Consider the following 144,179-nt stretch of genomic DNA (forward strand, 5'->3'; position numbering starts at 1 on the left):
CCTGTAGAGACAGGAAAAAAAACTTTAAAAGGGTGTACATTAGATTGATGGCCTTTCGTAGGGTCTAGCCATTGTATGCGACGGTCCATATTCTCACACCGGTCGTTTGCTCCAGTGTGAATATGTGTGATTTCCAATGCAGTGTCATTTCCAATCCAGTGCTGTTTTCATGGTGTGTAGGTAAAAGCCTTGTAAATTCTTTTCCATTACCTCTGAATGAGAACGAAACTGGTGAAAGTCCTTTCTACGTTTTAGAACCATGAGTTTTGCATGAGGGGACATGTCTGACATCTCTAATGACCCTGGAAATTACTGATTCCCTCTGGGTCCGAACTCAAATGCGTCCAAGCACTTTATCATTCTCGAATTATATTTTAAGCCTAATCTAATTTTATTGTGCATTAATGATGTTCCATGGGTAGGCATTATCCTTAGGATTAAACTGTGCGAAGGAAGTGCCTGCCCCAACATGTGTGGATTGCTTAATGTCGTGTTTTATTAAGTCGATGTAATGGATGTGCTTATTTAGTATGATATTTAAAATATTTAATGTATATTTTAAGAATGTGACTCGAAATTAATTGGCATCGTTATCAGATCTTCCTTGCAATAACCTTAGTTCGCTCTGGCGTTCACATGGCTAAGACTACAGAGCTCATTCATCCAATTCACAAAACATATACTGAGTCACTGTCTAACATGTAACATTACAACATTATATTGTCTTATTACGCAGAAGTACATTTTCAACCTCTGATGGGTAGTGGCAATTCCATGGTGAGAATGCTTTACACAAATATATGAAGTTCAAGCAACTTATGGGTTTTTGGGGCTTTACATATTTCGAGTGCTCGTTCCCACTCGGAATATAATTGGAGACTTACTACTTGTGTCAGACATGTGTATATCTGCGTTCAGGTTGGGTTTGCGAGGCCACACCCCCAATTTGTGCTCCAGAGGGCCCTCCTCAGCATAGTACGCTGTGCACGGGCTGCAGGTCCCTTACTGGGTCTGGGGGGATTGGGCCCGCTCCAGTTACTTTGCAGGGTGGCTCCCTCACGTTTCCTTAAACCACTGAAGGAAAACATAGGAAAACCGTAACAAAGGGAGAAAGCAGGGATAAAAAAGAATGTGCAAGAGTGATAAAAAAAACAGGCAGGAGATATGACCTGTGTTTTTTAATTAGGCGCTGTTCTCCTGGTACTGCCCTGCCCTTCAGTGTCAATATCTGGAGCACTTTGAAGGAAGTGAAACACTAGTGTGATGTGATAAATAAATCAGTGTGCACATGCACATACCTCACATATACAACTCACTTGAATCATTTAAAATCCAAGATCATTTTTTTTTAAATGCAAATATTTATGTAATTTATGCATAGTAAATGCACCCACAAAATTTTGCATGGAGGCTCTTCTAGACAGAGCCACCCTTGGGGATCCCTCACCAAGCACATGCACACTGCCTTTGCAGCTTGTGTGTGCTGGTAGGCAGAAAAAGTCAAAGTCGACATGGCACCCCTCTCACGTGCCATGTCCACAAACCACTACCTGTGGCATAGGTAAGTGACCCCTCTAGCAGGCCTTACAGCCCTAAGGCAGGGTGCACTATAACACAGACACAGATGAGGGCTTAGCTGCATGAGCAATATGCCCCTACAGTTTCTAAGTCCATTCTTAGATATTGTAAGTCCAGTGTGGCGATATAAAGTATATTGGCTGGGAATGTGTCATTACAAACTCCACAGCTCCATAATTGCTTCACTGAAGTCTGGGAAGTTTGGTATCAAACTTCCCCGCACAATAAACCCACAATGATGTCAGTGTTGGAATTATTGAAAAATGCATCCAGAGGGCATCTTAGAGATGCCCCCTGTATTTTAGTCAAACTTCTAGTGCAGGACTGACCAGTCTGTGCCAGCCTGCGCTTCCAGACAAGTTTCTGACCCCATGGGGTGAGAGCCTTTGTGCTCTCAGTGGCCAGAAACAAAGCTTGCACTGGGTAGAGGTGCTTCACACCTCACCTCCCCCCTTCAGGAACTGTAACACCTAGCGGTGAGCCTCAAAGGCTTAGGCCTCCTGTTACAGTGCTCCAGGGCACGCCAGCTAGTGGAGATGCTCACCTACGGACAAAGCCTCACTTCTGGCAACAAGTCCTGCAGGAAAATTATGGAAAACAAGGAAGAGTGACCACTTCAGCTGGGACCACTCCTGAGGTGTCCAGAGCTGAAGTGACCCCCTCCTTGCAAAATCCTCCATCTTGTTTTGGAGGACAGGGACCAATAGGGTTAGGTCTGTGTCCCCCTCCCCAAAGGGAGTGGACACTGGAAGGGTGTAGTCACCCTCAGGGACAGTAGCCATTGGCTACTGCCCCCTGACTCCTGTCCCGCCCCATAATCCAGGTTTTAAGGGCTCCCCTGAACCTAGCTCGTCAGATTCCTGGCGACCTCAAGAAGAAGAATGAAGAAAAGAAGAAGGACTGCTAGGCCGACCCCCAGCAGAGAAGCCTTAAGACACTAAGTGACATGGCCCCAGTCCTACAGGCCTGTATCTAGCTTCTGAAGCCCTGCAAACAAAAGGCGATGCATCCTGCAGGACCAGTGACCTCAAGAGGACTGCCTGCAACCCAGAGGACCAAGAACTCTCATGGACAGCGGCCCTGTCCAGAAAGAAACACCAACAATGGTGTCCAGAACCGCCCCGGATCCGCTAGTCCTGCCCACTTTGCACCCGACGCCCACAGCCTGTGTCCAGGTGGCCCAACCGACTAGAGCTGGTCCCCAGGCAATTCTGACCTAGTGTTCACTCTGGGTTGACCCCTTCTGTCCAAAACGATGACGTCTGCAGCCTGAATCCGGAGGACCCCCCCCCGAGGCAAACAGAACCGGATGAAGATTCCCAACGCCAAAAAGTACCCCTGCACCCGCAGCCACCTGACCTTTGGGAATCCGACCTTTGGTGCAGCATTGTCCAGCAGTCAGCCCTCTTCTTTGTCCAGCCTTTAGTTTCCTGGAACCGACCCCCTGGACTTCACCTGCAGCATTTTTGTAACCCCTGGGGTCCCCCTGTTGGAAAGAATTGGGAGCCTGATGCTGTGTTTGCACCCTACACCCAGCTGCCCCTGCTCCGCTGAGGGTGTGTGTTTGGTGATGACCTGTGAACCCCCCAGTGCTCCTCTAAACACCCCAGGTCTGTTCTCTGAAGATGCGGGTACTTACCTGCAAGCAGGCTTGATTCTGAGTGCCCCCAGTTTCCATAGGAGCCTGTGTTAAATCGACCTCAAATTTGACCTCTGTGCCCGGCTGGCCTCGTGTTGCTGGTCGTGGGTGTTTGAGGTTAACTTGAACCCCAACCTGTGGACATCCTAAACCGGGGAGACTGGAAGCTGTAAGTCTTGCAATTACCTCAAAACTGTGGTAACTTTTCTTCCCCCAGAACTGCCTTTGAAAATTGCACTATCAACTTTTAAAACAGATTATTGGTATTTATTCAAAAACCATATAACTTGCCAATTTGAAACAAAGTGGTATTGATACATATGTTGGATACTTACTTGCAAATGTACTTACTTCCAACTTGAATCTTGTGGTTCTAGAGATAAAAAATATTTTTGCTGTATAAAATCCATTGGCCTGGAGTTAGTCGTTCAGTGTGTGCTTCATTTATTGCCTGTGTGTGAACAACACATGCTTTGCACTACCCTCTGATAAGCCTAACTGCTCGACCACACTACCATAAAAGAGAGCATTAGTATGATCGACTTTAGCCTCTGTTAAGCCTCTGGGGAACCCCTGAACCCTGTGCACACTATGGGGGTCATTCTGACCCCGCCGCCGGCCTGGCTGGAACCTCCAGAATACCGTGGGTATTCTGGCTTACCCGCTGGTCTGGCGGGCGACCGCCAGAAGGCCGCCCACCAGCCGAGCGGGAAAGCGCCTTCAACGAGGAAGCCGGCTCCGAATGGAGCCGGCGGAGTTGAAGGCGTGCGACGGGTGCAGTAGCACCCGTCGCGATTTTCAGTGTCTGCTTCGCAGACACTGAAAATCTTGGTGGGGCCCTGTTACGGGGGCCCCTGCAGCCAATGGCATGGGCACTGCAGGGGCCCCCAGGGGCCCCACGACACCCGTTACCACCATCCTATTCCTGGCGGCGAAAGCCGCCAGGAACAGGATGGCGGTAAGGGGGTCGGAATCCCCATGGCGGCGCTGCTAGCAGCGCCGCCGTGGAGGATTCCCCAGGGCAGCGGGAAACCGGCGGTACACCGCCGGTTTCCCGTTTCTGACCGCGGCTGTACCGCCGCGGTCAGAATGCCCATGGGAGCACCGCCAGCCTGTTGGCGGTGCTCCCGCGGTCGTTGGCCCTGGCGGATTTTACCGCCAGGGTCAGAATGACCCCCTATATCTCAAATTGATATAGTATATATAGAGCCAGCTCCCTATACTATTACAGCAGAATTTGGTTGTATGTATTTCAACGTCTGCAAATACTGCAGTACATATTTCTTAACATATTTTACTCTTCACTTTTTAAGGCATTTAGGGTTGTTATCCTAATTGTGTCCTATGCCTTAAGGGACATCACTTCTGTTAATCTGGTCCCGACCCAAAATGGCATGCTGGGGGTCTATCTTATCTTTAAACCAGTGTACCTGTTTAGCCATGCTCAGGTTTTCATTGTCAAGCCTATTGCAAAGGGCTTATAACTAGAATAAGCCATATAAAACATCAATATCCATTCCTACCCATTGCACATCAGTCTGGTTGATATGCTAGGCAATCTTGTGATGTAAACGTGCAGTCATTTATCATAACAAATTGCACTCCTCATAGTATTTCAAGATATTAGGAATCACAATCTCCAGTTGTACACCAATTTCTGAACTGCAGAGGCACCTCTATTACAGAGCAGTTTTATCAATAGTTAATCCAAACTCTTGAAGATTTTTTCATGTATGGCATGAGATGTCTTCTGCACAGTGTGCTCCATTTTAAACGCTGCATCGCTTCCTAGTAAAGATTGTGGTAGTTTCCTACAGCGCGGGATTGCACCATGTTGCTCCAACATCAGCAAATTTAAGTTGTCTGTATAGAAATTATCAAAATCAATCAATATCCCTAGATATTTAAATTGTTTTCTTTCTTTCCTAAGTTACATTGGTATTTTTGTGAGCAGTATCCACAATACAATCCTATAGCAAAGATGAGAAATGTTGCCAATTTATACAGAAGCCTGCGAACTCCCCATTTTATTCAAATATGAACTTCAGCCTAAGCACTGACTCTATTTGGCCACCCAAATATAATAAAAGGGGCATTGGCATGTAACAAGATTTTCTCATCAAATTCTGTGCACCACTGCCACCATTTAACCAATGCATAATTTCATGTGTATTCAGCTACTAGTTCTATAGTTAGGGTTAATAATATTGGTAACAGTGGAGAACCCTGTCTGCTTCCCCCTACGTATAGGAAACACCATTGATTTCAAGCAGTTAAATCGCACATAGGCACGTGGTTCATGATGTACAAATGGTAATCACAACAGGAAAGCAGGACCGAAGCCCATCTTCCGTGGGAGGTGGAATATGAATGGCTAGAAGATGCAAAAGAGGTATTTGCACCCATCAATGCCAGAAGGATCTAAGGCTTTATTTGCATACAATGATATCAATGCCTCTGGTTTCCGTACTCTTTCAGCCCATGGTACCTTGTTGTGCAGTTTGAGCAGAATGAGGTGCTCATTCCGTGTTTGGCGGTCATTCCCGAAGACCGCCGTGCAAAAGGCAGCCGATACACCTCCAGGAATGGCGGAGTGATGCCTGCCGCATTACGAGTGAACAACACAACACCGCCAAGTTTTGACCGAAAAAACAACACCGTTGGCCCAAACTACGGAATGAAGGAGGCGGTTGCACCACCACCACCGCCATGCTAAGAAAATGCCGCCCGCCAAATTCCGATACACAGATCAGCAACGTGGAAACCAAAACAGCAGTAATCCATTGGCGGCCCAAACCGCCACAGGAAAATAAGTAGCCACCATTGCAGCAATACTGCACCAGTTAGGATAACACTAATAGCAACACCTGAAACGCCTGTCCACAGCACTATAAAACACACCCCCACACATACCCAGAACCCTTTGCAAATAGAAACCCTGATAGAGCGAGAGAAGAGCACACTGAAACGAGGCACTGCACCTAGATACCACAGGCACCATCATACTAAGCACGCATCATACAACTCACCACTGCACACAAAAACCACAGATCACATGTGCATACCATTACACATATTCACAACTGCAAACAGAATACACAGAATCCCTGCACACCTAACACCCCCACCCACAACACAACCACCATGGCACCACAAAGAAACCCCAGAGTCACAGAGGAGGAGCTCAGGGTAATGGTCAAAGAAATAGTCAAAGTGGAGCCAAGACTGTTTGGAGCACTGTTCCAGAAGACATCCATAGCCCAGAAGATCGACTTATGGCAGAGGATAGTCAACAGAGTGAATGTAGTAGGGAACCATCCATGCACAAGAGAGGACATTAGGAAGAGGTGGAACAACCTTAGGGGGAAGGTACGGGTCATGGCTTCCAGGCACCAAGTGGCCGTCATGACGACTGGTGGCGGACCCCCACCACCTCCCCCAGAAATGGGACCATGAGAGGAGATGGTCCTGGCCATACTACATCCGGAAGGGCTGACGGGAATTGCTACTGGACTGGACACTGGTTAGTCCACTGCACTCACTGGCCACTATGTCCCTGTGCACTGCATGTACCCCCACCACCTTCTCACCCCCTCAAACCACCCAAACATGCACAATCCCATCATTCGCCCTATACTCACACTTGCATGCCCCATCTCCCCACTGACGCCATTCCCTCACAGCCCAACCTCGTGCATGTATGCCTCACACAGCAGAAAGTAGCTTACCTACCACAATGCAACACTCCCTACCCTTTCCTGACTGCTACGTCCATATCACATCTCTGCAATTGCATGTTAAACCATGTCACTCCCCATCACCAATATGTGGAAGGAATGCACATCAGTACATGGCAATAACAGTAGCAAGACAAATGTAAACTGTACTGCAAATTAGGGCCATTGCAACCTTCCACTGATGGGAACACAAGTAGTGGACTGGAATCTGTCAATGCCATTACTGCCCTGCAAATACAGTGAATGAGGGAATACAACTATGTGTGTCACCGCAAAAATAACATCATGCGACACAATACCTCTCATCTCACAGGTCTCCCAAGTACTGCTACACAGCAGAGGAGCCCAGTGACAGGAAGCCCAGGCCTAGATGCAGCACCAATAGGGGAGGATTCACATGCAAGTCTGGATTCGGACAATGAACCTGGCCCATCAGGCATGAGAGGTAGGTCCACCCTCACCACCAGCCTCACCCTGCCCACAACTCACACCACCTTCCCTGTGGCAGCCAGTGCACAGCAGAGCCCACCTTCCCATACCTGTGTCCCAAGGTCACAACAATCATCAGTGTGCCCCACAGGACAGGAGTCAAGGGTGCAAACCCAAGACAATGACGGTCCTGGTGTCAGTCTGAGGGGGCACACTGCACCAGGGGCACAGGTACACCTAGCAAGGGCCAGTGGGAGGACAATTGTGGGACAAGGGAGGAAGCAGGTACAGGACACGACTGGGCAGGAGGCCATCTTCACGGTCCTGGAAGCTTACCAGCAAACCCAGGACCAGTTGAGCGAAATATTCACCACCTTGCAAGACACACAAAGGCTGCAGGAGGAATATCACCAGGAGGCCAGGCAGCAGTGGCAGGTACTCAATGCCACCATGGCCTCCATATTAGGGGAGTTCAAGGAACTCAACTGGATCCTGCGGACATTCTCCACCCAGCAGCAGGCCCCATCCAGTAGTCAGTCAACACCACTACCCTCAACATCAGCACCTGCTACTGGGATCGAGGCACAGCAGGAAGACCCACAGGACACCAGCACCCCTACCCTTGCAGCTGAGAAACCCCCTGTAAAAGAGGTCACCCATTCAGAAATCCTGCAGGACCCCAGGCCAAGACCAATCCCCCTACCAGGAAGTGATCCCTCTTCTGAAATGTCACCCTTGTGTGCCACTGTAACACCCTGTTGGCTGTCCAATACCAAGGTTACATCATTCTGAGGCAAATGGACACAGGACCTATGAACCTAACAGCTGGACCACCCACTTTGTTCTTCACCTAGAGCACTACCCCACTTCTCTGGACTGTAAAATTCTACACTAAATAAACACATATGAACACAAGCCATGGTGCATGTCTCTTTATTGTTAGTATTGCCAAATATGTTGAAGAACAACAAAAGAATACACAGGTCTACACAACCTAAATGTCCAAGTTACATACGTAGTGGGATACTCCAGCAGGTGTGTAAGTACATCCATTTTGTTTTAACATCCACTGTCAACTATACCAACAGGCAAATCAGCAAGCAGACTACAAACAGAGATTTCACCAAATAAATGGAATGAGGTACAAGGTGGCAAGGAATGTAATCCACAGTCATACATCAATATCAGTTGAACACAAACACATGATGAGTGTCCCAGGAGCTATGTTACACCATAAGTAAGGGACTGCATTGGCATTCACAAACGTGTGGGACAGGAAGATGATACATAGGTAACATCCTCAATTACATAACTCCCTCGGTAGTCATGAATATTTACCTGACACCCAGCAGATGTCAAAGCATGATATGCCTACGTAGCAGGACAAGCCTGATAAGTCCCCCTAACATATCTCCAAATAGGCAGCCTGAGGACCCTAAACCTTTTCCACAACTTGAAGGCTGTACCGCAATTGCACCAGCATTCTATAGGAGGCTGGCCTGGCTTATAGTGGGTACCTTGTGGTACTTACACCTTGTGCCAGGTCCAGTTATCCCTTATTAGTAGAATAGAGGTGTTTCTAGCAGCTTAGGCTGTTAGAGGTAACTATGGCAAAGCAGCTTAGGCTGAACTAGGAGACATGCAAAGCTCCTACTATACCACTTATATCACATAGCACAATATCATAAGAAAACACAATACTCAGAGTTACTAAAAATAAAGGTACTTTATTTTAGTGACAATATGCCAAAAGTATCTCAGAGGATACCCTCACTTAGGAGGTAAGTAATATATACAAATTATATGCACACAAACCCAAAACAGGTAAATAACAGTAAGAAAAGTAGTGCAAACAATTTAGAATCACAATAGGATGCAATAGGTAGATATAGGCCTAGGGGCAACACAAACCATATACTCCAAAAGTGGAATGCAAATCTCAAATGGACCCCAGGCCTATGGGAGATTGTAGAGGGTCGCTGGGACTGTGAGAAAACAGTAAGGGTGTCCAAAATACCCCTCCCAAGACCCTGAAAAGCAGGAGTAAAATTATCCTACTACCCCAGAAAGACGGTATAGTCGTGATAGGGGATTCTGCAAGAACCACAACAGCTACCAAAGCACTGAAGACAGATTCCTGGACATGAGGACCTGTAAAAGAAGGGGACCAAGTCCAAGAGTCACGCAAGTGTCTGGGGGGGCAGGAGCCCACTAAACCCCGGATGAAGGTGCAAAAGGGCTGCCTCTGGGTGGAAGAAGCCAAATATTCTGCAACAACGGAAGGTGCCAGGAACTTCTCCTTTGATCAGAAAAGTGTTTCCACGCAGAAATACTACAAACAAGCCTTGCTAGCTGCAAGAGTTGCGGTTGAGGATTTTGGGTGCTGCTGGAGACAGGAAGGACCAGGATGTCACCCTTTGGAGGGGGAGACATAGGGGGCGCTCAGCAACTTAGAGAACAACCACAGAAGCAGGCAGCACCCGCAGAAGTACCGGAACAGGCACCTAGAAGATCTGAGGAAAGCGGTCGACTCAGAGTCACAAAGGAGGGTCCCAAGACGTCGGAGTCCAACTCAGCGAGTTGTGCAATGCAGGACGGAGTGCTGGGGACCCAGGCTAGGCTGTGCACAAAAGCCCGAGCAGCTGCAGATCACGCAGTACACAGGATTACTGTCTGGCGTGGGGAGGCAAGGTCTTACTTCCACCAAATTTGGACAGAAGGGCCACTGGACTATGGGAGACACTTGGACCCAGCTCCTGTGTTCCAGGGACCACGCTTGTCAGGATGAGAGGGGACCCAGAGGACCGGTGATGCAGAAGTTTGGTGCCTACGTTGGCAAGGGGAAGATTCCATTGATTTCTTCTTGGCTTCCAGCGCAGGGTGAAGGCAGACAGCCCTCAGAGCATGCACCACCAGGAAACAGTCGAGAAAGCCGGCAGGATGAGGCGCTACAATGTTGCTAGTAGTCTTCTTGCTACTTTGTTGTGGTTTTGCAGGTGTCCTGGAGCAGTCAGCAGTCGATCCTTGGCAGAAGTCGAAGAGGGAAGTGCAGAGGAACTCTGGTGAGCTCTTGCATTCGTTATCTGAGGAATAGCCCAGAAGAGAGACCCTAAATAGCCCAAAAAGGAGGTTTGGCTACTGAGAAAGGAGGCTTGGCTACTAAGAGAGGTAAGCACCTATCAGGAGGGGTCTCTGATGTCACCTGCTGGCACTGGCCACTCAGAGCTGTCCATTGTGCCCCAACACCTCTGAATCCAAGATGGCAGAGGTCTGGGACACACTGGAGGGGCTCTGGGCACCTCCTCTGGAAGGTGCTGGTCAGGGGAGGGGTCACTCCCCTTTTAGTTGTCCAGTTTCGTGCCAGAGCAGGGCTGGGGGATCCCTGAACCGGTGTAGACTGGCTTATGCAGAGATGGGCACCATCTGTGCCCATCAAAGCATTTCCAGAGGCTGGGGGAGGCTACTCCTCCCCAGCCCTTCACACCTATTTCCAAAGGGAGAGGATGTAACACCCTCTCCCAGAGGAAATCCTTTGTTCGGCCTTCCTGGGACCAGGCTGCCCAGGCCCCAGGGGGGCAGAATCCTGTCTGAGGGGTTGGCAGCAGCAGCAGCTGCAGTGGAGACCCCGGAAAGGCAGTTTAGCAGTACCCGGGTTCTGTGCTAGAGACCCGGGGATGCATGGAATTGTCACCCCAATACCAGAATGGTATTGGGGTGACAATTCCATGATCCTAGACATGTTACATGGCCATGTTCGGAGTTACCATTGCGACGCTACATATAGGTAGTGACCTATATGTAGTGCACGGGTGTAATGGTGTCCCCGCACTCACAAAGTCCGGGGAATTTGCCCTGAACAATGTGGAGGCACCTTGGCTAGTGCCAGGGTGCCCACACACTAAGTAACTTGGCATCTAACCTTCACCAAGTGAGGGTTAGACATATAGGTGACTTATGAGTTACTTATGTGCAGTGAAAATGGCTGTGAAATAATGTGGACATTATTTTACTCAGGCTGCAGTTGCAGTCCTGTGTAAGAATTGTCTTAGCTTTAGCTCCCTATGGGTGGCAAAAGACATGCTGCAGCCCATAGGGATCTCCTCGAACCCCAATACCCTGGGTACCTAGGTACCATATACAAGGGAATTATAAGGGTGTTCCAGTGTGCAAATGAGAATTGGTAAAATTAGTCACTAGCCTGCAGTGACAATTTTAAAGCAAAGAGAGAGCATAAACACTGAGGTTCTGGTTAGCAGAGCCTCAGTGATACAGTTAGGCACCACACAGGGAACACATACAGGACATACATTATGAGCACTGGGGTCCTGCCTGGCAGGATCCCAGTGACACATAGGTAAAAACAAACATACATACAGTGAAAATGGAGGTAAAATGCCAGGCAAGATGGTACTTTCTTACACATTCCACAAATGAACTTAGCAGCTGTGCATCTCCACTATCTCTCTTGGTGAGTCACCTAACCTTCAAGATCTTTACCCAATGTCTAAGGCTCCAGTCCCCACACATACATTGATGCATGCAAATACTGGCTATAGATTGCCTTCAACAATACATCTTCCATGCACAGATGATATGTAATGCAGACTTATCTGTACATCAAGGAAAATAGTAATGAATCATGTCAGTCCTGTTGTCATGTGCCTCGTCAGCCACCCCCTCAGCATCAGAGTCACCGGCCACAAATACAGCTCCAGCATTAATGTCCCCCTCCTCCAACAGTGGCATGTGCCTTCTGAGGGCCAGATTATGGAATATGCAGCATGCAACAATGATCTTTCAGAATTTCCCTGGATTGTACTGTAGTGCACCACCAGACACCTGGAGACAATGAAATCTGGCTTTCAAGAGACGGAAAGTACATTCAATCGCGCGCCTCGTCCGGCCATGTGCCTCATTGTACCTGTTCTCCCCTAATGTAGTTGGATGACTCACAGATGTCAGGAGCCAGGGCAGGTTGGGGTATCCAGAGTCACCTGCGTGGAAAAGGAAACATGGACATGGATAACATTGCTAGGCGGAGTGCTGACTGTGTCAGGAGGGATATAGATGGAGAGCAGTACACATACCTGTGACCCAGGCTCTTTCTCCCTGTAGCTGTGACATCATTGCAGGGACACTGCTGTTCCTCAGGATGTATGAATCATGTACTGATATGGGAAATTTAGTGTTCACATGTGTAATGTATTGATCTGCAAGACACACCACTAGTACATTGAGTGAATATGTACTCTTCCTTGTCCTGTAGACCTGTTCATTGATCCTTGGAGATACCAGGGCAATGTGAGTCCCATCAATGGCCCCAATTACATGTGGGACATTTGAGGTGTTGAAGAAGGTTGCTTTCACAGTGGGAAAATCTTGAGGTAGTGGGAACCTAATGTACATGTGCACATGCTTGAGTAGGGCCTCCAGCGCATCCTGCAACACCTTACAGAATTTTCGGCTGCTAAAAGCCTGCACCAAGTCCCACTGTGCTCTGAAATTAGCCACTCGCCAGGAAATGCAGGACTGACAAAACCTAGACTGTTGGAGGGATGGCATGGGGATTCCTCAAACCCAGCAGGCGGTCTGCCTTCAACTGGGTGACCAGTTCCCTGATGCACAAACGGTTCAGTCGATAGGTCAGGATGATGTGGTGCCCTTCCATGGTTTCAAGATCTACGAGTGGCCGGTAAATTGGTGCATTCCTCATCTCTCCATTGTGGCCAAATCTGTGCGGGGATACAAACACCAATCAGGATATCTGTCACAATGTATGCTATGCAGTATGACACACGACGGTCATTATGTAATAGTCATGGAAGTTTCCTGTAATGTCTGAGTACACATTACTCTACCCTCCGTACCTAACCAGACGATGGCACATGATTCCTGTGTGAATGGACATATACAGGACATGTACACCTACACCTTCCCTATGTTTCACCATACTGATCAAAATGCTTACAATTGTTGTGACAAGTCTGTATATTTCACTGGACATGCACTACATGTGACTATATTCACCATGTCAGACCTGAAGTATGTATTTGTGAGGACAGGCAGGTAGTTACGCTGTGTAAACTCAGGACAGTAATGTCACAAACTAAAATGGCATTGCGTGTCCCGCATGCATTAGACTGCTGGAAGTGACCTCGTTCTGCCGGTGGAAGTCGTCATGGCGGAGTGCCGTCAGAACCGCTGTGCAACTCCTCATTGGTTAACATTGATGTCAATGGAAGACTGGGACCAATGATGATCACAGCTGTCGGTGACGATCATGACCACTGCGGTCGTAACCACCATTTTGTGTGAGACAGCTCACTTAACTCCTGGCATTTGGGCAAGACAGACCTCCACTTTGTGTGCTGCTGTGTCCTTGGAGCAATGATGGCACGCATGGCAGGGGAAAGGGCCCCAGCCTTCTCAACAGAGTAGCTGGAAAAACTGGTGGAAGGGGTCCTACCCCTGTATGGGCGGTTGTACGGAGCTCCAGGACAACAGGTCAGTACTACGTCCTTGGTCCCACAAGTTGGATGTTGTTTGACGATGTATGTGTGTGCACATTGATATGTCATTACTGATTAGGTGTGTAGAATACACATGATATGTGTGGGATATTGCCAGTGTGCATGAGCAGTGTTCATTATGTGTCGCCTAAGCTCACTGCTGGATTGGTATTGTTTACATCTTGTCCCCCATTTTCTCATTGTTTCCCAATCAGGTCAGCGCCTCCCAGAAGAAAGGGTTGTGGCGAGCCATCGCCAAGGAAGTGCGGACCCTGGGGGGTCCAGGTGCCGGCGGAGCACCCACTGCAGGAAGCGGTGGGTTAACCTGCATCGCTGGGCCCGGAAGACTGCAGAGGCCCAGCTGGGGACGGCTCCCAACGTGGGAGGGGTGCACGTCGGACCCTGACCCCCCCTAATGGTCTGCATATTGGCGGTGTCGTACCCTGATTGGGATGGGTGCTTGAAGGCAGCACAGCAACCACTAGGGGGTAATTATTGACTTTCAGGTCACTACTGCATGGTTGTGTACCCTCCTTGAACTTGGAATTAATGTAGTCAGATGTGATTTAGGGAATGTACAGTCCTGTTTGCCACACCCATCAAGTAGGAGTGTGTGATGGACGCTATGTTGAGCCATGTAGGATGAGTAGTGGTGTTACAGTGACACATGTTCAGCTGTAGGTATGGGTCTCTCAAGTCGGCTATCATGTCAATGGCTGCATCATCCATCTCTGCGTATGCTGTAGTAGTTTGAAGTGGTCATGATGGCACTGCATACGGGTAATGACAGGCATGTTACATGAAGGTTGCAGTTGCATCAATTCCTACATCAATGGATCCTCTGTACCACATGCACTCCTCACATTCCTATCAGTTAGTGTCCTGAGTCCCTCTCTGCTTAGATTAATATCATCCTGCAGTGGATGACATGTGATTGGGTATAGTCCGGGGCTTGATTCGAGAATAGTCATTTTGGCATTGATGGTACGTGTCTTCATGCAGGAGTTTAGTCTGCAGGGTTGTTTTGGGTTTGGACATAGCTTTCTTGACTCTTTTTGGGAAAGACTGATAAATGATCCATTGTTTTGCAGGCAGGGACTGTTATCTGCATTGTTTGTATGTGAAGTGGATGTGTGGGTTCTAATATTTTCCTCCCTTTCTGCCACCCTCCTTTTCTCTCTCCTCCTCTATTTGTGCATTAGCATCATCTGGTGAGGGAGGAAGGGCACTGACGAGTGGGGATGCTGCAGCCTACGGGGCACAGGAGGCGGCCAGCAGTGAAGCCAAGGAGACCAGTGGGACAGAGGGCGAGAGGAGCCCCACGGTGGAGACTGGAGCTACTACAACATCTAACTCAGATCCCTCCTCCGATGGCGGCTCCCTGGCAGTGGCGGACCCTTTTGGTACCACACCAAACCATTGTTGTCCACCACCCCCCTTTCCAGCACTCCACCCAGTTGCCCGTGGCCACTCACCCAGTAGGGTGGGTGTCTCCTTCGCCGCAGGCACCTCTACCCCGCCCCAATCAGCCCTGCTGACTCAATGAGGAGGCTATTGACCTCCTGAAGTCCATCTCTGTGGGGCAGACAACGATCGTGAATGCCATCCAGGGACTGGCATCCCAGATGCAGCAGACCAATGCGTTCCTGGAAGGCATTCAAAGTGCCTTGTCTGGCCTCCATAGATCGTTTCAGGCTCTGGCCTCCTCGTTGACGCCAGCCAGTGTCCCTTCATCTTCCAACCCCCCTCCAGCTACCTGTTCCCAAACCACAAGCCCTCTCCCTACACCCGTCCATGGCACACCAACACACACGCATACGCCCAGTACAACAGACAAGGTGCGTAAAGACACACATGGGCATCACAAACGTTCACACAGGCATGCACACACAACACACATCTGCAGACACAACAGACACTTCTCCCACAACCTCCCCCTGTACAGTCACATCGCCACTCATACCTGCCAGCACAGCATGATCACACACTGGTCCTGCTGTCATACCTGTTATCCCCTCAATCACCACAACAGCAGACTCACAGTCACACACACCAGATCCGCACTCACCACGACTATCGTCTCTGCCACCTGCAGCACATCCACCTCACTTGCACACACCACCTCAACATTCACTCACATATCACCCATTCCCTTTCCCTGCATCTCTGCCCCCCTCCCAAGAAATGCATACATACCCACTCACCCACCCAACATTCAGCCACTACACACATCCAGACACTGCACACACCAGCATCCACGTACAGCACACAGACACGTCAGACAAGCACTCCCTCTACCTCCACTCCTCACCCTCGATCATTTGACCACCCCAGTGTACCTAAGAGAGTTTCCTTGCTGCCCTTGACCTCTTCCATACTCCTTTCCCACCCCATCTTTCCCGTAAACAGCGTGCCCCCCTGCCCCTCTCAGGACCTTCCACCTCCATTCCTTGGGTCCCTCCTCTGGTGTTTCGCCTGCTCCTCCACCCAGCAAAAAATTCACCCCTCCCAGTGCCAAGGTCACCCCTCCAAAGCCCAAGCCAAACGTGCCCCTTCCACATCCGAGCCTCCCCCACCACCCCCACACCTCTGAGGTGCCTGCCTGTCCCATTGCTGCCCCTATGAAGCAGAGGCCTAGCTTCAATCAGGAGTCAAGTTGGGCCATTATTGATGGACAATGTGCCCTGCTGAACATTTGGACTTGCCATTGGCACCTTTTGTATATAGTTTATTGTTTGAATACAACTGCCCACATTGCTGTGGTTGCAAAATAAGATGCTTGTCCTGGTTTCCTTCTACATGGTAGTGTGACATCTGTGTGCAAAGGTGTGTGGGGTCAGTGTGTGGATTGTGTCTGTGTTGTTGCATGCGCTTGGTAGTTGGTTTGGGCCATGGGATGTTGTGATGTGTGTGTCTGATTTCTTGTGTGTTTGTATGGGGTGTTGTGTGCGGGTGTGTATCTAGTGCTGGATGTGTGTATTTCCTTGATTGTTGATTGTACGTGTTGTGTCTCCTGTATGATTGTTTGGATGTATGTTCACAGGTATTGATCATGTGTCATATTGCTACATGGAGTTCATGATGTGTGTGTATGTGTGGTGTCGCACAACGTGCCTGTCTATGCCATCATTGAGGTGTTTGTGGGGTAGTTGTCGTTGTGTGGTTAGGGATGTGTTGGTGGTGTTGTTGTGCATTGTGCGGTATGTTTGGCATGTATCTGCATGGCTTCGTTTTTGTATTGGGTATTTGGCATTAATGTATGTTGTGTGTGCGTGTGTGTGGCCTTCACTGTGTGTGGGGTATGTGTGGGCTGTGTGGGAGTGTACCACTGCCATTTCCCTCCCCTCTGTGCTAGGTTTACTTACGGTGGTCGTCTTCTTCGTCGGTGGTCCTGAAGGTGTATGGCGAGATACAATGCTGGGAAGACTAGCAGTTCATTTGCCATGGCGGCCGCGGTGGCATCTCTGTGCTTGGAGGTGCGTGTTTCCATTTATACTTTCTGTTTCCGCCTGGTTTTTCATGGCGGTATGGCCCCACCGGATATCGTGGCAGAGTGGTTACTCGGAATATGGAGGGAAGGACGTTGGCTGCCTCCTGCCTGAAATTGTCTTCTGCCGGCGGATGCTGCTCGTCGGCGGTGGCGGGGCTGACAGTGAGTTGTCTGTATTGATTTGGATTCACCGCCTTATTCGTTATTTGGCGGTCTGCACGCCACCCTGCCGGCAGTCACAACACCGCCATCGGCATGGTGGCTCGGTTACCGCCAAACTCGTAATGAGCACCTGAGTCTGGTCAATGTATTCGTCATAAACCAGGATTGATCTGGGTATGTCAATGTATGTACTATCAAATTCAATTTACATGGATTTTTGGTAGCAGTTACGTCTCAATATTTGTAAATTAGATTGGACAGTATATGGTGTAATCTTCTCTCTTTGTCCCTACATTATGAATTAGGTAAAGTGTGGCAGTGTGAATGTCTGTTGTGAACATTCTCTCTTTTCTTGCCACTAGAAAGATGTTCAGCAGTGGTCTAACTTTGGTATTTGCTCATTTCTTGTGAAACTTCATTGGCAGTGTTTTGGGCCAGGAGGTTTCTCTCACTGCAGCCTTTGTTAAGTCAGACTCAGCCTCTTCCATTGTGATCAGTTCATCTAGTTCAAGTCAGTTTCCGACTTGCATTTTTTAAATGCTGCTGTCCCAGACAAACTAGGACTGCATTGCAAATGTTTCTGCAATTTGTTTATCTCTCTGTACCATTTCCCCTAAGTGTCTCTCACCCTGTGGACATGCTTCAGTGTGTCTTCCTTTCTCCCAAGCGATGCCAGCAGCTTACCGACTTTATACCCCCACTTCATATACTTTTTTGAATACTAAAATGGAGGGCACAGGCTTTCTTGGTATTCCTCTTTTTTGCCTGATGAAGTCTTTCACTCACATAATCTGAATAATCAACGTGTGTCTGATTCACCTTAAATATATTTTCTTCCGAAGTTACGTATTTCTCTCTGTTTTTTTTTCTCATTTTACCCATTATTACAGATATTAGGTGGTTCGTGACATCTGGTTGATATGCTTCCCACACTGTCATTACTCTCTAGACACAAAATTGGTATTTTATTCAAGCATTCTACTGACCCCTTCTTTAATGCTTTTACCAGGTCTTGGTTAAGAAGGTACCATGGGACCAGCCTACATTTTCTCCTATGACTCCCAAGTATGGAATAGAATTTCATCACCAGAAGAGAGTGGTTAGATATCTCTTTTGCCACATATGCAACTTTTCAGATCTTGACAGCCCTCAACAAACCCTTATAGTATGAGTAATGAAATGTGCACATCTGAGTAAAATGTATTTTAATCTCTCCAATTATCATGCAACCCCATTGCATGAATAAAGTTTCTCACATTGAGTGTGAGGATTCACTACTTCGCCACATCATGTGCCTGTATAGCAAGCCATCCATTATCAAACTATAGTCTTGTGGGATTTAAATTCTTGTCTAAGTGGAAGGTCATGGATTTCTTAATAATAAGTATTGCTACTTCCCTCAGAGGTCAAGATTAATAATTTATAAATACAGTGTGTTCAATCTACAAACAACGCAAAGAAAATATAGGTCACCTTTTCCTTTCTTTTTAAGTAAATACATACTTAGATGCTGCCGAGAATGGGCTGAATGGTGTAGCATTCCCTTGGTCAGTATTCCTTTACTGCATGCGTCAATCATTGTTTTAGTGCCATTTTCAATAAGCGCTTCTCTTCTTATCTCTTTCATTGCTTCTCCTCTGACCTCGTTCATTGCCACTCTACTTTCTTCTTTGCTGCTCCACAGATCTCTTTCATGACCACACTTGCTGTTTCATTGTATCTTCTTTGATATCTCTTTCAGTCCTCTGCGACATTTCTTTATCTCACCACGCCTTGGATCCCCTTCATTGGGGCTCCTCTGGTCTCTTTTTTTTCATTTTTCCCTCCTCTAATATTTTATTACTACCCAGCAGCTCTCTCATTTTTATTCCTCTGGTGCTTCATTTTCATTCTTCTTCTCTGACATTGTTATTCTGCTAATCTTTCATTGCAACACATATGGTCTCTTGCTTTGTCACACTGTTATCTGCTTGTGAGTGTGGTATTTCTTTGACACCCCTCTTACATTTTATTGCCACTCATGATATCTATTTCATTGTCAGTATACATTTCACTGTCACTCCTCTCATCTTACATTGTCGCTCCTCTTATCTCAGTTTTATTTCTGCATGTCTGATATATTTGATTGTTGCTCCTCTGATCTCTACAGTTGTCCCTCCTTTGAAAGAGCTTTCCTACTCACTTGTTTGATGTTTTTCATTATCATTCCTGTGGTCTTTTTCATTGTCACTCTTCAAATCTCTGTTTCTCTCATTCCACTAATTTCTTCTGCAGCCACTCCTCTAAATTGTCTTCCACTGTCACTCGTGTAATATCTCTTTCATTTGAGTCCTTCTCATAGCTTCCATTTATTTGCAGTTTTAGATCTCACAAACTTGGCCCAAGGGCACTAGAGTGCTTTACAGGAGTACCAGAATGCAACTTTTTGTGCTTTTTTACACGTAGGAGATTAAGAGATTTGTCCAGACTCACAGGATGATCTGCCAAGGCTGGAAATCAAGTCTGGTTCCATAGTTCCAAAATCAGCAGTTTTTGCTCTTATCTCCTTTACTATTTTCCTACCAATCTATCCTGTGTTCAGCAATTAGGGCTCTATAGTCACCCCTGCTCTTTCCTTTTCACTCCGCTGGGATCTCTATCACGGTCAATCCTTTGACTTTATGTCATCTTGTGATTTTTTTTATTGTAAATCATCTGCTTTTATATCACGCATTCTCTGATCTTATTCATTGTCACTCTACTGGTTTCTGTTTTTTGTCATTCAGCTGATGTTTTTTTGCCATTCCTCTGATTTCTCCTTACATTTTCATTCCAATCTCAGTCACTTTCAGTTTCTTAGTTTCACCTTCATCAGAACTTTTTGATATATTCTTGATTTACAGTACTGATCTTTCACTGTTGCACCTCTGACCTCATTCAGTATTACTCCCCAGAATTCTCCTTCACCGTTGCACCTCTGATTTATCTCGCTTCTCTGCTCCCTTCCATTGCCACTCCCCTCTCTCTCCACTTCCTCCATTACCCCACCCCCGCTCTCGCTCTTTTAAACAACCTGCCAGATAATAGGGTGACCAGACGTCCCGGATTTTCCCAGACAGTCCCAATTTTTAGAGGACTGTCCCGGTGTCCCGACACGTCTCTTCATTTTAAATAAATGTCCTGGTTTTTGGGACAAAGGTCAGATCAGTAAATAAATGTCCTGGTTTTTGGGACAAAGGTCAGATCATCTACGGAAGCATAAGTTAAAGATGCCTACAAAGTATGAAATAATTGAAGTCATTTATCTGTTACTGTCAGGCAACACAGACCCTGTCTGCTCCAGGCAGAGAGACGGAGTGGAGAGCAGAGAGAGGTGGGTGTGGGCGGGTGGGGGGTGCCAGGTGGGAAGTCAAGCCATAGCTAATTTTATATATGAAGGGGCAGATTTATGGAAAGTGGCGTGCTCAGAGTGCAGCACTACTTTCCTTTCGCCCATTAGCTCCCCCTACCGCCACCATGTGTGCGCCATATTTAAAATACTGCGCACTGTCATTTTTTATGACACTATTGATGTACTGTGCAGGAGTAGTGCCAAAATATTGGTGCTACTCCTGCAGAGTACATAGGGGCCCATTCTAAAGAATGGAAGCCCCCTTTTAACGCCTGCTCTTGAGCAGGCATTAAAAGTGCCATGAAAAATGGCGCAAAGAAATCTCATAGATTTCCTTGCACCATTTTACTGGCTTCCCTAACGGGGGTACACCCCCTTTGCAGACATTATGCATGTCGCAGGCATAATGTAGCACAAAGGGTTACAGAGTGGTGTAATGCATGCATTGCGCCAGCCTGTAAATACTGCACAGGGTTTTTGGCCTCGTTGGGCCACATTAACGTCAAAATAAATGGCATTAATGTGGCGCAAGGTGCCGCTAGGTGCCTATAAATATGCCCCGTAGTCTTGTAAATGTGTTTGTGTATATATATATGTATATATATATAGATATATATAATAAACACATTCACAAAGCTATGCAACAAAACGGTACAGGCCAGATATAAAAGTGAGAGTAAAGTCTTTAGTCCCTCTTTTCTGTCTGACCTGTCCCGTCTCTCCTGCCTCTGATGGCAGGCTGGAGGGTGAAACAATTTGCAGGAAGTGCCTTTTAGAACATAGTTGTCTTAAGGCTTTCAGTTTTGTACCTTAATTATGGACGTTTTGGGTTTTTGTTTTATTAAACGACTAGATATAATACCCATCTTAAAAAGCACAAAGACTTGGGGGAAAGATCGAGCTGCTTCTTAATTGTTCTGCTTTTCCTAGTAAATGGTCTTCCGAGGAGGCACTCGGAGCTGGGACAGTTCATGCGACTCTGCTGTGCTGCGCCTGCGGGCATGCGCAGCAGCGCCGGTGTTCTATCTTTAGCCGCTCCCCGTCCGAATCGGGTCGGCTCTACTATGTGCGTATGCGCAGAACTGTGCGCATGCGCACAGGCGATTTTGTCAATTTCGCCGTCTTAAACTGCTCCCCTCAACGGGCACTTCGGAAGCGCATGCGCGCTTTGAATTTTTATCGCGGATGACGCGCATGCGCATGCGCGTTTTTCATTTTAACGGTCGCATTGCCAGGGGCACAACGGATTGCGGTCGGAGCAGCCGCGTTACAGACTTGTCGGAGCGGCGCTACCCCTTCTTTAAGGTCAGTACTCGTGCCAATTATATATTCTATATATATAATCTCGGCTTTCCTCTTTCACTAACTTTCTTTTGTGTCACTGCCCTTCTAGTTACCTGTTCCCGAGCTGCGTCACAGTACCTCATTGGGCCGTTAGAAGCAGCTCGGGACGCCGCACGCATTTCAAACGTGGGCAACTGGTAAATCTGCAAACATAAAGGGGATTGAAAACCTGCATTGACTTTAACCAAAGGAGTCACTTGAAGTTTTTTAATAGCAAAGATATTTTCTTTCAGAGAGATACTGTAATGGTGTTCCAAGGTGAGCTGTGGAGTGTGTGGTTTTATTAGACTGTTATAAATAATGTTGGTAATAGGTATAAACTATATATTAATCAAATCTGTATTTGAAAAACACTTTTTTTTTTAATTTAACTGGAATGTATTTGCACATTTTGTAGCAGCCTATATTATGATGTAATTGTATTTATATAACGTTTACTACCCCCGACGAGGCATCATTTGCATGTTTAAAACAAGGACTTACACATTTACAGTTCTTTCAGGGACCTCCTACCTCATAGTACTAACAGGCATTGGCAAAGCCAATAGGTCTTGTCTACGCAAGAGTTATTGGCTTTGCCAATGTGTTTTGACCAGAGTGGCTGCTGTTTAGCATGGCTATAAGTTAGTGGCATAGTGGCGTGAAGTTCATTTAGAGTACAGTGCAGTGGGGTACTGTGCAGTTGTTTAGAGTGCATTTGCGTAGAGTGCAGTGGCATGGGACAAAGTAGAGTGGAGTAGAGTGGCATACAATAGAGTGGCAGAGTGCAGTAGTGTAGAGTGGTGCATTGGCATAGAGTGCAGAGGAGACTTGTTTGGCAGAGAGTGCAGTGGCGTAGTGTTGAGTGGTGCAGTGCAGAGTTGATTATAGTGCTGTACAGTTGCGTAGAGTGGATTGATGTAGAGTGGCATAGAGTGCAGTAGCGTAGAATGCAGTAGTACAGAGTAAATTGCTGTACAGTGGCAGAGAGTGCAGTGTTGCAGAGTAGAAGGTAGTGGTGTACAGTGTAGTTTAGAGTGCAGTGGCATGTGGTAGAGTAGCATAGAGTGGCATACAATAGAGTGGCAGAGAGTGCAGTAATGCAGAGTGGTGCAGTGTCATAGAGTGCAGAGTAGACTCGGTGCAGAGTGCAGTGGCGTAGAGTGGTGCAGTGCAGAGTATAGTGCCTAGAGTGCAGTGGCATAGGGTGCAGTGATGCAGTGTAGTGGCATAGAGTGCAGTAGTAAAGAATAGTGTGGTGTAGACCTCTGACCTGCTTTAGGTCTAGAGCTCGCCCCCCACGTCAGCAGCACCACCCTGCTGTCTCGTGCCCCTGACCCCCATCCACGCTGCTGCTAGCGTGTTCGAGGCCCTCCTCCACCCGCAGGCATCCTCCTGCGCCTCATCCCTGGTGTCTAGTGGGCTCTGTTTAAGCTTCACTTGACCCGTGTGCCGCTTTTCGCCGTCCTGTAAGTGTTTGTTTTTTCCTTTTTTTCAGCGCCTTGCCTCCTTGCGCTTCTGCCCCCGTTGCGCCCCTTCTGATTGCTGTACCCCGATTGTAATTTGTGCCAGAATTGTTTTTTGTGACTGTGTTTGAACTTTTCCTTACTGTTTGTGCCTTGCTTTTTTCCCTGTTTTTTTCGCCCCTTGGGCGCTCCCCCTTGCCGATCTACCCTTGCCGCTGCCTCCCTGCGGCCCCGCCCCCATTCGCCGCTCCCTCCCGCCTCCCAGCTGCTCCTCCCTCCCGCTCCCTTCTTAATGGCTGGCGCTACGCGTCGCGAGTGAGCAACCTCTGACCTGCTTTAGGTCTAGAGCTCGCCCCCCACGTCGGCAGCACCACCCTGCTGTCTCGTGCCCCTGACCCCCGCCCGCGCTGCTGCTAGTGTGTTCGAGGCCCTCTTCTACCCGCAGGCATCCTCCTGCGTCTCATCCCTGGTGTCTAGTGGGCTCTGTTTAAGCTTCACTTGACCCGTGGGACGCTTTTCGCCGTCCTGTAAGTGTTTTTTTCTTTTTTCAGCGCCTTGCCTCCTTGCGCTTCTGCCCCCGTTGTGCCCCTTCTGATTGCTGTACCCCGATTGTAATTTGTGGCAGAATTGTTTTTTGTGACTGTGTTTGAACTTTTCCTTACTGTTTGTGCCTTGCTTTTTTCCCTGTTTTTTTCGCCCCTTGGGCGCTCCCCCTTGCCGATCTACCCTTGCCGCTGCCTCCCTGCGGCCCGCCCCCATTCGCCGCTCCCTCCCGCCTCCCAGCTGCTCCTCCCTCCCCCCTCCCTTCTTAATGGCTGGCGCTGCGCGTCACGAGTGAGCGACCTCTGACCTGCTTTAGGTCTAGAGCTCGCCCCCCACGTCCGCAGCACCACCCTTCTGTCTTGTGCCCCTGACCCTCGCCCACGCTGCTGCTAGCGTGTTCGAGGCCCTCCTCCACCCGCAGGCATCCTCCTGCGCCTCATCCCTGGTGTCTAGTGGACTCTGTTTAAGCTTCACTTGACCCGTGTGCCGCTTTTCGCCGTCCTGTAAGTGTTTGTTTTTTCCTTTTTTTCAGCGCCTTGCCTCCTTGCGCTTCTGCCCCCGTTGTGCCCCTTCTGATTGCTGTACCCCGATTGTAATTTGTGCCAGAATTGTTTTTTGTGACTGTGTTTGAACTTTTCCTTACTGTTTGTGCCTTGCTTTTTTCCCTGTTTTTTTCGCCCCTTGGGCGCTCCCCCTTGCCGATCTACCCTTGCCGCTGCCTCCCTGCGGCCCCGCCCCCATTCGCCGCTCCCTCCCGCCTCCCAGCTGCTCCTCCCTCCCCCCTCCCTTCTTAATGGCTGGCGCTGCGCGTCACGAGTGAGCGACCTCTGACCTGCTTTAGGTCTAGAGCTCGCCCCCCACGTCCGCAGCACCACCCTTCTGTCTTGTGCCCCTGACCCTCGCCCACGCTGCTGCTAGCGTGTTCGAGGCCCTCCTCCACCCGCAGGCATCCTCCTGCGCCTCATCCCTGGTGTCTAGTGGACTCTGTTTAAGCTTCACTTGACCCGTGTGCCGCTTTTCGCCGTCCTGTAAGTGTTTGTTTTTTCCTTTTTTTCAGCGCCTTGCCTCCTTGCGCTTCTGCCCCCGTTGCGCCCCTTCTGATTGCTGTACCCCGATTGTAATTTGTGCCAGAATTGTTTTTTGTGACTGTGTTTGAACTTTTCCTTACTGTTTGTGCCTTGCTTTTTTCCCTGGTTTTTTCGCCCCTTGGGCGCTCCCCCTTGCCGATCTACCCTTGCCGCTGCCTCCCTGCAGCCCCGCCCCCATTCGCCATTTCTTCCTGCCCCCCAGCTGCTCCTCCCTCCCTCCCCCCTCCCTTCTTAATGGCTGGCGCTGCGCGTCCGCGCCTGGATTGCGCCCAGCGCCACCCCCATCCCCCCCCCCCGGTCCTCAAGCCCCTGCATCCCCAGCCTTCGCTACTCGGCCAGCGAACTCCTCGCCCTCAACCCTGGCCCATCCACAGCCTGCTTCCAGGCCACCCCGAAGCACACCAAAGGACCCTTCTCCTGCCGCACCTGCAAGTTCACCTGCAACAGAACAACGAAGCCTACAACAACCAACACCAACCACCTGAACTGCATCCTCCTCAACACACGCTCCGCACGAAAGCACGGCATCCAGCTCTGGGACCTGCTCGACACCACCGCCCCAGACGTAGCCTTCCTAACCGAAACCTGGTGGAACGACTCCTCGGCCCCAGACATCGCCATCGCCATCCCTGACGGTTACAAGAGCACCAGAAGAGACCTCACCAACGGAATCGGTAGAGGGATAGCCATCGCCCACAAATCCACCCTCAAGATCCACACCCACATGGAAGACACCCTCAAGACAGCCAAACACCTTCATTTCCAGATCCACACGGACCCCAACACTACCCTCAGAGGAACCCTCATATACCATCCTCCAGGACCAAGAGCCCCCTTCAGCGACACCATCTCCGACCTCGCAAGCACCCACGCTCTCGCCTCAACAGACTACATCCTCCTGGGAGACCTCAATTTCCACCTGGAGAACAACAATGACGCCAACACCGCATCTCTGACCACCAACCTCTCCAACCTCGGACTCAGACAACTGGTCAACACACCCACCCACATCGCCGGTCACACCCTTGACCCACTCTTCTCTGCAAGCAACCACATCTCTTTCAGCCACACCTCCGAACTCCACTGGACCGACCACCACTACGTCCATTTCACCTTCAAGAAAAACACCGAACACCACCGCACCCCACTACTGCCTCACCGCGGTGGGGAAAAGTCACCATAGAAGAACAACTAACCAGCACCCTCGCCAAAAACCCACCACCCGACCCGGACTCCGCCGCCATCAACCTCCAACAATGGATCCTCAACTGCGCCAACATCCTAGCACCACTCAAGAGACCCACCGTCAACCAAGAAAAGAAAAAACCAGCCTGGTTCACAGACGAACTGATCACCTCCAAACGCAACTGCCAGAAACTCAAGAAAAAATGGATCCTCGAGCGCACACCCGACAGCCTTGCAGCCCTCAAGGAAGCCAACCGCGAACACCACCAACTGATCCGACTCGTCAAACGCTCCCACTTCACAGAACGCCTTAACAACAACGCACACGACTGCAAGGAACTTTTCTGCATCGTGAAGGAGCTCTCCAACCCCAACGTCAACGACGTCCCACCATCCCAGAAACTCTGCGACGATCTCTCCACCTTCTTCTACCAGAAAATCGCAGCCATCCACAACAGCTTCAACACCTCACCTCCCCCTGACCCCCACCCCCAACAACTCCTCCCACGCCGACCGCCTCACCACCTGGACCCACGTAGACGTCGCCAAAACCCTAAAGACCATGAACTCCATCCGCTCAGGATCTCCCTCTGACCCCTGCCCACATCACGTCTTCAACAAAGCCGACGTCACCATCGCCCCCCAACTCCGCAAGATCATCAACCTTTCCTTCAACACCGCTACCTTCCCGGACAGCTGGAAGCACGCAGAAATCCAACCCCTCCTCAAGAAACCTAAGGCTGACCTCAACGATCTCAAAAACTTCCGCCGATCTCCCTCCTCCCCTTCCCAGCGAAGGTCATCGAGAAGATCGTCAACGCCCAGCTCACCCACTACCTCGAAGACAACTCCATCCTAGACCCCTCCCAATCCGGCTTCAGACGCAACCACAGCACAGAGACTGCACTCCTCGCCGCCACAGATGACATCAGACAACAAATGGACAACGGCGAAACTTCAGCCCTCATCCTCCTAGACCTCTCCTCTGCCTTCGACACGGTATGCCACCGCACCCTACTAAATCGCCTCCACAAAGCCGGTATCCAAGACAAAGCCCTCAACTGGATCTCCTCGTTTCTCTCCGGCAGAACACAGAGAGTCCGACTCTCACCCTTCCGCTCCGAAGCCACCAACCTCATCTGCGGCGTCCCCCAAGGCTCCTCGCTAAGCCCAACGCTGTTCAATGTCTACATGGCCCCCCTCGCACAACTGGCCTGTCAGCACAACCTCAGCATCCTCTCCTACGCCGACGACACCTAGCTCGTCCTCTCCCTGACCAAAGAACCTCACATCGCCAAAGCCAACCTCCACGAGGGACTGAAATCCATCGCCGAGTGGATGAGCAACAGCCGTCTGAAACTAAACTCCGACAAGACGGAAGTCCTCATCCTCTGTCGCTCTCCCTCGGCCTGGAACGACTCTTGGTGGCCCACCGCCCTGGGCCCCCCACCCACCCCAGCCAGCCACGCACAAAACCTCGGCTTTATCCTCGACTCCTCTCTCACCATGTCCAAACAGGTCAACGCAGTCTCCTCCTCCTGTTTCAACACCCTCCGCATGCTCCGCAGAATCTTCAAGTGGATTCCAACAGAAACAAGAAAGACGGTGACCCAAGCCCTCGTCAGTAGCAGACTCGACTACGGCAACGCACCCTACACAGGCATCCCAACTAAAGACATCCAACGACTCCAACGCATCCAGAACGCATTTGCCTGCCTGATCCTCGACATACCCCGCCGATGTCACATCTCCCACCACCTGAAGGACCTCCACTGGCTCCCTGTGGACAAGAGGATCACCTTTAAACTCCTCACCCACGCACACTAAGGCACTACACGACACTGGACCCACCTACCTGAACACCAGACTCAACGTCTGTTCCCTCACGCCAACTCTGCTCTGCCAACCTTGCCCTCGCCATCGTCCCCCGAATCCAGCGCAAGACCTCTGGCGGCAGATCCTTCTCCTACCTCGCCGCCAAGACCTGGAACTCACTCCCGACCTCACTACGCCAGACCCAGGACCTCCTCACCTTCAGGAGACTCCTCAAGACATGGCTCTTCGACAATAGCAGCTGCCCCCCGCGCCTCGAAACCCTAACGGGTACATAGCGCACTTTATAAATCTAATGATTGATTGATTGATAGAGTGGAGTTTTGTAGTGTCAGTGGAGTGGCACAGAGAACAGTGGTGCAGAGTAAAGGGCAGCGGCATACAGTGCAGTTGTTTAGAGTGCACTGGCGTAGAGTACAGTGGCATGGGACAGAGCAGTGTCATAGAATACAGTGGAATAGAGTGTATTGGTGCAGAATGTATTAGTACAGAGTAGAGTGGTGTAGAGTATGGTGGCGACCAGTGCAGTGTTTCTCAAAGATTCCAAAATTAAATGGCCATTTTTCAGAGGATCTATACAATCTTGTATTGTCTGACATCTGCCCCATTACTGTTTCTTTCATGGAAAGAAGAGTGACCTTCATTTGTATTACGGACATTTGAGATAAGTAGGTGAGGTACTGGTTAGTTGAGGTACATCATCATACTTAGTATAACTCACATATAGTATAGCTCCCCTGTTAATATAGTTGATTTACAGTTAGCAGCTGAACTTAATTGTGTATGGGCAGTCAATTTCTTCTTTCAGTTAACTGGTTAGTCCAGTCTACTGGTATTTTGTACGAGCATCTATCCTATCTGCTCAGTTTATATTTTTTTCTGCAGGACATATTGTTACAGTGGTTCAAAAATGAGAATCAAATACAATATCTGTATGTATTTTGCGTTTTGCTTATTGTCAAATGTCCTTCTCTTAAGGTTCACCCCCAAATGTTGGCCTTCCTACTCTTTCTCAGACTTTTTCTTGTTGTTGGGCCTCTGAGCACTTTACCACTACTAACCAGTGCTGAAGTGCATGCGCTCTTGCCTTAAAATATGGTGATGTATGCTTAACACAGTTGGCATATTAGATTTACTTATGAGTCCCTAATAAATTGTACTTACCTATGCCCTGGATTTGTAAATTAAAGGCTACTAGTGCGCCCACAGTAATGATTGCGCATCCCAAGTAGTAGGTCAACATAACTTGCTTGTCATTCCAGAGTCTACGTGTGCAGTTCTAAACTTCCATTTTGATCTGTCAAGTTAAATCTTTCCAGGTTCAAACCTTTTATTTTTAAAACATATGTAACCCCTTTAGTGGGCCTGGGACAGATCAAAGGGCAGGGGCAAGTTGGACGTGTATTTTTAATTTTAACCTGTTGTGGTAATACAAAAACGATTACACTTGTCTTTCACCACCGCAAGGCCTAACTTTCACTTAAGCTAACATCAGGGTTACCTTGAAGCAGCCTGTCTAATTTTGAATTGAAAAAAACAAAATTTGGACTTTGGTGTCTATGGACTTGCAATTCAAAATCACAACTTATGGTCAAGTCTAACATTAATTTGTGTGGCTGAAAATGTCACATTAATAAATTTGCCGTTTTATTTTCTTAAATATTTACTGCCTACTGGCATGTCTACATGTTTGGGTGGGTGACGCATCATCTCTTGTGCATTCCCTCCAGACAGGCACACGCCAAGGGAGCTCAGGTGTGACTGGATCATAAATATCCTGATGGCCCACCCTGGGCAGGATGAAATGGTGCAGCTGGCACATCTAAATGGGCTGGCTATTCTTCCCACACATGGATGCATAATCCCCCTTAGCGAGTCTGCAACTAGTCACTGCACTTCCTGTCCTATTTGCACTTTCTTCAAAGGCCTCTTTTTTAAGTCTCCCCCATTTCAGAGGCACCACTGGGCATAATAACTGGACCTTTTTTTTCCCTTTCACTTGCTGCTTTTCTGTCCTTTTCTCGTTTTTTCCCTCTTGTGTTTACCCCGCAATGCTGGTGTCCCAGCATCCCCACCCACCCCATGCAAAGCGCTTCTCCCACCTCCTTATCGCTGGACCACCGCCTCCATACCTCTCTTCCTTAACGACGGCCGCCACGCTAGTGCGCCACAGGGAAGCCTGTTTGTGCATGGACGCCACCCAGCACCAGGGACCCTGGTTCTCACCCCTTCTGCTGGTTTAACGCAAGCACTCTACGTGCCCTCAACCCCATAAGATCATCAGCATGCCACCAAGCTGACCACATGTACAAACATGGATCATTTTCTTGCTGCGCCTGCTCCAGCATACTCCCAAGTACCACCTCATGATTCCTCACTGCTTCTTAACACATGCTCCCTCGTCAAGCATGCACTACAAGTCTGAGACCTCGACTCAACAGCTCTGGATGTCACCATCTCGCTATGAGTTGGATCACCCCTGCAGCTACCACGGACATTGCCACGGCCATTACGCACAACTACAAAATCATACACAAGGACAGAGCCAACCTTCCTGGAGGTGTCATTGCCATAATCTACTAGAACAACCTCCGCCTTTCATCATTTAGTCACATTCTGTCAACGCATGAGCATCTACATTTCCACATCCTGACCAACCGAAACACCTTCCTACGTGGCACCCTCATCTACAGGCCACCTGCACCTCAACCCCAGTCTTTACAAGACATTGTCAACCTCATTGCCTCTCCAAGCACTCACTTCCTCCTGTTACATCCCACTCTGTGATCTCGATTTACAGCTTGATACCCTCAATGACCCCCAATACATCAAACATCCTGTACGACCCCACAATTCTCGGCGTCAAACAACTAGTCATCGTCCCTACCCACAAACCCCTTCACATCCTCTACGCCATTCTCTCAGCAGGGGACAACCTCACCTTCATCCACACCTCCAAACACTGTTGGCTTGACCAAGTGCATCTACTTAACCTACTCAAACACTGCACGCCACCACATTCCCTAACCCCCTGGCAAACATTGGGGTATAGTCACGGAAGCACAGATCACCAAACGCTGTCAACCACTCCAATGAATCCGCAGGCAAACTAAAGCGCTGACTCTGAATGTGCAGCCAATGTAGCCCTCTAAGGAAATTGGCATGGAATCTACATAGCAAAACTCCCAAGTGGTTTACGCAAGACCTACATCAATCCAAGCGCGCCTCAGACGATTGTAATGTAAATGGAGCCTCCGCAAATCCACCAAACCGCACCGCCTGCAAAAATACAACGTACCACCATAACATACGAGCCACCCAAAAAGCTGCATTTCAAGCATGCCTCAACACCAGCACTCGCAATATCAAAGAGCTCTTTATCCTTGTCAAAGAGTTCACGAACCACAGGGCAGAAACCTCATCCATCCCTCCCTCCCAAGACCTCCGCAACGATCTTCCCCACCTTCTTTCACTGTAAGATCTGGGACATCTACAAAGGCTTCAGCATACAGAGCCCGCCTTCACCGCTCAGCACCATGGACCTTGCTCCCCCACCAGATACGAACTGCTGAACCACTATTACTGTAGAGGACACCCAAAGAATAATGAACTCCATCCACTTGGGAGCACCCTCAGATCCATGCCCTCATCACATCCTCAAGCTTGTCATTCCCATCATTTCACCAGAGCTTTGCTGAACCATCAACCTATCGTTTAAGACTGCCACATTCCCCTCAGACTGTAAACACGCAGAAATCCGCCCGCTACTCAAGAAACCCAAAGCCGACCCTAGGGAGCTGAAGAATTACTGACCCATGTCTCTGCTCACTTTCCCAGCCAAGGTAACGGAAAAAGCCATCAACTAGGAACTCGTAGAGTTCCTCGAGAGACACCGTATCCTAGAACTTTCCCATTTCCAATCTGGAAGCAATCACAGCACCGAAACTGTACTTTTGGCCACCACCAACAACATACGCATCATACTGCACAGCGTAGGCACTGCCGCACTCAACCTTCTAGACCTCTTTACTGCATTCTAGACAGTCTCCCACTTCAGCATCTGAGACAAAGCCCTGAGCTGGATCTGGTCCTTCCTCACCAGAAGAACACAGAGGGTCAGACTACCACCATTCACATCAGAACTTAGACACTTGCTGCAGAGTAGCCCAAGGATCCACACACTGCCAGAAGCTTTTTAACCTTTCATGGCTCGCTCGCTAAGATCATCAAACACGAGGTAAAGATAGTCTCCTACGACAATGACACCCAACTGATCCTCTCCATGTCGGACGACTCTGCTCAAGCCAAGATGCATTTTCCCAATGGGAGGAGAGCAGTCTGCCCTTGGATGGACGTCAGCTGCCTCAAGCTGAACTCAGACAAGAAATGCTTGTGATTGCCTACACCCCATTCTGCCTGGAATGACTCCTGGTGGCCCCCCCACTCATTTTAATGCCCCCACCCACATTAACCAATTGCATAACCTGGCGTTTACCCTTGGCTTCTCTATCAATAACACAACAAATTAACGCTGTCTCCTCAACAAGCTTACACACCCTCTGTAGGAAAATGCCTCCTTTTTGCAGTCCACAACCCCCACCTACCCCAAACACTTTTTTCCTGCTATTGATGCTGACTCTACTGAGTACTGAAGTGTGTTGAGATCCTGCTAACCAGGCCCCACCACCAGTGTTCTTTCAGTTAAAATGTACCATTATTTCCCCAAATTGGGACACCCCTCGCACACAGATAAGTCCCTGGTACCGACCTCCAGGACCAAGAGCCCCCTTCAGTGACACCATTTCCGACCTCGCAAGCACCTACGCCCTCGCCTCAACGGACTACATCCTCCTGGGAGATCTCAGCTTCCACCTGGAGAACAACAACGACGCCAACACCGCATCACTGACCACCAACCTCTTCAACCTCGGACTAAGACAACTGGTCAACACACCCACCCACATCGCCGGTCACACCCTAGACCCACTCTTCACTGCAAGCAACCACATCTCATTCAGCCACACCTCCGAACTCCACTGGACCGACCACCACTGCGTCCACTTCACATTCAAGAAAAACACCGAACACCACCGCACGGCCACTACCGGCACACCGCCGCTGGTGAAAAGTCACCGAAGACCAACTAACCAGCACCCTCGCCAAGAACCCACCGTCCGACCCCACCGACCCGGACTCCGCCGCCATCAACCTCCAACAGTGGATCCTCAACTGCGACAACACCCTCGCACCACTCGAGGCCCACCGTCAACCAAGAAAAGAAAAAAGCAGCCTGGTTCACAGACGAACTGATCATCTCCAAACGCACCTGCCAGAAACTCAAGAAAAAATGGCTTCTCGGGCGCACACCCGACAGCCTCGCAACCCACAAGGAAGCCACCCGCAAGCACCACCAACTTATCCGACTCGCCAAACGCTCCCACTTCACAGAACGCCGGAACAACAACGCACACAACAGCAAGGAACTCTTCTGCATCGTGAAGGAGCTCTCCAAACCCAACGCCAACGACGTCCCACCATCCCAGAAACTCTGCGACGCACTCTCCACCTTTTTCTACCAGAAAATCGCCGCCATCCACGACAGCCTCAACACCACACCGCCGCCAGACCCCACCCCCAACAACTACTCCCACGCCGACCGCCTCACCACCTGGACCCACGTAGATGACGCCGAAACCCGAAAGACAATGAACTCCATCCTCTCAGGATCCCCCTCAGACCCCTGCCCACACCACGTCTACAACAAAGCCGACTCCACCATCGCCCCCCAACTTCGTAAGATCATCAACCTATCCTTCGACACCGCAACCTTTCCGGACAGCTGGAAGCACGCCGATATCCAAGCCCTCCTCAAGAAACCTAAGGCCGACCTCAAAAACTTCCGTCCGATCTCTCTTCTCCCCTTCCCAGCGAAGGTCATCGAGAAGATCGTCAACGCACAGCTCACCCACTACCTCGAAGACAACTCCACCCTAGACCCCTCTAAATCCGGATTCAGACGCAATCACAGCATTGAGACTGCACTCCTTGCCGCCACAGACGACATCAGACAGCAAATGGACAACGGCGAAACTTCAGCCCTCATCCTCCTAGACCTATCCTCCACCTTCGATACGGTCTGCCACCGCACCCTACTAACTCGTCTCCACGAAGCCGGAATTCAAGACAAAGCCCTCAACTGGATCTCCTCTTTTCTCTCCGGCAGAACCGAGAGAGTCCGACTCTCACCCTTCCGCTCCGAAGCCACCAACCTCATCTGCGGCGTCCCCCAAGGCTCCTCGCTAAGCCCAACGCTGTTCAACGTATACATGGCACCCCTCGCACAGCTGGCCCGTCAGCATAACCTCAGCATCCTCTCCTATGCCGACGACACCCAGCTCATCCTTTCCCTTACTAAAGATCCACACACCGCCAAAGCCAACCTCCACGAGGGACTGAAATCCATTGCCGAATGGATGAGAAAGAGCCGCCTGAAATTAAACTCCGATAAGACGGAAGTCCTCATCCTCGGACGCTCCCCCTCGGCCTGGGACGACTCCTGGTGGCCCACCGTACTGGGTCCCCCACCTACTCCTACCAACCACGCACGCAACCTCGGCTTCATCCTCTACTTCGCTCTCACCATGTCCAAACAGGTCAACGCAGTCTCCTCCTCCTGCTTCAACACCCTCCGCATGCTCTGCAGAATCTACAAGTGGATCCCGACGGAAACCAGAAAAACAGTGACTCAGGCCCTTGTCAGTAGCAGACTTGACTACGGCAACACACTCTACACAGGCATCCCAGCAAAAGACATCAAACGACTCCAACGCATCCAGAACGCATCCACCCGCTTGATCCTCGACATACCCCGCCGATGCCACATCTCCCACCACCTGAAGGACCTCCACTGGCTCCCCGTGGACAAGAGGCTCACCTTTAAACTCCTCACCCACGCGCACAAAGCACTACACGACGCCGGACCCGCCTACCTGAACAACAGACTCAACTTCTACGTCCCCTCCCGCCAACTCCGCTCTGCTAACCTCTCCCTCGCCATCGCTCCCCGAATTCAACGCAAGACCTCCGGCGGCAGATCCTTTTCCTACCTCGCCGCCAAGACCTGGAACTCACTGCCGACCTCCCTGCGCCAGACCCAGGACCTCCTCACCTTCAGGAAACTCCTCAAGACATGGCTCTTCGACCGATAGCAGCTGGCCACCCCCCCCCCCCCCCCTCAGCGCCTTGAAACCCTAACGGGTACATAGCGCGCTTTCTAAATTTACTGATTGATTGATTGGCAAAAGGTACCAGTGGTACCAAGGGCCCTGTGACCAGGGAAGGTCCCTAAGGGCTGCAGCATGTGTTGTGCCAACCTAAGGGATCCCTCAGTTAACACAGGCACACTGCCCTTGCAGTTGGTGTGTGTTGGTGGGGATAAAAAGGCAAAGTCGACATGGCATCCCCTTCAGGATGGCATGCACACCAAATACTGCCTTGGCATACGTAAGTCACCCCTCTAGCAGGCCTTAATGCACCCTGCCTTACGGCTTTATTCCACAGGTGAGGGCATAGCTGCATGAGCAATATGCCCCTACAGTGTCAAAGTCCATTCTTAGACATTGTAAATATAGTGTGACCATATTAAGAGCATGGTCTGTGGGTTTGTCAAAACGAACTCCACAGCTCCATAATAGCTACACTGAGCACTGTGAAGTTTGATATCAAACTTCTCCAAATAAGAAACCCACACTGATGCCAGTGCTGGATTTATTACAAAATGCACTCAGGGCATCTTAGAAATGCCCCCTGTATTTTACCCAATCCTTCAATGCAAGACTGACTGGTTTGTGCCAGCCTGCCACAGAGGGACTAGTTTCTGACCTCCTGGCGTGAGAGCCTTTGTGCTCTCTGAGGCCAGAAACCAAGCCTGCACTGGGTGGAGGTGCTTCACACCTCCCCCTGCAGGAACAGTAACACCTAGCAGTGAGCCACAAAGGCTCAGGCTTCCTGTTACACTGCCACAGGGCACTCTGGCTAGTGGAGATGCCCGCCCCCTGGACACAGCCCCAACTTTGGACGGAAAGTCCGGCGGAGATAATGAGAAAAACAAGAATGTGTCACCCCCTCAGCCAGTTCCACCCCCTAAGTTGACCAGAGCTGTAGTGACCCCCTCCCCCTCCTTGGAAAATCCTCCATCTTGTTTTAGAGGATTTTCCCAATAAGGATAGGGATGTGCCCCCCTCCCCAAAGAGAGGCACAAGGAGGGTGTAGCCATCCTCAAGGTCAGTAGCCATTGGCTACTGCTCTCCAGCCCTAACACCCTCCTACACTCAGTATTTATGGGCGACCTTGAACCCAGGATTTCAGATTTCCTGACCTCAAAACACCCGTGGAGAAGATGGAGACAACAACTGACGGCCCCAGCCCTACCTGCCTGTCTCCAGACTCAAAGAACCTGCAACAGCGACGCATCCTGCGGGACCAGCGACCTCTGCCGACTCGGGGTACTGCCCTTCAACCCAAAGGACCAAAAAACTCTAGTGGATATGGGCTCTGTCAAACAACAAGGAAGAAACCATCTTTAAAGTGACACCCACCTCACTCCTGAAGCGTGAGTCCCCGCCACTCTGCACCAACGCCCCCAGCTTGTGTCCAGAGAAACCAACACTGCAGCGTGGACCCCCAGGTGACTCCAACGACGTGGCCACCCTGAGACAATCTCCCTGCATCCCCACGGTGAAGCCTGCAGAGAGAATCCAGAGGCTCCCCCTCACCGCAACTTCCTGGTAACAGAGATCCCAACGCCTGGAAGAAGCACTGCCCCTGCAGCCCCCAAGAGGAACCAACTACCGGTCCAGAAGTGACCAGCAGGCATCCCTCATCCTAGCCCAGTCGGTGGCTGGCCCAAGAAGAACCCCATGCCCTGCCTGCATCACCAGAGTGACCCCTGGGTCCCTCCATTGATTTCTATTCAAAACCTGACACCTACTTTGCACACTGCACCTGGCTGGCCCTGTGCGCCTGTTTGGGACACCCCCCAACCTAGTGCTATACAAAACTCCCCGGGTCTGCTCCCAGAGGACGCAGGTAGTTACCTGCTAGCAGAGTGGAACCGGAGCACCCCTTTTCTCCATAAGCGCCTATGCTACTTTGACCTCTGCACTTGACCGCCCCTGTGTTGCTGGTGCTGGGTGTTTGTGGTTGACTTGAACCCCCAACAGTCGGCTGTCTATGCCCTGGAGACTGAACTTGTAAGTGCTTTACTTACCTGCTAAATTAACTTCTACTTACCTCCTACAGGAACTGTTGAATTTTGCAGTGTCCTCTTTTAAAATAGGTTATTTGCATATTTGCCAGAACTGTGTACCTTACTGTTTTCATTCCAAGTTCTATATTTACTTATGCCAAGTACCTTACAATTTATGTACTTACTTGAATTCAGAATCTTGTGGTTCTAAAGTAAATTAAGAGAAGAATATTTTTCTATATAAAAAACCTATTGGTCTGGGGCTAAGTCATTGAGTGTGTGTTCATATTTACTGCCCGTGTGTGTACAACAAATGTTCCATTTAATACTTGTCTTTTAATTAAACATCACACGCAAGATAGAACATAGTGTGGCAAAATAATAGTCTTTCTTAGAACTGTAGTCTACAACTGTTTGTGTGGGCTCTTTGTCTCTTACCCACTATTATTCCTCAGTCTAGTGTGGTGACATACAGCCTGCTTGTCAATATGAGTCTTTAAAGTCACAACATAATCTGGCTGAGGTCTATGCGTTTTTGTGCCCTCTGTTATAAAGTTTCAGTTTTAGACACCCATAGGCTCTGCACCAGAAAGTTCAAGCTTGTACACACCATGGAAGATCCACAGGCAGCTATCAAAATGTTCTGCGCTTGTGTGACTAACGCCGCAACATTTGGTGCTGGCAAGGAAGAGCAGGCTATGTGGGATCAGCTCTGGATGTGGATCTTCGCAGACTTGACGGTAAAGTGCCTTTGGCTTGGTATTTTTTATTTTTTCAGTGCCAAGGTTTGTGCTGACTAACAGAAATGGGAGGGAGTCATTGGGAGGAATGGAGATGGCAAAAGCAACAGCAGTGGTCATCTACGTTTAGAAACCTGCGAAGCTCATGACCTATTGCTATGTTCATTCAGTGTCTGACGGAGAGCTAATCTTCCTTGCTCCAGCGGTGTTTCCATCTCTCTTCTGCACAAGCGCAGAGTAGGTTGTCCCACCTCCAGAGATAGGTTGTGGTTCTTTTTATTTTTCATTTCTTTGTGCACAAAAAAAACTAAAAGGTCCTTTTTTTTTTTTTTTTTTTTTGGTGGTCAGTCAACAGCTACCTCCACAAAGACAATTTCTAAATGCACACCCTGGCTGAGGTGTTGTCAGTGCTCAAACAGGATACTTTATAGTAGTGCTGGACCTTCACAATGCTTATTCACACACCCGCATCCTGAATTTTTCACACGTTAACTGTGTTTCAAAGTGAGCAAGTAGCTTTTTAAGTTTACTGTGATCCTCTTTCGTGTCTTCACAAAACTGATGATGGTGGTGTCAGCTCATTGGCGTGGGACTATCGTCGTCTTTGAGCACAAACAAAGGTTATCTTTCAGTGTTTCCAGCCTGTTTACGGGTGCCTGACCGATCTTCCATGTTAGTCACCAGCTGTCGATAGTATTTCAAGCAGCTTGTTTCACTAGCAGCCTAAAAATGTTTTTTTAGAGCACACTGAAATCTTATACATTTGTTTTTTGAGATTTTCTCGTGAACGCCATTTGAGCATAATCACTATGGCCCTCATTACAACATTGGCGGTAACACCAAAGGTCAGTGATAAACTTGTGATAACACAACGCCGCGCTCAAAATACACTCTTACAAAACACAAGCACATTGGACAATTCCAAATACACGCACCTTTTACACATACACACACCACTCCCACAATCCCTTACTACCTAAAATATTGACGAAGGCCAGAGAGACAGCACAGCAAAGATGACAACACCATACAGAGGCACAAAACACCATCACACACACATCCACGCACAAAACCACACACCCCTAAACATTACCTCAGACATCACCCACACCACCCCATGTTCACCGCAAAGACACCCCAGGTTTTCTGAGGAGGAGCTCAGGGTCATGGTGGATGAAATCATCTGGGTAGAGCCACAGCTATTCGGATCACAAGTGCAGCACACCACCATAGCTAGGAAGATGGAGCTATGTCGCAGAATCGTGGACAGGGTCAGCGCAGTGGGACCGCACCCAAGAACACAGGATAACATCAGTAAGAGGTGGAACGGCCCACGGGGGAAGGTGTGTTCCGTGGTCTCAAGACACCACATCGTGGTTCAGAGGACTGGCGGCGGACCCCCACCTCTTCCCCCACAACTAACATGGGAGGAGCAGGTCTTGGCTATACTGCATCCTGAGGGCCTCACAGGAGTAGCTGGAGGAATTGGTAAGTCAAAGCTTTCACTACTTCATCCCCCACCCTACTTGCATGCAATCACATACCTTCACCCTCACCCCCCATCACTCCAACTCCTAACAGATGTCCCACTATCACAAACCACACATCCCAACACCAGGCCCTTCATGCAACAACAAAGCATGGGTACCCATCATAAATGCATGTCCACTGCACATACCCACACAGACCCCTAAACATCAAGCACACAAGCTCCTACACAGGAATGCAACCACTGGGGTACAGGGTCACCCACCCATTGCACACCATGGAACACACAGATAAACTATGCCTTTAAACCCCCTGCAGGACCCCTAACCAACGTCACCAGACAGGATGTTCCAGACATGTCCACTCCACCCACAGAAGAGGCCCACATTGATGACAGCAGCTCTGCCCAACTGGATCTAGATGACCAGCCCGGCCCATCTGGGACCTCAGGACAGTTGGTTCCCCTCACACTGGCAGTAGCCACAACAGAGCCTCCCCCCTCTGGTAACACCAGCACCCACCGGGCCCATACCTCTGTCCCCATGACACGTCAAGCAGCAGTGTGTCCACCACTTCAGGGAACTCAGGCTAACCCACCACCCCAAGAACAGCAGGGACTTGGGGGCATTGGCAGTGGGCACACGGTTCAGGAGACAGAGGCCCAGGAACACAGGGGAACTGGGAGGGCTGCTGGGCAACAGGGGGAGGACAGGCCTAGGGAACCCACTCTCCATGAGGCCCTCTAACATCATGGGAACCTACCACTATTCCTGTTTTCCAGGCAGGTCGCTCCCCTCACCGCCACGCAGCCCCCGTGTGACCGCTGACCGCTGCTTTTCTCCTCCCAGCCTCGAGTGCCAGTTTCCTCCTTCTTCCCTGCTCCCTCGTGTAAGTGCCTGCTTCGCCCCTGTTTACCTGTGTCCTTGCTGCCTTGGGTTTCCCCTCTCCTTTTTTGCCTGTTGGGGGTCCTTCTCCTCGGTTCCCCTGCACACCGCGCTTTCCCCCCTGCCGCCCGTTTCCCGCTGCTGCGTCCCATAGCTCCGCCCCCCCTCGCTCCCCATTGGCCGCCCCGCTCCCACCTCCCAGCTACTCCTCCCTCCCTCTCCCACCCCACAGCGGACGCACGCAGTGGCGCGCCAAAGGCGCGCCTAAGGCAAGCCCGTCTGCGCCCGTCCGCGCCTGGCCCGCACCCAGCGCCAGACCCCCTGGCCCTCGCAGAGGCCAGCCCACCCGCAAGACCTACAGCGCCGCCACCCTCCTCGCACTCAACACCGGCCGGATCCCCGGGTGCTGCCGTGCCGCCCCAAGACGCACCCACGGACCCTTCACCTGCCAATCCTGCAAGTTTTCCTGCATCCAGACCCGCACCCCACCCGCCAAACCAAGCACCAGCAGCAACCACCTGAAGTGCATCCTGCTCAACACCCGCTCCATCCACAGACACGCCGTGGAACTCTGGAACCTGCTCGACACCACATCTCCAGACGTCGCCTTCCTCACAGAAACCTGGATGAACGCCTCCTCAGCGCCCGACATCGCCATCGCCATCCCGGACGGATACAAGATCACCCAGAGGGACCGCGCCAACCAGACAGGAGGAGGCATCGCCATCGTCCACAAGAACACCATCCGCATCACGACCAACACCGACGACACCCTCACAGCCGCCGAACACCTTCACTTCCAGATACACACCGACCCCAAGACTACACTCAGAGGCACCCTCATCTACAGACCCCCAGGACCCCGCACACAATTCAGCGAAGACATCGCAGACTTCATCAGCCCACACGCCCTCCCCTCCACTGACTACATCCTCCTAGGGGACCTCAACTTCCACCTGGAGAACAACAACGACAACAACACCACCACCCTGCTGGACAACCTCGGACTCAAGCAACTGGTGAACACCCCCACCCACTACGCCGGACACACGCTTGACCCAGTCTTCTCCTCCAGCAAGTACATCTCCTTCAGCCACTCCACCGGACTCCACTGGACAGACCACAGCTGCGTCCACTTCAGCTTCAGAAGAACCACGACTCACCACCACCCACACCAGGCTCCCCACAGGAGCTGGAACAAGATCACCACCGACCAGCTCTCCACATCACTGAACCAGAACCCTCCCGCAAGCTCAGCGGACCCCAACCAAGCAGCCAACAACCTCACACAATGGATCACCAACTGCGCCGACAACCTCGCACTGCTGAAAACCCATCCCATCAAGCCCAACAGCAAGAAAGCCTCCTGGTTCAACATCGACCTCAAGAACTCCAAGAAGAACTGCCGCACCCTCGAGAAAGCCTGGCGAAAAAACCAGACTACAGACAACATGACCGCCCTCAAGCACGCCTCCCGCAAACACCACCAGCTGATCCACACCACCAAGAAGACAGCATTTAAAGAACGACTAGACAACAACGCACACAACAGCAAGGAACTCTTCAACATCGTTAAAGAGCTCTCCAACCCCAGCGCCGGAAACGACATCACTCCCTCACAAGACCTCTGCGACTCACTCACCTCGTTCTTTTACCGCAAGATAGCCGACATACACAACAGCTTCGGCGCACAGACCACGCACCCAACCCCCAAACCAACGCCCCCCAACACCACCCTCCGCGCCTGGACCCCAGTCAGCACCGAAGACACTATCCACACGATGAACACCATCCACTCCGGATCACCAACCGACCCATGCCCCCACCCCGTCTTCAACAAAGCCGACTCCGTCATCGCACCCCACCTCCGGGACATCATCAACTGCTCCTTCAACACCGCCACCTTCCCGGAGAACTGGAAGCATGCCGAACTCAGCGCCCTCCTGAAGACCCCACCGACCTCAAGAACTACCGCCCCATCTCGCTCCTCCCGTTTCCTGCCAAAGTCATCGAAGACCGTCAACAAACAGCTTGCCACCTTCCTCGAGACCAACGGATCCCTCGACCACTCGCAGTCCGGCTTCCGAGCCAACCACAGCACCGAGACCGCCCTCAGTGCAGCCACTGACGACATCCGAGCCCTGCTCGACAACGGGGAAACAGCGGCACTCATCCTCCTGGACCTCTCCGCAGCGTTCGATACTGTCTGCCACCACACCCTAGTGCAGCGCCTCAGCAACATCGGAATCCAAGAGAAGGCACTAGAGTGGATCACCTCGTTCCTCGCCGGAAGAACCCAGAGAGTCCACCTCCCCCCGTTCAGATCCGAGGCCACCGAAGTCATCTGCGGCGTACCACAAGGATCGTCACTCAGCCCCACCCTCTTCAACGTCTACATGAGCCCCCTCGCAGCCATCGCACGCCAACACAACCTCAACATCATCTCCTACGCCGATGACACCCAGCTGATCCTCTCCCTCACCAACGACCCAGCCACCGCCTGAACCAACCTGCACGAAGGGATGAAAGACGTAGCTGAGTGGATGTTGAACAGCCACCTGAAACTGAACTCAGACAAGACGGAAGTCCTCATCCTTGGATCATCACCCTCCACCTGGTACGACTCCTGGTGGCCCCCTGCCCTGGGATGCGCACCCAAACCAACGGACCACGCACGCAACCTGGGCTTCATCCTGGACTCCTCCCTCTCGATGACCAGACAAGTCAACGCCGTCTCATCATCATGCTTCAACGTCCTACGCATGCTCCGAAAGATCGTCTGATGGATCCCCACCGAAACCAGGAAAACGGTCACCCAGGCACTCGTCACCAGCCGACTGGACTACGGAAGCACCCTCTACACCGGAACCACGACCAAACTACAGAAAAGACTCCAGCGCATCCAGAACGCCTCCGCACGCCTCATCCTCGACATCCCCCGACACAGCCACATCTCCGGACACCTGAGAGACCTGCACTGGCTCCCCGTCAGCAAGAGAATCACGTTCCGCCTCCTCACCCACGCACACAAGGCCCTCCACGACCTGGGCCCCAGGTACCTCAACAACCGCCTGACCTTCTACACTCCCACCCGCCAGCTACGATCGACCAGCCACGCCCTCGCCGCCGTTCCACGCATTAGAAAAGCCACCATGGGAGGAAGATCCTTCTCCTACCTGGCAGCCAAGACTTGGAACTCCCTCCCCATCCACCTCCGTCTGACCCAAGACCACCTCTCCTTCAGGAAGCAACTCAAGACCTGGCTGTTCGAGCAGTAGCGCCCCCCAGCGCCTTGAGACCCTCCGGGTGAGTAGCACGCTTTACAAATCCTTGATTGATTGATTGATTGATTCGCCTGGAGACGATGGCAACAGTACTGTCCAAGTTTCAGGACATCCAGCGGCTGCAGGAGGAACAGTATTTGGGGTTCAGGGAGGAACTCGGATCCATCAATACTACCCTGGGCACCATTGTAGGGGTGCTGAAGGAACTCGTGAACACCAGGAGGGACACTGTGGCACAACAAGGGGCCCCTGACACTAGCCTGGACGATGAACTGCCCACCGCCGGCGCTAGTAGACAGGAGGCACCGCCACAGGACCTCGACACCAGCACCCCACCCCCTGCAGATGGAGAACCACCCTGCAAGTGGTCCCTGAGATCAAGGACAAAGACAGAGCACGATGCCAAGACCCCCATCAAGAAATAAGACCACCCTGATTGTCATTTTTCTGTCCCACTTTGAAACTTTGTCCATCCACCAACTGCCCCAGCTCCACTTCCTATGTCCCTTTGGACAATGCACCTGTGAAACAAATAGACTGGACTCTGCCATGGACATTCCTCCACCATCACCCCTGACCATTTTACAACCCCCTCCACTATTTAGCACTTAAATAAACACACTTAAATCACAAAACAATCTGGAGTCAGTCTGTGCTTTCACAAATGTGTATTTGCAATAACTGAGGAAAATAGCAATATCCATTGTATTGTCAGCATACCTATGTCACACAGCTCTAGTCCATGAGGAAACATAGCAGAGGTCACACAGTGGGACCCACATCTGTGAAATCGAAAGGGAAAGTGACAAATCAGGGTCCATACACTGGGTGAAAGTGACAGACAGATGAGAGGTAGAACAAGTGTATCAGATGTAGCAGGCAGTGATGTCGTCTTACCTGTGTCTCACTGGAAGTATTGATGAATCACCTTGTTTCTGTTGTCGATTTCCTGTTCTGCTTCCTCGTCTTCACTATCCACAGGCTCCACAGCTGCCACAAGACCTCCTTCAGGACTATCCTCCTGCAGAAAAGGCAGCTGTCGTCGCAAAGCCAAGTTGTGCAGCATACAGCAGGCCACGATGATCTGGCACACCTTCTTTGGTGCGTAGAATAGGGAAACACCCGTCATGTAGGCACCTAAACCTGGCCTTCAGGAGGCCGAAGGTCTTTCTCTATAACCCTCCTAGTTTGCCCATGTGCCTCATTGTAGCGTTCCTCTGCCCTTGTCCTAGGATTCCTCACTGGGGTCAGTAGCCATGACAGGTTGGGGTAGCCAGAGCCATCAGCAAATGTTGTTAACAACTGTTAGACACACACTTACCCTTAGGGGCAACCCCATTCCCAGACACCTAGTCACACTATATAGGGTCCATGTCCTCACCCAATAGCCACACACAGTGCCTCTGGAGTTGCCCCATCACATAAGGGATACTGCTATTCCTCAGAATGTAAGCGTCATGCACTGATCCAGGAAACTTGGAATTCACATGGGAGATGTACTGGTCGGCCAAACACACCAACTGCACATTCATTGAATGGTAGCTCTTCCGGTTTCTGTACACCTGTTCACTCCTGCGGGGGGGGCCAAGGCCACATGTGTACCATCAATGGCACCTATGATGTTGGGGATATGTCCCAGGGCATAGAAGTCACCTTTCACTGTAGGCAAATCCTCTATCTGAGGGAGCACGATGTAGCTGTGCATGTGTTTCAGCAGGGCAGACAACACTCTGGACAACACGTTGGAGAACATAGGCTGGGACATCCCAGAGGCTATGGCCACTGTCGTCTGAAAAGACCCACTTGCCAGGAAATGGAGTACTGACAGCACCTGCACTATAGGGGGGGGATACCTGTGGGATGGCGGATAGCGGACATCAGGTCTGGCTCCAACTGGGCACACAGTTCATGGATTGTGGCACGGTCCAGTCTGTAGGTGACAATTACATGTCGCTCTTCCATTGTCAACAGGTCCACCAGCGGTCTGTACACTGGAGGATGCCGCCATCTCCTCACCTGCCCCAGCGGACGTACTCTGTGGAGGAGAACAGCGAGCAGAGGGTCAGCCAACACTGATGTACGAAAACACAACTTTATTGCACATATTTTTCAATCCGATATGTGCCTGTCTTAGTGTGTATGCAAGGCCTAGGTATGTGTGACGCATTTAAACATAATGCCATGTGGCCCCCTGAAATGGCGGCTGCTTGACCTGTAAGGTGGGACAATGGGATATGAGGTAACTGCGCTGGCGTTGTACACCGTCGCAGTCGGCGGTCGAAGACCACGGCGCAATCCTGCATTGGTTAACATTGGGCCCTATGGGTCCCAGGAGCCAATGACGATGTACGCTGGCGGTGACGGTACGCACCGCAGCGGACATGACCGCCATTTTCTATCTGTTCACTCACTTGATACCTGATGTTCAACAGGAGATTACCTACACTGCAAGTGCTGCTGTGACCTCAGTCTGGAAGAGACAATAGCTCATGTGTCTGGGGAAAGGGCCCCTGCCTTCACCACGGAGGAGTTTGGGAAACTAGTGGATGGGGTCCTCCCCCCGTACACGCTGCTCTACGTTCCTTCAGACAAACAGGTAAGTACACTGTGAGCATGCTGTATGGGCAATGCCTGTGTGGATGGAAGATGGAAGGGGAGAATTAGGCGTGCATGAAACGACGGTGAGTGTATGTGTGTCATGGCAAGGGTAGGAATGCGGGCCAATGACTGACAGTGCGGACCTATTCCTGTAGGTCAGTGCCCACCAGAAGGATATTTGGCGTGTCATTGCCAAGGAAGTCAGGACCCTGGGTGTCAACCACAGACGTAGCACCCACTGCCGGAGAACATGGGAGGACATTCGCCGCTTGAGCAAGAAGACAGGGGAGGCCCAGCTGGGGATGAGTTCCCAATGTGGGGGATGGGGGGGGGGGGGGGCCCGTTGCACGATGACACCCCTGATGTTCCAGATCCTGGTGGTGGCGTACCCGGAGTTGGATGGGCGCTTGAGAGCATCACAGCAGCCACAAGGGGGTGAGTACGCTCTCATTCAGCTGATTCAGCGCACATTGGAGGTGTCTGGTTGGGGGAGGTGGGCTGTGGGTACCCCTTGGCCAGGACGAGTTTTGTAGGCATGTTCCCTCCGTAAGGCAGGCTATGTGCCACCCCACCAGTGTTAAGAGCCATCTACACCTAGTCAGGCTCCTGTGACTCATGTGTGCAGCAGTCGGGCATAGGCCTTGTACCCCATGTCCCTGTGATTAATTAGGGAACTCTAAGTGCATGGCGTAGTGCAGAGGGCTGCTGTGTCTGTAGTGTCCGCCAACTGTAGCGGTATTGCATGCACTGAACATGTCTTTCTTCTGTCTTCCCCACCTTTTTGTGGTCTACCTGTTCTTATGTGCATTAGCATCATCAGGCAGAGGAGCAGTGGCACCGGAGCAGGAGGGAGCTGCATCCCACATGGCCCTGGAGGGCGAAACAGCGGACGGCGGGCGAGGGGAGTTCCACAGCGGGGACAGGCGCTGAGACCAGCGACACGGACTCCTCCTCTGATGGGAGCTCCCTTGCGGTGGCGGGCCCCTCTGTGCCCCCTGCACCTACAGGTACAGCCGCCCCCCCACCAGCACCGTCCTCACAGCAGCACCTCAGCCCCTGCCAGCCCTGCTGCCTTCAGTGAGGAGGCCATTGACCTCCTCAGATCCCTCACTGTTGGGCAGTCTACCATTCTGAATGCTATCCAGGGTGTAGAGAGGCAGTTGCAACAGACAAATGCATACCTGGAGGGCATTCATTCTGGTCAGGCAGCCCAACAGCAAGCTTTTCATACGCTGGCCTCAGCACTAATGGCAGCCATTGTCCCTGTGTCCAGCCTCCCCCCCTCCAACTTCCTCCACCCAGACCTAATCCCCTGTACCTCAGCCTATCCCAAGCACACCATCAGACCAACATGCACACACCTCAACACACAAGGGTAGCTCTGGCAAACATAAGCACCACACATCCCACAGGCACTCACACAAGCATCATACACATGCAGACATACCTACATCCACTGCCTCCACTGTGTCCCCCTCCTCCTCGTCTCCCTCATCCCTCCCTGTCACGTCTCCACTCACACCTGCATGCACTACATCTTCAGCCACTACGTCCATCACCACACACGGCTCATGTGCACTCACCACACCACTACCAGTCACACATCCCCAGTTTCCTCTCCCAGTGTGTCTGTGAGCCCTCCTCCCAAAGTACACAAACGCAGGCACCCACCCACCCAACACCCATCCACCTCAACAGCCTCCAGCCCATGCACCTTCACCCAAATTCAGCAGATGTACACCTCCTACAACCACTACCTCTTCCTCCACTCCCAAACCCCCTCCATCTACCCTTCCCAGTGTGTCTAAAACTTTTCCTGTCAAGCCTTGACCTCTTCCCCCTCCCCTCCCCCACCCCTTCCGTCCCCTATGGCACGGCTTTCCAGGTCACAACCCAGCACCTCAGCCACCACATCAACGGGAACAGTGGTGCCAGCAGTAACCGGCTTCTGGAGTGCGCCAAGCAGCAGGGCAGCCAGTGTGCCAAGGAGCCAGACCACAGACAGTCCCCCACCTCAGAAACATAAGAAGTTGGCCACAGCCCGAAGGGAGAAGGGCAAAATACCTGCCACCAAGGGCTCTCCCAGGACTACAGTTGGGAGTGTGAAGACAGCTGCGCCACCATCCAAGGTGGGGAAGGGGCACAGAAAGAAAGGGAAGTCGCCGCCAACCTGCACGGCGGACAAGACCGCTTCCCAGGACACCGCCGCCACCAGCACCGCTTCCCAGGACACCGCCGCCACCAGCACCGCTTCCCAGGACACCGCCGCCACCAGCACCGCTTCCCAGGACACCACCAGCACCGCTTCCCAGGACACCGGCGCTACCATCACCGCGTCCCAGGACACCACCGCCACCAGCACGCTCACTGAGCCACCCACCAGCACTGCAGGCCAATGAGCGCCGCAAGCACCGCCGCTACTGAGGCTGCCACAATCACTGCCAGTGGACACGCCACATATGCCAGTGGCACCACCGCAGATATGGCTGCCATCCTCCGTGGTCAGTCGTACGAAGCTGGTGGTCTGTTTCAGGGGCCTGGACAGCTTCCATGGCCCACCGTGAGTGGAGATTCACATCCACTACCTCTGTCCTTGGCAGGATGAAGCACTCTGGACACCAAGCCCCCTCCTGAACCTGTGGAGATTCACATCCACTACCTCAGTCCTTGGCAGGATGAAGCACGCTGGGCACAAAGCCCCCTCCAGAACCAGTAGAGAAAAGCATCCACTACCTCAGTCCTTGGCAGGATGAAGCACTCTGGGCACAAACCCTCCTCCAGAACCAGTGGAGACTGTTATTCACTTGTGAGACTGTGGCTTTGCACTCCCCAGGATGCAGCAGTGGGCAAACCACCCACTGAAAAGACTTGAGACTGTGGCGTTGCACTCCCCAGGATACATCAATGGGCATGGAGGCCCCTCATGGATCTTGCGTTGTGCACTCATCCGGCTGAGGTGCTCCCCCCCTTCCCTTCCCCCTGAGGTGCCTGTTGTATTTCGATCTGATGCCCCTGCAGTGTTCGCTCTGTTTTGATTGGATATCTTGTGTGGGCCTCGCCCATGCATTTTGGGCCCAGTGGTCCACGGACTATGTATGTGCAGCACATGGACTTTAATTCTTGGTGTATATATTTGTTAATAGTGTGTATATATATATTTATGAGTACTGGATTTTTATTGATCAGAATCGTTAGTCATTTCCATTGTCCTTGCCTTCTTCTGGGGGCCTTGGGGGGTGTAACTGTAATGTATCAACATGTATTTGTGTGTGTGTGCTGTAGAGGGTGGGGGTGTTGCGTGTGTGTGTCACTCTTTTCCCTCCCCCCTCCCCTGTGTCGTAGGTGCAATACTCACTGTGGTCTTTGCCGCTGGCGTTTGTGCTCCTGGTAGAGGAGCAGGAAGACAATGGCTGGTAGAATATGGAGTTCCGGCTCCATGGCATCCTGGTTCCTCGTATGGTGTGTAGAGGTGAGCATTTTTCCTTCCAAGTTCTTTTTCCGCCGTGTTTTTGTTCGCGTTGAATCCGCCCCTGAAAAGGTGGCGGATTAGCCTCTCATGATACTGTGGGCGATACATTGTCTTCCGCCTGTCTGTTGGTGGTGACCACCATGCTGTTTGTTTGTACCACTGTGGCAGTCAGAGTGTTAAAGTGGCTGTCTATGTTGGCGGTTTCCACCACGGTTGTGATTACATTTTTTTTACCGCCGGCCTGTTGGCTGTTTTACCGCCGCTTTAACACCGACCGCCAGGGTTGTAATGAGGACCTATAGGTTTGTTGACGATACAATATTCTTTTTTTCCCGTAATTACTTCTTACATAAGGGTTAACGAGCATCTAACCCTCTCTGTAGCCACACATTTAACTACCATCTATTGAGGCAAGCTGGTTCTCTTTTTCCAAAAGTGTTCACTCTTTCACGTTGGTCTAAATATTGTCCTGACAACTTTTTCTCTACCTCCTCATTCTTACATATATTTGACCCACAGCGGTCATTCATTGTACTAAAGAACGCTAAATGGATGATCAGCTTTTTATTTGCTTAATTGCTGTGAAAATTAGGCAAGCTGATGAGAGAAAAGGACCATCTCCAACTATCTTTTTCTTCCTATTAAAAGGTGCAATGCCTTGGCGAAGAAGCAGACTTCTGATGGCTTATGTGCTCCTCCCACCAGAGCGGAGGCAGCTACTGTGGAGAGATATTCTTATGGTATCCATTCTCAAAAAACGAATGTGTGGGTGCAAATTGTCAATCAGAGGAACACATTATTTACCTTTGTTAACGTATATTCATCCATGTGATTTTATTTTTTTACTATTACGATGTTTAGATTTTCTTCAGTTTATATTTATTTTGTTATTGTAAAGAACAATGGATGCTACAAAGTACAACCAGATTCTGAATTTTATATACGCAGTAATGTGTACCCTGATGATTTCAGTAAAATAATGAAGCATGGATTACGGAGACTTTCCAAAAAAATCACCATTGATGGTAAGTTATTTTTCAAATTACTTTGGAATTAGAAAATTGTTATACATTCATACAATTTACTGTACTTGTTTGAATGAAGCTTCATGAATTGGTGATCCTTTCAATTATATTGATCTACCTACTTATGTGTTAACAAATATTGTTTAGTCTGATTCATTTCATTATATTTTATTTTTTTAAATGATTGTTAGCGTGTGTATATATATATATATATATTACGTGCTTTTAATGTATCTCTCGTGCAACATCTGCAGTAAATAGAAATCGTCCTTTAAACGTTCTCATGTTTTTTTGGCAAATTAGGTGAAAAGGTGTTCTTTGTAGGAAAGGGGAAGAAGGCACAAGTTATCGTTGGTGAAGAATTGGCAAAACACATTTTTAATAAGTTACATTCTTCACTAATTGGAGATCACTTTGGATAACAAAACTAAAAAGAGTATTGGCAGCCATTTCTAGTGGCCAAACATGACTGATATTGAACAGTGGGTGAGTTATGTGTTGCTAATCTTTCAAAATAACTTCTAGGTAAAACATTTATTTTCTTTTATGTTTTTATTGAGACATACTTGTAAAGCTATTGTTAGGCAAGTTTTTCATTCCTAATAAAGGTATTTTTGCACACATCAGTCATTTGAGCAATCGGACGCTTTTAAAGGGTGGCTTATCACCCATGGAGGCTCAAATAGCTGTTGCGGACGTGCTGCACACTCTGCGATCCATGTCTTTAGATCCTTTGTGAGCTGGTTCAGTGAGTCTGCATGTCTGAGTTTGAGTGGAAGCGTGTTTGACTGGGCTACAAGGTAAGAAAACCATCTGCCTTCAGATGTGCTCTTCCTGATTCTGTGGATGGCAGCAAGGGTGGGTTTGGAGGATAAGATCTGCCTGGTGTTCTTTCCCTAACCGGTACCCACAATTGGCACGGCCCTGGCACACAGATATGTCCATTGTAAATGGTACACCTGGTACCAAGGGCCTGTTGCCAAGGAAGGTCTCTAAGGGCTGCAGCATGCCGTATGACACCCTGGAGACCCCTCACTCAGCACAGACACACTGCTTGCCAGCTTGTGTGTGCTGGTTGGGAGAAAATGACTAAGTCGACATGGCACTCCCCTCAGGGTGACATGCCAACCTCACACTGCCTATGGCATAGATAAGTCACCCCTCTAGCAGGCCTTACAGCCCTAAGGCAGGGTGTACTATGCCCCAGGTGAGGGAATAGCTGCATGAGCACTATGCCCCTACGGTGTCTTAGCAAAACCTTGGACATTGTAATTGCAGGTTAGCCATAAGAGTATAAGGTCTGGGGGTTTAACAAGCACGAACTCCACAGTTCCATAATGGCTAAACTGAAATATGAGAAGTTTGGTATCCAACGTCTCAGCACAATAAATGCACACTGATGCCAGTGTGGTATTTGTTTTAAAATACACCCAGAGGGCATCTTAGAGAGGGACCCGGAATACCAGTCCGACTCCTAGTGCTAGGCTGACCAGTTTCTGCCAGTCTGACACAACCAGACTAGTTTCTGGCAACATGGGGAGAGTACATTTGTCAATCTGTTGCCAGGAACAAAGACTGTACTGGGTGGATATGTTTCTCACCTCCCCCTGCAGGAACTGTAACACCTGGCGGGAGCCTCAAAGGCTCATGCCTTTTGTTACAACACCCCAGGTCATCCCAGCTAGTGGAGATGGACTTCCCCCCCCCCCCACCACCCCCCACTTTAGGCAGCAAGGCTGGAGGAGATGATGAGGGAAACAAGGAGGAGCCACCCACCAGTCAGGACAGCCCCTAAGGTGACTCTTAACTTTTATAATTCCTCCATCTTGAGATTGGAAGATGCCCCCAAAAGCAATATGGATGTGCCCCCATCACCTAAGGGTGGAGGCACCAAGAGGGTGTAGCCATTGGCTACTGCCCCAAGACCTAAACACCCCCCTAAATTGAGTATTTAGGGGCGACCCTGAACCCAGGAAATCAGATTCCTGCAACCTGCACAAATAAGTTCTGCTGACCTGAAAGCCCCGCAGAGATGACGGAAACACCAACTGACTTGGCTCCAGCCCTACCGGCCTGTCCCCAGACTCAAACTGCACAGCGAAGCATCTGTCGGGGAACAGCCACTCTTGAAAGAACTCTCCCTTCCCGCCAGAAGCGTGAGACTTCTCACTCTGCATCCAATGCCCCCACCTCGAGCTCCAGAAAACAAATACCGCAGAGGGGACTCCCAGGTGACTGCGATAACGTGAGTAACCTGAGTTGAATCTTGTGGTTCTAAAATAAATTAAAATATATTTCTGATGGATACAACTACCTGTGGATTCCTCACCTTTTGAATTGTATCCTTGCGCCAGCATCCAACGGAAAGTCTTCTTCCTAGCTGTCTACGTCGACGAGGACGTCATAATGGCATGGCTCCACGTGACTCCGTCTGACGTCAACGTGCCAATAATAGGTCCTTGTCGGCGTACTGACATCAGTTTTCCTTTTTTCCGTGCCTTCGCCAATGGTTTTTCTTCCTGGCTCGTTGTTAACTGTAACGATTTTCGGTGGTTACAGTGTCGCCTCCGAAGAAGTCCGGTTTCAAGCTGTGTAGAGAATGCGGGGGGTCGGATGTCAGTGACCGACCCCCACTCGGACTGTATTTGGTGCCTTAGTTCAGAGCATGATGTGGAAGGTTGCTCTTCGTGTCAGAGCATGAATCCAAAAGCTCTGAAGGAGCGCGAAGCGAAGCTCTTCTTAGCCAAAGCAAAGAAGAAGGGCCATAAAAAGGATTCCTTCCATGTTTCTCCCAAAAAGCATAAGAAGCAGCGTCATCATGACTCTCGGCGCCGTTTGGAGCGGAGCCGATCGAGGTCGAGGTCTCGATCTTCACGATGCCAGAAGACATGGGAGATGAGTCCTACTGTCACGCCTCAGCAGGAGAGTCCGGCGTTGTCACTGGTCCCTTCAGTTTTTGAGGTCGCTCAAAGTAGCCCTCACTTTTCACCGGTGCCGAGGGATCCTGATGTTCTGCAGGCAAACTATTGGACTTGGGTTAAGTCTTTTGAGTGTGTGTGTTCCTCATTTATTGCCTGTGTGTGTACAACAAATGTTTAACAGTACCCTCTGACAAGCCTACTGCTCAACTACACCACCAAAAAATAGAAGATTCAAATTATCTAATTTTCCCACTATCAACTTCTAAGGGGAACCCTTAGACTCTGTGCACACTATCTCTCACTTTGAGATAGTATATTCAGAGCCAACTTCCTACATACATCAAAATAGAACCTCATATATTGTAAATGTGAGGGTGTCACACTTTATTTCCATGAATAGTAGTGAGCTGCTCCCGTGTTACAATAATGGAAAGACCTCCCTATCCCTGAAAATGAGATGTTAAAACTTTTAGAATGTAGACCAGTGTGCCAGTGACCTGGCCAAAGAGCAAAAGGCAGAATGGGAAGGGGAACAGGGTCATAGAGAAGCAATCACCAGGAGCAAGTAGAGAAAAAAATGAACCTGCAAGGATAAAATAAGGATAAAGGAAGAGTAGGACGGTAGAAGAAAATGGAATAAGGTGAAACCAAGTAAGTCTTGTTTGCCTTGGAACTGAGCAGCCCTATATTTAACATGGGCGGTCATAATACATTCAATGGCAAGATTTTTTTGGCACCACGTGCCATACTCACAAATTCATCTCAACTCCCAGCCCGTCCTCATTGTGTAACATTGCAACCAATTAACGAACATCACAAAAAAGTCATACTCACACTGGTACTTAGCTGTCCGTCCCTTGCCCCCTCCCAACTTGTTGCCAAGTTTTGATGCAGCTTTAACTGAAGTTCACTGGCTTCCTGGTAAGCTGGTCCCCAGTGCCAGTCTTTCCCCAAAACAAGACACCTGATCCCTTGATCCCAAGTGATAAGGCTCTGTAGCACCCTTCTAAGTCCCATAGTAAGTGTTACCTAGAGTGCCTCGGTACTGCAGAGGGTCGCTAAGAGCTGTAGCAGAACTTGTTCTTCTCTAAGGGACCCAGCACTGACCTCATGCAGACTGCTTGACAAGGTGCCCCCTAAAAGTGAAAACACAACATAAATTATGGACTGTGTGCCATGTCCCCAAAACATTGCATGTAATATTTGTAAGTCACCCCTATAGCAGGCCTTATAGCCCTAAGGCATGGTGCATATTATTATATGCGTGGTCATATCTGCAAGAGAAGATATGCCCCTGCTAGGTCTGTCGTTTCTTAGATATATTAGGTGAACAGGGAATCCATTTTAGTTGGTCACTGATTAATATGAGTTGCCCAGCTCCATGATGTCTTTAATGAAAATATGGATGTTGAACCTCTCAGGTTTTATAAGCCCTGGCGATGAATTTATTAATGCACGCATCCAGAGTGTACCTTACAGTTTCCTCCTGAAAACATAACAACTGCTTCTGAGCTAACTGACCAGTTCTAGCCAGTTTGCCACCAACAGACTAGAGTGAGATCCAGGGGTGAGATCCTTTGCTCTTTGAAGGTCAGACACAAAGCTTCTCAGGGTGAGGTGTTGGACACCCCTTCCCATAGCATGATCTGCATTCCGAGACAGATCTAGTCTCTGAAAGGGAGATGCCCACCCCCAGACCCCATCTGGCACCTGGATATTCAGGAACATTAGCTATGTAGGAGGCATTTTGCATTTCGAGGCTGGACACACCCCTAGGGTGACCAGCCCGAAATGGACACAGCCTAGGAAATTCTACTTGTGTCTGGTGGAATTTAGGACCTCTGGACATGGTGTTGCCCACTCCCCACAGAAAGTGGTCATCTACAGGGTGTTGTGACTCCAGGGTATGTAGCTGTAGCAAAGTACCCTTATTGTGGCATGGTTACCCCCACTTTTTGCTTGTCAGTATGCTAACCAGGACCCCAGTTACTGTGCACTCCCCCTGTACATTTGTTTGCTATGACTTCATACCTCCCACATTTGCATACTGGTGCCCCCATGTAAGTCCCTAGTATATGGTGCCCAGGGCGGGGAGACACCAGGGGTTCCCCATGGGCTGCAGCATGTTATGCCACCCATGGGGACCTATGTAAAATGTGTTTGCAGGGCTGGCATTGCAGCCTGCATGTAAAGGTGCATGCACCCTTTCACTGAAGATCACTGCACCAGGTCCCTGTAAGTCACTCCTAAGGCAGGACCTCCTAGCCCAGAGGGCCTGCTGCAAGTACCGATGTCGGAGGGCACCCCTGCATGAGCAGAGATTCCCCCACAGACTCATCTCCATTTTCCTGGACTTCATTAGTGCGGGGATGCCATTTCACGCTTGTACTGGACATAGGTCACTACCTTTGCCAGCTACATAAGGGTAACTCTGAACATGGGCATGTTTGTTATCAAACGTTTCCGACTTGTAGTCCAGGAAGGCAGAACAAAAGAATTTCCTTTAGGTGACGGAGTGAACACCCTTTGCCTTTGGGTAGAAAAAAGGTGTTAAATGACTTGTCAGGGGTAGCCTCGCCAAGCCACTGGTATGCTTTGATGGTCACCATTGGTGCCATCCTCTCATAAAACCAATCTGCACCAGTTGAGGGACCCCTAATCCCTGCTCTGTCCTGGAACTGAATAATGGAAATGGGAATGACCACTCCCCTGTCTATCACCACCCCAGATGGCCCTTTGATTCTGCCATCTTGACCTTAGGGTGGGCAGAGGCCTCTGGGGCATCTTAGTGGCCATGTGGTTAGGTGACCAGTTCCCCTTCCAGGGCTATTTAGGGTCTTCCTCATGGGTGGGTTCCCAGATTCGACATGCAAGACTCCAGCAGGAATCATCTGCATCGTTTACTGAAACTTCTGGCCTCTCGAACCGCAGCTGGACTCCACAGGGACCTACAGTCCGCATCTACAGCTGCGCCTCTGCTCTCCAACATTGTTTCTCTGGCTTCTTCTAGCAACTGCAACATTTCCCCGGCTGTGCATCATATGAGGGTGGCGAGTCTTCAGTCTGCCCTAAGAAGCAAACTTCCCGTGGAATTAAAGAGTCGCTCCTGTGCATCTGCAGGCATTCTGCTGCAATGATGACCGGCTGCATGGATCTCCTCTTCTATGGATTTTATGGATCCTGCATCACAGTTGGTGGTCCTTTGTGTCCTCCCTACCAGCTGTCCAACTTGGGTGAAGGTAGGACCTTCCCTTCTCCATGCATAGTGTCTTTTGCAACTGACAAGGCTTGATGGCACCGCCTCCAGGGGAACTTCAGTCTTTGTGTTGCTCCTGTCCACATCACTCTTCCCTGTGACGCTCAGCCCTTTGCATGGTTATTCAGCGACGTGGGACTCCTTTTTAAGTGTCCTGCATGGGCCTCACCGTGACTCCTGTGCTCCTTGCCTGCGAGTCATCTGTGTGGGCTGCATCTTCTTCTTTGGACTCTCCGCACTGCCGAGGGTCGCTACGGACATCCCCTGTGGGTTTAGTTCCTTCTCCCCCTCACTTGGCCTTCCTGGACCCCAACAGCTCCACTGCTAGCAACTGCGATATTTTCCTTTTTCAGGTCTTGTATGTGTTTTTTTCACTCCACAGACTGACTGCAATCCTTCATCCAGCGTGGGACGTCGACCGCATCAGCCAGGAACTCTTCACCTGCCCCAGTGTTGACCGTCTTCTTTCCACCGTCGACCAACTCCTGCATCCACCTAACACCAACACCACCCCACCCCCACTCCCCCTGGTCTAGAGTTTTGTCTGCTGTTTTTCAGTGTTCTCAATTGCTTTTTAAGCCTATTCCTGATTGTTACTGTACATGTGTAGTATGTTTACTTACCTACAATTAGAGTATTGCCTAACTAGTGTTTGTATTACTCTAATAAAGAGCCTCTATTTTCGTAGCACTGAGTGCCTTCTTTCATTTGTGTAAGTGCTGTATGACTACAGTGGTATTGCATGAGAGCTTTGCATGTCTCCTAAATAAGCCTTGGCTACTTATCCACAGCTACCTTTAGAGAGCCTGGCTTCCTTGACACTGACTCCACTTCACTCATAAGGGATACATGGACCTTGTATAAGGTGATCATACCATAGGTAGTTAGCACACACCAGGCCAGATTCCTACAGTACTCCAGTGATTGCTACCCTTCACTCTCAATACCGGTTCCCCTAAATTGACTATTTAGGGGAACCACTGATACAAGATTGTAGGAAGATGGCTCTGGATAAGCTATATCAAATTGAGATATAGTCTGTACAGGGATTCACCAGAGTTTAGAGGCAACAAATATGATACTAATGCTGTTTTGTTGTACTGTGGTCGAGCAGTTAGGCTTATCAGAGGGTAGTGCAAAGCATTTTTTGTACACACAGGTAATAAATGAAGCATGCTCTCAAAGCCCTAATTTCAGGGCAATTCTTTTTAGATACCAAAACTTGTTTTTGTCCATTTATTTCTAGAACCACAAGATTCAATTTGCAAGGAAAGCACATTTACAAGTAAGTATCCAAAATATGTATCAATACCTATTTGTTTTAATTTGGCAATATAAATGGCTTATTTGAATATAGCAAATATGTTTTAAAAGTTGACACACTGCAATTTTCAGGAACAGTTTCGTAGGGAATAAAAGAAAGTACAGTTATGGCGGTAAGTACCAGACCTACAGTTCCATTCTCTGGGGGTTATAATACCATGGGTCTGAGTTTGAGTTAGTGCCAAGCACCCTCCACCAGCCACACGGGGCTGGCTTTATGCAGAGGTCAACGTTGCTGCCGGGTTTTACAGTGGGAACCTATGGCGACTGGGGACACTCAGAATCAGGCCTGCTTCTAGGTAAGAAGCCTGATCATTTGAGGCTCACCACCAGGTGTTAGAATTCCTGCAGGGTGGAGGTGTGAAGCACGGACACAGTGTCTGCTTTGTTTCTGGCCTACGAGAGCACAAAAGCTCTCACCCCATGGAATCAGAAACTTGTCTGTTCGTGGTAGGCTGGCGCAGACCCGTCAGTCCTGCATTAAAGGAATGGGTAAATACAGGGAGCATCTCTAAGATGCCCTCTGAGTGCATGTTTCAATAAAACCAGCACTGGCATCAGTTTGGGTTTATTGTGCTGACAAGTTTGATACCAAACATTCTAGACTTTAGTTTATGGATCTGTGGAATTCATAATGACAAACTCCCAGCCCATATACTTAATATGGCCCCACTAGACTTACAATGTCTAAGAATGGACTTAGACACTTAGGGGCATATTGTTCATGCAGGTATGCCCTCACCTATGGTATAGTGCATCCTCCCTTAGGGCTGTAAAGCCTGCTTGAGTGTTGACTTACGTATACCATCGGCAGTGGTTCGTGGTGTGGCACACTGAGAGGTGCAATGTCGAATTTGCCTTTTTCTCAGCACCAGCGCGCACAAGCTGCAATGGCAATGTGCATGTGCTAGGTGAGTGGTCCCCAGGGTGGCATAAGTCATGCTGCAGCATTTGGGGACTTTCCAGTTAACAGGGCCCTTGGTACCGTGGGTACTTTTTACAAGGGACTTAACTGTGTGCCAAGGGTGTGCTGTTGTGTGGACACAATGCTACAGTTTTGGGAAAGCACACTAGTGCTGGGGCCTGGTTAGCAGGATCCCATCACGCTCTGTCAAGTTATCACCAATATCAGACAAAAAGTGGGGGGCAACCATGCCAACAAGGCCACTTTCCTACACAGATTCTCTGACTTTCTTCCATGACACAAAAGGAGTGTGCAACAAGACTGCAAAACCATAGACCTAAGAAGCACGACTGACGTGGTGCCAAGCCTGCTGCGCCTGGCCCTTGAGGAGCATCTGACCTGTCCTGCCACTGCAGGTTCCAAAAATCAGGGAGCGCTGTCCGTGCTTCACAAATCACCAAGAAGAACTCTTTTGGATTACAGGAGCTGCTGCCCTGCATCTGCAGGCACCCAAGGAAGAACCATGAGGACCTTGACTGCCAAAAACCCAACACTGGGCAACATCACTGCAGCTGAGCTGCCTAGCCCGAGTTGAAGTGGTCCAGTGGTGTTACCATGGTCCCCAGACACAGCCTACCCAGAGCTTGCCCTATGTGGACTTCCTGACAGTGTTTATAGCCTGATTCTGCAGACCCCTAGCAACAGTGAGTGACAAAGACCCCATGTCTCAGGACACCTCTGCACCCGTCTGCCCTGGGCCTAGGAGAAGAGGACCAAGGCTGTCCCCACATCTCTCTGCCTCGTGAGACCTGAGGCCACTTGTTGGCTTGTTCGGACTAAACCCCAAGTCGATGCCTATAGACTGGTTCTGCGGGGCTCCTTACAACCACAAGGAACTCCAGCACCAGACCTGATGCGATAAAACACCACTGCACCTGCACCCCACAGCCTGAGGTGAAGTGGATCGGTGGTGTCACTACGTGCCTAAGGGTCTCAAGGTTCGAAACCCACGTGGGTTCCTCTGATGTGGACTCCCAATCCATCCCTCAAGCAACTTTGTGACCAAACCGGTCCCCATAGACTTACAAGGGGCACTTGACGCTGAGCTGTACCCATGCACCCTGCTGCCTGAGGTGAATGGTCCGTGTGGAGATTGATCACGTAAGTCGCTTTACTATACCTGTATGCAGTGCTAGTTCTTCCTTCATAGGATAACTTTACCACATCTGAAAAATGCACTGTATCAAGTTTTGCAAGCTGTAAAAATTAATAAATCAAAATATCAGACTTTATATAAAAGTACATGTTATTACTATAAATTGGTGTGATTTCTTTCAGTGTGTGTCTCACTTACCGTAGGAGTCGCTTGACCACACTACTGAAAAAAGGAGCATTTGGGATGTAATTTGTTCCTCTGATTGCTTTGACTTTTTGCGCAGTGTACCTCGTTTTGGTTCACTATATATGCTGCTTCCTACAATACTCACATACTCATGCACCCAGTAATACACCCACAGAGGCACTCGTGAACTCACACAGACCTGCTCAGAGAATCCCCAAGCACTCACACTCACTGAGGTACTCATGTGCACACTCACAGAGCCACTCAGACTCAGCAACTCGTGCACCAACTGAGTCTCTCAGACCCAGAGACCGGTAACTCCGCTCTGCACAAGTTGCCCTTGCTGCCACCCCTAGAATTGGTAACAATGCAGCCAGAGGGAGATCCTTTTCCTACATCGCAGCACAGACCTGGAACATGCTACCTCGCCAACTCAGTCAGTCCCCCTTTGTAGGAAGCTCACTCTTTATATACTATATCAAAATGACATGCACAGACTCCAGGTGTTCCACAGAGGCTAAAGTAGATACTAGAAATGCATTTGTACACAATAGAAGAAGCACACACTTAATGACTAAACTACAGACCAATAGGTTTTTATATAGAAAAATAAATTGTGTTTATTTCTAGAATCACAAGATTCTCTTTGCATGTAATTACATCAATAGATATTATTTCACATATATATCAAAATAATACTTTGAATGTAATTCATATAGCATACAGTTTTTGAATAAATGCCAATAAAGCTATTTTAAATGTTGACACTGCAATTTTCAGGACACATCCTTGGGGAAGAAACTAAAGCACAGTTTTAGAGGTAAGTACTTGACTTAACAGTTTCAGTCTCTGGGGCTTAGGAAGTCCACAGCTGGGGGTTCAAGTGAACCCCAAGCTCCCAGCAACACTGGGCCGTTCGGGTGCAGAGGTCAAATTTGAGCCATTTTAAAGTGGGCTCCTCCGGAGACAGGGGGCACTCTGAATCAGATCTCCCAGCAGATAAGTACCTGTTCTTTGGTGGGCAGACCTGGGGGTAGGAGGGGGAGGGTTAGAGGGGCACTGTTGGGGCCACAAGGAGGCATCAAACGCACACCCTCAGTGGCACTATGGCAGCTGGGTGCAGGATGCAAACAAGGCATTGGTTTTCCAATAGATCTCTGTGAGGAGACCTCGGGGTCACTCAGATGCTGCATGTGAGGACCAGGGGGTCCCCTGGAGCAAACCCTAAGCTAGACAGGGAGGAATGTACGTGTGCTGGAGGTCGGGTTCTCTGGGGGCTGCGGGTGCAGTGGTCTTTTAGGCATCTGTAGGAGGCTGGCCTTCTATGCAGTGTGCAAAACTAGGCACACTATGAAGTGGGTCCAGGCGACCACACTTTGGTTTCCAGGAGCAAAAATTAGACCACTTAATGCTACAATTGTTAAGGTAGCTGGTCGAGCAGTTAGGCTAATCCAGGAGATGTGCTAAGCATTTGTTGTGCTCACAAAACCAATCATGCAGCACATGCACTCAATAAATAACTCGAGACCAGAGTTTATAAAAATACTTCAGTTTTATTTAATTTTTAAGACCAAGATCTTTCAAATACTTTTTTAGATATTAGTTTTAAAAGTTGTAATAAAGTTAGTCTTTCTGCCCATAATTACGCATCATTGGAATCAATGTACAGTTACCATTCAAAATCGTACAATTAAGTTACCAGTCTCTTTTGTGTATTTTTTTTTTTTTTTTTTGCAGGTTGGTCGCAGCAGTCAGTAGGCACCTTGCACCAGCCGGAGAGCCTCTTGCGGCTCCCATTTCCGGCGGGAGCAGTGTAGGAAACGCTTTTGGCACATGGCCACCTGTAGGGGCCACTTGGAAAAGATGGTTTCTCGGGGTCCCCTTGGGCTGTCGAGGTCGCAAGGGTTTGGGGATCAGTGGAGCACAGCTGGTTCCTTGTTGCGGGCGCAGAGCGGCCGGATGCGGGGTGAGATCCAGAGCTGTGCGCAACTGAGTCCTTTTGGAGGTGAGTCTCTCTGGCTGCTTACAGGACACTGTGAGCATTCTGGTGGTAGGTCCCAGGGTGTTATTAAAGTCCCTCTACAGGAGCTTCCTCTGGATCCTTTCAGCTCTTGGGGAGCTGGTTTGAGGTTGTCCCAGGGAATTGGCGTAACTCGGCCACTGGAGGGCACAGTGCCACCAATCTTGGCACACTTGTAGGTCACGTCCGGGACGGTAGTTAGTGTGTTGTGGGGTCCGGCTGCAAATTCCGGTTGTGGACATATCGGCCAGCCAGTGAAGCGACCTTTACTGGCTTATTGGATATTGCTTGGTTTTTGAGTGGTGCCTCCACTCAAAAGGGATATCTGGGGTGATTCTTTAAGCCTGGATATTACCTGGGTTTCTCGGGCTCGGTCCAGTGTCCAGCTCCTCCACAGCAGCAATTTGCAGGTCCTGGGTGCAGCAGGCAGGGTTTGGTGCCTTTTCTTGTGCAACAGGTCTGTAGTTCTTTTGCTTTGGATCTTCTTTGGTGCAGGTCTTCTTTGTATTTTGAAATCTGATTTCTTGTTCTAGGGATGTCCAATAAATACAGAATTTAGTGGGCGTTCTAGGGGAAACCTGGTAATGTCCAATGGGACACTTACCTATGGGTGGCTCCACCCACTTTAGTGTCCACTTCCTTTGGGAAGGGTGACTTCCCTAAACTTGATTGGCTAGTTTCCTTCATTTCAAGATAGAGGAAACTGAATTTGAGGGTCCACTTCGCAGACAACACCTTAGAGGTGGTGCATGCTAGGCCGCCACTCCTAATCTTTGTGTGGTTTCCCACCTTTGCTCACTCAAAAAGTGGGTGTTTTGCAAAGTGGCAACCCCTCAGATGCTAGCAGCAGGCCTGGAGGCTCGAGTTTCAGGAGCTGTAGCCCTTTGAAGCTCACTACCGGGGTTTTGCACGTTCCTGGGGGAGTGGGTGGTTAGCTCCTCCACCAAGGGAGGGCATTGGTTTACGAACCAGGGAGACTGGGCTCTCCACCAAGGTTTGTATATGGACTGTGTGGGTGTGGCAGGCTGGATGAAACCAGTCAGAAAATATGCCAGGATAGTTGGCTTTTGCAGGGGACACCTCTAAGGTGATCCCTGGGTGCATTTTATTATAAATCCAGTACTGGTACCAGTTTGAATTTATCATTCGGAGTGGTTTGATACCAAACAACCCAGGGTTCAGAGTAGCCATTATTTTGCTGGGAATCTCGTGTTGGCCAGTGTCCAGCACATACATTAAAATGGCAGCTCTATTCACTCACTATATCCCAGGTTTGCCAGGGACACGGTGGGAACATACTGCTCATTCAGCTGTGCCCTCACATATAGTATAGAGTATCCTGCCTAAGGTCTGTAAGGCCTGCTATAGGGGTGTCTTACCCATAGTTAATGCAGTGTACGGTGGACCGGGCACACAGGTAGTGTGCCAAGTAGAGTTTGTATTTTAGGTTTGCAGCAGGAGACTGTCTGCTATGACAGTGCTGTGCACATCTTGATGCATGTCCCTTGAGGCTGTCACTGCCACCAGGGGCTTATCCAAAGTACTGCATGCCCTGGGTACCTAAGTACCTTTTTACTAGGGACTTATAGTGATAGCTAAAGATGTATCCAATCACTTTTAAAATGTTTTAGGGAAAGAACACTGGTACCGGGAACCTAGTTAGCAGGATCCCAGTGCACTCCATTCCAAGTTGCATTCGGAAACCAGGCAAAAATGTGGGGGAGTACTGCAATAAGGTGCCAGTCTCTCACAGTGCGGGTATATTCATCCAGTGCTTTCGCGTTCAGGGGTCGGGGTCCTCGGTCTTCCCTCTGCAGGCATCTTTGTGGGGGGGTCGAAAGGTCAACCCAGGGTGGGCACTTGCTCACAATCACCTGATGATTCTTTAGCTGGTTGGGCCACGTGGTCACCGGCCGTAGGGTGTCTGGTGCAGGGTGGTCAGGACTCGCGTGTCTGGAGGTGTGCCAGAGTCCCTGGATGTTTCCTTCTTGGACAGGGCCACTGTCCACTGCAGTTCTTGGTCCTTTTGGGTGCAGGACAGACTTCTATAACTTGGTCGAGGTGTCTGGCCCCGCTGGATGCCTCACTGTTTTTGTGCAGGTTTTTTGAGGCAGTCAGTTGTCGTTGTCTTCTCTGCTGGTGGTTCAGCTCAGCAGTCCTTCTTCTTTCTTGTCAGGTCAGCCTGAATCTCATGAGCTGGGTTCAGGTAAGCCCTTAAATCCTGGATTTAGGGTGGTTACAGGGGTCAGAGGGCAGTAGCCAATGGCTACTGTCCCAGAGGGTGGCTACACCCCGTTCTTGTGTCCACTACATTTGGGGAGGGGGACGCAAACCTAACCCTATTGATTTCTGTTCTCCAAACTAAGATGGATGATTCTGCAGGAAGGGGGGGGAGGGGGCAACCTCCGCTCTGGACACCTTAGGGATGGCCCTAGCTTTAGATGGCAGGGGAAGGGGTGAGTTTTGGGGGGGTCACTCCTCCCTGCTTTCCATAATTTTCCTGATCACCTTGCTGCCAAAAGTGGGGCTTTGTCCGTGTGCGGACAACTCCACTAGCTGGAGTGCCCCATGGCACTGTAACAAGAGGCTTCAATCAATCAATCAATCATAGTATTTATAAAGCGCGCTATGTACCCGTCAGGGTTTCGAGGCGCTGAGGGGGGGGGGGGGGGAGCGCTGCTGGTTTAGCGGTCGAAGAGCCAGGTCTTGAGGAGCCTTTTGAATGCGAGGAGGTCCTGGGTCTGGCGAAGAGATGTGGGGAGAGAGTTCCAGGTCTTGGCGGCGAGGAAGGAGAAGGATCTGCCGCCGGATGTCTTGCGCTGGATTCGGGGTACGATGGCGAGGGCGAGGTTGGCGGATCGGAGTTGACGTGTTGGAGTGTAGAAGTTGAGTCTGGTGTTGAGGTAGGAGGGTCCGGTGTTGTGAAGTGCCTTGTGAGCGTGGGTCAGGAGTTTGAAGGTGATCCTCTTGTCTACCGGGAGCCAGTGGAGTTCCTTTAGGTGAGGGGAGATGTGACTTCGGCGGGGTATGTTGAGGATCAGTCGGGCGGAGGCATTTTGGATACGTTGGAGGCGTTTGATGTCTTTGGTTGGGATGCCTGTGTAGAGTGCGTTGCCGTAGTCAAGTCTGCTGCTGACGAGGGCCTGGGTCACCGTCTTTCTGGTTTCTGTTGGAATCCACTTGAAGATTCTGCGGAGCATTCGAAGGGTGTTGAAACAGGAGGAGGAGACGGCGCTGACCTGTTTGGACATGGTGAGGGCGGAGTCCAGGATGAAGCCGAGGTTTCTTGCGTGGCTGGCAGGGGTGGGTGGGGGTCCGAGGACGGAGGGCCACCATGAGTCGTTCCAGGCCGAGGGAGTGCGTCCGAGGATGAGGACTTCCGTCTTGTCTGAGTTGAGTTTCAGGCGACTGTTGTTCATCCAATCGGCGATGGATTTTAGTCCCTCGTGGAGGTTTGTTTTGGCGGTGAGCGGGTCTTTGGTCAGGGAGAGGACGAGCTGGGTATCGTCGGCGTAGGAGATGATGCTGAGATGATGTTGGCGGGCCAGTTGAGCGAGGGGGGCCATGTAGACGTTGAACAACGTGGGGCTGAGGGAGGATCCTTGGGGGACGCCGCAGATGAGGTTGGTGGCTTTGGAGAGGAAAGGGGAGAGACGGACTCTCTGCGTTCTGTCGGAGAGGAAGGATGAGATCCAGTGGAGGGCTTTATCTTGGATGCCGGCTTCCTGGAGGCGGGTCAGTAGGGTGCGGTGGCAGACGGTGTCAAAAGCGGCTGATAGGTCGAGGAGGATGAGGGCTGAGGTTTCGCCGTTGTCCATTTGATGTCTGATGTCATCTGTGGCGGCGAGGAGGGCGGTCTCAGTGCTGTGGTTTCGTTTGAATCCGGATTGTGAGGGGTCCAGGATGGAATTGTCTTCGAGGAAGTGGGTGAGCTGAGTGTTGACGATCTTCTCGATGACTTTCGCTGGAAAAGGGAGGAGAGAGATCGGACGGAAGTTTTTGAGGTCGTTGGGGTCAGCCTTGGGTTTTTTGTGGAGGGGTTGGATTTCTGCGTGTTTCCAGCTGTCCGGGAAGGTGGCAGAAGTGAAGGAGAGGTTGATGATCTTGCGGAGTTCGGGGGCGATGGTGGCGTTGGCTGAGTTGAAAACATGATGGGGGCAGGGGTCCGTGGGGGAGCCTGAGTGGATGGTGTTCATGGTTGCTATGGTTTCTGCCTCGTCCACGTGGGTCCAGGCGGTGAGGCGGCAGTCGCGGGAGGAGACGTCGGGGGTGGGGTCTGGCGGTGGACCGGTAATGAAGCTGTCGTGGATGGTGGTGATTTTCTGGTGGAAGAAGGTGGAGAGGTCGTCGCAGAGTTTCTGGGAGGGCGGGATGTCGTTGGAGTTGGCTTTCGGATTGGAGAGTTCCTTCACGTGCCGAAGAGTTCTTTGCAGTCGTGGGCGTTGTTGTTGATGCGTTCGGTGAAGTGGGCGCGCTTGGCGGTGCGGATCCGTTGGTGATGTTCGCGGTTGGCGTTTTTGAGGGCGGCGAGGTTGTCGGGTGTGCGTTCTTGGATCCATTTCTTTTTGAGTTTCTGGCAGTTGCCTTTGGAGGTGGTGAGATCGTCTGTGAACCAGGCTGGTTTTTTCTTTCCTTGGATGGTGGTGGGTTTCTTGAGAGGGGCAAGCCTTTGAGGCTCACCATCAGCTCCTGCAGGTGTGATATTGGAAATGGCCCTTTTTGCAGGGTTATCCCCAAATGTTTTGCTGCCTTCCTACAATATTTTTCTGGTCCGTTTTTGACGGTTTATTGTCTGTGCACTTCACCACTTCTAATCAGTGCGCAAGTGCTCCCTATAGAGCTTGTACCGTTTGGTTTATCCATGAGTGTCATATTTGATTTACTGGTAAGTCCCTAGTAAAGTGCACTAGAGTTGCCCAGGGACTGTAAATCAAATGCTACTAGTGGGCCTGCAGCACATTAGTAGCCCTGTAACCATGGCTCGGACCTGCCACTACAGTGTCAGTGTGTGCAGTTTTAAACTGCCAATTCGACTTGGCAAGCTTACCCACTTGCCAGGCCTAAACCTTCCCTTTTTACTACTTGTCAGGCACCCCGAAGGTAGGCCCTTGGTAGCCTCATGGGCAGGTTGCAGTGTATGTTTAAGGGAGTACATATATGTAGGACCTTGACTCTGTATATACTATTTCAAATTGAGAAGTAGTGTGCACAGAGTGCAAGGGTTCCCCTTAGAGGTAAGATAGTGGCAAAAAGAGATAATTCTAATGCTCTATTTTGTAGTAGTGTGGTCGAGCAGTAGGCTTATCAGAGGGTAGTGTTAAGCATTTGTTGTACACACACAGGCAATAAATGAGGAACACACACTCAAAGACTTACTACAGGCCAATAGGTTTTTATATTGAAAAATAGCTTTTCTTAGTTTATTTTAAGAACCACAGGTTCAAGATTCACATCAAACACTTTAAATGCAAGGTACTTCACATAGATACTTTAGGAACTTTGAATAAACACAATATCATGTACAGTCTTTGTAGAAATGGCAATAAGCTATTTTAAGTGGACACAGTGCAAAAATCAACAGTTCCTGTGGGAGGTAAGTAAAGGTTAGTTTTGGAGATAAGACAGACACTTACAAGTCTCAAGTTTGGGGCATAGGCAGCCCACCATTGGGGTTTCAAGGCAACCCCAAAGTTACCACACCAGCAGCTCAGGTCTAGTCACGTGCACAGGAAAGAGGTATCCAAAACACATAGGCGTCTATGGGGAACAGGGGTGCTCCGGTTCCAGTCTGCCAGCAGGTAAGTACCTGCGTCCTCTGGGGGGGGCAGACCACGGGGTTTTGTAGAGCACCGGGGGGGGGGACACGAGAAGGCACACAAGGTACACCCTCAGTGGCACAGGGGCGGCCGGGTGCAGTGAGTAAAGCAGGCATCGGTTTTTAGGTTGAAAACAATGGAGGAACCGGGGGTGGGGGGGTCACTCTAGCGTTGCAGGCAGGCACAGCGGGGGCTTCTCGGGACAGCCACCACCTGGGTGGGCTCGGCAGAGGGTCACCTGGGAGTCGCTCCTGCACTGAGGTTAGATTCCTTCAGGTCCTGGGGCCTGCGCGTGCAGTGTTGGTTCCAGGCGTCTGGTCCCTTGTTACAGGCAGTCGAGGTCAGAGGGAGCCTCTGTATTCTCTCTGCAGGGGTCACTGTGGGGGCCCAGGGGGGTCGTCTCTGGCTACTCACAGGCTTGCAGTCGCCGGGGAGTCCTCTCTGTGGTGTTGGTTCTCTGCATCTCGAGCCGGGGACGTCTGGTGCAGAGTGTAGTGTCTCACGCTTCCGGCAGGAAATGTGCAATCTTTGGAAGTTGTTTCTTTGTTGCAAATAAGTAGCTGGTTTTGAACAGGGCTCCTGTTCACAGGAGGTTCTTGGTCCTTAGGTTCAGGGCAGTCCTCTGAGGCTTCAGAGGTCGCTGGTCCCTGTCGGATGCGTCGCTGCTGCAGTTTTCTTTGAGTCCGGCGACAGGCCGGTACGGCTGGGTCGAACACAGTTGTTGTCTCCGTCTTGTCTGCAGGGCTTCAGGTCAGCAGTCCTTCTTGGTTTAGGTTGCAGGAATCTAGTTTCCCAGGTTCTGGGGAGCCCCTAAATACTGAATTTAGGGGTCTGTTTAGGTCTGGGAGGGCAGTAGCCAATGGCTACTGTCCTGGAGGGTGGCTACACCCTCTTTGTGCCTCCTCGCAGTGGGGAGGAGGGCACATCCCTAATCCTATTGGGGAATCCTCCAAACTCAAGATGGAGGATTTCTAAAGGCAGGGGTCACCTCAGCTCAGGACACCTTAGGGGCTGTCCTGACTGGTGGGTGGCTCCTCCTTGTTTTCCTCATTATCTCCTCCAGCCTTGCCGCCAAAAGTAGGGGCAGTGGCCGGAGGGGCGGGCATCTCCACTAGTTGGGATGCCCTGTGGTGCTGTAACAAAAGGGGTGAGCCTTTGAGGCTCACCTCCAGGTGTTAACAGTTCCTGCAGGGGGAGGTGAGAAGCACTTCCACCCAGTACAGGCTTTGTTCCTGGCCAGCAACATGTCTGGTCTGTCGCAGGCTGGCAAAAACTAGTCTGCCTACACTAGAATTCTGGTTGGCATTCAGGGGGCATCTCTAAGATGCCCTCTGGGTGTATGTTACAATAAATTGCACACTGGCATCAGTGTGCATTTATTGTGCTGATAAGTTTGATACCAAACTTCCCAGATTTCAGTGTTACCATTATGGAACTGTGGAGTTCATGTTTGACCAACTCCCAGACCATATACTCTTATGGCTACCCTGCACTTACAATGTCGAAGGTTTAGCTTGGCCACTGTATGGGCATAGTACTTATGCCCTCACCTGTGGTAGAGTGCACCCTGCCTTAGGGCTGTAAGGCCTGATAGAGGGGTGACTTACCTGTGCCACAGGCAGTGGGAGGTAGGCATGGCACTCTGAGGGAAGTCCTATGTCGACTTAGTCATTTTCTCCCCACCAGCACACAAGCTGTGAAGCAATGGGCATTAGGGGCAATAGGATTAGGGATGTGCCCTCCTCCCCACAGGGAAGAGGCACAAAGAGGGTGTAGCCACCCTCCAGGACAGTAGCCATCGGCTACTGCCCTCCCAGACCTAAACACACCCCTAAATTTAGTATTTAGGGGCACTCCAGAACCTAGGAAACTAGATTCCTGCAACCTGAAGAAACGAGGAGGACCGCTGACCTACAAGCCTGCAGAGAAGATTGGCGACCACAACTGCTTTATCCCCAGCCCTACCGGCCTGTCTCCAACTTCGAAAACCTACAACCAGCGGCGCATCCATCAGGGAACAGCGACCTCTGAAGCCTCAAAGGACTGCCCTGGATTAAAGGACAAAGAAACTCCCTTGAACAAAGGCCCTGTTCAAAACCAGCTACTTCTTTGCAACAAAGAAGCAACTTTCAAAGACTTCACGTTTCCCGCCGGAAGTGTGAGACTTCACACTCTGCACCCGACGCCCCCGGCTCAAGATCCAGAGAACAAAAACTACAGGGAGGACTACCCGGTGTCTGCGAGCCAGTGAGTGACAAGAGACGACCCCTCCCTGAGCCCCCACAGCGATGCCTGCAGAGAATCCAGAAGCGCCCCCTGACCGCGACCTCCAACAAGGGTCCGGCGCCTGGAACCAACACTGCACCCTCAGCACCCAGGACCTGAAGGAACCAAAATTCAGCGCAGGAGTGACCCCCAGGTGACCCTCTCCCTTGTCCAGGTGGTGGCTGTCCCAAGAACCACCCCCTGTGCCTGCCTGCACCACTAGAGTGACCCCCAGGTCCCTCCATTGAAACCAGACGCCTGCTTTGCACACTGCACCCGGCTGGCCCTGTGCTGCCGAGGGTGTATTTTGTATGCCTACTTGTGCGCCCAATCCTACCTCCCTTCCCCCTCCCCCATCCCCCCCCCCAGTCTGCCCCTAAGGACGCAGGTACTAAATTGCTGGCAGACTGGAACCGGAGCACCCCTGTTCTCCATAGGCACCTATGTGTTTTGGGCACCACTTTGACATCTGCACCTGACTGGCCCTGAGCTGCTGGTGTGGTAACTTTGGGGTTGCCTTGAACCCCCCAACGGTGGGCTGCCTATGCCCCAGAACTGAGACTTGAAAGTGTTTTACTTTCCTCCTAATCTAACCTTTACTTACCTCCCCCAGGAACTGTTGATTTTTGCACTGTCCATTTTGAAAATAGCTTATTGACATTTTTGCAAACACTGTATATGATAGTGCTTTTATTCAAAGTTCCTAAAGTATCTAAGTGAAGTACCTTACATTTAAAGTGTTAACTGTAAATCTTGAACCTGTGGTTCTTAAAATAAACTATGAAAATATTTTTCAATATAAAAACCTATTGGACTGGAGTAAGTCTTTGTTCCTCATTTATTGCCTGTGTGTGTACAACAAATGCTTAAGAGTACTCTCTGATAAGCCTACTGCTCGACCACACTCCCACAAATAGTGCATTAGTATTATCTGATTTTGCCACCTTCTTACCTGTAAGGGGAAACCTTGGGATTTGTGCAGACTATTTCATACTTTGAAATAGTATACACAGAGCCAACTTCCTACACATGGCCCCAGAGGTTCACACTCCTACTAAAGTCTTCTTCCCAACTCAAGGACCAATAGGTTTTGTGAATCCTAAGGACTTGCGGTTCTTACTCCCTATCAGTTGGTGGATACTGCTCAGAACTCCGAGGCTACAGCTCACTGTTAGGTGCCTTTGGATTCCAGCTCATCTTCTGATCACCTGATTTCATTGGACGGACTGGAAAAGAACCAGTTTTTTCATCCATACAATGTGAGTCATAAAACTTCTTGGTACTAGAAATTGTTTATCCTCCAAATCCAGAGGGTAAAGTACATTGCGTATTTTGTTCCTCATCAGACAACCACATGAAGTCTTGTGTTTTTCCTTCACTTTCGTTTGCCTGTTATTGAAAGTCTTACTGTTACAGAAGCGGCAGCCTCCACTTCATATGTTCTGGAGAACGTAGCAAGGGTGAAAAGGACACTTTGTGATTTCATACCTGAAACGCCCAAAAAAGGCTTAACCATGTTGTCCTTCTAAAGTCTGACCTAAGCAGGGGAAAAGGCTGTAGAGTGTTGTTTGCTGCCCCCAGTTCCCATCTCAACCAGACCTGTATTTTCCTACTTGTATCTTGTTGTATCATACAAAAGTTAAGTACTTCGAAATTGACTGAAGTTTACCTTCCATTAGAGAAACCTTTCAAAAGTCTGTGTATGGATACCTACCTTCCATAAGCCACTACTTTGCCATGCAATCATCCACAACATTTTAGTTCCACTACTTGAGGAAATCGGCGTAGTGACGTCTGTTCTTTTCTGTGCCACACGCTGATGTGGAGAAGAGATACCCTGTTAATTTTTTAAGTGTATTGGACCCTTTTGTCTGTTTTTTGTGTTGACCCTTGGCGCCTCATGATGTCCCCGAAGAACGGGTTCAAGCCTTGCGAGGCCTGTCACCATATGATGTCTGGGACAGATCGGCATCCAGTCCGTTTGTGTTTGTAGTGCAACCCGAAGTTGTGCTTTGAGTGCCAGGCCATGCACCCGAAGGCTTTGAGGGAGCTGTCCCTAAAGCTCATGAAGGCCCGACGCTCGACTCTGCATCGTTCATGGTGTCACTCATGAGGAGTGTCTTGAGACTGTTCGCGGAGTCACCACCACTCATCATCATAATATTCGTGTCATTCAGGTCAGAGAAAGAAGTCATCAAAGAAGGCCAGGCGTTTTCCAACTTCACCGCATCGCTCAGCCGATGCGACGTGGGAGGAGTGTCCTTGCTGTGCTCCGCACCTCCCCAGTTTTCCGTGAGCCAGGGCGACCCTTGCCAAACTCAATGTGTTTTGAGGCCATGCGCCTCATATTTGGTCATTCTGACCCTTCTGTGGCACCTTCGAGGCCTAGGGGTTCATATGAGGGCCCTTTTGGTTCCACGCCAGAGTCTTTGGCCTTTGCCCCCAGTGGTCCCTCCGGATCCTTGCTGACCCCGGTCGTGCCATCGCGACCTTCCCCGACACCAGCTAGGTCATCAGTGCTTCTGACATTGGTGGTGCACACGATCAATGTTGACCCAATTCTTACCCACGATGACCCGGAGAAAGAACGGCGCCTGCCAACGCTGCTTCTGACTTCGATGTGGTTCTCACCCCAGATTGGGTTTGGACCTTTATTACTATGGGTACAAATACAAGGAAGGATAGGAGGGGACGCTGGACCCTTTAGAATACCAGCTAGATAACCCTGATTTGGACTGGGCACAGAAATAGGGTGAAGCTAATGGTCTGGATACTTCTCCAGATGCTGGCATGCATTCTCCTCCTACCGTGGCTACGGCGGAGGGAACCTCTTATTCTGTTGTGGTCAGTAGGGTGGCTGAGGTCATTGACATGGAGCTGTCCACTGTAGCGGTCAGGACGAATCTCCTGACGGAGGTGCTTCAAGCTGGGGCTTCTACCGCCGAGCCTCCCCTTCAATGAAGCCCTTATTGATGTCCTTCCGGGTACTTGGTCAAGACCCAGAACATGGGCTCCTGTAAACAGTAGAATTGCTCGCCCCCATCAGCCTGCTCCAAACGACCCTAAATTCCTGGCCCAACACCCCTCACCTGAGAGCCTTTTCATCCAGGCATCATTGTCATCTGGTGCATTACTTTCCACTCCCCCGGATAGAGAATCAAAGACGAACTTGGTAAGAAGATGAGGTTTTCTTCCTCCAGTCTGGCGTTGCGGTCGGTGAGCACTGCATGCCTTTTGTGCTGCTTTAACCACTGCTTGTGGGATACGGTCGTGCACGTTCTGCCGCAGATCCTGGAGAAGACCCGGGCTAACATCTCCCAAGCCTTTGCTGATGGGAGAGATGCAGCTAAGTTCACCATTCCCTGTGAAATGGACACAACCAATTCTACAGGTAAATGAGATGCGTTGACGGTGGCCTTGAGGAGCCATGCCTGGTTGAGGGCATCTGTTTTTCCAGGAAATGTCCAACAGACCCTCATGGACATGCCCTTTGATGGCACCTGTCTCTTTGGGGACAAGGCGGACTCAACGCGTGAGAGGTTTGAGTGCCGGGCTATGGCTCGATCCCTTGGCCTCTCTGTTTCACCTCACCACCAACAGTCCATATTTTGCCCCTTTCATGGCAACGGAACGGGCTTCCTGTTGGGTCCCTTTTACAGCCACCGGGGATGCAGAATCCTGCAGGCCCATGGGACAGGAAAACACAGGTTTGCCCACTCCACCCTGGTGCAGCCTCCAAACCTTCCTAGTCAGTACCAACCCTCATATACCAGTTGGTGGCAGGATTCGCATTCACCTGCCCCACTAGGAGACCATCACGACAGACAGGTGGGTTTTGCATATCATACAAAGGGGGTAATCCACACCGGCCATGCCTCCATCTTACGGCCCCTTACCAGATGATCATCTGGCAATTCTCTGCTAGAAAGTCACGGCTCTCTTCGCCAAAGGTGCCATAGAGAGTGTCCCTGTGCCAGAAGTAGGTTGTAGTTGTTATTCCTGCTACTTTCTGGTGCCCAAAAAAGGCAAAGACTTATGTCCTATCCTAGACCTTCGGGCCCTCATTCTGTTCTGCAAGAAGAAGTTCAAAATGATCACTCTGGCTCAAGTCTTGTCTGCCTTAGACCCAGGAGACTGGATGGTAGCGTTATACTTGCAGGGTGCTTGTTTCCATATTCCCATCCTGCCTGCCCACGGGTACTGTCTACGATTCCTAGTAGATCACGAGCACTTTCAATTTACTGTGATCCCTTTGGGCCTTACCAGCACCCCTCGGGTGTTCACGAAAGTGATGGCGGTGGTTGCAGCTCATCTGTGCAGGTTAGGGGTTTCGGTCTTCCCCTATCTCGATGACTGGCTGTTAAAGGCAGACACACCCCAGAAAGTTGTCTCCCACCTTCAGACTAAGGCGAACCTCCTGCATACATTGAGGTTCACTATAAACATGCCAAAGTCTCACTTGACTTCCTATCAGATGCTCCGTTTAATCGGGGCTGTTCTGGACACAGTGCAGTTTCGGACCTATCCTCCCAAAAAGCGAATCAAGAATATTCATGCTATGATTCTGATGTTTCAGCCTCTATCCTGGCTTTCGGTGAAAACAACTCAGAGGCTGCAGGGCCTCATGGCGTCCTGCATCCTGCTAGTGACACATGCCAGATGGCATATGCGGGCTTTTCAATGGGACTTAAGTTCCAGTGGGCACAGCATCAGTGTAATCTCTCCGACATGGTCTAGATCTCGGAGGGGACTGTGAAAGATCTGCTGTGGTGGCTTTGGAATCTGGATCTCTTGCTTCCCCCAACCAGATATCTCAGTAGTGACAGATGCCTCACTACTGGGATTGGGCTGCCACATAGGAGAGGCGTAGATCATAGGCCTCTGGTCTCATGCGGATTCTGGGCCCAACATCAACCTTCTGGAGCTCCAGGGAATCGCGCTTGCATTGAAATACTTCCCTCTCTCAAAGGGAAAGTAGTGCAAGTGTTCACAGACGGCACTACTGGCATGTGGTACTGCAACAAACAGGGTGGAGTAGGGTCCTGGACACTTTATAAAGAGGCTCTGTGATTCTGGACATGGCTGGCACATCAGGGCATATCGCTGGTGGTTCAACATCTGGTGTGATCCCCAAGCATCAGAGCAGACAAATGCAGTCATTGAGTCAGTCGATCTAGAATGGCGTCTACATCTAGAAAAGGTGCAAGGTCTCTTTCACAAATGGGGAGAGCTTTGGTTATCTGTTCGGCTCTGTAGAGAGCACTCAATGTCAGCTGTTTTGCATGTTGAAGTTTTCATGACTGCACTCGCTCTGCAACGCTTTTAGTCTTGAGTGGATCTCGGGCTTCCTTTACGCCTTCCTGCCAATACCACTTCTGGCCCAAGTAATCTTTGTGGCTCCAGACTGGGCACGGAGAGTACGGTATCCAGAGCTATTGAGCATGGCCACCGATCTTCCAGTCAGACTGCAAATTAGGGAGGCACTTCTGGTGCAGCAGCAGGGGATGGTTCTCCATCTGAAGCTGTCCAATCTTCGCTTTCCATGTGGTGATAGAGCGGCGGCAGTTGACGGCTTTTGACCTTCCACACGAAGTCTGTGAGTTTATCTTGGCAACCAGGAGTCCCTCCACCAAAATGGTATACGCTTATCGGCATCAATTTGTGTCATGGTGTAGAAACAAGTCTCTTGATTTCCTCCACCGACCCTTTTCTGTTACCTGTATCATTAGCTCTTCGGAAGGTATGTATTTCCAGGATGTCTGCTCCGAAAAAGTCGGGGTTGAAGCCTTGCAGGGAATGTGGAGGTTGCATGTCTGTGACTGATCCGCACAACGATTGTCTTCGGTTCCTCAGTTCCGATCACGACTTCCAAGAAGGCGGATCCTGCCAAAAGATGAATACGAAGGCATTGAAGGAACGCGAGGCAAAGCTTTTCTTGGCAAGGTCCAAGAAGGAGAGGAAGCAGCACCATCGGTCCTCTTCTGGAAAGTCATCCCATAAGAAGTGACGTCATCGTGACTCCCGACGTCAGTCCAGAAGTCGGTCGAGGTCTCCATCGTCCCGGCACCAAAGGTCTTGGGAAGTGAGTCCAACTGTGTCCCCCTCAACCTGCGACGCCGCAAACATCCCCGGCCCCGTCAGTCTTTGAAGTTGTGGATCCTCAGTCATCTGGCTTCGCCGGTGCATCCTGAACCTGAAGAGTCCAGCCCGGCACCGGCTCCACAGGCTTATCCTTCGTTCCCGGCTCCGGGTACGGATCCTGCGGCATTCCTTAATGCCATGTTCCAGATTTTTCAAAATATGGCTCCGGGAGTTGGTGCGCCGGCTGGCCCCACTGGTCCCCTGGCTTTCAATCTCGTTCCAGCTCCATATAAACCAACGCCGTTTATACCATTTTGTTTGGCTGGAGATTCAAGTCAGGCCCCTCTGCTGACAGTGCAGCCCTCGACGTCGAGGGAGAGACCTTTGATGCTGGTGTTGGAGGTGATGGGGTCGGATGTCGGCATCGGATGCGGGTGCCTTCTCCATGGCGCTTATGGATCCATCTGCGGCGTCAGTGGATCCGGAGAACCTGTCATGACGCCTTCCCGGCGCCATTCACCGACGTTGCTCTGCTCCATGACTTAGACTTTTAGAGGAGAGGAAATATCAGCAGCAATTCCTCGAAGAAGGGGAGATCACTGACCCCCAGGGTGATTTCCCTGGGTTGGACACAGCAAGTGGTCTTGAAACCTCTCAAATATGATCTGCCATCCCCTGATGAATATACAGAGGAGGCAGCCTCTTACCAATCTTATTAGGAAGGCCGCAGCATTTCTGGATCTTCCTTTACCGACGGCGCAGGTGAAGACCAACCTTTCGACTGAGGATTTGCATTCTGCTACAGCCGTGGTGGATCCTCTTTTACCATTTAATGAAGCCCTGATGGATCCGATCGAAGAGGTTTGGAAGAAGCCTGTTTTTTTCTTTGGCTGATAGTAGGTCGGTGGCCAGGCATTATAGATCTGCGCCTGGGGACCCGGAGTTTTTATCCAAACACCCTTCACCAGAGAGCTTGGTGGTGCAAGCATCCTGCTCTTTGAGGTCGGCCCCTGGTTCGTTTCCGGGAGTACCCTCGGACCGGGAATCCAAATGGATGGACCAATCGGCCAGGAAGGTGTGTTCTTTTTGCAGCATGGCTCTAAAATTGCCAATGCAACATGTATTCTGGGCAGGTATATCCATGCCATAATGGATGCGACGAAGACTGTACTTCCGGACATGTTCCAGGATTTGTGTAGTCTTCTTTCGGACGCTCGGGTGGCGGCTACACAGGTTATTCAGACAGGGCTGGATACCACGGACTCTATTGCAAGAGCCATGGGGACTTCCGTTGCCTCCAGACGGCATGCGTGGTTACGCACTTCTGGATTTTCGACAGACATCCAGTCTATGTTGCTGGATCTGCCCTTTGATGGGGCAAAACTGTTTGGTTCAAAAGCGGACTCTTCGCTAGAGCGCTTTAAAGAATGTAGGGCCACAGCTAGATCTTTGGGTCTGCAGGCTGCTGCTACCCCATTTCGATCTCTTAGACGGCTGCATGTTTTTGGAAGAGGTTCTTCCTTTCGTGGGAGATCGCAGCAGTCCTCCAGCCTCCCTTATCGCTCATACAGGGGGCGGGCTAGAGTCGGCACAAGAGGTACCACCCAGCAGCACCCTTCCTCTTCCGCTGGAGGGTTACCTCAAGGAAAGAAGCCCTAGTTCTCTCACCATTGTTTCTTATACCTCTCCGGTAGGGGGAGGCTTTCACTCTTTCTTCCCATATGGGAGTCTATAACAACAGACTTCATCAGTTTGGTGAGAAGAGGTTACGCCCTTCCCTTTCGGGAGATCCCGCCTCACTTCCCTCCCCGTCTTTCCTTTTTGTTCAGAAGATCATCTCTTGCTGTTACAACAGGAGGTTCTCTCCCTATTATTGAAAGGTGCAGTGGGGTTGGTTCCAGAGTAAGAAAGGGGTCAGGGGTGTTATTCCAGGTACTTCCTGATCCCCAAGAAGGATGGTCATCTGAGGCCTATTTTGGACCTGAGGATTTTGAATTGGTTCCTCAAACAGGAGAAATTAAAAATGCTGACTCTATCACAGGTGCTTTTGGTGTTGGACAAGGAGGATTGGATGGTGTCGGTCGGCTTGCAGGATGCTTATTTTCACATTCCCATTCTCAAGTCGCACAGGAAGTATCTCCGGTTTGTGGTAGGATCGCAGCACTACCAGTTTGCGGTCCTTCCTTTTGGTCTTACTTCCGCACCACGGGTCTTCACGAAGGTGATTGCAGTTGTTGCAGCACACCTCAGGAGAAAGGGAGTAGCAGTATTCCCTTACCTGGACGATTGGTTTATCAAAGCTGAGTCTCCAGGGCTTGTGCTGCGTCATCTGCAGCTGACAACCCAGTTGTTGTTCAGTCTGTGTTTTTCAATAAATGTGCCCAAGTCTCACCTAGAGCCCTCTCAACGTCTCCTGTTCATAGGGGCAGTACTGGACACAACATTGAATCGAGCCTTTCCTCCGCCACAGCGGATACGGGACATTCAGGCACTGGTTCCAATGTTTCAAGAAGGAGCAGTAGTTCCGGTCCTCAAGGTCCTTTGTTTGCTCGGTCTGTTCGCTTCTTGCATTCTGTTGGTCACGCATGCACACTGGCATATGAGGGCTCTTCAGTGGTGCTTCCGCAAGCAGTGGCTTCAGCACAGAGGAGATCTCGGGGAATCGATGAGGGTCTCCAGAGACACTGCAGCGGATCTCCGATGGTGGGCTGTGGAAGGCAACCTTTCTCAAGAGAAGCCGTTCTCGCAGCCAACTCTGGTGGCCACAGTGATAACGGATGCCTCCACCGTAGGGTGGGGAGCTCATCTGGAGGATCTGGAGATCAAGGATCGTTGGTCTCCAGTAGAGCAGAGGTTTCATATTAATCTGCTGGAACTGCGGGCGATTTGTTTGGCCCTCAAGGCCTTCCTCCCTTCCCTTTGCGGTCAGTCAGTTCAGATTCTGATGGACAACACAACTGCGATTTGGTATATCAACAAACAGGGGGGTGTAGGGTCGTACCTTCTTTGCAGAGAGGCTCTGCGACTCTGGTCCCGGGTGTGGGACCATCGGCTTTGTGTAGTGGCAAACCATTTGGCCGGGGTCCTAAACGTACATGCGGACAAGCTCAGTCGCTTCTTCTCGGACAACCACGAGTGGTGTCTGCATCCGGATCTAGTTCTTTACATCTTTCGGATGTTTTTTTTTCCCTGAATAGACCTCTTTGCCACTCGAGAATGCGCATTGTCAGTCGTTATGCAGCCTCCAGTATCCGATGCAAGGAGCGTTGGGGGGCGCGTTTCAGATGTCCTGGTGCGACCAGTTGCTTTACGCGTTTCCTCCCATACCCTTGATTCCTCGGGTTTTGAGGAAGATTCGGCAAGACCGGGCCCAAGTCATTCTGAAAGCTCTGGATTGGCCATGAAGGGTGTGGTATGCAGACCTTCTCCGACTCACTGTACCCTCCGCTCCGTCTCCCTCTCAGGGCAGACCTCCTTTCGCAGGGGCAGGTTCGACACACCACCTCCAAAGCCTGCAGCTTCATGCCTGGCGATCGAACGGGGCAACCGGAGTTCCTTTTCTCTCCCACCGAAGGTGGTGGACGTTCTTTTATCAGCCAGACGACACTCCCCCAAGTTGGTCTATGCAAGTAGGTGGGCTAATTTTGTTCGTTGGTGTGGGGAGAAGAAAATGTATCCCTTAAGTGCCCATCTTTCTGATGTTTTGTTGTTCGCGTTGTCATCGGCTCAGCGTGGTTGTGCTTTGCCCACGGTTAAGGGCTATCTTTCGGCCCTTTCGACTTTTTTTATATCTTCCAGATCAGCCCTCCCTATTCAGATCTCCTTTGGTTGTTCGATTTTTGAGGGGGCTTACTAATAAATTTCCTCCCAGGCCTTTTATTATGCCGCAGTGGGACTTGAATTTGGTGTTGACTTCCTTGCTGCCCATTAGGATATTTGTTTTTCAAAACGGTGGCCATCACTTCGGCTAGACGTGTTAGCAAACTGCAGGCTCTTTCTGCTCACCCGCCTTTCACCACTTTTTATAAGGATTAGGTGGTTTTGAGGACCAGGGTGGCTTTCCTCCCCAAGGTGGTGTCTCCATTTCACTTGGGACAATCAATAACTCTCTTGAAGTTCTACCCTCCTCCTCATCCATCTAAGGAGGAGGAAAGACTCCATCGTCTGGACCCTAAGAGGGCTCTCAGTTTTTATGTCGACAGGACGAGAGAGTTCCGGTTGGATGAACAACTCTTTATTGGATACGTGAGGAAGGGGAAGGCTGTCCACAAGAGAGCGATCTCCAGGTGGGCCGTTCTTTGTATTAAAATATGTTACTCATTGGCAAAGAAGGATCCTCCTGAGGGGATCAGGGCTCATTCCACCAGGGCCAAGTCAACCTCATCGGCTTTGGCCAGAGGTGTTCGGATGGTGGACATCTGCAAGGCTGTGACTTGGTCTTCCCTCTACACCTTTGTGAAGCATTATTGTTTGGATGCAGAGGTGCGAATGGATGGCAATTTTGCGCGGTCGGTGCTGCAGGATTTCCTGGTTTGACCAGACAGACACCCTCCGAGGTGGTACTGCTTTGGGACTCTATTCATTAGGTGAGGAATCAACAGGTAGTTGTATCCATCAGAAGAGCAAGTTACTTACCTTCGGTAACGCTTTTTCTGGTGGATATATTAGCTACCTGTGGATTCCTCACGGTCCCTCCCGCCTCCCCGTTGTCTGTCTGGTCATACCAGGATCGGCATGGGTGTGAAGAGACGAAGAAAGGGAAGGCGGTGCAGAAGTGTAACATCTCACGATGGGTGCTTCTTTGCATCAAAAAGTGCTACGCTTTGGCTAAGAAGTTTTTTTTTTTTTTAAAATACGTATTTATTTTTATTTATATTTTTGCCAACTTCATAGGGATTCGAGAGGTACCCATAGTTTGTGGGTTCCCCCTGGAGGAGAACAAGAATTTATCCCAGACGACTCGGAGAGGCATCGGTCGACTGCACCATCGGCTTCAGTGGGGCCTATTCACCCAAGGTCTGATTCGGACCCTTTTTCCTATGGGGAGGAATTGGATGGATCCCTGGATCATTATGAATACCAGGATGACCATGCTGTGGACTGGGAACAGGATTTGGGTGAAGCCAGTGATCTGGATACTTCTCCTGACGCTGGCATGCTGTCTCCTCCTAGTGTGGCTACGGCAGAGGAAGCAACTTACAGTATGGTGATCAGTAGGGCAGCTGAGGTCCTCAGCCTTGAGCTACCTACTGTGGAAGTCAGGTCTAATCTCCTGACTGAGGTGCTTCAGCCTGGGGCTTCTACTTCAGAACCCCTTCTCTCATTCAATGAGGCCCTCACCGACGTCCTTTTGGGTACATGGTCCAAACCCAACACAGGGGCTCCTGTGAACAAGACTATTGCTAGCCGCCATTGGCCTGCACCGACCGACCCAAAATTACTGCCCCAACACCCCACTCCTGAGAGTCGTGTTATCCAGGCTTCCACTTCTTCAGGCGCATTCCCTTCCGTACCCCAGGATAGTGAATCCAAAAGGCTGGAACAATTTGCCAAGAAGTTGTTTTCTTCCTGCAGCCTCGCACTGCGGTCTGTGAACACTGCATGTTTTTTGCGATGTTATACCCACTCCCTGTGGGTTACAGTTGCACAAGTCCTGCCGCAGATACCGGAGGAGGCCCGTGCTATCGTCTCCCAAGCAGTGAAAGATGGGAGAGATGCAGAAAAGTTCACTATCCGTTGTGGGCGGGATACGAGAGACTTTCTGGGCAGATCGGTTGCAACAACAGTGGTCTTACGGCGCCATGCCTGGTTACTCACTTGTGGCTTCTCGGGGGATGTCAAACAGTCACTCATGGACATGCCCTTTGATGGCACCCGTCTCTTTGAAGACAAAGCGGACTCTGCCTTGGAGAGATTCAATGATTCCCAGTCTACGGCTCGGACCCTTGGTCTTTCCTCCGCCACTCGCCCACCGCATTCAGCTTTTCATCCATTTCGTGGAACACGGAAGGGGCACCCTGTCATGTCCTCAACCCAGCCATCGTGCCACGCACGCTGGGCAGCCTATGCATGGCCGAGGTCGCGGAATTCCACGTGGCTGTGAGACAGGGAACCATAGGTCTGTCCATTCCACCCCTGCCCCACCCCCCCCCGCTGCAGTCTCCAAACCCTCCTAGTCCCGTCACTCCTACCCAGTTAGGGGCAGGATCCGCCATCACCTGCCCCTCTGGGAACTTATCACCACTGATGGGTGGGTTTTGCAGATCATTGGGAAGGGCTACTCCTCCCCACCCTCCTTTGGAATCTGCAGCACCACACATGCCACCATCCTCCCATCATCTTCCGGAGGATCATTTTGTGCTTCTCCACCAGGAAGTCATGGCTCTCTTGGCCAAGGGAGCTATAGAAAGAGTCCCTGTGCCAGAAGTGGGTCGTGGTTGTTATTCCTGCTACTTTCTTATACCAACGAAGGACAAGGGCTTACATCCAATCCTAGACTTTCGGGTCCTGAACTGTAGGAAAGTACCATCTTGCCTGGCATGTTACCCCCATTTTTCACTGTATATATGTTGTTTTAGTTGTATGTGTCACTGGGACCCTGGTAACCCAGGGCCCCAGTGCTCATAAGTGTGCCTGAATGTGTTACCTGTGTAGTGACTAACTGTCTCACTGAGGCTCTGCTAATCAGAACCTCAGTGGTTATGCTCTCTCATTTCTTTCCAAATTGTCACTGACAGGCTAGTGACCATTTTTACCAATTTACATTGGCTTACTGGAACACCCTTATAATTCCCTAGTATATGGTACTGAGGTACCCAGGGTATTGGGGTTCCAGGAGATCCCTATGGGCTGCAGCATTTCTTTTGCCACCCATAGGGAGCTCTGACAATTCTTACACAGGCCTGCCACTGCAGCCTGAGTGAAATAACGTCCACGTTATTTCACAGCCATTTTACACTGCACTTAAGTAACTTATAAGTCACCTATATGTCTAACCTTTACCTGGTAAAGGTTAGGTGCAAAGTTACTTAGTGTGAGGGCACCCTGGCACTAGCCAAGGTGCCCCCACATTGTTCAGAGCCAATTCACTGAACTTTGTGAGTGCGGGGACACCATTACACGCGTGCACTACATATAGGTCACTACCTATATGTAGCTTCACCATGGTAACTCCGAATATGGCCATGTAACATGTCTATGATCATGGAATTGCCCCCTCTATGCCATCCTGGCATTGTTGGTACAATTCCATGATCCCAGTGGTCTGTAGCACAGACCCTGGTACTGCCAGACTGCCCTTCCTGGGGTTTCACTGCAGCTGCTGCTGCTGCCAACCCCTCAGACAGGCAGCTGCCCTCCTGGGGTCCAGCCAGGCCTGGCCCAGGATGGCAGAACAAAGAACTTCCTCTGAGAGAGGGTGTGACACCCTCTCCCTTTGGAAAATGGTGTGAAGGCAGGGGAGGAGTAGCCTCCCCCAGCCTCTGGAAATGCTTTGTTGGGCACAGATGTGCCCAATTCTTCATAAGCCAGTCTACACCGGTTCAGGGACCCCTTAGCCCCTGCTCTGGTGCGAAACTGGACAAAGGAAAGGGGAGTGACCACTCCCCTGACCTGCACCTCCCCTGGGAGGTGTCCAGAGCTCCTCCAGTGTGCTCCAGACCTCTGCCATCTTGGAAACAGAGGTGCTGCTGGCACACTGGACTGCTCTGAGTGGCCAGTGCCACCAGGTGACGTCAGAGACTCCTGCTGATAGGCTCCTTCAGGTGTTAGTAGCCTTTCCTCTCTCCTAGGTAGCCAAACCCTCTTTTCTGGCTATTTAGGGTCTCTGTCTCTGGGGAAACTTTAGATAACGAATGCATGAGCTCAGCCGAGTTCCTCTGCATCTCTCTCTTCACCTTCTGATAAGGAATCGACCGCTGACCGCGCTGGAAGCCTGCAAACCTGCAACATAGTAGCAAAGACGACTACTGCAACTCTGTAACGCTGATCCTGCCGCCTTCTCGACTGTTTTCCTGCTTGTGCATGCTGTGGGGGTAGTCTGCCTCCTCTCTGCACCAGAAGCTCCGAAGAAATCTCCTGTGGGTCAACGGAATCTTCCCCCTGCAACCGCAGGCACCAAAAAGCTGCATTACCGGTCCCTTGGGTCTCCTCTCAGCACGACGAGCGAGGTCCCTCGAATCCAGCGACGCTGTCCAAGTGACCCCCACAGTCCAGTGACTCTTCAGCCCAAGTTTGGTGGAGGTAAGTCCTTGCCTCACCTCGCTGGGCTGCATTGCTGGGAACCGCGACTTTGCAGCTGCTCCGGCCCCTGTGCACTTCCGGCGGAAATCCTTCGTGCACAGCCAAGCCTGGGTCCATGGCACTCTAACCTGCATTGCACGACTTTCTAAGTTGGTCTCCGGCGACGTGGGACTCCTTTGTGCAACTTCGGCGAGCACCGTTTCACGCATCCTCGTAGTGCCTGTTTCTGGCACTTCTCCGGGTGCTACCTGCTTCAGTGAGGGCTCTTTGTCTTGCTCGACGTCCCCTCTCTCTGCAGGTCCAATTTGCGACCTCCTGGTCCCTCCTGGGCCCCAGCAGCGTCCAAAAACGCCAAACGCACGATTTGCGTGTAGCAAGGCTTGTTGGCGTCCTTCCGGCGGGAAAACACTTCTGCACGACTCTCCAAGGCGAGAGGGATCCGTCCACCAAAGGGGAAGTCTCTAGCCCTTTTCGTTCCTGCAGAAACCTCAGCTTCTTCTGTCCAGTCGAAGTTTCTTTGCACCCGCAGCTGGCATTTCCTGGGCATCTGCCCATCTCCGACTTGCTTGTGACTTTTGGACTTGGTCCCCTTGTTCCACAGGTACCCTAGATTGGAAATCCACAGTTGTTGCATTGCTGGTTTGTGTCTTTCCTGCATTATTCCTCTAACACGACTCTTTTGTCCTTAGGGGAACTTTGGTGCACTTTGCACTCAGTTTTCAGGGTCTTGGTGAGGGTTATTTTTCTAACTCTCACTATTTTCTAATAGTCCCAGCGACCCTCTACAAGGTCACATAGGTTTGGGGTCCATTCGTGGTTCGCATTCCACTTTTGGAGTATATGGTTTGTGTTGCCCCTATCCCTATGTTTCCCCATTGCATCCTATTGTAACTATACATTGTTTGCACTGTTTTCTAAGACTATACTGCATATTTTTGCTATTGTGTATATATATCTTGTGTATATTTCCTATCCTCTCACTGAGGGTACACTCTAAGATACTTTGGCATATTGTCATAAAAATAAAGTACCTTTATTTTTAGTATAACTGTGTATTGTGTTTTCTTATGATATTGTGCATATGACACTAAGTGGTACTGTAGTAGCTTCACACGTCTCCTAGTTCAGCCTAAGCTGCTCTGCTAAGCTACCATTATCTATCAGCCTAAGCTGCTAGACACCCTATACACTAATAAGGGATAACTGGGCCTGGTGCAAGGTGCAAGTACCCCTTGGTACTCACTACAAGCCAGTCCAGCCTCCTACATTGGTTGTGCAGTGGTGGGATAAGTGCTTGAGACTACTTACCACTCTTGTCATTGTACTTTTCATAAGAGAAAAATATACAAAACAAGGTCAGTGTACATACACATAGCCAAAAAGTTTTGCATTTCCTCTTTGCACTCTTTTCTAAGTGCTGAAAAGTACTTTTAAAACTTTCAAAAAGTTCTTAAAAGTTTTAAAAGTTTTTTTCTGTCTTTCCAAAAAGTTCTGAAAACTTTTTTCTCTTTTTCTATCACTTTAACTCTCTCTAAAAAATGTCTGGCACAGGAAAAAATGTTGAACTGTCCAAACTTGCATATGATCACCTTAGCTGGAAAGGAGCAAGGTGTCTCTGCATAGAGAGAGGTTTGAGTGTAGGGAAGAATCCTTCCTTAGAACTGTTAATTAATATGCTTAGAGTACAGGATAAGGCCATAAGTGCCCAATCTGGTGAAAAAGTAGCTAATGGTTCTCAATCTGATCCAGGGACTCCCCCAGGAAAAGGTTCAGGAAATAAACTTCTCAGCCTGCCCATTACTAGACAGTCTAGCATAGTTGGTACAGAGGTTGAATCACACCATACTGATGGTGTGCTCTCACATTATACTGGTAGCCAAGCTGTTAGGGTGCCCTCTGTAAGGGACAGGTCTCCTTCTGTTCATTCCCATCATACCTCTGTATCTAGAAATGTCCCTCCCACCCACCCTGATGACAGATTGTTAGAAAGGGAGCTCAATAGATTGAGAGTGGAACAAACCAGACTGAAGCTCAAGAAGCAACAGCTGGATTTGGATAGACAGTCTTTAGAATTAGAGAAGGAAAGACAGAAGTTGGGTTTAGATACCCATGGTGGCAGCAGCAGTATTCCCCATAGTCATCCTGCAAAAGAGCATGATTCCAGGAATCTGCACAAGATAGTTCCCCCTTATAAGGAGGGGGATGACATTAACAAGTGGTTTGCTGCACTTGAGAGGGCCTGTGCTGTACAGGATGTCCCTCAAAAGCAGTGGGCTGCTATCCTATGGCTATCATTTACTGGAAAAGGTAGGGATAGGCTCCTTACTGTAAAAGAAAATGATGCTAATAATTTCCAAGTTCTTAAGAATGCACTCCTGGATGGTTATGGCTTAACCACTGAACAGTACAGGATAAAGTTCAGAGAGACCAAAAAGGAGTCTTCACAAGACTGGGTTGATTTCATTGACCAGGCAGTGAAGGCCTTGGAGGGGTGGTTACATGGCAGTAAAGTTACTGATTATGACAGCCTGTATAACTTAATCCTGAGAGAGCATATTCTTAATAATTGTGTGTCTGATTTGTTGCACCAGTACTTGGTGGACTCTGATCTGACCTCTCCCCAAGAATTGGGAAAGAAGGCAGACAAATGGGTCAGAACAAGAGTGAACAGAAAAGTTCATACAGGGGGTGACAAAGATGGCAACAAAAAGAAGGATGGTAAGTCTTCTGACAAGGGTGGGGACAAATCTAAAAATGAGTCTTCATCAGGCCCACAAAAACACTCTGGTGGGTCCAAATCCTCCTTTAATCAGAACAAGGAAAAGAAACCATGGTGCTATTTATGTAAAATAAAAGGCCATTGGACAACAGATCCCAGTTGTCCAAAGAAAGGCACCACAGCTCCTACCACTACAACCCCTACTGCTACACCTAGTGTCCCTACTAATAGCAGTGGTGGTGGGAGCAAACCTACTAATAGCCAATCCAAGGGAGTAGCTGGGCTCACTTTTGGTAATTTAGTTGGGGTTGGTCTAATTAGGGAGACCACTGAGGCTACTTTAGTCTCCGAAGGGGCTATTGATTTAGCCACTTTGGTTGCTTGCCCCCATAACTTGGAGAAGTACAAGCAACTAACCCTAATAAATGTTGTTGAGGTCCAGGCCTACAGGGACACAGGTGCCAGTGTCACAATGGTGATTGAGAAACTGGTGCACCCTGAACAACACATACTTGGACACCAGTACCAAGTAACCGATGCTCACAACATAACACAAAGCCACCCCATGGCTGTTGTAAATCTCAACTGGGGGGGGGTAACTGGTCCAAAGAAAGTTGTGGTAGCTTCAGATTTACCTGTAGACTGTCTATTAGGGAATGATTTGGAGACATCAGCTTGGTCAGAGGTGGAGTTGGAGGCCCATGCAGCAATGCTGGGCATTCCAGGGCATATTTTTGCTTTGACAAGGGCTCAGGCCAAAAAGCAAAAAGGACAGGGAAGCTTGGATCCTGGAACAATGGACCAAGTGCTCCCTAAAGCTAGGGCTAGTAGAAGCAAACCACTTCCTACTATCCCTCCCTCTACAGTGGATTCTACTTCTGAGGAAGAAGAATTCCCTCCCTGTGCAGAACCTACACCAGAGGAGCTGGAAGCAGACACTGCTGAGCTTTTGGGTGAAGGGGGGCCTGCCAGAGAGGAGCTGAGTGTGGCACAGCAAACCTGTCCCACATTAGAGGGTCTCAGACAGCAAGCTGTCAAACAGGCTAATGGGGATGTCAGTGACTCTCACAGAGTTTACTGGGAGGACAACCTCTTGTACACTGAGCATAGGGATCCTAAACCTGGAGCTGCCAGGAGATTAGTGATTCCTCAGGAGTACAGAAAGTTCCTCCTAACACTGGCACATGACATTCCCCTAGCTGGGCACCTGGGTCAAATGAAAACTTGGGACAGATTGGTTCCATTGTTTCATTGGCCTAGGATGTCTGAGGACACAAAGGAATTTTGTAAGTCCTGTGAAACCTGTCAAGCCAGTGGCAAGACAGGTGGCACTCCAAAGGCACCCCTTATCCCACTGCCTGTGGTTGGGGTTCCCTTTGAAAGGGTAGGGGTTGACATAGCTGGCCCCCTTGACCCTCCTACTGCTTCAGGCAATAGGTTTATCTTAGTGGTAGTGGACCATGCCACAAGATATCCTGAAGCTATTCCTTTAAGGACCACTACAGCTCCTGCAGTGGCAAAGGCCCTCCTGGGAATATTTTCCAGGGTGGGCTTCCCAAAGGAAGTAGTATCAGACAGAGGAAGCAATTTCATGTCTGCATACTTAAAGGCCATGTGGAAGGAGTGTGGTGTAACTTACAAGTTCACAACACCCTATCATCCACAAACAAATGGACTGGTGGAGAGATTTAATAAAACTCTCAAAGGCATGATTATGGGACTCCCTGAAAAACTCCGCAGGAGATGGGATATCCTTCTACCATGCCTCCTTTTTGCCTACAGGGAGGTACCCCAGAAAGGAGTGGGCTTCAGCCCCTTTGAACTTCTTTTTGGACACCCTGTTAGGGGTCCACTCACACTTGTAAAGGAGGGTTGGGAACAACCTTTAAAAGCTCCTAAGCAGGATATTGTGGATTATGTACTTGGCCTCAGATCAAGGATGGCTGAGTACATGAAAAAGGCCAGTAAAAACCTTCAGGCCAGCCAAGAGCTCCAGAAGCAATGGCATGATCAGAAGGCTGTTTTGGTTCAGTACCAACCAGGGCAGAAAGTGTGGGTCTTGGAGCCTGTGGCCCCAAGAGCACTCCAAGATAAATGGAGTGGACCCCACACAATTGTTGAAAAGAAGGGTGAAGTCACCTACTTGGTTGACTTAGGTACTGCCAGGAGTCCCCTTAGGGTGCTCCATGTCAACCGCCTGAAACCCTACTATGACAGGGCTGATCTCACCCTGCTCATGGCAACAGATGAGGGACAGGAAGAAGACAGTGATCCTCTACCTGATCTCTTCTCTTCCACAGATCAAGATGCTCTTGTGGAGGGTGTAGTTTTGGCTGATTGTCTTACTGCTGAGCAGAAAGACAATTGCATAAATCTCCTAGGACAATTTTCAGAACTCTTCTCCACTGTGCCAGGCACCACTTCTTGGTGTGAGCACACTATAGATACTGGAGACAGTTTACCTGTCAAAAGTAAGATCTATAGGCAGCCTGACCATGTCAGGGACTGCATAAAGCAAGAAGTTCAGAAAATGTTGGAACTAGGAGTGGTTGAGCACTCTGACAGTCCATGGGCTTCTCCTGTGGTACTGGTACCAAAACCCAATTCTAAAGATGGAAAGAAGGAAATGAGGTTTTGTGTAGACTATAGAGGTCTCAACTTGGTAACCAAAACTGATGCTCACCCTATACCCAGGGCAGATGAGCTTATAGATACACTGGCATCTGCCAAGTATCTAAGCACTTTTGATTTGACTGCAGGGTATTGGCAGATCAAATTGTCAGAAGATGCTAAACCTAAGACTGCATTTTCTACCATTGGAGGACATTACCAGTTTACTGTAATGCCTTTTGGTTTGAAAAATGCACCTGCCACTTTTCAGAGGTTGGTGAACACAGTCCTGCAAGGGCTGGAAGCTTTCAGTGCAGCATATTTGGATGATATAGCTGTCTTTAGCTCCAGCTGGGATGATCACCTGGTCCACCTGTGGAAAGTTTTGGAGGCTCTGCAAAAGGCAGGCCTCACTATCAAGGCTTCAAAGTGCCAGATAGGGCAGGGTAAGGTGGTTTATCTGGGACACCTTGTTGGTGGGGAACAGATTGCACCACTTCAGGGGAAAATCCAAACTATTATTGATTGGGTTCCCCCTACCACTCAGACTCAGGTGAGTGCCTTCCTAGGCCTCACTGGGTATTACAGGAGGTTCATTAAGAACTATGGCTCCATTGCAGCCCCTCTTAATGACCTCACATCCAAGAAAATGCCTAAAAAGGTATTATGGACAGCAAACTGTCAGAAAGCTTTTGAGGAGCTGAAGCAGGCCATGTGCTCTGCACCTGTCCTGAAAAGCCATTGTTACTCTAAAAAATTCTATGTCCAAACTGATGCATCTGAATTAGGAGTAGGGGCAGTCCTATCACAACTTAATTCTGAGGGCCAGGATCAACCAGTTGCTTTTATTAGTAGAAGGTTGACCCCTAGAGAAAAGCGTTGGTCTGCCATTGAGAGGGAGGCCTTTGCTGTGGTCTGGGCTCTGAAGAAGTTGAGGCCATACCTGTTTGGCACTCACTTCATTGTTCAGACAGACCACAAACCTCTACTTTGGCTAAAACAAATGAAAGGTGAAAATCCTAAATTGTTAAGGTGGTCCATATCCCTACAGGGAATGGACTATACAGTGGAACATAGACCTGGGAGTAGCCACTCCAATGCAGATGGACTCTCCAGATATTTCCACTTAGACAATGAAGACTCATCAGGTAATGGCTAGTCTTATTGTCCTTCGTTTGGGGGGGGGGGTTGTGTAGGAAAGTACCATCTTGCCTGGCATGTTACCCCCATTTTTCACTGTATATATGTTGTTTTAGTTGTATGTGTCACTGGGACCCTGGTAACCCAGGGCCCCAGTGCTCATAAGTGTGCCTGAATGTGTTACCTGTGTAGTGACTAACTGTCTCACTGAGGCTCTGCTAATCAGAACCTCCGTGGTTATGCTCTCTCATTTCTTTCCAAATTGTCACTGACAGGCTAGTGACCATTTTTACGAATTTACATTGGCTTACTGGAACACCCTTATAATTCCCTAGTATATGGTACTGAGGTACCCAGGGTATTGGGGTTCCAGGAGATCCCTATGGGCTGCAGCATTTCTTTTGCCACCCATAGGGAGCTCTGACAATTCTTACACAGGCCTGCCACTGCAGCCTGAGTGAAATAACGTCCACGTTATTTCACAGCCATTTTACACTGCACTTAAGTAACTTATAAGTCACCTATATGTCTAACCTTTACCTGGTAAAGGTTAGGTGCAAAGTTACTTAGTGTGAGGGCACCCTGGCACTAGCCAAGGTGCCCCCACATTGTTCAGAGCCAATTCACTGAACTTTGTGAGTGCGGGGACACCATTACACGCGTGCACTACATATAGGTCACTACCTATATGTAGCTTCACCATGGTAACTCCGAATATGGCCATGTAACATGTCTATGATCATGGAATTGCCCCCTCTATGCCATCCTGGCATTGTTGGTACAATTCCATGATCCCAGTGGTCTGTAGCACAGACCCTGGTACTGCCAGACTGCCCTTCCTGGGGTTTCACTGCAGCTGCTGCTGCTGCCAACCCCTCAGACAGGCAGCTGCCCTCCTGGGGTCCAGCCAGGCCTGGCCCAGGATGGCAGAACAAAGAACTTCCTCTGAGAGAGGGTGTGACACCCTCTCCCTTTGGAAAATGGTGTGAAGGCAGGGGAGGAGTAGCCTCCCCCAGCATCTGGAAATGCTTTGTTGGGCACAGATGTGCCCAATTCTGCATAAGCCAGTCTACACCGGTTCAGGGACCCCTTAGCCCCTGCTCTGGCGCGAAACTGGACAAAGGAAAGGGGAGTGACCACTCCCCTGACCTGCACCTCCCCTGGGAGGTGTCCAGAGCTCCTCCAGTGTGCTCCAGACCTCTGCCATCTTGGAAACAGAGGTGCTGCTGGCACACTGGACTGCTCTGAGTGGCCAGTGCCACCAGGTGACGTCAGAGACTCCTGCTGATAGGCTCCTTCAGGTGTTAGTAGCCTTTCCTCTCTCCTAGGTAGCCAAACCCTCTTTTCTGGCTATTTAGGGTCTCTGTCTCTGGGGAAACTTTAGATAACGAATGCATGAGCTCAGCCGAGTTCCTCTGCATCTCTCTCTTCACCTTCTGATAAGGAATCGACCGCTGACCGCGCTGGAAGCCTGCAAACCTGCAACATAGTAGCAAAGACGACTACTGCAACTCTGTAACGCTGATCCTGCCGCCTTCTCGACTGTTTTCCTGCTTGTGCATGCTGTGGGGGTAGTCTGCCTCCTCTCTGCACCAGAAGCTCCGAAGAATTCTCCCGTGGGTCGACGGAATCTTCCCCCTGCAACCGCAGGCACCAAAAAGCTGCATTACCGGTCCCTTGGGTCTCCTCTCAGCACGACGAGCGAGGTCCCTCGAATCCAGCGACGCTGTCCAAGTGACCCCCACAGTCCAGTGACTCTTCAGCCCAAGTTTGGTGGAGGTAAGTCCTTGCCTCACCTCGCTGGTCTGCACTGCTGGGAACCGCGACTTTGCAGCTGCTCCGGCCCCTGTGCACTTCCGGCGGAAATCCTTCGTGCACAGCCAAGCCTGGGTCCACGGCACTCTAACCTGCATTGCACGACTTTCTAAGTTGGTCTCCGGCGACGTGGGACTCCTTTGTGCAACTTCGGCGAGCACCGTTTCACGCATCCTTGTAGTGCCTGTTTCTGGCACTTTTCTGGGTGCTACCTGCTTCAGTGAGGGCTCTTTGTCTTGCTCGACGTCCCCTCTCTCTGCAGGTCTAATTTGCGACCTCCTGGTCCCTCCTGGGCCCCAGCAGCATCCGAAAACGCTAAACGCACGATTTGCGTGTAGCAAGGCTTTTTGGCGTCCTTCCGGCGGGAAAACACTTCTGCACGACTCTCCAAGGCGAGCGGGATCTGTCCACCAAAGGGGAAGTCTCTAGCCCTTTTCGTTCCTGCAGAAACCTCAGCTTCTTCTGTCCAGTCGAAGTTTCTTTGCACCCGCAGCTGGCATTTCCTGGGCATCTGCCCATCTCCGACTTGCTTGTGACTTTTGGACTTGGTCCCCTTGTTCCACAGGTACCCTAGATTGGAAATCCACAGTTGTTGCATTGCTGGTTTGTGTCTTTCCTGCATTATTCCTCTAACACGACTCTTTTGTCCTTAGGGGAACTTTGGTGCACTTTGCACTCACTTTTCAGGGTCTTGGGGAGGGTTATTTTTCTAACTCTCACTATTTTCTAATAGTCCCAGCGACCCTCTACAAGGTCACATAGGTTTGGGGTCCATTCGTGGTTCGCATTCCACTTTTGGAGTATATGGTTTGTGTTGCCCCTATCCCTATGTTTCCCCATTGCATCCTATTGTAACTATACATTGTTTGCACTGTTTTCTAAGACTATACTGCATATTTTTGCTATTGTGTATATATATCTTGTGTATATTTCCTATCCTCTCACTGAGGGTACACTCTAAGATACTTTGGCATATTGTCATAAAAATAAAGTACCTTTATTTTTAGTATAACTGCGTATTGTGTTTTCTTATGATATTGTGCATATGACACTAAGTGGTACTGTAGTAGCTTCACACGTCTCCTAGTTCAGCCTAAGCTGCTCTGCTAAGCTACCATTATCTATCAGCCTAAGCTGCTAGACACCCTATACACTAATAAGGGATAACTGGGCCTGGTGCAAGGTGCAAGTACCCCTTGGTACTCACTACAAGCCAGTCCAGCCTCCTACATGAACTACTTCCTCAAGAAGGAGAAATTAAAAATGGTCACCCTGGCTCAGGTTCTTTCTGCCTTAGACCCATGAGACTGGATGGTAGCGTTGGACTTGCAGGACGCTTATTTTCACATCCCCATCCTGCCTGCCCGCAGACGTTACCTACGATTCATGGTAGGTCACGAGCACTTTCAGTTTACCATGCTCCTTTTTGGCCTTACCACCGCCCCTCTGGTGTTCACAAAAATGATGGCGGTGGTTGCAGCTCATCTGTGCAGGTTAGGGGTCTCAATTTTCCTCTACCTCAATGACTGGCTGTTGAAGGTGCCTTCTCCCCAGACAGTCGTCTCTCACCTTCAGACTATGGCGAACCTCCTGCACAAGCTGGGGTTCACTATAAACGTGCCGAAGTCACACCTGACTCCCTCTCAGACGCTCACTTTCATTGGAGCTGTTCTGGATACAGTGCAATTTCTCGCTTATTCTCCAGACAAGCGAGTCCAAGACCTTCAGGCTATGATTCAGATCTTTCTTTCAGCCTCGGTCTTGGGTTTCGGTGAGTGTGAGCCTGCTGGGCCTCATGGCCTCCTGTCTCCTGCTAGTACACATGCCAGATGGCATATGCGCACTCTGCAGTGGGACCTAAAGTTCCAGTGGGCGCAGCATCAGGGAAATCGCTCAGACATGGTCCATATCTCGGAGGGGACTGCGAAAGACCTGCAGTGGTGGCTTTAGAATCCAAATTGTGTCAACAGCAGATCCCTCTCCCTTCCCTAACCAGATCTCTCTATAGTGACAGATGCGTCACTTGTGGGTTGGTGTGGCCACATGGGAGAAGCAGAGATCAGAGGCCTCTGGTTTCCGGCGGAGTCGGGCTCCACATAAAAATGCTGGAGCTCCGGGCAATCAGGCTTAGGTCAAAAACATTCCTTCCCTCTCTAAGGGAAAGTGGTGCAGGTGTTCACAGACAACACTACCGCCATGTGGTACTCCAACAGACAACTCTGGGTAGGGTCCTGGACCCTTTGTCAGGAAGCACTACGCCTCTGGACATGGCTGGAATATCAGGGCATTACGCTGATGGTTGAACATCTGGCAGGCTCTCAACGCCAGAGCAGACAAACTCAGCCGCCGACGCACAGTCGATCACGAATGGCGTCTCTATCTGGAGGTGACGCAAGGTCTCAAGTGGGGAGAGCCTTGGTTAGATCTGTTTGCCTCCGCAGAGAACACGCAATGTCAGCTGTTTTGCACGTTGGAATTTTCGAAGACTGCACTCGCTCGGAGACGCTTTTCATCTCGAGTGGAGCTCCAGCCTCCTGTACGCCTTCCCGTCTAGCCCTCTTCTACCCAGAGTTCTCAAGAAAATCAAGTACGACCGGGCCCAAGTTATCTTGGTGGCTCCGGACTGGGCTTGAAGAGTGTGGTATCCAGAGCTATTGAGCATGTCCATCCATCCTCCACTCAGACTGCCTCTTTGGGCGGATCTTCTGTCACAGCAGCAGGAGACGGTTCTCCACCGGCACCTGTCCAACCTCCACCTTCATGCGTGGAGATTGAGCTGCAACAGTTGAATGCATTTGCCCTTCCACCCAAAGTCTGCAATGTTTCTTGGCAGCCAGGCATCCATCGACTAAAACTGTATACGCCTGTCGTTGGAATAAATCTTGTGGCATGGTGTACCAACAAATCTGTTGATCACATTTGTGCCCCTCTGTCAGAGGTTCTTCTGTTCATTATTTAGCCCAGCAGGGCTCTGCTTTGGGCACCCTTAAAGGTTACCTGATCAGCCCTCACTCTTTAAATCTCCTATTGTCAGTAGGTTCTTAAAAGGGCTCACCCACTTATTATCTCCCACTCCATTTATTATGCCTCAGTGGGATCTTAATCTTGTACTTACTTATTTAATGTGTACCCCCCTTTGAGCCAATGCATAATTGTCCCTTGCGGATCCTCGCATTCAAACTGTCTTTCTTTGTCGCTATCACCTCTGCTTGCAGGGTGAGTGAGCTCCAGGTGCTTTCTTCAATGCCTCCAAACTTGTCTGTACACCCTGACAAAGTGGTGTTACGCATTAGAGCTTCATTCCTTCCTAAGGTATTTACACCATTTTATGTAGGCCAGTCCATCACTTTGCCTACCTTCTACACACTCCCACACCCTTCCCATGAGAAGGGGAGAGACTCCACTGTCTGGACCCAAAAAGAGTGTTGGTGTTCTACCTCCATTGTACTAAAGATTTCCAGGTGGACAATCAACTCTTTGGCTATGTGGGTGCTAAGAAAGGGAAGGCGGTGCAAAAGCATATCATCTCTCGATGGGTGCTTCTTTGCATCAAAATGTGCTACACTTTGGCTAAAAAGCAAACACCTGAAGGCTTGCGTGCTCATTCCAACAGAGAAATTGCGGCTTCCACTGCGTTAGCACGCGGAGTTCCTGTCCTGGATATCTGTCGGGCAGCTACATGGGCATCCCTGCACACGTTTGATAAGCATTACTGCCTGGATAGTCAGGTCCGTCGAGGCGGCTACTTTGGTCGTTCAGTCCTGCAAGACTTTCTAGTATGATCTTTGTTCGCAGCCCACCACATAGGATGGCATTGCTTGGGTATCAATTCTAAGGTAAGGAATCTGCAACTAGAAGTCTCTATCAGATGTACAGGTTAGTTGCCTTCGGTATTTGAAATATCTGGTGGGAGACACATTCTAGTTGCAGCTTCCTTACCGCCCGCCCATCCTCCCCGCTTTGCGAAATTATTTCTGGGGACAGGTGTTCCACCCTTTCAGGTCCTTAGCTCTGTCACACCAATCTCAGTGTTCTTAGCGGCTCTGCGCTCTGGCGTGGAAAGTCGTTAAAAGAAACTGACATCACTGCGGGAGGGCGGCGTCAGTGTACTACTCCAGACGTCATCAAGGCATCAGTCGATGCCTGCGGAGTCGAACAACGCCACCTACAGACGCCCAAGGGTATTGCTCGAAGAAAAATCTCCAGATACAGTCTAACGCCTGGGGGGAAATTCTAAGGTAAGGAATCTGCAACTAGAATATGTCTCTACCAGATATTTCATTACCGAAGGTAAGTAATTTGTACTTTAGGCCATTTGTGAGCTTGCATAAGGGGTCGCACCCCTTATCAGTATAAAGGTTTAAAAACATTTTTTTTTTAAAACCCTGGATTCTAGTGGCTTCTGCACCCCACCCCCTGCCAAAAGGGGCAGATCGGCCTAATTAATAAAGGCCAATCTGCCATCTGGGGGGGGGGGCAGAAATGATCTTTTAAAACAATTGCTTGAGGGGGGAACAACCCTTGCCTAAGGGGTCACTCCTGTTCTCAATATAAATAAAAGCATCCCTGGTGCCTAATGGCTTCTGCCCTCCCTGGGGGCAGATCAGCCTATTTCTGATGGATACAACTACCTGTGGATTCCTCACCTAATGAATACTCCCATTGTGCCAGCGTTCAACGGAAATTTTCTTCCTAGCTTCTGCACGTCGAAGAGGACGTCACAGTTGCCCATGCGACGCTGTCTGACGTCATACAGGCAATAAGAGGTCCTCGCCGACGTCAGTTCACTTTTTTCCGTGCCATTCGAAACGGTTATCTTAGAGGGAGCTACTGTTGCTGTTCGACAGTGAGTGTGTTTTTTGGATCTATTTTTTTCTTTGAGATTACAATGTCGCAAAGAAAGTCAGGATTCAAGCCCTGCCGTGAGTGTGGGGGCAAAATGTCGGTAACTAACTAAGACTGTTTGTGGTGTCTTAGTTCCGATCATGATGTTGACAAGTGCGATTCGTGTCAACATATGAATCCTAAGGCCCTGAAAGAGCGCGAGGCTAAGCTTTTTCTGGCGAAGTCGAAAAGGAAGGAAAAGAGATGTCATCGAAAATCCTCGTCACCGAAGTCTCATCGGCGTCATCGGGACTCCCGGCTTCATCGAGAATCACGGCGCCGGTCGAGTAAAGAGAGGTTGAGGTCGCTATCAACTCGACGTCTGAAGACTTGGGAGGTCAGTCCCACTGTCACTCCCCATCCGTCGACGCCGTTGCCTTCTCCAGCCTCACCGACTTCGCCCGGGTCATCGGGCCAACCACCTTCAGTGTTTGAGGTTCCACAGCCTCAAATATTTTCTCTGTCGTTGCAGACGTCGAGGTCGGTGTCGCCTTCGAACCAGGCACCCCAGTACCCAGCTTTCCCGGCCCCTGGAGCTGATAGTACCGCATTTTTAAATGCGATGTTTTCCATCTTCCAGCAGATGGCTTCAGGTGGTGGACCGGCTGGTCCTTCGGGCCCTTTGGCCTTCAACATGGGTGCTCCGGCTCCGCTTCGACCGGCACCCTTTATGCCCTTTCTCCCCCTGGGGAACGTGGGCTCGGCGCCGGTATCGGCTCCGGTGGCTCCTGAGACTTCGGCTCCGGTGGCTTCGATGTTTCAACCAGTGGTGCCGCCTAGACCTCCTGCAACTCCGAAGCAGTCTTCTCTCCATGCGACTCCTCGATCGGCGTCGTTCTTCAACATCAGCTGACGCCATGTCGACGCCGAGGATAGAGGAGAGGCTGCACTCGAGGAGGCTTGCTCTCCACCTCCTTGAAGAGCAGGAGTACCAGAGACAAAACATGGAGGAAGGAGAGATTGACGACTCTCGTGAGGGTCTCCATGGGCTGGACACTGCTAGTGGCCTAGATACTTCCCCCGAGTGGGACTTGTCATCTCCTGGGAAGTATACAGAAGAGGCGGCCACTTTTTATTCTGTTATCAGGAAGGCAGCTAGCTTCTTAGATCTTCCTTTGCCGGTAACTGAAGCCAAGCAGAATTTGTTGACAGAGGTGTTGCACCCGGCCTCTACATCGGCAGAACCACTTTTGCCGTTCAATGAGACTTTGCTGGACCCTGTTTTGGAAGTCTGGAAGAAGCCGGGGTCTTCTTCAGCTGTCAATAGATCTGTGGCTAGGAGGTATCGGGCTGCACCGGCTGACCCTGGTTTTCTTACCAGACATCCAACACCTGAAAACTTGGTGGTCCAGGCTTCCTGCTCGGCAAGGTCTGCTCCTGGCTCTTTTCCATCTGTGCCCTCGGATAGAGACTCCAAGAAGATGGACATGGCACCCAAAAAGGTGTTCTCTTCATGTAGCACGGCATTGAAGTCCACCAATGCTACATGTATTTTAGGAAGATACATTTATGCCCTGATGGACGAGATTGCATCAACGCATACGGAGGTCCCTCAGGGGCTGTTAAATCTAGTATTGGACGCTCAGGCAGCTGCAACTCTGGTTATCCAATCTGGGTTGGATACAACTGACTCCATTGCTAGGGCAATGGGCACTGCTGTAGTTACGAGGAGGCAGGCTTGGCTTCGTAACTCATGATTTTCCTCTGATGTGCAGTCGACCCTACTGGACCTTCCTTTTGTTGGGAACAAGCTCTTTGGTGCCAAGGCGGATTCGGCCTTAGAGAGGTTCAAGGAGAGCAGGGCCACGGCCAAGTCGCTGGGCTTGCAAGCCACTTCTTCTGCCTCCTCCAGATTTTTTAGGAGGATTTGATTGTGGCTCCTCCTCCTCCTCCTCCTCCTTTCGAGGGAAATTCCAGAAGCCTACCTCTGCTCTCTCCTATAGATCTTTTAGAGGGAGGGGTAGGGTCCGTACCAGGGGAGCCTCTCAGCAGCACTCTGCCTTTTCCTCTTCCTCTGGAGGGGTGCAGCACGGGAAGCAGCCTTAGGCTTCCACCAATTCCCACTCACTCCACTCCTGTAGGGGGGAGGGTACTGAATTTTCTCCACAAGTGGGAGGTCATAACTTCAGACTCCTGGGTTACCAGCATTGTGAGAAAAGGCTACACCCTTCCCTTTTGGGACTTTCCGCCCCCCATCCCGCCCCGCCCATCTTCTTGTTCAGAAGAACACCTCCTGTTGTTGGAACAGGAGGTTCAAGTCCTCCTTTCAAAGGGCTCGGTGGAGTTGGTTCCAGAGCAATAAAGGGGTCAAGTTTGTTATTCAAGGTACTTCCTGATTCCCAAGAAGGATGGTCGTTTGAGACCAATCCTGGACCTAAGGATCTTGAATTGGTTCCTCAAACAGGAAAAGTTCAAGATGCTGACCCTAGCTCAGGTGCTTTTGGCACTGAACAATGGAGATTGGATGGTGTCTGTCGACTTGCAGGATGCTTACTTTCATATACCGATACTCAGGTCGCACAGGAAGTATCTCCGTTTTGTGGTGGGGTCGCAGCACTATCAGTTTGCAGTCCTCCCGTTTGGTCTTACTTCAGCACCTCGAGTCTTCACGAAGGTGATGTCGGTGGTTGCGGCAGAGCTCAGAAGGAATGGGATAGCAGTATTTCCTTATCTAGACGACTGGTTGATCAAAGCCAGGTCTCCGGAGCTCGTGTTGCATCACCTGCAGTCGACAACCCAGTTGTTGTTCGACCTGGGCTTTTGGGTGAACATGCCCAAATCTCACCTAGAGCCCTCTCAGCGCCCCCTGTTCATAGGGGCAGTACTGGATACAACATTGAACCGAGCCTTTCCTCAGCCTCAGCGGATTCAGGACATTCAGGCGTTGGTTCCAATGTTTCAAAGTGGAGCAGTCATTCCAGTCCTCAAGGTCCTACGTCTGCTCGGTCTGTTTGCTTCTTGCATACTGTTGGTCATGCATGCTCGCTGGCACATGAGGGCTCTTCAGTGGTGCCTCCGAAGGCAGTGATCTCAACACAAAGGGGATCTCGAAGGCTCGGTGAGAATCTCCAGAGATGCTGCCATGGATTTGAAATGGTGGATTGCGGACGGCAATCTTTCCAGAGGAAGGCCGTTCTCGCAAGCTACGCCTGTGGCCACAGTAATAACGGATGCTTCCACTCTAGGGTGGGGAGCTCATCTGTGGGACCTGGAGATCAAGGGACTTTGGTCTCCAGTAGAACAGGTGTTTCATATCAATCTGTTGGAGTTACGGGCTGTACGTCTGGCTCTCAAGGCCTTCCTCCCGTCCCTTCTTGGTCAGTCGGTTCAGGTCCTGACGGACAACACTACTGCGATGTGGTATATAAACAAACAGGGGGGGGTAGGGTCGTACCTTCTCTGCAGAGAAGCTCTACGGCTATGGTCCTGGGCAAAGGACCATCAGATTTGCTTGGTAGCAAATCATCTGGCCGGAGTCTTGAACGTACGTGCGGACAATCTCAGTCGCCATTTCTCGGCCGATCACGAGTGGCATCTCCATCCAGATCAAGTCCGGTTAATCTTCCAGATGTGGGGGTTTCCTCGGATAGATCTGTTTGCCACCTGGGAGAACTCGCACTGCCCGTTATTCTGCAGCCTCCAGTATCCGGTACAAGGAGCTTTGGGGGATGCGTTTCAGATGACCTGGTGCGACCAGTTGCTTTACGCGTTTCCCCCCATACCCTTGATTCCTTGTGTGTTGAGTAAAATTCGCCAAGACCGGGCTCAAGTCATCTTAATTGCTCCGGATTGGCCAAGGAGGGTGTGGTACTCGGACCTTCTCCAACTCTCACTGTGCCCTCGCTCCGTCTCCCTCTCAGGGCAGACCTCCTCTCGCAGTCGCAGGGGCAGGTTTTACACCCCCACCTCCAGAGCCTGCACCTTCATGCCTGGAGATTGAACGGGGCAACCTGAGTTCTTTCTCTCTCCTGCCTGATGTAGTGGATGTTATCTTATCGGCCAGGCGACACTCCACTAAATCTATCTACGCTAATAGGTGGTCTAAATTTGTGGTTTGGTGTGGAGAGAGGCAGATTGATCCCTTACGTGCTCATTTGTCAGATGTTTTATCTTTTGCTTTGTCTTTAGCACAGAGGGGTTGTGCAGTGGCTACTGTTAAGGGTTACTTGTCTGCCTTGTCAGCCTTTCTTTGTCTTCCAGACCAGCCTTCTTTATTTAAATCACCAATAGTACTTAGATTCTTGAAGGGCCTTATGAATAAAATCCCTCCAACTCCTTTCGTTATGGCTCAATGGGATTTGACTGTGGTTCTAACTTTCCTTATGGGGGTCCCCTTTTGAGCCTATGCATTCTTGCCCCATAAGATTATTGGTTCTTAAAACAGTTTTCCTGGTTGCAATTACCTCTGCAAGGAGAGTGAGTGAGTTGCAGGCTCTATCGGTAAAACCCCCTTATACATCTTTTTATGGGGATAAGGTGGTGTTGAGGACAAAGGCTGCTTTCCTTCCGAAGGTTGTTTCACCCTTTCATTTGGCCCAGACAATTACTCTATCCACGTTTTATCCTCCGCCTCATCCGTCAAAGGAAGAAGAGAGACTACACCGCTTGGACCCAAAGAGGGCGCTAAGCTTTTATATAGACAGGACAAAGGATTTCAGGCTGGAGGATCAGCTTTTCATCGGATACGTGGGAAAGAGGAGAGGAAAGGCAGTCCACAAGAGAACACTCTCCAGGTGGGTTGCTCTTTGCATTAAAATGTGTTGCTCTTTAGCAAAGAAGGATCCTCCTGATGGTATAAGAGCTCATTCCACCAGAGCTAAGTCGGCCTCTTCGACCTTGGCTAGGGGTGTTCCTGTGGTCGACATCTGCAAGGCCGCAACTTGGTCATCCCTTCATACTTTTGCGAAGCATTACTGCTTGGACTCTGAGGTCAGAAGGGATGGCCATTTTGCACGGTCAGTGCTGCAGGATTTCTTGGTTTGACCATTCAGGCACCCACCACCGAGTGCGGTACTGCTTTGGGACTCTATTCATTAGTTGAGGAATCCACAGGTAGTTGTATCCATCAGAAGAATGAGTTACTTACCTTCGGTAGCGACTTTTCTGGTGGATAAATTAGCTACCTGTGGATTCCTCGCGGTCCCACCCGCCTCCCCGTTGCCTGTTTGGTCTAACCAAGTAATTCTTGAGTGTGCTCCTCTTGGTTTTGAGGATTTGTATATATTATGTATATATGTTTATATCTATATATATAGTTAATATATTTATTTACTTGTTTAAAAAAAAAAAAAAATGGTAGGTTGAATTCTCAGAATGATGTTTGTTTGGAATATCATTAAATATTACTATTCTTTCATCTCAATGGCCTATTATTCTCAGGCACGTAAAAAATGTTGGTACTGACGTCGGCACGTCGGCGAGGACCTCTTATTGCCTGTATGACATCAGACGGCATCGCGTGGGCAACTGCTCGTCGACGTGCAGAAGCTAGGAAGAAGATTTCCGTTGAATGCTGGCGCAATGGGAGTATTCATTAGGTGAGGAATCCACAGGAAGCTAATGTATCCACCAGAAAAGTCGCTACCGAAGGTAAGTAACTCGTTCTTTAATAGCATTATGTCCATGGCAGTGAAGGGGTTAAGGACATGAAGACAACACCCGCTTTAGCAAGAGGTTTCTGTTGACCCGGTGACAAAGTTGATGCAGGATACATTTGGGACTTTCCTATGGTAGTAGTATGACTATTTTGCCATTATCATGCTTTTGAATACTGTATTTGAGATTTAAGGTGACATTGCGATTTGCGTGCCCTCCACTTGAACATCATATTGGTTCTGCATGGAATAGTTACAAGGCGTATTTTCTCTTCTAGGGAATGACGGCTCCAAACGGGAATGAACAAGAAGGAACTGACCATTTTTATCTCACGAAGAAAGAGGGGACATAAACATGGACTATGTTATGAATTTAGAGTTTGATAGGTTATGTGGAATACCCCTTCCCTAAGATTTCTGTGAAATAAAGGTTTTTTTTTCTAATTGTAAAGGCTGCTGATTAATAAAATGGACAAAGGAAATGCATAATCCATGGCTCCGGTCTTGAGATTGAATCATAGTTCATAATTTCAATAATTATCAAAAGTAAATGTGCTTTGCTAATGTGTCCCTCATTAGTGCTGACCTACCATTAGTATTTTTTAGTGAAAGCTAACTACCCAACTGCATCTCCAATAACTTTTTTTTAACCAGTTTTAAATTGCATTTTCAATATCACAATCTTGAATAAATTACATCTATGAAAGTTACATTATCATTAGTAAAATCCGCAATCCAGCTACATCGTCATTAATAAAATAGTTTCACATCAGTATCAGCAGGAGTCCTTGGTTCAGTCCTTAAACAGCAACATTGGAAAAAACAAGTCATGTGTTGATGTTAACTCACATTCTTCCATTACCATAAGTGCTATTCAATCTTCCTATCTCAAGCAGGTACTGCAAACATTGAAAATCAACAGTGACATCCATGAAGCTATAATGGCCACTAGGAAGCTATTCGGGGACATCAAAGGGTGTAACAGAAGGGTGTTGTCACTCACCCATGGACAGGCTGGAAGGGGTTATGATGGAGGTGTGGGAATGTGGATAAAAGGGGATGGGGGAGGAGGGGGTTATGTCCACGCCAGGGTAGGTTTAAGTACGGGCCACCAACTCTTGAATGTGTGCAAGTCAAGTAATAGTGTTTCCCATTCCACATTTCCGGGGTATTTGCGTAGTCCTCATATTTCTTGCCTCCTGAGCTCCTCTCCCTGTCCCCACTTCAGTATTGCCGCACACCAGTGGGCTATATCTAACAATACCTGGGCTTTCCAGTGCATGGCAATTAGTCTGCATGCTATCAGCAATGCTTGGTTTGTAAACCGGTTCGCAGCTTTATCTGTTTTTGAGCACCTGAACAATCCCAACAGTGCAACTTCCATTGTGAACACATCCAGTCACCTCTCAGCAAGTTGGACACTGACACCCATAAGGTTACAGACTGAGCAACTCCAGAATACGTGCATCGTGTCAGCACCTGCATGTTGGCATCTCGGGCAAACAGAGGAGGACCCAAACATTTAGGACAGAGTTGCAGGAGTGAGGTAAGCTATATGAAATATATTATGCAGGATCTACTGAACTTGGTATTCTGCATCATCCGGGGGTATGTAAGTACTGTTTCCAGTATTTCCTTGTCGACTCGCCACCTAAGCCCCACTTCCTAAGGACTACATTTAACAGGTTGTGTGCGGTGTATGCTAGTGCACAAACAAACCAGGTGACAAGTCTACAGCCTCAACCCATTATATACAGTGTGTGTATGAGGGGGTGTTTATGGGGTTGCCATGGAGCCAAAGATGGCAGCCGTGGAGTAACTTTGCTTCAGGACCTGAATGCCGCAATCAACATTAATCCTGTCATTACACACACACACACACACACACACACACACAGACAGACACAGTGCTGCATCAGACTGTCGACTGGCCAGAACCAACCTTGCATACCATACCGGGCATGCCCGGAACAGGGGGAGGAGGAAGGTGTAGGGAGCTGGCTACTACAAAGACCACAGCTGACACTAGCAGACTTTTACCCCACGGAACATGATTTTAGTCATCCTGCATACAGTGATCCAGCAACGTATTGGCGCGGTAGACTGGGAACACACCATGGGTAAACCGAAATCACCAAAACCTCACCCCCGTCCACCCTATCCCACACTCCATCATGGGGAGGAGCCTTGACACGGGCAAAGACCTCCAGCTCTCCACAGGACTTGGGTGAAAAACAGGCCACCATCCTACTTACCAATAAATCCTCTTGCTCATCAGTAGAAGCGCACATAAAGGAGATATGTGTGGAATTTGGTCTCCTTCAGAAGGACCTGTGAAAATATACTTCCCGGTTCACCAACACAGAACGTAATATCACAGAGATGGTACCACAGCTGAAGACCCAAAAACAGACCACCCAAGACCTTCTGGATAAAGTGCACTTGTTAGGTACATGCTGAGTCATGCCAGGCTAACGCCAAGTGAAGCATGCCAATGAAACTCATGACCAGGTTGTGACCCTGCCATTAGCAGACTACCTGTAAAAACCAAAGACCACGGGCCAGCCCATCCACTTCTTTCTTCAACACTGTAGGCGGCTTTTTAATCAGTCTGCTCCACACTATTAACGAGGGCTTCCTGAGGCACCGTACTGCAGTATCTCTCGGATTGCCAGCCTAACTCTAGCAAATACACAGCTCGAATCCACTCATAAGGGGACAAACCTTGATAACTGCTGGTGTGGTGGTCCCCTACAAGAACAGAAATGACCCTGCCTACAGGCTGGATATTACAATTGCAATCTGCCATTCTTTAGTATGTATCACTCTGACCTACACAGCTAACTGGCCACCCCTATAATATCCGTTGCCTATTCAGTGTAATAGACCAGGCATCCCCACTATATACTAGATCAGCCTAATAGTTTGTATTGATTGACTCTTATAGAGCACTTGTTTGCGACCCTATCATCCTTCGTTCTAGGTCCATGCCTCCTAGCTTACATCAAACTACTAAACATAAACCTCTCTTCAAGGGTTCAAGAGGGCTGCCTAATATTGCCCCCCTTTCCTGTTGGTCGTGGGTAAACAGGGTTGTCCCATCTCCCCAATCCTGTTCTCCATATCCATGTAGCCATTGGCGCACTGCCTCAGTTGGAAGAGCCCCGTTTGTGGGGGGAGGGGGGGAATACAGCTGCACGGAGGAACTTAGGGGGTGATTCTAACCCCGGCGGTCTTAGACCGCCGGGGCCAGGGTCGGCGGGAGCACCGCCGACAGACCGGCGGTGCCCCGCAGGGCATTCTGACCGCAGCGCTTTGGCCGCGGTCAGTGCAGGAAAACCGGCGGTCTCCCGCCGGTTTTCCGCTGCCCATTGGAATCCTCCGAGGGGATTCCGACCCCCCCTACCGCCATCCAGTTCCCGGCGGTCCGCCCGCCGGGAACCGGATGGCGGTAGGGGGGGTCGCGGGGCCCCTGGGGGCCCCTGCAGTGCCCATGCCACTGGCATGGGCACTGCAGGGGCCCCCGTAAGAGGGCCCCTAAATGTATTTCACTGTCTGCTGCGCAGACAGTGAAATACGCGACGGGTGCAACTGCACCCGTCGCACAGCTTCCACTCCGCCGGCTCGATTCCGAGCCGGCTTCATCGTGGAAGCCTCTTTCCCGCTGGGCTGGCGGGCGGCCTGAAGGCGGCCGCCCGCCAGCCCAGCGGGAATGTCAGAATTACCGCCGCGGTCTTTCGACCGCGGAACGGTAACCTGACGGCGGGACTTTGGCGGGCGGCCTCCGCCGCCCGCCAAGGTCAGGATGAGGGCCTTAGTGTTCCTTTATGCAAATTATGTTCTACTTTACATCTGAGATATGAAAATCGACACCTCCTGTTCGACATCTGCCTTTCAGGACTTCGAAGCGGTGACTGGGCTCCAAGTTAACTAGGGAAAATTATGTACTTGTTCCGAGGTGAAACCCCACACCGCCAACATTGCCCCTACACTCCTAGCTTGGAAGTCCACAGCCTTCCGTTACCTGGGGTTCCACTTCACCACTTGCAGGAAGACAAATTTGAGGGCAACTCTGTCAGCAGCTCCCCAGAGCCCTCACCGGCAAGATTGCATTCTCAAAGATGATAATCCTTCCCCAATTGCAGTATTTTGTCAACGTACCAGCCTTTCCACCATACCACTTCTGTGATCTAGATCATTTGATGGGGGATACAATTTGGAATGATGGGTTGATAGTGGTTCAGGGAGGTTTGAGGGGACCCATGTTTCGAGTCTTACTACCTGGTGGCACAGCTTGATTGGGTGGCTCGATGGCTGGTGGGCAAAAACACATTCAAGATCACCACTGATGATGCCCTGCTCCTTTCCTGGATGGTTGTCGTGGAAATGTCTAACCAGAAACTTTCGCCTAACAAACAAACCAGATTGTTCCATATGCCCCTAACATTGCAATACAGGGCCTCACCAGCGTGTAGGGCTCATTGACAAGAGAGCAGCTACCAGACTGGCAGGCACACTCATTTGACACAGTGGAAGACCTCTTCCGGGACGGCCAGCTTTTGACCAGGACTATGCCATCTCCCAGGACAATTCATCACATACTGATGCCTGCTACCTCAATGGACTCCCTATGGTAAATCCTTACAGAAAAAACTAGACACAAAGTTGTTTGTATAATATATCAAATGGTACACGGGTGACATCTTATCATTTGGCTTTGTAAAGCCATTGGAACACTTTGACATACCCCTGATGCAACTTAGGCAGTTCTGTACGGAGAACCACAGGAGGCATTTTCATGATCATCAATATGCCAGGGCCCTGGAATCACATAAGATGGTAAGACATAAAGCATGCTACAAGAATAACCAATAAGTGCTTCTACATAAGGGCTACCTCAACCCCTCCCCCCCCCCCCTTAACAGAATATTCCTAGTGGCACACCTCACCTGCCTGAGATGCTCTTTCCCAGTGGTGCACCTTCAACACATGCTCTAGTCCTGCTCCACATTGGCACACTTTTGGGACAAGCTGCATAGCACTTTGGCCACAGTCCCATAACTTAATGCCACCGCACTAGGATTATTCCCATTGATGGAACCAACACAACGTACAAGCCAAATTTGCTAAGCTGGCCCTCTTATTGGCCAAATGCCTCCTCTCTTTGTATTGAAAGGCCCCGCAACCGCGTCGCAGGCCCATGGCAATTGGCAGTGTCCTGCTAGGATGAGGCAGATAGGCTTGCACTACACTGGTTGTAGGCCGGCTGTATCAGACAGTGCCCCATCGCAGCAGCATGGGATGTGATGTTGCTACAATATAAGGCCCTTACAGCAGGTGCTTCCCCTTGAAAAACCCATAACTCACTAAACCACAGCCTTACCCAATGACAAAGTGGAACCTTACCCATGCCAACGGGAGGCCCCATATTGATGAAGGCATCACGATTTCATCAGTTTACCCACACAACACCTCTCAATTCCCCAGTCAGATGAGAACTTCTCTTGCAATGCCCCTATGCAGGTGTACACATCACAAAGGAGAACCGCCACCTTTTTCCTCAATCCACCCATCCCCTCCTGTTAAAGCAACCTCTCATGTAACTACCCTTTATGTGCTGACTGTCACCAGGAACTTCATACAATTAAGAGGCCTGAAGGACAACCGACACATGGCCAAAGTTTGCCTTTCTGCTCCCAATTAGAGAGTTCAGCTCTTTTCAAAATAATTATTTGTTTATTTCCCAACACAGCACTTATTACATACAGCGTAACTCTGAGTGCTCCTGAATTCCTTGACCAGCAGCCTTCCACCATAGTTAGCCGCCCTCAAATTGCAAATAGTACCAGGCAATTTCCACTGCCCCAACCAGACAGCCCTCACAATGCAGTGCACATGATACCCCAAGCTGGAGTACGGCCACCCTCGAGTGACGTTCCCATGCTCACGAGATTGCAAGGTACCTACATAGCTGATAGCTATGTATTGCATGATGTAATTCACTGCCAAATTTCCTTTTCCACTGTATAAACTATGTGTAATATGTTGTTTGTCGCTGTACTGGCATATTGTCTGTGATGGCCCAGAGTATTTCTACGGTGGCCCAGCAAGCGCCCGTATGCCAAGAAATGACCTGCTGGAAGGGCATGTTCCTCCTGTAAGCATTTATAAGAAAATAATGTACCCCCCTGATACAAAGCAACTAGTGTACTTATGCCTGCCTCTACCCAGGCCCTCGTGCCCACGCTACCAAACATTTTGCTGAATGAGGTTATGTAGCTCAGTGGTATCTCAAGCAAAGAATCTGCGTGATGTATCGCAAGCTCTGATTAAAACTCTCATGTGATCAGCAATAATCCATTAGCATCCTGTGAAACCTTGTCCTGGGGGAGGAAGATCCGCTAGACCACAAAGTGTGCTCGGGCTGCTGTGGGAGATTCAAGTTCTTCTGTGTGATGACCTGACAAACAACTTGCCGACCAATGCACCTGGGCCGCCAACTAGTAATGTTCAAAATCTGGAGCCCCAAATACCCTTTAGTCTAGGGACAACTGTAGTTTACGGAGTGCAATGTGGCAACTCCCCTTGTTTTGAATGAAACTCCTTATGGCCAAGTGTAATGGATGGGATGTGCCTCTGGGTGACAGACCAGGAGGTTATAGGAAAACTCATTTGAGCATGTCTATGCAGTGCCTTAATCATTGCACCCAGCATTGTACAGTCAGCTTGGGCCATAGTTTGCAGTGCACCCAGGGATGTCTAAATACAGGACATGTCACTGTGTGGGCCTGCCTTCACCCCTACAACCGCATGGATGCAGTGACCTCTGTGGATAACTTTCATCGCTTCCCAGTCAATTACCTTGGACACAGATGTTCCCCAGTTGTCGAGTAGGCTATGGGAGAGTGTCTCTGCTGTTGTGTCACAGAATACCTTATCTCCAAGCATGGTGGGCTGTAAATGCCTAGTGGGAACCTGTGACTATGACACACCCCACTAAAACTGTACCTGGAGGGGATTAAGGTTGGAATAGGTCTTCCCCCAGATATTCTGCCCTTGATGCCAATAGCCTAGTAGCTGTGACACAGAGTATCCAATCGAATCAGATACGCAAAGCATGTGGTGGGCGGGAGAATTAAAGGAACATTCCCTAGAGTCTGAGTTCAGCAATCTCCTTCAGTCCAACAAAGTCCAGTGTTGAAGCCTACACCGGGGAGTATGGGAGTTGTAGGTGGGATCAATCACGCTGTGGGTCAACTAAACACCTAGAGTCAATGATACAGGGGATGTGGGCCCATTTAGTGAATATGGAGAACAAACGTGAGAAGTAGGCCTGCTATGTTGAATGGAGGGCCCTAAAAACAAGACCGTCCTCCCATCTAGTTGCCCCTCGACCAGCATGGTTCCGCCCTTCAGGTAAATTTTGATTACTGTGAGCCTGAAGAGAACACCTGGTCTAAGCAAGATTATGGCTCTGCAAGCAAAGCCAGACTATGTGGTACAAAACATTTCCTTAAAGCATTTTTTAAAACGGGAACACTCCCCTCCCATGATATGAGTCTCTTATAGCAGTGCAATTTGAACACCCCATCACCTAAGATACTGCTGAACCGCATGTCTGTTACGTGTGGAGCCCATACCATGGACATTCTACCAGATTATGCTAAATTTAGACATGTCAGTATCCTAAGTGGGGAGAGTGTGGGCTCTGTAGCGGATCATAAGCCACATCATCACAGTTATACAAAACTGTTAAAAAAAAATTCCTACCGTGGACAGCCCTCAAACATTATGATCACCTAAACAGTAAAACAAAAAAAGGCCCATGGCTGAAAAGGTCCTGCATGTTACCAGCATGCATCATGTTTGCTAGGCAAGGGGGGTAGCCAGGCTGTCAGTTTCCACATTGTGTAAGCAGTCTGCAGTTCTACTCTCTCTGGGTCAGTTGGGATGACCTGTTACTACAATCTGATGAATACAGATTACTTCACCTGAGGTTCTTGTTGTGATATAAGCTCCTCTGCTGTTTCCCTTGTCAGCTCCTGCAGGGTTGCTGAGACCATGCTTTGACATCGGCTATGCCATCGTCTGAACAGTAAACAAGGGGTGAATGCAGTCTGCCCACAATGTAACCTCCAACCTCAAGTCTGGGTTTGTCCCTCCTTTGCCTGTTCTGGGGTAGATGCTCCTTTGAATCCAGCACCACCATGTTTGCGTGCCCAGTGCTTCTGGCGATGCGATGTTTGTGCCTCATGTTGTCGGCATGGCAGTGAAGGGAAAGCGGATGTCTCAACCCAGTCCCAGGCATCCATGGGCTTGGTAAAGCAGTAACTTTTAATTCAAACCATGGCCTTCAGTTTAACTTGAAAAAGGAGGGAATAGTGGAGGTCAGCCTGCCTCAATCTGCACGTCACCCCTCAAAAGGGAGCCCTGCGGCACTGCACTGATATAATCCGGGAAGAGGAATACTGGCATTTTTGTAACGGAATGGCTTTGCTGTTCTAGCTGAGAGCCTGTGCACACCACTTGACCAGCAGCAATGTCAGCCCCTGCTGCACTCTACACCCAGTAATATATGTTGTAAGACCCGAATTACCCCACGTAGCAGAGGGGGACAGGCAGTCCCAGTGCTGCACTGGCAAATACTCAAGTGTGGTCACTATAGGCCCTGGGGAAAAAATGGGTGGTAGCCCACACCCACTTTCAGTCTGCACTCCTTCGTGAAGCCCGCAGTGGGGTTGTTGGTCGAAGTTCAGGCCCACTGGGTCGCCGGGATTCTCAGTAACTGGTATCAACCAAAGTCTGTTCACTGATGTGTGGTGCAAGCTCCTATGCTACGGCAGTTCAATGTAAGATGCTATCCAAGGTCGCCTATGCCCTGAACTCCCCCGGTATCAGGCCTTTCTGTGGCCAAGAGTTTTGTGGTGGCGGGTGGGTCGCAAAAGGGAAGCGGCCTGCTTGGTCAGTTAGCATGACACCAGCACACTCTGATCCCCAAACATTCCAATTCCTGCTTGGGGGTCAACAGCGGATTTGTCAATAATCTCCCACAACTAGTCTGCTTTACCAGCAGAAAAAAGATGTGGAGGGGTATATGGTGGAGAGGTAAGCCAGTGTATAATACCATTGAAAAATGATCATATAAGCTATTTTACAGTGGGATAAGCTTTCTTAAGTTTTAGGTATGTCTCGCCAAAGGGGTTCCAATTGCTTAGACAAAATGCCATCTGCAGTGGTAGTCTGCCTGAAAGTTTGAAATGTGTGGGTTTGAAGAGGTGTAGAGTGTTGAATGGTCCGGTATGTATTGGAGATTAGTCCTTTAGACCTGTCATATGCGCTCACTAATTTTTCAAGTCAGTATAGGATATGGTAGCCCCAGAATAATTGGAGGGGTGCAATGCCCAATGATGCAGCTGGCAGTACTGTAGCCTTGTTGTTTCAGAGAGAGAGTAATAAGCCTTACACTGTTCAAATGACTTAATGGAGGCTCCCGCAAAGAGGTCTGTTAATTTCCTAAACTCCTCTGCCTCCAAGCTAGTAAATAATGGAGGCAGTAGCACAAGAGTGAAATCCGGGTTGCGTGCAATTGGAGTGTTGGAGGAGGGGAAGGTAGTAAGCCCTCACCTGATTCCCAATCTGTCTCATATGTCAAGTGCCGTCCTAATGGGGGGTAGCTATGTAGGTGCTGAACAATGAAACGTGCTTGGGTAGCCAGCCTAGAACCAAGAGGGGCTAGCAGTCCACTGACAGATCCATGTGGAACCAGTGTTGCGGCCAACTGGCCTGCGTCCAAGGTGGCAGTTTGGGAGTTAGGTTAATACCCCAATATCTTATTGTGTTAAGAGCCCATTGGATCTACTAGGGCTTGCATATCAGGGAGGTCCTTGGGTATAGTTAAATTGAGCAGTATTCCATGTAGGGGCGTGTGCATGGATCCAGCCCCCCTCCATATACGCATGACTCCATGTTCTCATAATTTACTCAATGATGGGTTGGCCACTAATTAAACCGGGCCCTTAGTTGAGTGAAACAAGTCCAGTGCAGAGTTTCTTAGCAACATAAAAAACTCCAGTTGTCTGCACATAGGATTCATTCTGCAATCTCATTTTGCACTTATCAGATACAATCTGTGACAGATGACTAGCCCTATAATAAAAACACATTTTAGGAGACGCAGGCCTTCAGCCTCTGTGTGAGCCTACAGTTTAGTCCTCCGGGTCCTAGGTTTAGTTGACCCCCAATACGAATTGTTTTATCATTCTTTCAACACTCGTCAATAAAGATTTAGCAATTGTAAGCCACAGCATACCATGGACATAACTGAACCTTGATGAAAAGGTAATTTTTATAATCCTTCCATGAGTTATTCTTTCCGGGGGGAGGGGGGCGGTCTTGATTTCTCTTTGCCATGTTCTAGCAACAGGGCATCAAAAACTCAACCTGGACCTTTTCTGCCAGAGCGTCCATGTAATGTTAGGTAATAGGACGTTTGAGTATTGCAGATTTAGAATTTCAGAGGGCTCACACAATAAGGCTCTGTAATGTACCCTGGCAGTCAGACTCACCAAAGAACAAAATAGCCATCTGACATGACATCATCATGTCGGAAATATTTTACAGATTGCTCGAAAAAGTGAGGCCTATTAATATAGGATGGACATAATATGTATATCTCCACGGACTTTCAAATTGGTTAACTTCTACTGTAACCTGGCAATATCTGTACCCCAATCAGGCGGTTGACCATAGACATGATATATTTCATCTATACTTTTATTAGTGTTATCTACATGTTGATGAATAAAAATCAGTTCTAATATGAAATATTTTACATTGGGTGCCATGTCTAGTAGAGTAGTGTTAAAGGTTGAGATCTTCATATATAATTAACTTCCTTAAGAATCGTGGCAAGTGTGTCTGTTTCTGCCCTTGAAAACACTAGACCACCTTCAGCCATATTTCCAACACCTGTATTGACGTATGAAAGTTTACGGTTAGCCTCTAATCTGACATGAATATTTTGCTCCACAACAAGTTAAACTCTGATTTAACTTAAAAAGAGAACAAATAAAAACATTTAAAATGATATGACGCAAACACATGTTCACCAATAAATGAAAATTAACACACAGTCTCAGCATCAGTTGCTGCGAATACAGTTATCAATGATATTGGAGGATTACCCACAGTCCAACCGTTATGATCTCTGGAGGTGGGGGCATTAGGGGTGGTTAAAAACCCATTGCACTCAAAGATGTATCTAAAAATATGAAAGTAAAATATGTTTGGAGACCGCCCGCCTCAGACCAGAATTCCAGCCCCTTGGACTCTAATGGTCCTTCTCACTCACCCGTGGGAAAGACTGGAAGATCTGCCCTCATTATACCTCCAGGGAACACAAAGATTACGGAACGCCAAAGGTGTTGCAAAACAAGCATTTGCAAAATCAATAGATCTCACATATGCAGGGGTGGAACCTCCGTTAGGTCGGAGGAGCATCGCCCCCGCCAGCAGCGGCAGCTGCCAAACCTCTACAATACAGCAATAATGAACTATGTTTATTATTGTTGTATTGTAGAAGGGGTGGGGCCACGGGCCCTGACGAGCACAGAGGGGGAATACTCAGTACTCCCCCTCAGTACGCATGTATGTTAGCCGGCCGTCTCAGGCTGGGCAAACATACATGCGCACTAAGCTCTGTCCAATCCAGCAATGCAGTGCTGGGTTGGAGAGAACAGGCAGACTCTCACAGTCTGCCTAGGAGCACCCTGGCTTGGCACTCCCCCAAATCTGAACACTTGTGTCATGATGGTAACATTTAGATTGGCCGCAGGGCAGGCTGGGAGCCTGTGCCTGTTGCCAAGGAAAGAGGTGATGCTTGGTGGTGGTGATGGCGACAGCGCATTCAGGTAAGTTTTTTTTCTTCAATTATTAATTTTTCTTCACCCCCGCACCAGCCGCCCCCACCACGCACTGCTCCTGCACATATGTAAACTATATTGATTTAGAAGGAGTGGAGTGGCATTGTGTTGCATGGCACTGTGTGGAGTGGAGTGTAGAGGAGTGAAATTTTATTAAGTGGACTTATGTTATGTTGCAATAAGTATAGTGCACTGACTGAAGTGGAGTGCCTTGGCTTGGGAGAAGTGTCATTTTGTGGCCTGGAGTGTAGTGTATTGTCATTTAGTGGACTGGCATGGTTTGAAGTAGCATTGTGCAACATGTAAAAGAGTAGCATTGTGTGGATTAGAGTAGTGTGGTACATTGTGGGATGGAGTGGCACTGTGTGGCTTGGAGTGTACTGGAGTGGCATTAAGTAGTGTGGAGTTGCACTTAGAGGAGTGAAGTACGGTGCCATTGTGTAGAACAGGGGGCCTTTAAACTGTGAGGTGGGTTCCCCTGAGGGGGCCTCAAATGATCCCAGGGAGGTGAGGCACCAGGCTATGGCCAAGAGAAGCATTATGGTGAGAACTGTGCTGTGTCTTAAGCTGAAGAAAATGAGCAGTACATGCCTGACCAGAATAGTATGGTTGGCATCATGTATTTGATTGCATTTTTTATAACAGTAACACAAGTTATCTGCAATATTTAAAAAAGTTTAAACATTGCACATTTAATAGAATAATTGTGAAAAAGTTGGTGTGGGTGTGTGTGTCTGTGTGGGTGTATGTGTCTGTGTGGGCCTGGGGTTAAAAAGTTTGAAGATCAGTGGTGTAGGGTGGAGTGGCTTAGTGCTGGTGGAGTGGAGTTGGTATTGTGTGGTGTGGTATTAAGAGCGGTGTAATTGTGTGGTGTAGGGTGGCATTGTGTGGCTTGGAGTATAGTGGCATGGAGTGTAGTCATTATGTGGTGTGAGGTGTGAAGTGGTGAGGCACTGAGTATAGTGAAGTGGCACTGTGTGGCTTGCAGTTGCATTGAGTGGAGTGGAGCCATACTGGAACCCACAGATATACATGGACTTATGAGAAAAAGAGGAATAGCAATATTCCGGCCATAGACACAGAGGAGTACACCAAGTACAAAAGAGGACTACATGTTGGAATTTGAATAAGACACTATTAAGTCAATGCAGTAGCAGTAGGACAACAATAAAAGGGCAAAATAAAATGCAAAGAGTACAAAAGAAACACACAGACCCACCAGCCAAGACATAACCGACAACAAGCATCGAGTAACAGTGCCTAGGGGCCGAGCTGAGCAATGAAAAGAGCAACTGCAGACCAAAAACGGTGCTAGGAGATGGTGGGGCAGAGAAGGAGCCCTGCTAAACAACAAATAACAAGGCATCAACTGGACTAGCAAGAACAGCTAAGGTCACACAACCAAGGGCAAAAAGAGGCCTACCTCTCTATGTCAAGAAAGTTACATAAACACAAACCAGGCTTGGCTACTATTGAGTCTCCAACAAGGTAAGTGCAAGAAATGCATCCCTGCAAGAGTGAGCTACACACTAATGAAATATACTATCATGAGGTGTGAATAAACTGTCATACAGCATGAGCATTGATACATTAAGACAACAGCTCAGCTATATAAGTAAAGATAGATGCAAATGAAGCACCTTGCAGCTGATGCACGTCTCAAAGGAATAAGTCTGTGTTGATTGCGGTAGATAGGATTGAGGTATATCCGGGTAGGCTGCAGTAGAGTGGACTGAGATACACTGGAATGGGGTAAATTGGGGAATAGTGGATTGGGGTATACTGGAGTAGATTGGAGTGGAGTAGTTTGAAGTGGGTTAGATTATAGTGGAATAGTGTAGGTTGGAGTGGAGAAGAATAGGGTATAGTGGAGTAGATTGAGGTGAAGTAGATTGTAGTGGAGTATACTGCACTAGACTGTAATGCCGTAGATTGGGGTGGAGTGGGTTAGATTGCAGTGGTGTGTGGTACATTTTTAGTGGGATTGATTGGAGTGAAGTGGGGTAGATTGGGGTTAAATACAGAGTGGTAAAGGGGATTAGAGTGGAGTGGGCTAAACTGTAGTGGAGTACAGTGGGGTGGATTGGACTGAAGTAGAGTGGGGGTAGGTTAACATGGAGTGTGATACACTGGAGCAGAGTAGATTGGGTAATTTAGAGTATGGTAGATTGAAGTGGAAGGTTTGAGTGGAGTGGCATAGATTGTACTGCAGTGGAGTGGGGTAGATTGGGTTGTATTGAATTGGAGTGGAGTGGGGTAGAATGGAGTATAGCGGTGTGGAGTGGAGTGGCGAGCCGTGTCATAGAAAGTCTTACAGTGGAGTGTCTTGGAGTGGAGTAGCACGGTATGAAGTGAGGCTTGCATGGAGTAGAAGGGCATAGAGTGGAGCAGAGTGTTGCAGAGTGAAGTGATGTAGAGTGTTGTAGGGAGGAGTAGTGTAAAGTGGAGTGGAGTGGAGTGGTGTGGTGTTGCCCTACGTAGGAAGCTTATGCCCAGATGTTTATCCTGTGGTCACTGTGCCACTGAATTCAAGCTAGCCTGGCCCATAGGTGGTGATACCCTAAAAACGGTCCCAGAATGCTTGTTTATGGTCCAGGGAGGATCTGGCCTGGCATTTCAGGCTGGACTGTTCCTTGAGCAGTAGGGTAAAAACTGCTTTGCATATGGCAGGTTCCAAACTGTGGTGATATGGTGGCATGGTGGGCAAAATAAATGTTGTAATGGGATGCTGCCCGAGCAATTTCCATGGGCCGGGATTAATTCAAGCATTCCATCCATCACCTTGTCGTTTTTGCGTCCAGTCCAACAGCAAGCAATGAATAGGCTACAAACCCCAAAAGGTATGCTGTATATATTGCAGAGGCAGTAAATGCACTGTGGGTAGTGCAGACCTAAGAATGGAGAGGAGGTGACCCCCTAAGACATCAGACGTACGTACACTCCTAAATCCCATACATTCTTCCAGGCACCTGTGGAATTCAGCTTCCCAGAGTCCCAATAAAAACATAAAAAGAAAATGTAACGGGATATGTATAGTCTAACACACTAGCTTTGGTCCAGGGGTCCCCCTGGGGCCCCACCAGGGCTTAAAGGTATTTTGTTTTTAAATATCTGCAAATTCTGCGGCTGGATCTGTAGATTTTGCAGAGGTTTAAAAAAATGGTCTCCCAAGTTTCACAGTTATTTTGCCCCAGGGTTGGCCAGGTCCTCAGGGCATTATGGCTTAAAAATAGGATGGGGGCACACAGGATCCCCCCTACTAGTGCTTTTAGAAGCCCCAGAGACCACCACCTCCCCAGGGCTAAGCTTAGTAACTATGCAAGGGCTGCGCCTAGCCCCCACACCATGGAGACCACCACTTCCGCAGGGCTAAAAGTAAAATAATATGATAGAGGTTAAATATAACTTGTGCACTCGCCGTGCGCTGATAATTAACCCATATATTACAGCACTCATTACATCTGTTATAACAAAATTGATGTGTGGCCATAACATTTGTAGGAAAATGTTCGATGACATAACTGCATGGCGGGGCGGAGGTTCTAGTTACTGTAGCACGGCTGGGTGCGTCGCGCTGACTGTGGACTGTACGGCCTAATGGGGGAACAAAACCTTGTTGCAGCAAGCTGTACAGTTAACTAGTGCGCCAATACCGCGCAGGCCGGGCACCTCTTTATTTTATAACCTCCGCCCCGGACAACGTATGGTGTCACAGAGCAGGCAACAATGTAGGGGAGAGCCCGGGTGATTGTCTACTTCCCCCACATGTTTTAGTGAACTACTACAAAAACATTCACCCTCGAACAAGGCATATGAATAACAATAACAACCAGAGATACAAAAGAAAAGAGAGAGAAAGGAAAAGAAGATAACAGCAGGAGTTATTGGCTGTACATGCACACCAGTCACTTTTCTTTTAAACACATGAAGTCTCTTAAGACTTTGGCTGGGTTCAGGGTTGGGCAGCAGGTCGTACCTTTCACTTCTCCCGCTCTGCTTCAGCCCTCGTGCGGGTCCCCGATATGGGGAACAGGACCCTTCGAGATCTCTGCTGGGACCTCCGTCACTTCCTGGTCAGCATTCATCTGGAGAACTTGGCTGTGAAACGTAGCCTCCTTCAAGCTCTTCGCCACTCTCCTCCAGCGGGTCAGCTCCTGAATCGCCATCCCAAGGCTCCACCCTCAAGAACCAAGACACATTCCGGGTCACCTGACGCCCCACTTTTGTGGCAGCAGCGATGGTCCCAGCGTTCTTCTCGACTATCTAGATTTCAGGTTCAAAAGGGGTACGGAACTTCCAACCTGGGTGGCGATCCTTCAGAATGACGGATTCCCCCACTTTTAGGTCAGAATGTTTCGCCCTTCTCCTCTTGCTGGCCTAGACATTGGTCTGTTTTCGCTTCTCCTGCGTCTTGAGTATATCCAATTCAGTAGGTTTCCACTGCTCATCAGCGTATCTGCAGTCCTGTGGTGGTGAAAGAAACATCAACGCTGCCGGGGCACACACCGTCGTACTATGGGGTGTCTGCCGGTATGCCCTCAGGAACGCATGCAGGCATATCTTGGCGTTCTCTTGTTGACTTACTCCAGTTCGTAAAGCAGGGTTCAAGGTCCACATGAAGTGCTCAACATCCCCGTTTGCCTGGGGATATTGAGGGGTAATTCACCAGTGTGATATGGCGAATAAAACCTGAAACTCCTGGCCGTGAAATGGAGGACCATTGTCCATTGTCCATTGTTATGTCCTCCAGCAGACCCAGGAGAGCGAAAACCTTCTCCAAGACAGGATGGACATGCTCAAATGCCGTGGACGTCACCAGTTCCACCATCGGGAACCGGGCGCACAAGTCAGTCATGACAGCCGTCAGCCATCCATCAGGAAAACTACCAAAATCCAGGTTTACCCGGGGCCATGGTCGAGTGCTGGGAGGTTTGGTCATCACTGGAGCAAGGACGGGATCTCGAGCGGTGATCGCACAGGGATCACCTGTTGGTATCAGGTCATCTACCATGGCGTTCATCCTGGGGAACTACACCTTCTCACGCAAACAGTCTTCGCTGTCCCCTGATGACCCTGGTAAGCTAATTCTACAACTCTAAGGTGTAGACTGCGGGGTATTGCTAAGCGCTGGCCCTGGAGAGGAAGACCTTCTGGACTCACAGAGAGCTCCAGCCCTCACATTCCAAATCCACTGCATCGTCTTGCGCTCCTCAGAGTCAAAATCGTACTTCTTGTCAAGGAAACATTTCCATGACCGATTGGCTCAGCCGATGACTGCATCTCGGATTGAGGCATCAATGATCTCCGTCACCATCAGCGCTGTGGGACATGCTAGGTTCACAATCATGTTTACGAAACTCTCTGTCTGTCCATCCTCCTCCTCTTCTTCTACCTGCGAGCGTGGCCGCAACGGATGGCGTGATAAGTTATCTGCAGGATTGTTGACTACAGGCCAGTAGACAATGTAAAACTGGTAGGGCTGGAGGAGCACCGCCCACCTTTCAATTCTTGGCGGGGCAATTCGGGCCGTGCCCGCAAAGAGGGATACCAGTGGTTTGTGGTTGGTAACCATCATAAATTTGTGCCCTCAAAAATACAAGTTGAAATGCTGACAGGCCCGTCGTATGGCCAGCGCTTCCAGCTCAATTTGCGCATACCGGGCATCCGTTGCCGAGAGGGCCATGTTGGCATAGGCCACTGGCGTCCACTGCTGTTGGCTCTGTCCTGCAGCAATACGGCTCCGAGCCCAATGGGGCTGTAGTCCACCATGACTTCCGTTTTCTTGTGCGGGTGGAAGTATGCCATGACCACAGAGTCCAACAGTGAACTTTTGACTGCTTGGAACGCCTTGTCCACTTCTATGCCACACTCCCACGGGGTGTTGGCCTTCGTGAGCTGTCGAAGAGGTTCGGAAAGTGTGGCCAGATTGGGGATGAACCTCCCATAGTACGTTGCCATACCGAGGAAGCTCCTGACTTCAGTGGCGTTGCGAGGTAAGGCTGCTCCTTGGATGGCCTCTACTTTCTTGGGGTCAACCTTCAGAAGTTCCCTTGAAAAGATGTAACCAAAAAAATTCAATGGAGTTGTGGTACAAGGCGCATTTCTTCCGGTGAAACGTTAGTCCTGCTTCTGCTAACCTCTGGAGAGTGGCTCTCAGCTGTTTTTGATGTTCCTCTAACGTGTTGGAGAAAATTAAGATGTCGATTAATGACGCCGGTCAAACCGGACAGTGTCTCCCGTATGGCATTGTGGAAGATATGCACGGCCGAAGAGCCCCCAAAGCTAAGGCACTTGTAACGTCGCAGCACCACCTGGTTTGAGAATGTGGTGACGTTACGGCTTTCTGGGGTTAGCTCCCGCTGATGGTATCCCGAGTATAGGTCCAACTTAGAGAACCACTGGGCCCTGTTAAGATCCACAACAATATCATCCATGGTGGGTGTGATGTGGCGTTCTCAATTTATGGCAATGTTGGGAAGGCGCATGTCCACACACAGGCGAATGGTGTCAGGCTGCTTAGGCTTTGGGGCGATGACGAGTGGCGACACCCAGGGCGTCGGGCCGGTCACCTTCTCTATGACCCCCACTCCTCAATTGTCTGTAGTTCACTCTCCACCTGGGGTCGTAAGTGGAAAGTCACCCACCGGTGCTTTAGGGCAATGGGTCGTACTGCAGGATCAACATGTAACTGGAACTACTTTCCTTTCAGTTTTCCTAGCCCCTGAAACAACTCCGGTAAATGGGCCAGCACCGCCTCAGCCAGGGAGTCGTGGACTTGCCAGGCGAAAAACACTAGCTCCAGGTCTTCCACCGTGTGGCATCGGAGAAGGGTTACTTTCTTGCCTTCCAACACATGGCATTCGGCATGTGTCGAACGGCGCTCACTACCAACAGTAACCTCTATCGCCCCTCGCCGGGGTAAAGGGTCCACGCCCCTATGGGCATATATCTTGGTCCAGCATGGTGTGAGCTCTGGTGGGGGAGATATCTTGCTGTATTGTTCCACATCCATAACGTTTACTGACGCCCCAGTGTCTATGAGCACTGTTGTGCCATTTACCGATATGGTACACATGGGTGGTGGTCTCCACCTCTGGTCCAACCTGTCAGCAAACGAAACAACAAATATCTCCTTATCTTCATCATCCTCGTAGGGTTTGTTGCCTGGGTATGCGTCAACCGCCACCATCCCAGTGCCATCGTCTGACGTAACTTGCTTTATTGCCGCCTTCCGGGCCAACATGGTCACGGATCTGGGCCACCTCCCTCGGAAAACTTTGGCAAAATCGTTGGGCTTATCACATTTGGAGAAGTTCTTTCCCTCGGCAGGGCATATTCCTGGTATCCTGTGCTCTAGACCACAGCTACCATACCTCTTTTCCTCCAGTCTCGGTGGTCGAGCCACATGCGGCTGATTGTAGCATCCTTGGACGGCGTCAACCCGTTCTTCCTTTACTGGGCCCAATTTGGCCTGGCCTGGTGCCGGAGCAGATCGCGCTAGGGCAGCATGCATGTCCTCTGCGACTATTGGACAGATTGTGTGACCTTGCAAGGATAAGTATTTCATCCAGCGATATGCCTGTATAACATCACGTTTGGGGAGGCACCGACAGACGTACAAGCTCAAACATACAGGCAGCAGCGGTATTCCTGAGCACCCTCTGACATCAGGGGGAGCGAAGACAGACGGGGATGCGCAGACAGACGGGAATGCGCAGACAGCTAGAACACCGGAAGAGAAATGCTTTTGCATTTCTCTTCCGACCGGGAGGTGGGGCAGGAGGGACAAGAAAGGAAAGGAAAGACCTTACCTTTCTTGTCTCTCACAGCATTTCTGCTGTTTGATCGCAATGCGATTGGGCAGCCGAAATGACCACTAGACACCAGGGAATTTTTATTTTAGGTACTGTCAATAAGGGGAGCAGCCCCTTGGGAAAGGATCGCTCCCTAGGGGTCCATATTATTTTTAGGCCATTTCTGCCGCCCCTGGTGGCAGACAGATCTAATATAATTAGGCCGATCTACCCCCGGGGGCAGAAAGCCCCTAGACACCAGGGATAATTTTTTTGTTTATTTATTTTTTTTATGTGTGGGGAGCAACCCCTTAGGCAAGGGTCAGTCCCCGGGAGCCAAATTATTTTTAGGCCAATTCTGCCCCACCTGGGGGCAGAAACCACTAGACACCAGGGAATTTTATTTTTTTAGCATGCTGACACATAAGGGGAGCGGCCCCTTGGGCAAGGGTCGCTCCCTAGGGGCCCGTAATATTTTTAGGCCATTTCTGCCCAGTCCCACCAACCCATGGGGGCAGATCGGCCTAATATGAGCCCCTAGACACCAGGGATATATATATATATTTTTTTTTTTTTTTTTTTATATGTGGGGAGTGACTCCTTAGGCAAGGGTCACCCCCTGGGGGGGGCAAATTATTTTTAGGCCATTACTGCCCACAGGGAGGCAGAAACCACTAGACACCAGGGAATTTTTATTGTTTTTATAGTTACTCAGAAGGGGAGTGGCCCCTTGGGCAAGAGCCGCTCCCAAGGAGGGGCAAAACATTTGTAGACCATTTCTGCCCCCACGGTGGCAGATCGGCCTAATATAATTAGGACGATCTGCCCCCAGGGTGGGCAGAAAACCCCTAGAGACCAGGGATAACTTATTTTTTTGTTTCTTTTTTATTTTTTATATGTGGGGAGCCACCCCTCAGTTAAGGGTCACTCCCGGTGGGGCCTAATTACTTTTAGGCCATTCCTGCCCCCCCCCCAATTATTTTGGGTCTTGGTTTTATGGTTGGGCCATGAGAGCTTGGTAACTCTCAAAAGTGTGCCACTTGGAATGTTGAGGGATGCGCTTTTTGGACTTTGCGACGCTGCCATTTAGAAACATCCACAACACCTAGACACATCTGAAAACTTAACACCTAGTTGATTCCAGGATAGTGTGCTTCACATACACCCCACACCATTTTCTTTCCCACAATGCCTTGCAAACCTCCAACTTTGCTGGGAATCACACATTTCTACTACATTTTTGTGATGGAACCTTCCGGAATCTGCAGGAATACACAAACCTCCTACCTCTCAACATTGTCTCATCTATACCGATAAAAATTATGCTGCATTTGTCAGACAACATTTTTTTTATTTCAATCTGCCTTTTTGGACCCGCTTTGTTTCCCCCTCGATTTCCACATGTTTTTGGCTCTTCCCTATCACAGGCACTTGGCCCACCTACACAAGTGAGGTATCATTTTTAACGAGAGACTGAGGGGAACATTGGGTGGTAGGAACTTTGTCCCGGTGGGGTGATCCCAAACAGAAATGTTGGAAAATTTCGATTTTTTTAGCTAAATGTGAGGTTTGCTGAGGATTCTGGATAAGAAAACATTGGAGGATCCACGCAAGTCAAACCACCCTGCACTCCCTCTAGTGTCTATTTTTCAGAAATGTCTGGGTTTGGTAGGTTTTCCTAGATGGCTGCTGAATCCAGGAACAAAAACGCAGGTGCCCCCCTCCCCACCAAAACAGGTAGTTTTGTATTTAATAATTTTGATGTGTCCAGATAGTGTTTTGGGGCTTTTTCTGTCGCAAGACCTAGGAGTACCCACACAAGTGAGGTACCATTTTTATCGGAAGACTTGGGGGAAATGCACAGGTTTGGTAGGTTTCCCTAGGTGCCGGCTGAGCTTGAAGACAAAATCCACAGCTAGGCACTTTGCTAAAAACAGCTCTGTTTGCTTTAGGAAAATGTGAAGTGTCCACGTTGTGTTTTGGGGCATTTCCTGTTGCAGGTGCTAGGCCTACTCACACAAGTGAAGTACCATTTTTATCAGGACACTTGGGGGACACTGGGTGCAAGGAAATTTGTGTCTCCTCTCAGATTACAGAACTTTCTGTCACTGAAATGAGAGGAAAATGTTTTTTTGGGACAAATTGTGAGGTTTGCAAAGGATTCTGGGTAAAGGAACTTGGTGAGTGCCCCATAAGCCAACCCATTCTGTAATCCCATAGGTGTCTAGTTTTAAGAAATGTCCTGGTTTGCTAGGTTATCTTAGGTGCTGAATGAGCTAGGGGCCCAAATCCACAAGTAGGCACTTTGCAAAAACCAAGTCAAATTTCAATGTAAAAATGTGATGTGTCCATGTTACGTTTCCTGTCGCAGGCACTTGGCCTACCCACGCAAGTGAGGTACCATTTTTATCAGGAGACTTGTGGGAAAACAGAATAGAAGAACAAGTGTTATTGGCCTTTGTCTTATTCAACATTTTTTCTTTCCAAATGTAAGACAGTGTGTAAAAAAGACATCTATTTGAGAAATGACCTGTAATTCACATGCTAGTATGGGACCCCGGAATTCAGAGATGTGCAAATAACCACTGCTTCTCAACACCTTATCTTGTGGCCATTTTGGAAATACAAAGGTTTTCTTGAATCCTATCTTTCAATCTTTATATTTCAGCAAATGAATTGATGTACGACCGGTATACACTGTAGAATGAAAACCCATTGCAAGGTGCAACTCATTTATTGGCTCTGGGTACCTAGGGATCTTGGTGAACATACAAGCCCAATATATCCCCGCAACCAGAAGAGTCCAGCAGACGTAACAGTATATTGCTTTAAAAAATCTAACTTTGCAGAAAAAAGTTACAGAGTAAAACGTGGAGAAAAACAGTTGGGTTTTTTTTACGTCAATTTTATTATTTTTTATTTATGTTGTTATTTCAGTAGGAAAACACTGTAGGATCTACACAAATGACCCCTTGGTGAATTATAAATTTTGTCTACATTAAACGGGGTATGTCCCAGTAAAAGCCAAAATTGGGTTGAAAAACTGCGTTTTCTGATTCAAGTCTGCCCGTTCTTGAAAGCTGGGAAGATGGTTATTTTAGCACCGCGAACCCTTTGTTGATGCCATTTTCAAGGAAAAAACACGAGCCCTCTTCTGCAGCCCTTTTTTCCCTTGTTTGAAAAAACGAAATTTTCGCTGCATTTTGGCAAATTTCTTTGTCTCCTTCAGGGGAACCCACAAAGTCTGGGTACCTGTCGATTCCCTGGGATGTGGGGAAAAAAGGACTCCAATTTGGCTTGCGTAGCTTATGTAGACAAAAAGTTATGAGGGCCTAAAAGCGAAGATCCCCAAATAGACCAAAAAATCCCTGGCGCCTGAGAAGGAAAAGTCCTGGCAGCGAAGGGGTTAAACATTGGCAGCGACGGGGTTAAACATTGGCAGCGAAGGGGTTAAACATTGGCAGCGAAGGGGTTAAACACCTCGTTTGAATCTGTGTTGCTGTGAGCGCTCGCGCATGCGCAACATCGCGCTGGGGGAGCGGAGACGGGCACCCGAGCTGAAACATTCAGCAAGCAGCTGAATGAACAAGCACCCTCTGACGTAGGGGGTGCAGATTCGGACGGGGGAGCGTCAAGCGTCAGTACACCGGGCTCGGTTCACAATGTCTTGCCTTTGTTTTCCTGAAGGTCATGCGTGGAGCTGTCACACTGCCATGAGGCTCCAGCATGGCTGCAGTGGCTGGGACCTCGCGGTATCGCCACCTGCTGAGTTTCCACGAGAAGGAGAGAGCCACCGCCAGGCTCTTAAATTTAAATGTCCATTTTTACACTCGTTTTTCAGGCCTCAGTCATTGGCATGTTATAGGGTGACCAGAATTTAAAAGTCCAAAAACCGGGACATTTCACGAAAAATAGAAGAAGAACTGCAATTTTACTTCAACCAAGCACACAGACTGACAGCGCTCATAAGCACTGAATTAAGGAAGAGGCATTAAGAACATAAATAAAATGCAATTTTTTTAGATCTGTATCAAGCCTATTAATTACATTGCTTTCTGATAACACATGCTATCTCTGCTTTGGAAAACTAAAAAAATTCTCCTCCAGCGACCTCTTCTGAAAACCTGGACATGAGCTAAATTTCCTGCAATCTGCTGGGACAACTGTTGAAAAACCAGGGCTGTCCAATCAAATTAGGCCTGGTCACCCTAATGTTGTATACCTCTAACTAAGGTAAGCCATCGGCTGCTGAAAGCAGGTGACTTTTAAGGTCGAGCACGCAAGCGCTTTGACCTGTTGTAAGTATTGTGGGCTTTTAACCATGTCCCACCGCACTCCAATAACTTTCACTTGTTCGTGGGCTTGCTATTTAAAAAATCCTTTATCATCATTGGTAAATGCTTTACGTTTGTCCCTACTTGGGGCGGTTTTGTTTCTGCCTGGGAGACTGCCGCTGTTACATGGATAATTGCACGATTGCCGATACGTTTGACTCCAAGCGAATTTCTTTTTCGTTTTGTGTCTCTCCTTCGCGCTCATGCTCAGGGCGGCCATGGTGCTTTGTATCGGCTAGCTTATGTCAACTGTTTTACTTTTCATTTTCAATTTAGATGTAAGAAAAGTCCAGTTAGGAATCTACAACGCTAATAGCTCTAACTCAAAAAAATGTGAGACCCATTGCATTGCAAATGCTTGATTTCTGCTGATTCTGTGCGCATGCACACATCCATAGCAGCCAAGTTTTCAGATTGCTTATGTGTAATATTTCCATACTTTCAATGCACTTATGAATGACATTTAACAGCCGAATATGTGAAACTTAGAGTGTCTCTTTCTCACAAGTAAATTTAAGAAAGAGGTGCATGGAAAGAGATGAATATCAGAAATTGCAGCCTTTTGATTAATAAGAAGCCCTAACAATATCTTGAAATTGCTGCTAAGCCCCTGGAATGGAAGGTTAACCCTGGCTTTATAATGAAAACTAAGGCCCATATTTAGGAAAAAGTGGCGCATCAGAGCTGATGCGCCACTTTTTCTGCACCCCCCTAACGGCACCTAACAACACCGTGGTTGCCCTCTATTTATAATATGGTGCACCATGGCGGTCGTTAGCACAATAACATCAACATTTTTTATGCTATTGTGGTGCTTTGATATACTAGCGTCAAATATTTTGACGCTATTGTAGCAAAGTGCAAGGAGGCCCATAGGTTTCTATGGGAGCATCATTTTAACACCTGCTCGGAGCAGGTGTTAAAATTTACGCCAAAAATGGCGCAGTGAAATCTGTTACATTTCACTGTGCCCTTTTTGCGAGCCTCCTAGCGCCGGAAGGCCCCCTTGCGTACATAATGCCTGGCACAGGCTTAATGTAGCGCAAGGGTTTACCAAGTGGAGCAATGCATGCATTGCGCCACTTTATAAATATGGAGGTGGAAAAGCTACTTTAGAGCCGCCATAGCGTAAACAAAATGACACTATGGCGGTGCTAAGGTGGGCCTAGGGCCCTTAAATATGCCCCTAAATCACTGCAGATTTTGCTGCAGCCTATGCTATACTGTGTGTAACACAATTTTTAAGCAATGTGCATATTCACAGTGCTTTCACTTGCACACTGTGGCCTTGTAGCACTATAATATAGAAGCCACAATCAACCACTGCACCAACAGGGACAAAATTGAGTGATTGCATTAACCAATTGAACGTTTTGTAATATTAATATAAAATAATGCATTTCCCATCTATTTAAACTTGGCAGGTCAGTGCTACTCCACTCGAGCTATATGTTCTTTGGCCAGGTGAGGCAGGATGAGCACAAGATGCAACATAAGCCAGCTACTGAAAGGTGTGTCTGAGCCAAGGTCAGGCTGGCCTATAGAGCAACCAGGCAGTGCCCGAAGGCGTAGTCTGCCAGGTCATTGTGTGTGCTATTTTTTTTTGGGCTGTTTGTGGGACTCATTGGTGTTCTGCTGGGCCGGTTTTCACTGTTGATTTGCTTGTTATGAAAGCAAACAGTTCCTGCAGTAAGCTCAAATTCAGTCTTCCATTCCTTGCAAAACACATGCACAGCGTGTCATTACAAGTTCATGGGTCGGTCACCTTTTTAACCATCATATGTACCAATAGGAGCACTTTTATCACTTTTATTTTGGTGCCTAGCCAATATTCTGCCCCAGCCTGGCTGAGGAAATCCATTTTATTGTGGGCAGGGAAAAACAGTCCAGAGTAGAAATACTCCCAGGCCCATGTGTGCCCCACAAACACACACCCGCAGCAGCATGACCTCTTCTAAGCAGTGGAAGAAACAAGACACTATTTCACCCCTGACATGAGAAGTTCCACAGTAGCAAGTGCGGTGAACACTCAGAAGGAAGCATGAGGCAGACATTGAAGGGGTTATTGTCAAACAGATCGGTGCTTTTCATAAAAAGTCATTCAATTCACCAAAGCATGCTTCCGCTGACCCTGTGAACAGACACCAGGACAGGGTTGCACTCACTCAGATCATCTCTGCTCCTTATTTTGATGGTTCCCTCTGTCTTTGGTTCAGTATTTGCAGATTTTTGTCCAGCGTTGTGCAGGAAGATGAGAGGCAAATAACCCATTAGTCCTGCAGAGAGCCAGGCTGCCTAGCTGCTGCAGCTGGAAAGGGGAGCAGCCATGGTTTTGCCTGCAACTCTCAATCACAAGGCTCTCTCTCTGGATCCAGTAAATAATATCCTGTGTCCTCCACCCCGGCTTGCTCCTAGTCAGCCTGGTGGACTCACGTATCGCACAATCCACAGAGCAGCATGGCACCACTTTTCTGGTCAGGTGCAGCACGTTTGAGGGAAATACAATCTCTCACTAGTGCGTACTGTTGCTGCCGCCTGCACAAAGGACCTGCAGCGGTTGAGTCCAGAAAAGAAGAAGGTGCCAGATCCATTGACTGGACACGACGCTTGCTATTTGTCTGATTTTTTAAAAAATTGTTACTTCCCCTGCCCTCCTGCAAAATGTTCCTGCCAGCCCCACATGTCCTTGTATCACCCCGAGAAGCTGAGCCCCACCAGAGAGCACAATTTCAGTTACGCATGGCGGAGAAACAACGTATCCATCCAAATTGCTATGCCAGATTCACCCTGAGAACAAGTATACCCACAAGTCAGCTGTAAGGTGCCTTGGCAGGCAGATTGGCACAGCAGTGTGTAACCAGTGCCCGGTGCTGGCTGCATTCACTCAGTGGAGCGCCTCATGATCTCCACAGTGTGGAGTGTGGAGGAGCTCCATAATTGCATGTCTAATGCATTTTAGTCTGTTGATGCGGCTACCAGCACTAAAATGTGTTAATTTAACTCCTGACGCCTCGCTTGGAAGGGCTGCACATCTGCTGCATCAGGCCCTGCTGCCCTTACTTTCTGCACCACAACCATCACAAATACAGCATTACACAACCACAGCTAAACACCAGTGCCACCACAATACTACAACACTAGAGGGCTACAGCTTTATAAGCATACTTTATTAACAGAATTACATTGCAATACTACAGCTATACCGCAACAACATAAACACTACAATATTCCAATTATACAACATCAACAGGACAACAATATCACAAGGGTCAGACCGGGTACCAATATAAAAGTGGCCCCCATTAGTGAGTCAGATAGCTAAAAAGTGGCCTACATTTGAAATATGTTGCGGTTTTGCACTTGTACAGACACGCTGTACAGCAAGGTCGGATTGGGATCACAATTAGGCCCATGGCACTGCCATTTTCACTGATTGTGCCGTTTCGTGAAACACCATTTGGTTAGTCTCAGGGGTCTTATTTTTAGAGAAATGTTTCACTAATTATGCATTTCAAAGCTTATAGAGGTAGTTACATTGGTGAAGACTTGAAGCACTGCAGTCCTGAAAACTGAATACTTATTTTCTGTCTTAATGCCTTGCACCATGTAGTTAGATGCCCAACCAATAATGTCCATGACTCTGATCATCACATAAATCAGAAATCTAGTACAAAGTTAAGTAGAAAGGGTTAGGCTCAAATCTTCGGGAACAGAGCTTGTAATGATAAAAACGAGAAAGAGCAGCTCTGAAATTCTTACTTAGAGAATAGAACCTCCAATGACCACCAGTAAAGAAATACATTTTGCATTTCAGCCATAAAAACATTTTGTAAAACACGCAAAAGAAATTAAATCTAGCTTCTTCAAAAGTTGTGCACTTTTCCCTGAACATAAAAACATTTTGCCCCAAACTTGACTGTGCTAGCTCCACTATGAGCCACGAGGTTGGGCCTTTGAGAATCAAACCTGTAATAACAGAGATAGAGAAAAAATATCTACAAGTCAGATATGGGAAACAACATTTAAAGCCCCCCCTTTAAATTTTAAAACATCTAGTGCCCTCGCAAGTTTAACTTTCACCTGAATTTATGTAGATTTTGACCAATGTAATCTGTGGGACACCTCCATGACTGGAACTAAAAAATTAACATCTTTGTTTGCTTAATTGAAGACTAAACATCTTGCACAAGGTTGAAAGATACCGATTCCCAAGGAACTTTATTCTATACATTGATCATTAAGAAAACCAGAAATCTCACACAGTCAAGTGGGAAAGGGTTAGGGCAGAATCTCTGGGAACAGACCTACAATGACGAAGATTTTAACTCTCATGGGTTCTTCTCTAGCCAATTCACAATGAAAGGGCTTTGGGAAACAGAACCTGTAAAAACAAAGAATAAAGAGAGTAAGTTTACTTTTTACCATGCAGAGTTGAAGTATGGCCCTGTGGTGCTGCTGGCTTGGGAGAGTAACTGACAATGCAAGGCTAGGTGACAACTCTGTAGTTCTGTATGGGATGGTCGGACTTGCAGTAGAAGGGTGGAGCTGAAGAAGAGGGACAGCAGAGACGTGCAGTTCATAAGAGTGCATATTCAAAAATAAAAATAGAATACCTGAAGGAGCCTGCAGCCAGTGAAAGGGCACTGGCCGCAGACAGGAAGCTGTACTTGGTCCATGCTTCATGGCAGGGGCACACATGAAGCCCTAGGAGGAAGCCAGGGCAAGGAGGGGGCTCTAACCAATAAGAAGCAAAGAAAGTGAAGTGATGTCGAAGCCAACCAATGTTTTGTAATAGTAAGCAATGGGTGGACTCCAAGCCGTTTTTATTTTTTAACATGAGATTTTGCAAGCACAGCGCAAGCAGGGTACAGGCGAAACCTAAAAATGGGAGGAAACACTGCACTATTCTAGAATAACTAGTACTTGCGTTTAGAGTGATGAAGGATGATCTTGCAAAGAATCCTCTGTTATATTGGTGTTTACTGAGTTTTGGGGAGAATGAGAGGAAAAGTTTAGTTAAATTAGTTAAGTTTGAAAAAGTACACCAAATGACATTAAGTACGACAAAGGCTGAGAGGCTAGGCTCAGACACACACATCACCCCCACAGAGCGGAAGGACTCCCAAAATCCTTTGTCAAATGATAAACAATGGTGGGAAGATCCCTGGGAGTAGCGAACTCAGGACGGTACCGCAAGGAGTGCCCGGAGCAGCTGCACAATGGGGGCGGCTTTGGGTCTATGCTTGGCCGCCAGCTGGATCCCATGTTTATGGGGAATTGCACCATGTCTGCTATCTCGCTGCTGCCCGAGTGGAAACAATTCCACAGTGACCAGGCTTATCTATGCCTTCTTTCTCCTCCTTGGGGTTGCAGTTGCCTGTGTGATGCTCATACCTGAATGGAGGCACAACTGATGAAGATTCCTGGCTTTTGTGATGGTGGGCTTGGGACCTCTTTTCCTGGTGTTAACGGGCATGTGAAATGTGATGTTCTGGTGGGCTACAAAGCAGTGTATCGTGTGTGCTTTGGTATGGCTATGTTCTTCCTTCTGTTTGCCCTGGTCATGACCAAGGTGGAGAGCAGCCAAGATCCACTTCAGGACAAGGTCAAGGTGTGCAATGGTGGGATGCGCATGGAATCGTGGGACTGGTTCTGTTCTTGATTTGTGTTCTCTACTCCAGCATCCGTACTTCAACAAATAGCCAGGTGAAATGTTTACCCTAACTAGTGATGAGGCTACATTAATAGAAGATGGTGTGAGTAGGAACGACGGTTCGGTGGATGATGGTGATGAGGCCCACTGTGCTGGGGATAATGAAAAGGATGGTGTGACTTACAGTTATTCCTTCTTTCACTTCATGCTGTTCTTGGCATCACTTCATGGAATGATGACCCTCACCAACTGGTACAGCCCTGACTCGTCCTATGAGACGATGGTCAGCAGATGGCCTGCTGTCTGGGTGAAGATCTCGTCCTCATGGGTCTGCATTGTGCTTTATGTATGGACTCTTGTGGCGCCATTAGTTCTCACTAACCGTGACTTTGACTAATGGCACTTCAGCACCTGAAGACTTCGGTTTTCTCTTCAGCTCTCATTTGAAAATGTACAACAGTATTTCAGAGTTTAAACATGTTGATGTATATATGTGTGTTTATCAAGAAGTAGAAGCTTGTATTTGCATGATTATTAGGTCATTTTGCTTTGTGAGTGTCTTGAAGCTATGAATGATGAGGAGTGCCAAAGAGGGAGGACCTGGCAGTAAAACCTTGCAGGAGTCACTTGTAAAGGAACACAAGCTTCAGTGAAAAGCATGTCTTCAAACAAGGGCAACTAATTGATAACTAAAGAGTATTATTACAAAAGGCAGAAATTAATTCTGGTAGGATGCAATGTTTACTAAGTGAAACTGCGTTCACAAATGTGCCCTTTGTGTGGGGAGAGTGGTAGAACTTTTAGTTTTGAACTGCTTTTGCCCACATTCATCCGCGGCTTAAGTATTTCTAAAGCAGGTAATGTCATTGTGGGTAATGCTGATAACTTGAGCTGATGAGCCACCTGAAGACCAGCATTCGTATTTCATTAAGTATGCTTTGTACTCTGCTTGTAGGGCTCCTACTGTGCTGGTTTTTACATCTTCTCTAACTTTTTAGATTTTGCCTACAGGTTTTTGACAGGCGGAGGGATCCTAGAAACTGTTCTTTTTCAGTGGGTTAATCTGGGACACTGAAAGGAAAATGGTTTTATCTCATTTTGAGGTTACGATATGCATTTGTTTTCAATTTGTCCAAGACATTTTGGAATCTATCAATTGCTTTGATCAGTCTCTGTGCATTATCGCTCAGTCAGCTATATTTTTGGATGGCATTGAGAGTTGAGTTTGTACTTCAGCCAGTTTATTGGAGATGTTCGGTTGCATCTAGATACCAGTTCTGAAAAATATTATGCTTGGATTCATTTGTGATATTGCAACTGTGTTGTCTTATAAGACATAACATCCGTGCCTTTTGTTTCTTGAAATTTTTTCTTTCTCCACTCTCCCTTTTTCTTTGCCTTTTTACAGCACTATTTATTATTCTTATTTCTATTTTTTTTTTATAATTGGTTTGATCTTATTTCTTTCCTCATAATTCTGAAAACCTTTCAGTGGAAGTGAGGTTTTTTTTTATTAGAACCGTAGGACATTTTGTACAATGTATGCTTTATGTACTAACAGTTATGTTTCTGTTTTACAACTGGTATGCTATGTGTAATTACAGTGAATAACACCAACAAACTTATTGGATCCATGAAGTGTCTTGATTTTGAACATCGTCCGCTTCTCTTTGTATATTCAGTATAATGTCTGTGGCTGTCCAAATTAAGGAAAAATTGAGAGGTTGAGGTTGCCCATTAAATGTATTTATTAGGTTGATGTTTTGAAGGACTACAAGGCTATGAAAGCTAGAGAAGGTTCTGGCATGTGACATGGTGCGCAAGAAAGGAGGTAACAGAATAGGTTTTCACTTAAACGAATGTGGTAGATTGCCATCTAAATATATTTACTACTGCATATCAGCTTATTTAGTTAGTAAAAAGTAAGCACTTTAAATAACTAGAAGCCACACATTGTATTTCTCACTATATGAAGAACGAAACAAATTCACTGGTTTGTTGTATTTTAGATCATAGGAAAAATGAACTGAGTTGTCTGTCATTTTCTTTTAAATATTGAGCTGTTCTGCTACTTGACAGGAGTGCATAGCATGTACTATTTCTTTGTCCTGTTATTTGTCCATTGTTGCAGTTGATTTTGTAGTTGCCTTACAAGTGTGCACAGCAGCAGTTCTTTTTTCACCTCTATAATTGAATGGCCGGTACTGTCAATTAATGTAACAAACTTTGTCTATTTTAAGGACCGTTTTTGACTATGCTTAACATATGCTTTCTGGAGGCTAATACGATTGCTGATAACGTAGTACAAAGAAACAACTCTTGCTTTTCAAAGGTATGCAAGGAGAAGCAATGGAAGTTGATAACCACATGTTGTAAATAATTGATCTGCTACCAACAAATAAACCTAAACAAAGGTGTAGGGTATTTGATATAATGTGAATGGATTCAACTCACCACTGAAAGGAGGTGCGGTAAGGAGGTCTTCAAGGAATTCAAAACCAGAGATAATATGTCTCCAAGAGACACATCTCACAAAAAAGGACCATAACAAGATGAAGCATAGATATTAACACATCTCTTTCTACTCTTCTGCAGCACATAAGGATAATGGGGTTTCCCTTTTCCTATGGTTGGGAAGACCCATAATGATACAGGATATCGAAAATGACAAGGAAAGCAGATATATATATATCATAGTTCAAGGTAAGCTGAAAAGAAAGATACTGTCTATAGCTTCAGGATACTCCCCTAACAGGACACAAGATCAATTCCTGATTGACTTCCTAGACATTCTGGGAGAACTGGGCAAGAGGGACATCATTCCTAATGGTGATTTCAATTCAGCGTGGGACTCCCAAAATGTCCCAGGCAGGGAAAATAGGAGATGATTCAGGCGCCTTCTCGAAAAGGCTTGAAAAAAGATTGAAAGAACTGAACCCAGAGATATGGTGACACCACATCTTGAGGATCAAGACTACTCATTTTTCTCCCCTTTCCACTGCAACCATTCTTGTATAGATCTAATTTGACTCAATAACCTTCTCTTCCCCCTCACGTAGTTAGAGACCATTGGCCCAAAGTGGACCTCAGATTATGCATATGTCACAGCAGATATTGTAATCGGCCTGATGGCTAGACACACATGGCAGTTACACCCCAGATTACTCAGGGACCCCATATTATGGAAGGCATTAACAGAACAGATTACTGAATATTTTCCTCTTAATGATAACGAGGAAACAATCATCGGGTTCTCTGGGATGCACTAAAGGCCGACTTTAGAGAGAAGTGCATCTCTTTAATGACCAACTCACACAAAATTTAGAAACAAGAAACTGATAAACTGGAAAGGGAGAAAGTGAGAGATAATACAAGAAAGCATCTTCCATGAAAAAAGTTGAGAAAGTAAACGCATTTCAGAAGTCAACTAAGAGCATATTTATCTATAGCGTAGAACTATCTGTGTTATATTTGAAGAAGAACAGGAAAGGGACTATATTAAAGAAAATAAGACAGAAGATGAAAGAATCTCTTAGACAGAAGGTGATTAATTGAAAGACTTTTGTGATGTTAAGAAATTCCATTCTTAAGAGGAATCTTCACTGAATCTCTAGAAACAATATTTAGAGAGGACATAATTGTCACATCTGGCACTCACTCATACCAGGAACTGAGCTTCTTGATCTCTCAGAAAGAGGTACAATAGTCAGTACAAAGAAAACGAAAATACAATAAGACACCAGGGCCAGAGAGACTGAAAAGCTTCTTCTATGAAGCTTTTCAATAGCTTCTGATTCTCAAACTGGAGAAAAAATGTAATCATATTGCCAACACAGAGAGGTATCAAGGGGTATGGGCACTGTGACAGTCAGCATACTACTTAAACAGGGGAAGGATCCACAGTTATCCTGCCTCAAGCGACTGTTGGAGAGGTTGTGGGATGATGGCAAGGCTGGAGTGGCAGTAGCAGGCCTCTGGCGTTTCCCTGCGAGGGTGCAAGAGTAAAGGCTGGTTTTCTTCCTCGAGGCATGTTTTGATACGAGGGCTGGTTTATCGCTGAGCTGGGGGTACTGTGTTTTGCAAATTATTGTGAGTTTAAAAGCACCCACTGCATAGTTCCTTTTATATCCAGCAGTTTTCAGGCAATAATAAAAATGTCAAGATAACTCTGGTGATTAATGTTCATGCTGGAGAGTGATCAGAGTTTTGTCTAGTGGCAGTTTTGACTTATCTAAAGTAACATGCCTGGTGCAAAGAACGTGTACCAAAGTGTACGTGGATAGCACAGGGGGTTACTGCTTTTGTCACAGAGATCCTTTTGTGACTTTCAGTTGATAAGGTGCATTCATAATATAGCACAGTGAGCTATGAACTGCATCAAAGAGGTGCATGCAAACTGCATGATACAGGTTAGAAAGCTATGTTTTACACAGTATTTCATAATTCTAATGTTGCTAAAATGGGTTTGTTTGGGTAGAAATAAATTATGGTTAGTAAAGCCAACCCTAACCACTATCTTATGTTTTGAATCCCACGTTTGTGCTTCTTCAGACCAAGCACTCTTAAAAAATGTCTACCAATATTTAAATCCTACATCTTGTAGCCTCCTTTGTCTGATTTAACATTTTCGATACACTCATTTCTACAAGTATGATTTATTGCCTCTGTATTGGTGTGTGATGTAAAGTGCTCAGAAGCCGTGCACTAGCATGAGCGCTGTTAGGGGGGGTATAGGTTTTGGACTGGCAAGGGTATTTTTAGAGTTTAAGGTGGGTATGGGTTTTTGAGTGGCAAGAGTAATTTCTAAGGTTTAGGAAAGGTAGATGTTAAGGGTAAATTTAGGGTTCAGGGTGGGTATGGGTTTCTGTTTGGCAAGGGTAATTTTAGGGTTTTGGGAGGGTATGGTTTATTAGGTAGTAAGGGTAACTTTAGGGTGGGTATAGGTTTTTGGGTGGTAAAGGTAAACTTAGGGTTCAGGATGGGTATGGGTTTTTGGGTGGTGAGGGTAATTTAAGAGTTTAAGGTGGGTATGTTTTTTGGGGTGGTAGGGTAATTTTAGGGTTCTGAGTGGGTATGGGTTTTGGGATGACAAGGGTATTTTTAGGGTTTAGATGTTGTGGGTGATATATAAATATATATATATATTTATTTATTTTTCAACAACAAAAATGCTCACAACCGGGCACCTGAAGGCCCGAGAGGGGTGGTGCGTCACAATCGGCAGAGCACTCTGGTTAATTATTTATAAAAAATGCAAAAACTTCCACAGTGAACAGGCACACTCAGGAATTCACAAAAGCTAACAGTGTTTATTAACACAACGCGTTTCGGCTGCCAAGCAGCCTTGTACACTGTGAAAATGTTTGCATTTTTTATATATATATATATATATATATACATATATATATATAAAAATAACCATACCCACTGGTGCTCAGCAGTAGGTAGTGATAGTTAGTACCATGTTTCTATAGGAAAAGCATTTTTTTTACTTGCCTATATCGTTGGCACTGCGTGAGGAATCTTTCCAAAAAAAGTTTTGCAGTGATTCTTCTTGTGCATAGAAAGTTTTGGTGTGATCTGTCAAGCGGGGACCAAGAAAAAGGGGGCCCAAAAAAGGCTGCATTTCCCATGTTAATTTCCATAGGTTTCTTTAGACATAACTACAGGCTGAACCACTGGATGGGATTACACCAAATTCGGCAGAAATCTAGCTGTCAGTACGCAGATTACACTTTTGCTGATGTGGAGTAAATCCGTTCAGTAATTTATGAGAAATTTAGGGAAAATCCAAGTTGTATGTCTCTGGCCACAAAGTATTCGCGAAAAAAGATGAGCTCGTGCAGGGAAATGCACAGCTCTGATTGGCTGCCAACACTTCAAACGAGGAATTGTTAGCAGCCATCTTGGGACTCGGCTTGAGCCGAGCCCCAGAAAAAAAGTAAAAATAAAAGGGGCCAGGGTAGAGACACCCCAACCCCTTAGCACTGGTGTCTGTGGTTTTGTACGAGTAAATTCAGAACCTAACTATAATGTCCCTGTAACATTTGTTTTTTTCTGTGAATATACATATATATATATCGCCTCCCAGTGTGGCCCTGCATTTTGAATCATAAAAATACCAAAGGATGTATTATAAATAGGGCACACTGTCCCAGTCTGCACTGTGGCATACTTTTAACTAGGTGTGCCAGGTGTCAACAGGGATAGTGAGCCCTATTACAAATAACCCCAGGGAAGCCACAAACTCCTACCTGCCTTAGTGGCAGCACATTAGTGAAAACATACCTGCCTTGGAGTAGCACATTAGTGAAAACATACCTGCCTTGGGGGCAGCACGTCAGTGAAGGACAGACCGGCTGTTTGAAAGAGTTTCTCCAGCTTTCACAGCGAAGATGGCAACCAAACGAGGACAGACATCCCCTTGCAGTAGAGGTAGTAATTTATTTTGCCTGCAGGGGAATGACTGGGTGGTCCATGGATCCTCCTTTCCCACCTTTCAGGAGGTGCATTGAATTTGGGAAATCTCTTTGTGACACTGTCAGTTTGCCTACTGCTAGAATTTGTTGTCTGCACCACATCCGCAATACAGCTGGTGGAGGCTGGGAATATTGATTCCCAAATATTCTTGGGACATAATATCAGCACAGCAATATCTAGGGCCAAAATATCAAAAGATTTGTTTCTGCACTTAAAGTAATTTTGTGATACAGTGCAAATTGTGCATATACTGGGCAACATGTTTTATTCTTGGGAGACAACATGTGAGTCATTTAATGGGATTAATACTTCACTCAGAGTTCAGCATCACGCATGCATGTGGTCAGATTGAAACAACTAACATTAATTCATCAATTGATAAACAATTCTGTGACACAATGCTAAAGCAAGGTATTGTCAATAGTACCTGTGTATACTTTAAAGATGGTGGATCTTTGTTATATTCTTGAAACTGTTGTATTACTTAGCCCTATTTTGTTGTTTATGTTCACAAAGAGTGTATGTGGTATGACAAACACAATAATCACAATGAGTAGGTAGAACTTGAGTATGCTATGGTTTTTGTTTCACTTAGGTAGGGTGTGACTACACCCCTCCAGTTAGGGATCCGTAGCCCTGATGAATGCCCCAGACCAGGTTAGGCACGCAATGAGGGCAGAAACATGCTGGCTTTGTTAGACAGATAGAGTCCCTGATTCCGACCTTGGCGGGCGGCGGGCGCCGCCCGCCAAGCGGAAACCGCCGAATGACCGCTCTGCGGTCAAAAGACCGCGGCGGCCATTCTGGCTTTCCCACTGGGCCGGCGGGCGCCCGCCAAAGGAGCGCCCGCCGGCCCAGCGGGAAAGACCCTGCAACGAGGAAGCCGGCTCCGAATGGAGCAAGCGGAGTTGCAGGGGTGCGACGGGTGCAGTAGTACCCGTTGCGATTTTCACTGTCTGCATGGCAGACAGTGAAAATCATGGTGGGGCCCTGTTAGGGGGTCCCTGCACTGCCCATGCCAGTGGCATGGGCAGTGCAGGGGCCCCACGACACCCGTTCCCGCCATCCTGTTCCTGGCGGGAAGGGGGTCGGAATCCCCATGGCGGCGCTGCAAGCAGCGCCGCCATGGAGGATTCCCTGGGCCAGGGGAAATCCGGCGGGAAACTGCCGGATCCCCTATTCTGACCGCGGCTTTACCGCTGCGGTCAGAATGGCTCTGGAAGCACCGCCAGCCTGTTGGCGGTGCTTCCGTGGTCTCCGGCCCTGGCAGTTTCAAACCGCCAGGGTCGGAATGACCACCAGAGTCATTATGCTCTACATTCCGTCCCCATACTTGTAATCATACCCACGGACACCACTAATAAAGGAGGGCTCCCCTGGACACGGTAACTGGTTGGGCCCTGAAAGATGGGGTCCCTGGGGCCTTTAAAGGCTCAGGGAAGGGGGCTGCACTCCCACTTACCCTTTTATTATATATTTTAGCCTCAGGGTTGGTGTGGTGATAGCCAATCAGATCTCAGCTTGATCTCTTTCAGGTCCACAGACCACTCTTGGTGTGAAATATATATAGTTTTTGAGCATTAATTGCTCAAAAAATACTGAATTTGATGTACACCAAATCACAAAAAGCTTTCTTTCTGGAGCAAGACCTTGCTTTCTGACAAATTTGCTGTAAATCCATTCAGTGGTTCGGGCTGTAGCTGTATCTAAAGTTCTTAAAGAAATATAAACTGGGAAAATGTTTTTTGAGTCCACAACTTTTTCTCTGCCCTACTTGAGAGATCCCACTGAAACTTTCGATGTGCAAACTAGTCAAAAAGTACAATTTAAAAAAAAAAGTTTTGTGGAGATTCGCCAAACAGCACCAGAAAAACAACATACCAAAAAATGCGTTTCCTATGGAAACACAATCCTAACTATAACTACCCAGTGGAGAGCGCTATTGGGTAATGTAGAAAGATAGATAGATAGATAGATAGATAGATAGATAGATAGATAGATAGATAGATAGATAGATAGATAGATAGATAGATAGATAGATAATTTAAGTATAAACCCATTACACACACAATTTTTGTGGTAAAGGCATGCTCATTGGGAAAAATGGGTTGTAGAGACTGTTGTGGTTCCAGATGCGTCGTAAATACCGTTGTGATTACATCATACATCCCTGGATAACGGATGATGCTTTGCACATATGGGGGGCTGCCATAAACTCACCTCGTTTTGGGAAGAAAAAGAAAACACCCTCTGACGGGTTCTGGGCTCCTTAAAACGTTCATTCTCCCAATTAGAACAGTGAACTACACACATTTGTCTAAAACGGAGAGATAGGTAGCACTACAGTGCTTATGAGCCGCAAAATAGGTATAGCGTTCTCTTGGAAAAATGTAAATCTCCCCACAGTTGAACATTGGTACCAACGATTATAATTTATTCTCATGATGGAGAAGGTAATTCGCAATCTCAAGGGCGCACACCTTCTATTTGGGCAATTGGGGCTACTACTCAAACACCTTCTTGAGGGGATCAAAATGCCTTCTCTTCTGCCTCTTTGAACGGCGTTCGGCTTTTGTCCTAAAAGGATGGGGATCGGGAGAAGTTAGGACATGGAGTAAATGGGGTAGGCGGATAATTGAGATTGTAACTCTGACAGAGCAACATTAAGGGGTGATGGCCATGCGGATGTTCGGGGATAGGAGTGTGGTGGGGTTAAGCAGCAGGGACACTGACATTTTCTGTTGAAGCCCTAACTTTAACTAGCAACTCGTACCTATATGGCATGCCCCTCCAATGAGGGATTTTTGTTGCATTTGTTGTAATTGATAAAAATGCCAATAAAATATCATTACAAACAAATTAACCTTGCTCTTGCAGTTACCTTTCAAACTCGCATGATCTCCGTGTGTTTTGTGCACTGTGTTGTCTTTATCTTTTTTTCCAGATTGTGCCTTTTTACTCTTCAAACCTGAACACATTTCTTAGGGGCGACTGGGAGTTTGGGCCTCATTTAAGGTTTGGCATGTTCACCTTAAGCAGATGGAGAGCTGTACCACTGGGTAGAGAGAGGTGGTGCCGCTAGTGTCCAGTTGTAGCACACTCAGCAGAGCTAGAGTTGGCCACCTTCGCCAGGGGATCTTTTTTGACAAAACGGTTGCAGCTGACATGGTTAAAAAATAAACAATGTCAGGTGGCCCACCTTTGCATGATGGTCTTGGTATTTCTTAGGTCTCTCTTGAAACAGCGCATTTGCTGTCACTTGTGAATATGTATTTAAAAAAAAAACCTCTAAAAAGTGGCTTTTAGACCACCCATTATTTACCATTGGTTGGCTTCATTGTCAATCTTATTTTCTCCCTTTTCATTGGCAAGCGTGTGTCAGCGCCTGTCGGCTTCACTTTGTGTGCTTAATTTCTTCCCTGGAGCATGGAAAAAGTACTGATTGATTTATTGATTAGTGTTGTGTTTTACTTTGGCTTGCAAAACAACTTGAAACCATCAGAGAAGAAGCTTCTTTTTCCTGGTATTTCCAAGAGCTGGGTGCAAACAACTAGCAATAACAAAGCTTTTTGGCAGGTGACATACACTTTGGCTGCCTGTCTCTTTTATTGGTGATGAAGTTGTAAACATATTTCCTTCATTTCAGACTGTTGCCCCACAGTATCTGTTTTTCTGAATTAATGTTTGCTGCTCTGCCGTATTTACCTATTTATTGTTTGTCTATTTATTTGTTGGTTACCTCTTTTATAATATAGAGGATGTTTTGTTCATCAACAAACACTCGATGATTTCTAAAGGTTTATGTTTCACTTTAACCTCTACTCACTTGTAACCCATGAAATCACCCTTACCACCCTTTGCTCCTACCCATCCTTAAACCTTAAAATAGCCCATACCTCCCAATAACTCTAGCCACCCCAATCCCTAAATTCACCATTCCTTCCCTTTACTTCTAACCCTTGAACCCTCAAGTCATCCTC

General features: G+C 48.8%; 1 long non-coding RNA gene across 3 annotated transcripts; it reads left to right on the forward strand.

Moving 5' to 3' along the window:
- The first annotated feature begins 22,191 nt into the window (after positions 1–22,191).
- Positions 22,192–104,507, forward strand: LOC138286385 (uncharacterized). 3 transcript variants are annotated; one of them, XR_011201983.1, is made up of 4 exons: positions 22,192–22,219; positions 51,011–51,087; positions 58,511–58,549; positions 104,297–104,507. It is a non-coding gene; the product is annotated as an uncharacterized lncRNA (long non-coding RNA). The 3 variants fall into 3 exon arrangements; XR_011201982.1 differs by lacking the exon at positions 22,192–22,219 and having other exon boundaries at positions 50,686–51,087; XR_011201981.1 differs by lacking the exons at positions 22,192–22,219; positions 51,011–51,087 and having other exon boundaries at positions 58,295–58,549.
- The last annotated feature ends 39,672 nt before the right edge of the window (positions 104,508–144,179 follow it).

This window comes from Pleurodeles waltl, chromosome 3_2 (assembly GCF_031143425.1).
Source record: "Pleurodeles waltl isolate 20211129_DDA chromosome 3_2, aPleWal1.hap1.20221129, whole genome shotgun sequence".
Lineage (NCBI taxonomy): Eukaryota > Metazoa > Chordata > Amphibia > Caudata > Salamandridae > Pleurodeles > Pleurodeles waltl.